At 38.5% G+C, this 131,879-nt stretch overlaps 2 protein-coding genes and 1 long non-coding RNA gene across 9 annotated transcripts in view; 2 read left to right on the forward strand and 1 right to left on the reverse strand.

The window, feature by feature from the left end:
* Nucleotides 1–20,350, forward strand: part of tmem260 (transmembrane protein 260) — a 39,149-nt gene extending 18,799 nt beyond the window's left edge. Inside the window, exons 4-16 of the mRNA XM_077238424.1 lie at nucleotides 4,746–4,923; nucleotides 6,104–6,217; nucleotides 6,746–6,925; nucleotides 7,058–7,098; nucleotides 8,901–8,987; nucleotides 10,825–10,933; nucleotides 11,018–11,190; nucleotides 13,993–14,164; nucleotides 14,266–14,405; nucleotides 15,609–15,785; nucleotides 18,396–18,449; nucleotides 18,559–18,643; nucleotides 19,626–20,350. Of these exons, the coding sequence (XP_077094539.1) occupies nucleotides 4,746–4,923; nucleotides 6,104–6,217; nucleotides 6,746–6,925; nucleotides 7,058–7,098; nucleotides 8,901–8,987; nucleotides 10,825–10,933; nucleotides 11,018–11,190; nucleotides 13,993–14,164; nucleotides 14,266–14,405; nucleotides 15,609–15,785; nucleotides 18,396–18,449; nucleotides 18,559–18,643; nucleotides 19,626–19,880 (1,765 nt within the window). The 3' untranslated portion in view covers nucleotides 19,881–20,350. The remainder of the gene's footprint in view (nucleotides 1–4,745; nucleotides 4,924–6,103; nucleotides 6,218–6,745; nucleotides 6,926–7,057; nucleotides 7,099–8,900; nucleotides 8,988–10,824; nucleotides 10,934–11,017; nucleotides 11,191–13,992; nucleotides 14,165–14,265; nucleotides 14,406–15,608; nucleotides 15,786–18,395; nucleotides 18,450–18,558; nucleotides 18,644–19,625) is intronic.
* A 28,114-nt stretch (nucleotides 20,351–48,464) lies between these two features.
* On the forward strand, nucleotides 48,465–65,163 carry LOC143746547 (uncharacterized). 2 transcript variants are annotated; one of them, XR_013206578.1, is made up of 3 exons: nucleotides 48,465–48,521; nucleotides 61,632–61,732; nucleotides 62,902–63,324. It is a non-coding gene; the product is annotated as an uncharacterized LOC143746547 (long non-coding RNA). The 2 variants fall into 2 exon arrangements; XR_013206577.1 differs by lacking the exon at nucleotides 48,465–48,521 and adding an exon at nucleotides 60,623–60,978 and having other exon boundaries at nucleotides 62,902–65,163.
* otx2b (orthodenticle homeobox 2b) lies at nucleotides 54,346–113,075 on the reverse strand. Of its 6 annotated transcripts, none has more exons than XM_077238428.1 (5): nucleotides 112,996–113,075; nucleotides 100,931–100,990; nucleotides 57,784–58,017; nucleotides 56,832–56,983; nucleotides 54,346–56,577 (listed from the first exon to the last, which is right to left on the reverse strand). In XM_077238428.1, the coding sequence occupies exons 3-5, from the start codon at nucleotides 57,878–57,880 to the stop codon at nucleotides 55,957–55,959; spliced, it is 870 nt and encodes a 289-aa protein (XP_077094543.1). In that variant the 5' UTR covers nucleotides 57,881–58,017; nucleotides 100,931–100,990; nucleotides 112,996–113,075; the 3' UTR covers nucleotides 54,346–55,956. The 6 variants fall into 6 exon arrangements, with proteins under 6 accessions (XP_077094543.1, XP_077094544.1, XP_077094548.1 ...); XM_077238429.1 differs by lacking the exon at nucleotides 112,996–113,075 and adding an exon at nucleotides 101,853–101,970; XM_077238433.1 differs by lacking the exons at nucleotides 100,931–100,990; nucleotides 112,996–113,075 and adding an exon at nucleotides 60,013–60,151 and having other exon boundaries at nucleotides 57,784–58,024.
* Nucleotides 113,076–131,879: the final 18,804 nt, after the last annotated feature.

Below are 131,879 nucleotides of genomic sequence, written 5' to 3' on the forward strand. Positions count from 1 at the left end.
CCCCACGGGGAAAATAAAATCTACTACTACTACGACTAGGTCCACTTTGTTCAGCCTTCCTAGGGACGAGGGAGTTAGGGATCAATGGTTAAGATTTATTTTTAACTCGGTCCCTCATAATTATGATCCAAATCTCGCTCTCTGTGCTGTACATGTTACGGAGGAAAGCTTCCACAATCTTCGCGAGCTCAATGCAGGATTCGCACATCGGCTTGTTCTGAAAGATGGAGCAGGTCCAACTTTAAAAACAGAAGCTTTTGTTTACGGGCCACAACCTGTAAGTATGATTTATTTTTCGTCGATGTGTTTTCCTGTAATAGTTCGTATTGTTAATTGTACGTTGTAGCAAGGAAGTAAAAAAATGACAATATTGTTTGGCTCTACTGGTTTGTTAAATGCTCATTCATACTTAACGTTATCCGACAAACACCTAATGTTACAAACTTTTTTTTAATCTCAACAGCGAACTTGGAATTAGAGTAAATTATTCTTTGATTAGAGCTTTTATGTTTATCTACAGGCATGCTAAACATGGTTCTGTGTTTGATTTGGCAGCTGATGTTTAGTGTTCGTTTTGGGTTAATAGTTCTGTCGACAGATATTTGTCTACAATCGTTCTAAAAATACAAAAGTTACGGTGGCATACAGTCAGAAACGATCATTATAGATCCGCAGTCTTTACTCAAAAAAATCCCTTTGAGGACTGTAGTATAATTTGTTAGAACGATTATACGAAATTCTTATTTATGAACCTTATTTTTTTGTAATTCTATAATAATTAGTACATTTAAATAACAGCGTATCTAAAAAGTAATGAGAGAACAACAAAAAACAAACCTTTCTGAAACGTCGTTTAACAGCCGTTCTTGAACAGGTTCTGCTCGATCATCTTCACTAACGTTTCCCCGGGTCCGATTGGTTTTATTGACGCCATCATTTATAATACACCAAAGCACAGAGTACCGGTAAAGGTACGGGGTGTGACGTTTCCGGAAAACGTGCATTAGACGCTTAGCGAATCACAACACACTGGGCCAGCAAACCAATCTGAGCCCATTGCGTAGTTTTGAGGGACTGGCTTCATAGAACGAGGAAACCATCAGACCGTTTTTACATGGAGGGGCAGAGCAGTGTAGAATAAAGGTAAAATATATGTAAAATAATGCAATTTTTAAAAAACAAACCATGAACACATGCTACAGTGCACCCCACAAACACAATCAAGCCTTCGAAAAAATTTGTTTTACCACCCCTTTAAAAATGGAAATTCTGTCATCATTTAATCTCCCTCAAGTTGTTTCAAACCTGTATGCATATCTTTCTTCTGCTGAACACAAAAGAAGATATTAAGAATGAGAATGTCAGTAATCGGTATTGATTATTTTTTTCTACTATGGAAGTCAATGGAGTCCATCAACTGTCTGGTTACCGACATTCTTCAAAATATCTTCTTTTGTGTTCAGAAGAAGAAAGAAATTCATGAAATCATTTGCATGATGTACTGATTAATTGATCACAGTTATTTGCATATATTAATATTTGCTAAATAGTAAGTAACATTAATTAACAGCATTTATTTGCTATAGGGTTAGGGTTATTTTTTTCAAATTAAAATTTCCATGCAATAATGCAGTCTAGCATGTTTGCATAGGCCCCGTTTACACCTATCAGGTGTTAAGATACATTTTGGTCGATCAGATCACAAGTAGATGAGGGAGACATACCTGTTTACACCTGGTGTTTTAATCCATTTCTTTTGTCCACTTTTAACCACTTCTGTCCTGATTTCTTCAAGGGGAGGGTCTATAGGCAGGTAAATGTGTGTGTTTTTTCAGATCTTTCGATCGAAGTGACAAAATAAGCTTGTGCAATTTACATATAAGCACAAAGGAGACGATGGAAAAACATACGGTGAGCAGCAGATTTCGTTTCTTGCGGCCTTTTGTGGACAAGCTTAAAACGTTTTAGACCCCGTTTACACCTGTATTTGGCGTATCCAATCGACCAAAACGCATCTTAGTACCAGGTGTAAACAGTAGGCTACTACAGGGACACTAACACAGCAGCATCCTACACAGCAGACATGATAGCAGCAAACAAGCCTGTGATGCTGCACGCAAGTGTCTCTCTCTCAACTCATCACTGACGAGAGAGAGAGGGAGACATGCTTTGGAATGAAGGACGTGTCACATGCCTTCGTTCAAACAGACAGACACTCCTAAAGAGGTCCGTGTCAAGCCCCTTCAGAGGAATAAAGACAGGAGTAGGAGGACATCAAGTGACTGTCAAAGACGAGAGGATGTGATATTTGGTACCGAGGACCCCTACCTCCAGATAGCACCCCTGCTATAACCCTTCCTCTGACGTGTGCTGAGGGTTAATTGTCTCTCAGCGGGAGCAGAATCAAGGGTGTGGGGGGTCCGCACCTACACTGAGCCCCGTCTTCCTCGCCCCCCTCCTTAGCGTGCGCGAGTAGTAAAGAGGGCTAGAGAGAAGCCGATATCACCAAGAATCCCCCCGCCTCCCTCTGACAAGCTATTAGTCCAACCGCGCACACACACGCACGGCCTCATCTCGTACGAGACGGGAAAAGAAAAGCGAGGAAAGGCAAGTAGTGTGTAATAAAGCGGGAGAAGAGAAAAGAGAAGTAGTCAGCAAGCGCGAGTTCCACACACACCATCCTTCCTGCTTTCTTCCACCCGTATCCTTCTCTCCGCTCCCCTTTTTCCTGACTTACTTTGCTTTCCCTGCGAAAGCTCCATTGTTCCCCTTCCCCTAAGTCTCATCAGCCTCTTTTGTGGCCGACTATCACAGCGGCAGGCAGAGGCGCGCTGGAAACGTCTAAATGGTATCATGGCTCGTGATTAAGCGCGCGAGCTTCGGCGGTGCCGGCGCTGCTTATGAGTCAGGTCTGATAAGGCGAGGGCCCTGCTCTCTACTCAATTTCAGATACCGTTAATGGAATCTGTCTTGTGCGATTGTAATGTGAGAGCGCCTAATTTGCCATGGAGCTTGAAGCTGTCAGCGGCGAGGGATTGCGGGGTCAGGAGGGAGCTGGCAGCCGCTTGGCCCGCGGCGTGTATCTGTGCCGCTGAATAGAGCAGCTCTCCGCCTGTCACTTAGCTGATAGGCTGATGAGGACTCTAAGCCACTCGGCACAATGAGGAGAGGGCCATACTGCCTCGCTCCCCCCCCCACCACCCCCCTTTAATTGTCAAGCCCGCTAAAATTTTTCCAAGCCAGTGTGTTTGAGACCGGGATGAGTTTTTTTCCCTCTGCCGCTCTCTCTCTCTTTTACGTCTTCCCAACTTTTTTTATTCTTTTCCTTCATTTCTGTGTTCTCTGGTCTCAAACAGACGAGGCTGACCCCACTCGCTCATCCTTTCATCCATCGTTTCTTTTTACCTCGCCTGGCCTTTTGTCCTATCTCATTCTTCTCAGCTGGAGTCCAAGTCTAAGTCAAGTCTCTAGGCTTTTTTCACAAGTTGAAGTCAAGTCCTAATTTTATATGCATTGCAGGTGATTCTGCAATTATATTATGGTAACCAGGAATTGTTTAACATCCAGCTAAACCACGCCACTGGTATACATCAGATTTCTGCGCCTATACAATTTGAAGCACACAGTCTAGCATGCTTTATGTGGTGAATTTCTACATAAAAGCAATTTTGTGATACTTTTTGTGGATTTTTTTTTGATAAACAATTACACGCAACATTTTATTTTAGTGTCATTGTTATACGTTATATGTGCATACTATAGTAATAACAGCAAATTATGCATACTTACAAGCAACTAACCCTAAACCTACAGTAAGTAGGCCTACATGCTTTTAATTAATATTACACAGTACTTATAAGTAAAGTCAAGCCAATTAAAATGTATGTGCTTTTCACAATACATATAATTTCAAAGCAGCTTTACGATAATGTTAATGTTTATAATATTTTAATAGCTTAGATTAGAGCTGGGCGATAGCATAGTCTAGTGTAGCTTTAAAGGTGCACTCAGTGTGTTTTTGTTTATGCTTAGCTGGTCCCTAATTGTCCCAGTAGTACCCAGTGGATTTGGACTCTGTACTGACACCTATTGGTCTGGATGTAATCATATTTTGCAGGTGATACAATTAAGCAGAAGAATAGAATACCGCAATGATTCTGCTGTACTTTCATTTGGACATTAGGTGTACTAAAGATCACTGACTAATTTTGCAAATCTTTCTTATCTTTCTGCTTATAATAGCCCATTGTTTTGATCTATTGTCAGCGCAGACTTATCTGACATAGTTCTTTGCTGTGGCTTGACTTTGATTAATCTTTAAAAATCTTGTAAGGGATACGTTACATCCATCCATTGATCTGCCATTTTTCTGGTGAAATTATTTGTGAAACATAAGTAACTGAACTCAATCGATGCAACATCCCACAGCATAAAACCATCACTATTAAATATGTTAATTTAATTTTTTTTTTTTTTTGGAATGGTTTCACAAAAAATGTCTTTAGCATTCTAATCAAATTGATTTTCATTAAAAGTAATTCAAATTAAAATAATACAGATGATTCAAATTGATTATAGATTTAAGAATTTCAAATCCGTTTCCTTTACTTACCAGTTTATTTTGCAGCATAAAAGTGTGTGCACATGCACTATGGTTTGTTATGTCAGAGAATATTGTAAAACTATTCCTGTTTTTAAACACCCTAACTCGGGTAAGAGTCCTTCACTGTTGTCTCTGTGCTCAGGGTGGCGGGACCTGGTCCAGGGGCTGTCCTGGCTGGTGGAGTGTTTGCAGTGTCCAGGCTCGTATGGCAGTGGTCGGTCATGGCTGAAGTCTTTTCTCTTAACAACTTGTTTGTGGGCGTCCTCTTCTCCCTATCAGCCTGTTTCCACTGTGCAAAGAGTGTTCAGCAGAAGAAGAAGGTACTACAGTCTAGGGATGCTCTGAAATTAAAATTCTGGGCCGAAACCGAAAATTCAGAATGCACTTGGGTGAAAAACCAAACCGGAAATAAATAATAAATGAATAATCATTGAATTAATCAAACTTATTTAATAACCAACACTCAAATAGCTAACGGAGTTGTACAAACATATAAATAGCTGTTTTTATATCAACTTTTTTACATAACAGAATAGTTTCTACTCCAGTTTGTTAACTGGAAATATAAACATTTAAAAGATCAATAAACTGTAATAACTTGTTTCCATGACAGCTTTATTCAAACATACATTAAATAATGAAGACATCACTAACAGGTTAAGTTAAAATACTGTATAATGAATATGTAATACAAAGCATATGTTTAGCAAAATGCTCTTCTATTGAGGCATTTTATCTAGCTAACTAATGAGTTTATGGACATTGAATAGCTTTAATGAGGTAAATATAACGTAAAGTGACATTGTAGAGCCTACAAGCCGTTTAGTTGACCTCTTTCCCCAGTTTAAATACTGAATGAGCGATTATGCGAGAGGGGATTAATTTAGGTAACATACCTTCTGGTGTTCACCCATGTTTATTTTGTGCTGTAACTAGTAGTAAAGAGGAGATGAGATAATCAGTTTATGTGCGCTTGATCCATGCTGCCGCTTGAACTGAGGCACTACAGCTGTATTAGAGAGCACCAAAACGACATTTACTGTTTGAATATTGTAATAAATTTGACAGGATTTTAAAGTTGAGGTTTTTATTGGATGGCAGGTGTGCTACAATTTTTTTTGAAGTTTTGTTCATGCATCATCAACAGAAAAACAGCACAAAATAAAGATTTTAGAAGAAACCATATCATTAAAATCAAGAAATGAATATTGTCGATCCACGGCTAGTGTATACACAGCTAACTGTTGTAGCTCATCCATGGTTTGTGCACGAAATAGATGCTAAACACAGTCAAAACGTGCCATTAGATTAAATGTCTGTTTCGGTCACTGATTTTAGCCCTCCAAAATCAAAATTTTGGCCGGGAATATACGTTAGCCGAAATTACGGTGAATTCCTACTACAGTCCAAACCATTTGATACTCAGTAATGCTGAGCCTGCTTGAGTAATGCTCAAGGTGTAAGTTGCATTCATGTATTTTTGTTTGTTGCTTTTCTCAGTTTGCTCAATGGGGGGCGCTGTTCTGTGGGTTGAGCCTGTGCAATCAGCACACACTGGTCTTGTATGTTGTCATCATAATTCCCTGGGCCCTCCTGCACCTCTACACTCATAATGTAAGTATTGATAATCACTCATCGGTACAGGGTTCAACGCCTAATTTGTCAGCTTTTCACAGTAAGGTAAATAAATGAATAGTGCAATTTAAAAAAACTTTTATATTTGGAGATATCATTCCCTCATGCCACGTCATGTAATAAATATAACAGGTCTAGAGAGATGTACATTAAGGTATGGTTTTATGCTAGAATTTTGAAGCCATAAAAAAGGGAACAAATACAGTATATATACAAATATACTGTGTATTTTAAATCAATTTATATAAAAAAAAAAAAAACGTTTTGGTGTTTAGTTTGGTATTAGTGTCTATTTGAATAGTTAAAAACTATGAGATTAGAATTCATAACTGAAGATCCTAAGGCACTGGTACTTACAGTTGAAAGCAGTGCAAAGCCATAGAGGAAACTGTTCCCAGATGAGGGTGGTATTGTCCAAGTGTTATGTCCATGCTGTTTTGTATGCAAATTGGAACATTTGGCATTTAAAAGAATATATCCATTACAAGTGACTTGTATTTCCCACAGGGTTTGTCCTTTATTGGTCTGGTGTCTTTGGGGATGTGTTTCCTGGCTGGCTTTGTGCCCTACATCTACCTGCCCATTTCCTCCTACCTCAACAGAGCTCGCTGGAGCTGGGGAGACCAGACGTCTCTCCACGGCCTCCTCACACACCTGCTCCGGGCTGAATATGGCACCTTCAGTCTGGTACACACAGATTCATTAGTCTTTTATCATTTAAAAAAGATTAAATACAGTATATGTACTTGGATATGAGGTTTTCATGCTGTGTTTATTTTCTGAATCTAATGCACCACATGTGGATTTCTTTGGCTTCAGGCAAAAACAGATGAAAATTTGAGCCTCCAAAATATGTTACGGTGAGTGTAACAAAATTGATTTGATGAATAATGAATGATTTTATTTTAATTTCCGGAAGGAAATATGAGTATGGGAATTATGTAGTGATCAAAAAACAAAACATATTTTAGTATAAAAATAAATGCAACAACAGCAACACAAAAGTTGTGATTCACTATGCAAATACTACAATGATACAGTTGTTACCATTTAGGAGCCATTTACACACCATTTTCAACCAAAAACGGTCAACTTTTTATGCATTTAGGCCGTTCATTTACATGACAACGGCGTTTTGAGGGCCTGAAAAGGTAACTTTTGAAAACGTGAATTTGTGCAAACGATGACGTCATGCGCATGCGTATTACATGTTCAGTCTATAGGCGCTTAGTGCTTCTTGCAACATAACATCGCTAACTACTGGCCTGGAATGAATAATACAGTGTTTTAATCGTTTTCGCAGATCCGTGTGAACGGGGATCATTTTGACAACGTTGCCATCTGTACGCGAAAAATGCAAAGGAAAAACGTTTTTAGTACATTGTTATCATGTAAATGTTGCAGGTTTGTGACAAAAATCATAACTGTTGATTATATCCCTTGATATTGTGACTGCAATTATTAATTGTAATTTAATACTAAAATATTATTATAATTTTATATTAAAATACTCATTTTGTGCAAGGCAACAGCTCACCATATTCTGTAGCACTTTATTTTACAGTCTTGTTCCCCAAGATTCTATGTATTTATTATAGTAATTACAATAACTGTGTATTAACTACCCCTAAGCCCCTAAGCCTAACTTCAACCCATGTGGTTACCATATTTAACTTTTTTTTTTGAGCAAGTACACAATAAAGTTAATTATGCGCATGTACTGTAAAATAAACTTCAACCCCCTATTCTTTATTTAACTACACAATTTATGGAACTAAACTATCTGTAATTATTTTATACATCAGTAATGTTGGAATGTAATGTTGGAATCAAATTAGTTCATCATGACTGTTGATTAATTGTGCATTTAAAATGAGTTTTTCAAATGTAATATCTTAAATCTTAATTTATACAATTTATAGATATATTTACCTCATCGTTTTTATGATCAACCAAGAAAAAATTTGTTCTGTGTTATATTAAGTGTTAGCTTTAATAAAAACTAATGACTTTGTTAATACCCCTTCCATAGTTAGTTCTTGTAGATCCGCCTTCCCTCTAAAACAGCAAAGCTGACCCTGCCAGGAATAACAAATCTGTTGTGTTGCACTGGCTTTGAAATGATCAGTGATGTTCACAGCGCTTCTGATGACGCTAGTGTAAGACATCATGCGAGGCTCGGGTCGTCTCCTCAGCCCACCCTCATCAAACGTTCGGGTGTCCCCAGAGAGACAGCTTAGCTTATGTCCCGCTAGTACCAATCAGCCGTTTCCCATCACCCCCCGCAGCTGCCACATAGCATGATGGACAGGTGAGAACGAGAGAGGGAAACACAACAAGCATGTCACAGCATAAACCTGCCATAAGGAGCTCAAACACTCTCTCTCCAACACACACACACACGCACGCTTTCACACGACACCTAAATAAGCTGTCAGAGAGAGATGGGTATTAAGGCACAGGCAGGGCACTATCTCTTTCAGCAGGGAAATTGGCCATTGACTGGGTTTGGGATACAGATAGAAGGGAAGGCTGTCACAAAACTGCACTTAATGTTGAAAAACACTTTCAGACACTCTCACTCACAGCACTATGAGTTTGAGTCTCTGTCCATCATAAAGACATAGTGGGTGTATTGATAAGTGTGTCTCTTGTGTCTCAGGGCTCAATGGAATCACTGTGTGAATGATCTGTCTTCCCCAGTACTAGCGCTGACAGTTCTAGGCATTTTGCTGTCTTCCCGAAGCAGGTAAGACATAACTGAATGAGATCTGACCATCAGTTTAATGCTTAATGCCATTGAAGTGAAGAAAAACCACACAATCTGTTTCTGAAGTTTAGTTCATGTGGAGAGACTGCTGTAAACACTATGGCAGTGCGCAGCTTTCAAAACGTCACTTTGGTTTTTTGAGTGGCCCAACATTTTCGCTTCTGGCTCAACCAATAGCAGAACTATAGTTTGAATTTGTCTTTTTTACAACTGCATGTGGTGCTGCTTGTGGCACAGATGTTTAACAAGAAGTTTGTGGTTGGTTAAATTTTTAAATGTTTTTGAAACAAATGTCTTATCCTCATGAAAGTTGCATTTATTTGACCAATAATACAGTACAAATAGTAATGTTGTGAAGTATTACTACAATTTAAAATAATTGTATTATATTTTAATAATTTTTTAAAAAATATTTATTTTTGCCTTTATTTAGATTATAGATAATAGCAGGAATAGAAAGTTCAAAAGAACCGTATTTTTTTGAAGTGCATACCATTATAAATGTCTTCACTGTTCTTTTTGATCAATGTAATGCATCCTTGCTGAATAAAAGTATTAATTCCTTAAAAAAAACAAAAACGTACTGACCCCACAATTTTGAAAGTACAATACTGTATATTGTACAATGGCTAATTCTGATCCAGTAATCGGATTGGAGAAGTGGTGTTGAAGGTTTTAGTGTTTGTAAAGGTAATTATGGCTGTAAAATACAATTATAATTTTGTACAATTATATTGTTACATACAAATAAATTATTATTCTGAAATTAATTTAGTTTGACTATTTTGACTACTTTCATTAAAGGGATAGTAATTTATTACTCACCTCATGTTGTTCCAAACCCTTACGACTTTCGTTCATCTGTCAGAACAGAAATGAAGATCTTTTTGAGGAAATCTGAGAAATTTCTATCCTTCCATTGGCAGCTACATAAAAAGATTGTAAAACTAATCCATATGTACTTAGCAGTTTAGTCCAAATTTTCTGAAGAGACTCGATAACTTTATATGATGAACAGATTGAATTTAGGCTTTTATTCACATATTATTCATCAACTCATACACCAGATATGGTAGTGACAAAGTGGTAGTATCGTAGCTGTCAATAGAGGGACAGAAATCTCTCAGATTTCATTTAAAACCTCTTCATTTATGTTTTGAAAATGAGCAAAAGTCTTGTGGTTTTGAAACGACATGCGGGTCAGTAATTAATGACAATTTTTTTTAATTTTTGGGTGAATTATCCCTTTAAAAATGTCGGCATGGCTAAAAGCAACAAATTAGCTAACCATAAATGTTCATTACTAGGTATTATCTTCTTCTTTATAGAACTGAATGAAAGCAATACCAATATCACATTCATTCTGATATTCAGGAAAAAAGCAATTATGTTCATCTGATATTACTTAAAGGGTAACTTAAAATCATCATTTACCCTCATATTGATCCAAACCGGTGTGAATTTATTTCTTCTGTTGAACACAAAAGCAGATATTTTGAAGAATGTCAGTAACCAAACATTTGATGGACCCCATTGACTTCCAATGTCATTTTTTTCCTACTATGGAAGTCAATGGGGTCCATCAACTGTTTGGTTACCCATATTCTTTAAAATATCTTCTTTTGTGTTCAGCAGAAGAAACAACTTCAGGACGAGTAAATAATGACATCATTTTTGGGTGAATTATACCTTTAAAACTCACAGGCAACTGACTAATATACATACCAATAGTTTTGCTGTCATATTGTATATCAAATGTAGTTTCATACAAGTCAATATCATCTTACATTTTTTTTTTTACTGTATGTGGCCCCAGACTGCGCTGTGTATTTGTCTGGTTGATTGTCATCATGGTGAGCATCTACTCTGTGTTCTTCGCCTGGAGAGCAAACCTGAACATTGAGAAGCCTCTTCTACTGGGAGTGGTGCGTTAAAGTTTAAGACACAATTATGTCTTCTATAATGTAAGATATTTCACTTTAATGTATATACTGCATGTGTATATGAAGGTGGAGCGCTTCTGGCTGCAGGCTGATGCTGGGGTGTGTGTTCTGGCTGGTCTGGGTCTGAGCTGGACTGTGTGTTGGCTGAACGGGCGTCTGAGTCGGGGGACGGTGTGGAACACAGGAGCCTGGATACTCACTGCAGGCCTCATCTCACACATGATCAGCTTAAACCACAGGTGAACCGTTCACACACAGTCTCTTACACCGGGTGCCAGTGCACGCTATAAATCTATTCAGAAGTCTTTTATTTACTTTTCAAAATTTAAGGCCGCAAATGTCTTCAAATACCTCAAATACTTTTGAAATGGAGATCTTTTTTATTTATTGGAAAGACAAGAGACATTTCTATTAAGGCAAATTCACACTTGCTGGCTAGAGAATATTGATTTGTTGAACAGCACAACAGTAAGAGATTTCATGTGTGAAATTGTTAAGACGAGATGGTTTCTGATAGTTCGCTTTTGTCCTCATTTAAATGTGTTATGAGAAAGTCCCCATGTGGCCTTTTACATGTTTTGTGTATGTCTAGGTAAATATGGCTAGGCATCTATAATCTTATGATAGATTTCTATTTGAAATAAAAACTGTTCTTTTGAACTTTCAATCCATCAACAAATCCCGAACAAAATGTATCAGGGTTTCCACAATAATATTAAGCAGCACAACTGTTTTGAACATTGATAATAATAATATATTTCTTGCGCATATTAGAATGAAATATGCGAATAAAAATCAGCATATTAGAATGATTTCTGAAGGATCATGTGACTGAAGACTGGAGTAATGATGCTGAACATTCTGCTTTGATCACAGAAATAAATTACATTTTAAAATATATTAAAATACAAAAGTTTTTTAAAATTGTGATAATATTTTAAAATATTACACTTTTTACTGTATTTATGGTCAAATAAATGCTGCCTTTGCGAGCTTGAGAGACAGTTATGATATTGAATATCATCAAAAGGCTAAAATATCAGGTCAAATATTTTGTATCATTTCTCATATTGTCTCTTTTTAAAAAGATTTTGTGATAATGACCACCTGCCATTAGCCTTTACTTATAATATTTACGTCCATTGAATTCAACCATGATTCTCCCCATAATCAGTGCAGAAAATAAAAAAAGCATAAATATCAATTTTTGTAATCGTAGATCTAGAAAATCCAAACAAATGTAGATATCATGTATAATTTGCTGTCTAAATACTATTTTGCAGTGGGCCTATCAATGTGCAGTACTGCATTATTTTGCAACATCACAGACTCATCGAACTTTTGAACGTTTGAGTTTTTTGTATATTTGTGGTCGATCATCCAGACCATGGCAATCACTCTCTGAATTCCTCATTTCCTCCATGCTTCAACACACATCAAAGCAAAAGCTCTCTTGCACTCTTCTGCAGCTTTGACTCTATGCTTGATTAGCCGTCCTGGCCACGCTAGTCATGCAGATTAAAGCAGCTGAGTTCTGTGCTTGATTAAACATCCTAGCCACGGCAGTCATGTAGATTAGAGCGGTGAGGTTTGGTACATCGCTGACACAAACTGGCGCTTTGATCAATGGTGAGACTGACGCTCTTGTCAGCGCTCATCACACCTGTCCAAGACTGATTACAGCCGAGAGATGTTCCACCTCATCACTGCTCACAGAGAAACACAGGAGCTGACTTCAGAACAGCTGGAAGAAAGAGAATGTCATGGATACTTACACTTTTGTGAAGTATTTGTGAAGTATTTGTGAATAAATGTTCATGTAAGCTCACAAACATTTGTATCACTTTCAGCCCGCAAATTTCCTAAAGGTTCTACTACAAACTTTTTTTTACTAAAGACTTTAACAAACAGGCATTATTAGCCAAAATTGTCTTTCGGAGGTTCAATAATTGCTAAAATCTGCTGGTGACTCTCGTGCACTTTGACACAACTCCACAATCACACATAAAAGAGCAACAATTACTTATGTGTAAACCTTTTTGTTTACCATATACAAACATTTTCTATGAAGAACAAACAAATACCATATACATACATTTTCTATGAAGAATAAACAAATAAGAAGTCCAGGTATGTTTTCCTCCTAAATTAGTTCTTAAAAGAACAGTATTTAATTATATTTATTCATATGCAACAATGTATAAATAAATAAATAAACAAAAGGGGGTTGCTAGATGGTATTTAAAGGTAAAAATGTTCACCTGAGATATTAATAAAATATATTTCATAAAAATATTTTTACAATTTTAACAAAAAGTCAATTGTTAAATTTATAAAGCAATATGTAATTTTGTTGTCTTTGCAATATTTCACTAAAATGTGTTATGTAAAGCAATTCATATTTATATAATATGAATACATATATTTTTTTCTCACACAGTATAAATATGTTTTTATACATGAAAATATTTAGCTTTATATTGTAGGAAGAGCCTCTCTTAAGAGGATCATATTTGGGGCAATATAATTTATATTCTAGTATAGTTTTTATTCATATTTGAATTTATAAAAATATTATTTTATATGTATATTCCTTTCTTTTCTTTTGTTTAATTTGTAGTAATTTGTAATTTTATTGTGTTTTTGTCATTTTTATTTTTAAAATATCACTACTTGTTTATAATAATTTATTTTAATTTATTTCCATTTATTTTAGTTTTACATTTTTGCAATGTTTTTCTTGCAAATATTTGTTTAATTAAATCTTTTCAAATAACAAAAATGTTTTTAATTATAATTTTACTTTTTAAAATTTTATTTGTTATTAATTTTATTTTTTAAATAATCATTTTATTTTTTAGGTAATGATAATTGATTCAGGGTCCTTGGCATCAAAGAGTTAAAAAAAACTCTGCTGTATATAGATAATTATACATTATACAAAATGCTGTTGTCACGCAATTGAACCCCTGACTGCCACTCAAGCAACATTTTATACTAGGTATTTTCAAAGTGTTTTTTTTCTGTCTGTGTGTGGACAGAGAGTGTGATCAGAGCGGTAATGACGTCGTGGACAGGTTTGCTCGTGAGGTTGTGATGTCATTTCCGGAGGGCTCGTTGGTTCTGACTCGTGGTGATCTCCCTGGAAACACGCTTCGCTACCTCCACTACTGCCAGGGTCTCCGGCCCGACCTCAGCCTTGTTGACCAGGAGGTCCATAATCCAGCATGTCTCATTTATTACAGCCATATATATACTGCTCGATCACTGTTTTTCAATTGTAATCTTGTAAAAACTGTCATTATATTATACAGATGATGACGTATAGCTGGTATGTGGCAAAACTCCAGAAGCACTTGCCTGGAGTCACGTTTCCTGGCCGATGGTGGGATCCGGTCAACACCACAGAAAAGAAAACTTTCAGCATTGAGCAGTTTCTCAAGCACAATATGCAGTAAGATTAACACACATTGGTCTATATTCACATTCAAAGGCCCTCAATGTATATCCTCTGTTTTTCTCATTTAAATTGTAATTTTTGTATATTTTTACTATTTGCTGAATGCACTAGAGCATTTTGGTTTAGCAAATCAATTACACATCTTCTATTAGCCCTTCTACAACACTGGAAGAGCAAAGCAAATGCACAATCTGTTCTGCCTCCCTCCACCAGACGGCAGTATTTCCTTGGTAAAGCTCCCGGCCTCTGAGAGGGGGGCAACAAACACTAACATCATTTCCCTGGGAAGCAAAACAGAGGATAAGGAATAAATACTCTTTGTTAAGAGAGACAGTTTTATGTTCCTGCCAGGTGTATCCCATGATTCAAGATCTGTAATGGCTCTAACAAAACAGACATGCTTAGAAGCTTTTACTCAGTTTCCCAGTCTACTTTCTAAATACTTCAGTTTGCATATGAAATAGTACCTGTTTCTATAGTATCTTTTTCATCTATTTTAATGTTGTTGTTTTTTTTCCACCTTGGCTGGATTATGCAGAGAATGAAAGTATAGATTTATACTTTTTATTTTACCAATTTATTTAAGTTTTCTTTGAGTGCAATTAAACATGTTGCTCAGTAACAAACAGCAGCCAAACACTCGGTTACACTTTATTTTACGGTGTCCGTGTTAAAGTGTAATTATACATTTAAGTACTGAGTAATATTAATTAACTATGTCTACTTACTATAGGGTTAGGATTAGGTTTTGCTTTAGGGTTAGTTGCATGTAATTATGCATAAATTATCGTTATTTCTATAATAACTACATATAATGTGTAACAAGGACACTATAAAATACAGTATTACCAAACACTCTATAGCAGCAATTTTTAATAATATGTTAAATGTTAACATTATAACAACAAGCAGCAATGTTACTGTTCATTATATACCACATAAAGAGATCTTTGGTTTATGTACCTTTAATAATGAATATATATCGCAACCTATTTTGCAATTTGAATGTACATTAACTGTAGATCAGAAGGTCATTATTTGAATGTACATAGATCAGTAAAGCATTATATAATGTAATAACATGTGTTGTTATAACCATTATTACGAAGTTTCACCCACTCATTAAAAACTCTACACTCAGAGCGATCCCATGTTGTTTTGACTGATGGTCAGTTTTTGCTCTGGTTTTGTCTACAGAAGGCCTGTGTTTGTATGTATCGGTCTAACTGAGGGTGACCCCAGCTGGGAGAGGAGTTTCTCTCGTTGGCCCTGGGGCGTCTGTGAGCAGTTGGTACCTGTCAAGACCCCTTTTGACCCTGAAAAATGGGCCCAAAAAACACTTGACCTTTACAACTGGAGCCAGCCACATGACAGGTAGCACGTCATTTTTGTTTGTGGTTAACTAGGGAATGACTTTATGACCTTGTAGGTCATAATAATATGTTCTGTTAATATGTAGATTGAAATGTTTCCAGCTGAAATGAACTCTAGATGCAGTAAAATGACAAGAAGTTTGATTCAGTTTCAAACTAATTATGATTAAAGGAGCAGAATATTGATAAATTAAGAGTTAAATTTGTACAGTTCCTTGCACAATACTATGTCATGACATCAAAACACTTTTACCGCATGATTTGTAAACTAATACATTTTGACATTTGCATCACATAACCAGCTCCATATGGCTTTTCTGATGAGTAAACTTGCTCAATAGCTCACATGATACAGCATTAACCGTTTAACACCACTCACCGGGCATTTCATTTCCGAACTGCCATGATACGTACTGTAAAACAAACAACGTAATATAACAGTCAGAGAAAATTGAACAAGCTGTTTAGTGCCAGTCACTGGACATTTCACATTGAAAGTGTCGTAAAACATGCTACAAGCGTCGCAATGTCATCTAGCCAAAATGTACCCACAGACATTTTTTTTCTCATAACACTAGGGTGTTTAAAAAAAACGTCATCTGCAACGGAGAAAAAAATGATATGGCTTATTGCACCTCTTGCGAACGAGTCACCGTAAAAGTGCAGCGAAATTTACTTTGAGCGTCTTATTCTAGGTTTAGCAGAAATGTAGGCAGTCACGTGTTTCCAGCCTGGCTTGATAATATATACCATGATACTAAATAATTACTTTTCTCACGTACCATAGAATTCACATGATACATAAGGTTGGTACTTCCATGGTGCATGTCCAAAAAACATGGCTATTAGTACTTTTTGATACTTATAAAGTCCATGTTCCAGTTGTTTTTACCCATATAATATGAGATAAAAACGTTGGAGAGAATAACTACTATGCAGGTTGATCAAAATTCAGCTCCAAAACTTTGAATCAATTTTTCTTAACTCCAATGTCAGCTCAGCTTGTTGCCTTTTTAGGGCAGTATACTGTAGAGAACTGGTATAGCCTGTGGCTAGAATTGCTTAGGTTATGGGTTCGATTCCAAGGGTACACACATGCCGATAAAATGAAGCATGTGCCCAATGATTAAATGCATATGTAAATAAATGTTTGAAATGATACTAGTCAATTTACCGTCAGATTCATCACTAGTCTGAGCATCAATACCAGGTGTGCCCCAGCATTATTCTTACCCCTCATGCATCTCCATTGAAGTATTTTCAGTCCTCACCAATATTAAAGTGTACTTAAACACTGCTCTGACTCCATGCTGTGCAGACAGCCTTCGTTTCCAGCTTCAAAGTCGTTATTAGTCCGCTGACCCCACCCTAATGACTTTCTAAACTGCGGCGTGTCAATATCTGTGTATAAAGTGAAATTAGTTCTAGTCTCCAGCACTGAGGCTCTCTGCAGCCGGCTGGTATTCAGCAAGTTAATCGGGGTTGAATGGTGTGACATTACTCTCCTCTCACCCACTACAAGCGTGTCCATCCCTGCCTGCCAGCCAAATATTAGCGGGGAAGTCACACGCTAAAATATTCCTTTGAAGGAGAGGCCGCACGTTTATGAGCGATGTAGTGGAAAGGAAGAAATGCAGAAATATATGGGTCGTTCGCCAGAGAGGCAGAGAGAGAGAGAGCTTCCAAAGACAGCCGAGGTTGAAGATCAGCTGTTGTATGGTTTGAAGATATGCAGAATATGATTCGCTGGATTATTGGCTGGTTTTAAACTTGTATTTCAAGTCTGTACTCGACAAGACTGCTTTGATGCCATCATAGAAAGTAATAATGCTTACAAAATTATTTCTTTCTTTACACTTCTTCAACTTGTTATTTTATGAAAGTATCACATAGAGGAAGCTTTGACTAATATCCAGAAGATTAACTAAGGGTGTGTTCACACTTGTAGTTCTGTTTGCTTGGTTCAGACCAAAAAAACAACAACAATATTTAGTTCTGGCCCGCTTAAAGGGATAGTTCACCCAAAAATGAAAATTCTGTCAGTATTTACTCACCCTCATGTTGTTCCAACCCCGTAAGACCTTCGTTCATCTTCGGAACACGAATTAAGATATTTTTGATGAAATCTGAGAGCTGGATCACTCCTCCATAGGCTTCTAAGGGATTGAAACTTGCCAGCCCCGAAAAGTTATTAAAGACATCGTTAAAATAGTCCAAGTGACTACAGTGGCTCAAACTTAAGTTTATCAAACGACGAGAATACTTTTTGTGTGCAAAAATAACGGCTTTATTTCAACTATTAATTTCCTTCTCTGTGGGCCTCGAGTCAGTTCACTAGTGTAATATCGCAGTGCTTCTGTGTTGCACGTCACAAGCATCAGAGTTGGTTTGGAAGCAGACCGAGTCCCATCTTTTCAGCGATCTCGACTCGGTCCTCTTGTTTGGTGCACCAGGGTTCGGATGGCAGCGTTCACACTTATTCAAATGAACCGCACTAACAGAGCAATCACACCAGAGTTAGTTTTAATCGAACCAAACATGCCAAGTGTGAACACCCTAAATAGCTAATTAAATGACAGAACATCGATTTTGTTTTATTCCCCCCTTTCAGCTTCCACCCTGGCTCCTGGGAGAGAGTTGCCAATGAGGAGATGTGGCAGGCCAGGTAATACTGCCCTCATCACTGTCAGCTTCATTGTTCGGTCTTGTGTTTTAGTGACACAAGACCTTCATATATAGCTACCTGTTTTTACTTGGGTGCTTTTACTTTTTAGGATGAAGACAGCCTTCTTCCTATTTGACCTGGCTGAGAACATGGAAAGAGAACAGCAGGCCCGTCTCTATGAGATATCTTACTATGTGAGTAGGAAATTACATACATTTTTGGAATTACAGTGCTCGCAAAACAGCACTATATTAATGTTTCAGTATATTCAACTTTTTCTTCTTAAAGTCGGCATGAAATGAAATCCTTATTACCCTTATCCTTTTCTAAATGCATGTTAAAGACGCGTTTCCATTACAGATTTGCGATTTTTTTTTTATAAATGTCGGAAAAAAAATTATTGCAAAATGACGGCGTTTCCATTAACCGATGTTATGCGACTAAACGTTGTTTTTTTCCTCTACGATCTAAGATTTTATTCCGATAAGTCATTCCAAAAATCACGCCGACGGGTGTTGGTAGGTTTACGTATATCCTAGTCACTGCACTGGCCATTATTATTAATCGAAGGAGACATATGTGTGTTATCCAAGCATTAATGGTAAGGAAAGACTCTTATACTTGGATTGGCTGGTGTTTCAGGCTGTTTCTCCCTCATATCTGCTTCGAGGTCTTGATTGTGGCATTTCTTTGAGGTTTAGAATTCTTTTGTCTTTTATGAATTTAATAAAGAACTCTGTCTCGTATTCTGTCCAAACATACCGCGTCATCTACGTCAGGTGACCTGTAAATGCGCAAAAACTGTTTCCATTGCAGTTTCTTGAAATTTTTCTTTTTCGAATTGCCTGAAAAACCACCTCATGCGAGCGTAAAAACTTTTTTGCGCAATTTGAAGGGTAATGGAAACGTTGCTATTGTGAACAATTTTTTTTCACCATGATGTGTCACGAGATTATTTGTAGACTAAATGCAGTTTTTTAAATCATGGCAGTTGGTGACTAAATGTTTTCTATAGTTAATGTTAACTGTTGACTCAATGTTGTGTTTTAAAAATATTTGAAGTCTTATGCAAATAACCTTTTAAATCTTATAAAAAGATATATTTGTATAAAAGATACTGTTGTCTATAATTTAAGTTAAATTAATTGCAATCTTTGTGGTATTTTTTATTAACAGCTGTATTGTCAAATAGTGGATGCCCAGGTAGACTACCCAGCGAATTGGGATAAGAACCTGGCTCTTGCCGCAGAACGTCTTCTCCAATCAGGGGGCAGAGGTTATGGTCTGGATTCCCTCCTAAGTCGCAGCATCCGCCACTTCAGCCGTTACCTTCAGAGAGAACCCACCGATCCCCAGAGCAAAGCCATCCGCTCCATCATCACACACCTCAGGAAAGAGCGGGACAAACTCAGAGACAGACGGAAGGGTTGACACAGGAAGGAACAGAAATTGTCTGAAACAACTTGAGAGTGTTTACAAACACTGAGATTCATCTCACAGTAAAATTTAGCAAATATGTCAGAATTTTATACTGAGAGCTTTTATATTGTAGGGTATGAGCTACTTATCCATAACCGCATCATTGTAACATTCATTTAGTTTAATTTCATTAACAATATGATTTATCGGTCAGTTTTACAAAAGTCAGGGATTAAAATCAGGGTTTCCTCAACATGCTAAAGTCAAACACCCAAGACCAATTGTTTTTCATAGAATATGGCTGCTGTTATTTCATTGTTATTGTTAACCTTAGCCAATTTCTGTCCTAGATGAGGAGAATTTCCACAGTGAATGTAAGGGACTCAAACGTCTGAACTGAATCTGAAGTGGAACTCTAATAGAATTTGCTAAATTTGTGTGTGTGTGTGTGTCTCTTTTGTAATAAAATTTCACACTTTCAATATGTTAATATCCATTGAGTTGATGATCAAAGGTGTGCTGAACCTATCATCCCACCTCTATCAATCTCTCCCTCTCTTCTCTTTTTGAATAATTATTTATTTGCCCCCTGCTGTCAGGCATGTCTCTCTCTCACTTTAGGATCACAAAGGTCTGAGATTGAGATTGAGGGGAGGGGAGGGGAGGGGGGGGGGGGGTAATTTTGGGCACAACCATAAGAGATTAAGAATGACCCATTAATCTGGGACAGATTTTAAAATGCAGCATCCTTTCCCCTGTCTCTTTTTTTCTGCTCTGTCTACCCCATCATTTTCCAAAACAGTTCTAATTCTCTTTAATGCAGAGGTCTTCAACAGTCCCCAAGGGAGTCCGCCAACTATTATCTGATTCTAAACGATTATTAAACTCTTCATTCTGAATGCGTTTTTGTTTACTTTGTAAGATAAACAAATTTGATTCTGTGTTGCACTTTATGACCAGTGTAAAAGACGAAACCCTTACAGAAACAATGATATACGTTATTAAGGGGAGGGCAGCGACAATCAGCTGGTTTTGTATTCTTGAAGAATGGTTTCATCCTGAGTTCAGGATGTCAGCTACACCTTATCACAATATATATATATCATGTACATTCATCTCTTCTTCCACTGAGCTGCTTTCTCTCAGTCCCTCCCCGTCCCTGTTTTTTTGCCTCTCTCTCATCTGAGGGATTGTGTGAACCCATGGAATCGCCGTGACCGTGGATGCAGGCAGGGAGCCACAGCAACACTGGAATGTGGGGTGCCTGAGCAGATAAGAGCTGAGAACCCAGCCAGGGAGAGGGAGCAAAGACAAGCAAGCGAGAAGTAATAAGTACATAGGATGGTGTATATGGCACGATAGGACAAAGTTAGAGAGGAAGAGCTAGAAAGAGGCGAATGGACACTGACAAGACAGAAATGAAATTGTAGCACAGGGACTTGGATACAAAAGAGGGAAGGTAAGAGAGGCCCACGAATGGTAAACTCTGAGAAGAAGCCAAAGAGAGCATTGCAGTTACACACACACACACACATAACATGGGAAGCCAGCCTTATTCCTCTTTGCATTTCATTTACATCCCTGGCTGTATCGACCAATCGGATTGGGAGCAAAGCCCGAGGCTTAGGAGGGGAATAAAAAGACAAAAATGCCTTCGCTGCTCTCATCCCTCTCTGATAATACCCCGTCTGTTTCTCCTTTCTCCTCCGCACCCAGAGAGAAGTAAACACTGTCCGAAATGCCATAGCAGAAGCGACACCTCCGCTCCCTGTGCTTTGCCGATAGACCTCGCCAGCAGCGGGCCTGAAAAGGGGGCTTTAGCTGCGGGGCCAATCTCCTCTACTTCCTCCTGCTGAGGGAGTGAAAGGAAGGGATGGAGAACAGTGGAGGAGGATAGAGACACAATATGTGGAATTGGCTATAATGCATGCGTCACATTTCAGACTGGAGGAAATGAAACTTGTCCAGTGTGGCAGACTGCTCTCTGTTTAAACATGCTTTTCTTGTGTCTGTAACCGAAGGCCACTGTCTTCCTGCCCAGTCAGTCAATGACTGTGTATGAATTTGTGTATGAAGGTACCTGGGGTAGCAGGATTGTCCAGTCCAGTCCTGCTCCAGTAGAGCCACCTTCCTACAGGGTTTAGCTCCAACCTGCTCTAAAACATCTGCCTGGGAGTTTATAAAAATCCTGAAGACATTGATTTGTCAGTTTAGATGTGGGGTTGGAGGAAGGTGGCCGTTTAGGTGCAGGACTGGACATCCTTCTCCTAAGGTAACTCAACCAAAGATCTCAGAAACTGTACTGAATCTCTTTCTGTCAGAAGAAAACCCACTGTTAGAGATGCTCCCTGGCCCTTATCTTCTCACTGCCCTCAAATATAACCCTTCTGTTTTTGATCCTACAAACAATCCCCAAAGACCTGTCATCTGCCTCAATATCATCCCTCTTCCTAAAGTCTGCCTTCTCCATATCCTCATATCTTTCTTCATTAAACCTCTGAACAATGGAACGAGATATGAGAGGGATTTGGCAGAGGCAGAGATTGTCTCCATTTCTCTGGATTGATTCTTGAACCTGTGTTTAATCCCTGGCCTTGGACCCACATTGCTGTGGTTGACTGTCTGGGTTGGGCTGTTGGAAGCTGGTTGAGGGGGAAGATATGAAAACTATGGGCTGCTGTACTGGGGGTGACACTGAGCAGCTCATGTCTGTGTTGTTCCCGGTGTCTTTGGAAAGCCCTGATAGAAATGAGGCCATGGAGGAGCCATTGAATGAATAGATGAATTGTATCGACCGGCTAGAGTGCTTCTAGACAGTAGGTTGGTCCGTTTGATGATTTCAGTGTAGGCAATGTGTGAGTGTGTTTGAAAGCCTGTGGATACCTGAACACTTTATCTTATTCTGAACATGTAGACTTAACTCATGTAGACTCATTTATCAATTCACTCTCCACCGTAAGTTGCTCCCACCAGCTGTGTAGTTTAGGAAAGGCCCATAACTTCGATTTTTAGGTTCCAGGACAGAAGTTGTTTAATGGTTCTATAGGTAGTTCTTTCTCCCTGGGAACAAATAATCGACCAGAGTTCTTCAACACCTGAAGGGCCATTGTTCAGCAGAGTTTACTTCCAACCCTGATCAATCTTACCTGCTTGTAATTTTCTAGTAATCCAAAAAGATTGATCAGGTGTGTTTGATTGGAGTATGAGCTAAAGTCTACAGGACAGTAGCCCTCAAGAAACACAGTCGAACAGCTCTGTATAAAATAATACAAAAGAAAACCTTATTTGAACATCTTAGTAACAGGACGAGCTGCAAAATGATTTCTTTCTTCTTCTTTTTTTTCCTGTACAGATTATTTTCTAAATGGGAAATATTAGATTCGAGTGTGAACAGGTCACGTTCCCAAACTGAAGGCACACGTGATGTGCTGAAAAGGTGATGTGCCGCTGAAGCCAGTGAATTTGTTGTGCAGGCAATAAGGAAGGAGGGAGGAAGCAGACAATTTTTTTCTTGTGCAGTTTTTCCAGGTTTTGCTTGTATAGAGAGCTGTGTAACTTATGAGTGATATATACTTATGAGTATAACAGCTCACCGTCCCTCCACTGACTAACTTCACTGCCGTCTTCCATATTCACTGAGTGACCGAACTACCAGTATGTAAAATCTTTGGAGTGACTCCCATCAGCGCAGACTTATGATGAATGATGAATTGTGATATGATAGTTCAGACTGAGGTCTCATTGCAAAACTTCAGACCTGTATCTGATATTGACACGTATGTAAGTGGCCCAAATCAGAATCGAAAAGATCAGATTCCATGTGGTTTGTGCTGTTCTCATTGTTATGTAAAAAACATAAAATTCGGATTTGGGTTACTTTAGCGGGCAGTCTGGACCGTAGCTGTAACTTATATCACTCATGCATACTATTTAAGACCAGCTTATATAATATCTGTCTGCATTCAATCATTTGTACAACTGAGCAACAGGCCACACTGTGATAAGACCACTGTGATCCTTTTGGAATATCAAAAGATACTAAAGATACTATGACCAACAGCCGTTTCATAAAAGATCCTTAGCTTTGCAGCTTAACATAGGAATAGCCTCATTTTCTGATACTTGTATAGATCTATTTAAATAATTGTGAGGTAAACTCACAAATTAAACACCTTTATGAATGCCTGCAGGCTCTGAAAAAAAGATGTCTCATTGTACAAAAAAACCCTCAGAAAGGGTAAGATGATATCTTACCTTTCATGTGATGAGTTGCTCTAAGTGAGTGGATGTGTGTTTGCGTGTGTGTGCCCAGAGCAGTGTTTCCAATTAAACGGACCTGTCTTCCTTCTCCCTCCGGTTCTAATTTTGTGCCACATTAAAGGAGTGCGACGCCATTGAGGACGCAGAGCCACATTTTCATAATTTGCTGCCTGAATGTGCTTGCATCTGTGGCTGTGAATGCATGCCTGAGGAAGAGGAACAGCCACCATCCACTGAGAAAGAGAAACAATATTCATAGCTGCAATATCAAGTATGTTTTCTCTAATTTACTGGTCGATGATGCGACGAGACTGAATGCCTCATTCTATTTCTGACATACTCCACATGCTTTCTCTACTTCCCAATAACCGCACAAATGGTTTTGGAACTTTCTCTTTAATGTATTCAGGGTAGATAATCTCAGGCTGTTGCAGTTCAATATGACAACGATCATGCCTGGTGGAGATATGCTGGTCTAAAGGTAGTACATACAACATGAAGGCTGTAAGTCTTAAGACATACAATAACTTTTTGTAATGGACGGACTGCAATTTCTCTGAATAACAAGTGGTAGTTTGAATATGAGATGTAAAATAACATTTAAAAATTGAGTGATTCGTTTCGGTAGAATTTTTATTTTTGGGTGAACTATTCTTTTAAATTATCCGAATATTAAATCGTGTTTGGATCCAAACAGCATGTTTTAATACAATACCAAGTCCAGCTTGTTCATTACAGTCATGTTGATGGTCAATCAATGGATTAACTTAGAAGGTTACTGCATACTGTAGTTTCATTGGTTTACAATTCATATTGCAAAAAACATTTAATCAGGGATTGCTTGGTTGACACTTTTTCATCATTTCTTGTGGAAAATATTTGTGAAGGGCTTAAACGGATGAATCACGTTCTGAAAAGTTTACATTTCCACCCTGACAGACAGGAGCTAATCGCAGCATTGGGGGAACATTGAGAAAATGTTTCATAATGGGCAGACACCGGCTAATCTAAAAAGCTCCCCATTTACAAATGGAAATCCCAGGATCCAATTGGGCTAATGAAGAGAGTTCAGCGGGATAATACGATGTGCTGTAATGCTGTGTAAGAGGCCTGTAATGTTGTGTTGGTGGTGAAGCCTCTGTGCAATGAGTTGTGTGACTGACTGGAGAGACTTCCAGAGCCCGAAGGCCTGGCTGCGACTCTCAGCGCCTGCCTCAAGAGACCTCTTCCTAGTAAGATCTGTCTTTCTCACCCTTTTGGAGGAGGAGAGAATTCGGCATGCTGAAGTGGTGCAGAATGGACTCTCCTCTGATCTCCTGCCCCATCCGTTCCTACTGTTCTCCATCTGTTTTTCAGTTTCAGACGTGGGTTCGAACAAATGCATCCCAACCCTATGAAACACACCTGAACCAGCTAATAAAGGTCTTCAGGATTACTAGAATGCTTACTAGGATTACTTTGGCATCCTGGCCAAATTTACCCCTTGGCCTCTGTCCATCATGGCCTCCTAATCATCCCCATATACTGATTGGCTTTATCACTGTCTCCTCTCCACCAGTAAGCTGGTGTGTGGTGGGCGTTCTGGCGCAATATGGCTGCTGTCGCATCATCCAGGTGGATGCTGCACATTGGTGGTGGTTGAGGAGATTCCCCCTTCCATGCAAAGCGCTTTGAGTACCCAAAAGCGCTATATAAATGTTCCAAATTATTATTATTATTATTATTAGAAACTTCCAGGCAGGTATTTTGGAACTGGTTGGACCACGGCCCTCCAGGAGTGGAGTTTGACTCGTGCATTGCATAGTAAAAGCATAGTACTTTTAATCTCTCTGAGTTTTTAATTACTGATCATACTGTAAACTTAAAAAAGTAAGTGTTCGTGCTGCCTTAAAATTTTAAGTTTAGTCAACTTGAAATGTGTTGTACCCCTGACAACTTGGATATTTGAGTTGACTAAACTTTAAATTTTAAGGCAGCACAAACACTTACGGTTTTAGGTTGAAACAACTTTTTTTTTTTACAGTGATTGTTTCTATATACTTAAAGGATACTTCAAATATTTAAAAAAGAAAATAGCAGTTTTAAAAGAGAGTTAAGGTGCAGTCACATTAGCGAAATTTTAACAAATTTTGCATGCAAAAACAGGTCCAGTGTCGATTGTATTAGAATAGTAGGGAATAGTAGAGAGGAATGAACACAGAAGTCACTTTCAAAACAAGCAGTTTTAACAGCAAATTCGCATGACCAACTTGAACATGAAGTGAAATCTGTGTGGGGAACTTTTTTGCCCTCACGCGAAACTCCCAATCGCACATATTCCTATTGGCATGACTGGAATTTGCCAGTATTTAGAGCAACAAAATTTAGAGCAACGGTAAATGTCTCTGCACCTTTACACATCTGTCTATCGCAAAACAAGATGGTTGTAAATATTAGTTACTTGGTTCATCACCAGTTTCATCAGCTGTTTTTAATTTATGCTGTCATTAGGTTAAAAAAAACTAAGAGCACTTTACACTTAGCATTCAGTATTATGGTACTGAATGATTATTATATCAAGTTATATTGGTACTTCAAAAAATGGTATTACCATTTTACACGTCCAAAATAAACAAGTCAAAACCATAGTATTATTACAATGGTACCTTGCACAAACAGTGCCCTCTCTTCTAATACCTGTTTCCTTTCTACCCCTTGTTGTCACTCGTTTTCACCAGCGACGGCCCCTCCCCCTCTCTCATGCAGTCGCTCTCGCAGATGTGCACAAACAAGAAGAGATTAAAGCAAAACGAATCTAAACAGACAAACGGAATTAGACTGACGGGTGTTGGTGGCCTGGGTTGGAGTGATAAACAGTGATGCTGAGTGTGTGTGTCTGTGTGCATGTGTGTTTGTGCATGTGTGTGCTTTCTAGTGTCTAGAGGATTAACAGTGGTTAGGTGTGTATGCTGGGTTGATTGCTTTTGGGTACTGCAAAGTGTTTGTATAATGCATTCTGTTTTTGTAATTGTTTCTTTTTAATTTCTATGTGACATCAGCCTGAACCCAGTGTTTTCACTGACACGTAAATATGTACAAATTAAAAACATATGCGCACATATGCTGTATACAAACTTAAATGCTAACATATACTTTGGTGGATGATACATAAGTCAATGGAATTTTTTTTGTTAACGTCAATATTTAGGTCCTGGTCACCATTTCTTAGTTTTTCATGATTTTTAATAAACTTCACTAATTCATTTTAAATGGTAATTTGGCTTGATTTTTAAAATTATATATATACACTCACCTAAAGGATTATTAGGAACACCATACTAATACTGTGTTTGACCCCCTTTCGCCTTCAGAACTGCCTTAATTCTGCGTGGCATTGATTCAACGAGGTGCTGAAAGCATTCTTTAGAAATGTTGGCCCATATTGATAGGATAGCATCTTGCAGTTGATGGAGATTTGTGGGATGCACATCCAAGGCATGAAGCTCCCGTTCCACCACATCCCAAAGATGCTCTATTGGGTTGAGATCTGGTGACTGTGTGGGCCATTTTAGTACAGTGAACTCATTGTCATGTTCAAGAAACCAATTTGAAATGATTCGAGCTTTGTGACATGGTGCATTATCTTGCTGGAAGTAGCCATCAGAGGATGGGTACATGGTGGCCATAAAGGGATGGACATGGTCAGAAACAATGCTCAGGTAGGCCGTGGCATTTAAACGATGCCCAATTGGCACTAAGGGGGCTAAAGTGTGCCAAGAAAACATCCCCCACACCATTACAGCACCACCACCAGCCTGCACAGTGGTAACAAGGCATGATGGATCCATGTTATCATTCTGTTTACGCCAAATTCTGGCTCTACCATCTGAATGTCTCAACAGAAATCGAGACTTATCAGACCAGGCAACATTTTTCCAGTCTTCAACTGTCCATTTTGGTGAGCTATTGCAAATTGTAGCCTCTTTTTCCTATTTGTAGTGGAGATGAGTGGTACCCGGTAGGGTCTTCTGCTGTTGTAGCCCATCCGCCTCAAGGTTGTGCGTGTTGTGGCTTCACAAATGCTTTGCTGCATACCTTGGTTGGAACAAGTGGTTATTTCAGTCAAAGTTGCTCTTCTGTCAGCTTGAATCAGTCGGCCCATTCTCCTCTGACATCTAGCATCAACAAGGCATTTTCGCCCACAGGACTGCCGCATACTGGATGTTTTTCCCTTTTCACACCATTCTTTGTAAACCCTAGAAATGGTTGTGCGTGAAAATCCCAGTAACTGAGCAGATTGTGAAATACTCAGACCGGCCCGTCTGGCCCCAACAACCATGCCAAGCTCAAAATTGCTTAAATCACCTTTCTTTCCCATTCTGACATTCAGTTTGGAGTTCAGGAGATCGTCTTGACCAGGACAACACCCCTAAATGCATTGAAGCAACTGCCATGTGATTGGTTGATTAGATAATTGCATTAATGAGAAATTAAACAGGTGTTCCTAATAATCCTTTGGGTGAGTGTATATGTATATATCATTAATAAGAGGTTAATCTGCATGCATAATGGTAATACAATAATATAAATAATAAAGTAGTTTATTATTATAGTTTTAGATTTTCACACCACAAAAATGTCTTCCTGTAGCTCAAACAGTAGTGCATTGGCGCTTGCAACACTAAGGTCATGTGTTCAATTCCCAGGGAAAGCAAGAACTGATAAGAATGTAAATGTGTACCTTGAAATGCAATGCAAGGTTTTTTTGGATAAAATTTTGCCAAATGCATAAATGTAAATGTAAAAACCATTCGTGTCATCAAAATATGAGAGATAATAAATAAGACACTACTACTACATTTTCACACATAAATCGACAGAAGTCATGCTTTCATGTAGAGTCACTGCAGTGCAAGTCTTCAAAGTGTCTCGTACTTGATGTGTGTGTGCCCAGTCAGCAGGCATAAGTGTGTCTGAAGGTGAGAGTGTGTCAATGGCCACTAATGGGTTGTTTTGATCACCTGTCTGTGTCTGATTTCAAAGCTGCAGGCTACAATTTCATAGGAGATGGAATGTGTGTGTATGTGTGTTAGAGAGTGTGTGGAACATTGGTCTGGCAGACTCATTTTAGATCAGATGTCTGGATGACCACCTACTTCCAACTTATCGTCTCTTACAGAACCGCCAATTACTTTAAAAGCTTGAACTATTTACAGTTGCAGTGTGTAATTTCAGCACCACTAATGGAATTAAAACCAATGACTGTTTCCAAAAAGGTTTCCCCATCTTCCAAATGCCATCCCAAACTCAATGCCATTGGTGTTGTTTTTGCATGTGTAGCCAGAATTGTGAAATATGCTATTTTTTGAACATTTACCCAATTTATCACAAGTTGCGATGTAACAGAAGTAGCGACCAATAATTTCTTGAGTATTGTGTACATTTGAGTGTAACGAATTATCGAAAAGAGAAAAAAAATGTAGGACGGGTTTTGGTAAAATGCACGAAACACACGATGCAAAAGTGGATGTCTCTTTATCATAGCAGAAGCGAAGCAAACCAAAGCTTCATGAAAAATAAAGTGAAGATGACAAATGAATGACAAGGAAGCACAAAATTGTTTTAACATACAGTACACAAGAATACATACAAGCAATAGTTCGTTGTTAGCCAGCAGCACACACTCCTAACCAGTGTTACTCAAGTATGAAGCAGAAACAACTTTGTTTTCAGGCCTTCCCGCTTAGTTTTCTCCAGTGCTGGACAGTGACGACTGGTGGGTTTTAAAATAGAGGAGGCACACAAAAATTTAGCTGTCGGATTTTTTAACTACTTTAAAATGGCTTTTTTGGTCACTTATATACCTGAATATTTTTGGAAAACGACACAGACATCAAGACAATATAAATATAAGTTCACTCACCTAGTCCTAGCCTATCACTTGAAGCAAAAAAAACAACATCCTTCTGTCCTTTTAAATGTCCGTGTTAAAAGAGAACATTCTGTCGTTTAGTGAAGCTGACTGCTGTAGCCTTAGGCCCCGTCCACACTACTGCGTTTTCGTTTAAAAACGGATAATTAAAACGAAAACGATCTCCGTCCACACCAGCGTTTTAGCTGCGTATTAGAATTGATCTCCGTCCACATTAAAACGACTGAAAACTCGGATCACGTGACCATTCTCCAACACTGTGCATGCGCGTGCCGGTGTAAACAGGAAACGGATGGACTATTCCTCAGATTTGATGAGGAAGCAAGTAACGTTAGCTACCTCTGCAAAGATTAGAAAATGTCGAAGACCAGAGATTTCTTTTCATGGACCGCCGCTGCACACGGGAATTGTCATAGATCGCTCGAATAATAGTTTGCCTCCGGCGCATGTAGGCAGTTATAGCATTGTAAAATGCAGAATTTGCTTGCACAACAGCTGCTAACAAAGACATCAAAGTCAGTAACGCTTGTAATTCGTTATCCATGTTGCACTCACTAACATCAGCTACGTAGTCCAGGATGTTTTTGTTTGTTTTCTTCCGGTGACGGGACATGTGATGGGTGGCTGACGAATCAGGGAAGGATACGTCATGGGTGATGACACCCAATCATAGAGCCGAGCGTGACCTTCTACCTCATCGTTTCTAAACTCCTCCGTTTTGTCCCGTCTACACTAAAACGCCCTCCGGAGATTCAAAACGAAAAACGGAGCTGCAGCGTTTCTAAACTTCTCCGTTTTGGGTCTTCGTTTTTCCCGTTTTAGTGTGGACGGGAGGTGCAAACGTAGCAAAAGGTCTCCGTTTTTAAACGAAAACGCAGTAGTGTGGACGGGGCCTTAGGCATGGGGTCTTCCTTTATTGTTAAATAAAAAAATTCAATATCTCTACTCTCCAAAGTTACATCAGCAGTAGCAGTTCAAACTAATATCATGTTATATACGTCTCTTCAATGATTGGTTGATATACCAAGGAAGGCTAGCCTCCTCTGCCATGTTACTTTTCTCAACACTCCTAATCGCTGAAATTGAATTACTCAATGGTGATTGGCTATTTTTTTTTTTTTTTACCAACGGAGGCACAAGTCTCCGGCTATGGTTTTGCCTCCCCCTCCACTTCTCTATCCCCTCAGACTCGCCTTGCGCAGATTTTGCATATTCTGGGAAGAAGCGTGCGGTAATTACACTTAAAGAGGTGAAATTACAAACAAGAAATACACATTCTGAGACGTATTCAATTTTGGGTTGGCTGTGCCTTCCTTGATGAGTCGCTACCGGCGCTGGAAATCTTTTCTAATATTAACGTGGGTCCTAAAGCTCTTGCCTTATCATAACCCTTCTTTTTCCAGTGATATTCCTCTGACCTTTTCTCTTTTGTAATGTCTCTCAGCCATCTCTCTTTCTACAGTCTTTCTTCAAATCTCCCTCAAATCTCTCTCCTCCCCCATCATGAGTGGACACGCCCCCTAATGCTGATTGGCTACAAGTTTTTTTGTGGTGCTTGGGCCATTTCAACAGCGTTTTTCAAAAATCCCTTACTGCACCTTTAAGGATCTTTTTATTGAACAGAATGTCTATTCTCTTCTATCATATATCCCTAAATGATGTATAAGTCGTTGTCAGTGTTTTGCTATGTGGTTGCTGAGGTGTTATAAGTGACCCTGGTACTATGTGGTTACTAGTGTGTTCTGGGTGGCCGTTAAGTGCAAGTTTTTATAATATTTTTGATTTCCATACATGGCAGTCCCTTCTTCAATATAAGTATATGGATTTGGTCTGTTTTAGCAACCATCTGGCAAAATGTACAAGTTTTATTGCATACAAAACAGTTCACCTCTCCTCGCTTGTTCATGTCTGTATCACAAATTTGAGGGAAAAGTTACAATAGGTAGCACTTGATTTTACAGTCCAACCTGCTATGTACTAATTATAATGATTACGGAAACACTTCATTTTACAGTACTTACAGTGTACTTACCTAGAAAGTACTGGGTAATATAAGGTAGGTACATGGGTTAAGGGTAGGTTTAGGGGTAGGTTCAGGGTTAGTACCTAGTTTTTACCCAGTTATTACCCAGTTATTGTAATTACTATAATAAGTACATAGTATGTACATGGGAAACAGGACTGTAAAATGAAGCGTTACCATGATAAGAATAACTGTGTAATAAAGGTACTAACCCTGAACCTACCCTTAACCCATGTACAGCCTTATATTACCTTATATTACCAGTACTTTCTTAGGTAAGAACGCTGTAAGTACACATAAGTGCACGTACTGTAAAATAAAGTGCAACAGTACAATTAGTACTATTACAATTAGTAATAGTGATGTTTGCCTTAAAGGAATAGTTCACTTCAAAATGAAAATTCTGTCATTATCTACTCCCCTTCAAGTTGTTTCAAACCTGTATGAATTTCTTTCTTCTGCTGAACACAAAGGAAGATATTCTGAAGAATGTCGGTAACCAGACAGTTGATGGACCCCATTGACTTACATAGTTGGAAAAAAATACTATGTAAGTCAATGGGGTCCATCAACGGATTGGATACCAACATTCTTCAGAACATCTTCCTTTGTGTTCAGCAGAAGACATAAATTCATACAGGTTTGAAACAACTTGATGGTGAGTATGATGACAGAATTTTCATTTTTAAGTTAACTATTCCTTTAACAAGCACTTTGTTTTGTAAAAATGATCTTTCTACAGTAACAGACTGCAACAGGCCTTTGTCCCACCTGGGACAGACATTCCCAACACTCCACAGAATCTCTTCTCAAATACCAGAAAGCAGATTACATGGAAGAAGTGTACAGACCAACAAAAGATTACAGACTGTAGACATCCTCAGCCCAATGCCCTTTAACCAGGCTGCCGAAGTACAATGCAGTCTTATTCCATCTCGTCCCCACAGCAAAGCTCTCTCCGCTACGCTGTCTGTTGGTCTGTTGTGGTGAAGGGATCGTTTCTGCTGGAAAAGGTATTCTCCTAATGACACTGTTTCACACCAATGCCCTATCTGCTCAACTGGTATTAGTTAGGCTTTGGGGTTCAAGTGACTAAGGGGGTTTAGAGATGGATTTAAAGGGAGAAGAGAAGAGAGTGAAGACAGAGAGAGAGACTCTCTGTTGTTCTTGAAAAGCTGTATTTATCCAGGATTAGAGACACCAACATGTTAATAATTGTTTCTCAGAGAACTGCGAAGAAGCACTTCCCCTGTAATCCCCTAATCAGACATTACACCTCTAAGCATGCCCGCGACAGAGGCACGCCAACTGCTCACGCTCACTCACTTTCCCAGCATCCCACCCGTCTGTGGTGTTAGTGACGCCCACCATACTGCGCAAACGCCAAGCAGTGATGCTGTCACAGGCCTCTCAGAATGAGCTCATGATGAAGGCAGCAACAGTCAACCCAAGGAAACAATTGGATCTTTACTGATTCTGGGGCATGTCATCATATTTCCTGAAGCAAGCCATTGGGGTTCTGTGGAGTCTAATGGGAAAAGAGTCCCCGAAGATTTGGATTTGAACAGTGGGTTCATTGTTGTAGTAGACTAACTTCAACAAAACTTAATTTTACTTAAGGTGGAACACGTTGTTCAACTAACGCTTTATATATTTTGTATATGTATTTAATCCTAAAAGACTCCAATAGCCTTAACATTTCAAGAAACATACTAAAAAGGTCTGTCCACCCAAAAGTAAACATTCGCTCATTTGCTTATATTGTTCTTTATGGAAGCTTGTTTCCATCACAGAATAAAACAATTTAAAAGGTAATACAACTTTTTATCTCACAATTCAGACTTTTTTTTCCCTCACAATTGCGAATTTAGATCTCGCAATTCTGACTTTTTCTCAGAATTGTGAGATAAAAAGAATTGTAAGTCTATAAAAAGTCGCAATTGCAAGTTATAAAGTCAGAATTCGATAGCGAGAAAATAGCGAGATATAAACTCACAATTCAGACTTTTTTTTCACCCAATTGCAAGTTTATATCTCGCAATTCTTTCTTTATACAGTGACAACTTACAAAAACAACTTTATAAATTAGTTATAAAGTCAGAATTGTGAGATATAAACTCGCAATTGTGAGTTATAAAGTCCAATTTGGAGGAAAAATGCTTTTTTTTTTTAAGCTGACAGAGTTTATATCTCACAATTCTGACTTAAAGGGGTGGTAAAACACGATTTCACTTTTCTAACTTTAGCTAGTGTGTAATGTTGCTGTTTGAGCATAAACAACATCTGCAAAGTTACAACGCTCAAAGTTCAAAGCAAAGGGAGATATTTGCTTTTAAAGAAATCAATTTCTAAGGACTACAGCAAACGGCCGGTAGGGACTACACGACATTCCTCCAGGGTTGCTGACATCACTAACCCCACTAAACCCCTCCAAGAATACTAAATAAGGTATTGCTTTTATTTTGCTTTGGAGAAGAGTTGTTGTGGTATAGTAGGCTGTTGTTGCCGCAATGCCGTCGAAACGCTGTTATTTTCATCCGGATTGCAGGTTCACTTTGTTCAGCCTTCCTAGGGTCGGGGGAGTTAGGGATCAGTGGTTAAACTTTATTTTTAACTCGGTCCCTCATAATTATTACCCAAATCTCGCTCTCTGTGCTGTACATGTTACGGAGGAAAGCTTCCACAATCTTCGCGAGCTCAACGCAGGATTCGCACATCGGCTTGTTCTGAAAGATGGAGCAGTTCCAACTTTAAAAACAGAACCTTTTTTTTAAGGCCACCTGTAAGTATGATTATTTTTCGTCCATGTGTTTTCCTGTAATAGTTCGTATTGTTAATTGTGTGTTGTAGCAAGGAAGTAAACAAATGAAAACGCTGTTTGGCTCTGCAAACCAGCTTGTTAAATGCTCATTCATACTTAACGTTATCCGACAAACACCTAATGTTACAAACTTTTTTTAAATCTCAACAGCGAACTTGGAATTAGTGTAAATTATTCTTTGATTAGAGCTTTTATGTATTGTTTATCTACAGGCATGCTAAACATGGTTCTGTGTTTGATTTGGCTACTGTAGCAAAGCCAATGTTTAGTGTTCGTTTTGGGTTAATAGTTCTGTCGACAGATATTTGGCTACAATCGTTCTAAAAATACAAAAGTAACGGTGACATACAGTCAGTAACGATCACTATAGATCCGCAGTCTTTACTCAAAAAAAATCCCTTTGAGGATTGTAGTATAATTTGTTAGAACGATTATATGAAATTCTTGTTAATGAAGCTTATTTTTTGTAATACTATAATAATTAGTACAATTAAATAACAGCATATCTAAAAAGTAATGAGAGAACAACAAAAAACAAACCTTTCTGAAACGTCGTTTAACAGGCGTTCTTAAACAGGTTCTGCTCGATCATCTTCACTAACATTCTCTGGGTCCGATTGGTTTTATTGACGCCATTGTTTATAATACACCGGCTTGACGTTTCCGAAAAACGTGCACAAGACGGTTATCAAATCACAACACACTGGGCCAGCAAACCAATCTGAGCCCATTGCTTATTTTTGAGGGACTGGCTTCATAGAATCCGGAAACCATCAGACCGTTTTTACAAGGAGGGGCAGAGCAGTGTAGAATAAAGGTAAAAAAAATGAAAAATAATGCAATTTTTTAAAAACTCATAAAGTTGTTATTGTAAGTTGTCATTGTATAAAGTCAGAATTGTGAGTTTATATCACGCAATTGCAAGTTTATATCTCGCAATCCTGAGAAAAAAAGTCCTTTAATTACCTGTTTTATTTTTTATTCTCTGCCGCAAACAAGCTTCCATAGTTCTTAACCTGTCTGGTTTATTTCTTTTGTGGAACAGAAAAGATGATATTTTGAAGAACTGTTTTGCCCATATAATAAAAGTCAATGGGTTCCAAAACTAAACAATATTGGACACCACTGACTTTTGTGTTCTGCAGAAGAAAGAAAATCATAGAGGTTTGGAACAACATGAGGGTGACTAAATGAAGACATAATTTTCATTTTTGGCTGAAATAACCCTTAAGCTTTTAACAACCTTTCCTAATTTTATGAAAGCTGAAACCCTTTCACTATATGATAACATGCTTTAAAGGTCCTCCATGAACAACATTACATCATTGTTGTTTGGGGTCTCAAGGACCCCACCAATGAGGGCTGTAATACCTGGAGAAATGTAAACATTATCATTCATCTCAATGGCAGTTGCTCTGCTGACACCTGAAGACCCAGAGGTGTGCAACCTGCATTCTGGTTTTGCTCTTGGGCAGTTCCAGAAACAGTTTTTAGAGCTAATCACCTGAGCCATAAGTGTCATGCAACTAATTACTCAAGAGCCATTGAAAGGGAAGCCGTGAAATAGCAGGAACCATGAGACACAGTGATGATTATAACAAATAAGCAGCGTTTGTTAATTAATCATAGTTACTTTCTTTGAACTTCATCCCTTCGTAATAAAAAATGAAACCCAAAGTAAATAAAGCACAACACAGATTTATATTCGCTCTATTGAAGCAACACACACACACAGGTTGCTGCTGAGAATCCTTAGATCCTTCGAAGCTATTCGTTTACTTTAAACGTTCCATCAAACCCTGAAGTTTAGTGTTGCTAGCGCCAGTTAAGCTACACAAACACTTCCATCATTTTACCCATTTTAGGCCCTGTTTACACCTGGTATTAAGATACGTTTTGGTCGATCGGATCACAAGTAGACAAGGGAGACTCATTCGCGTTTACACCTGGTGTTTTAGTCCATCTCTTTTGTCCACTTTCAACTATTTTTGTTCTGATTTCTTCGAGGAAAAGGTCTATTTATGTTTTTTTGTTTTTTTTAAATCTTTTGATCTAATGGATGAAATAAGCTCGCGCAATTAACACGACCAGAAACACAACAGATAGGATCACCTTTTGTTTCTGCTCTGACAGCCGCAAGACCCTACTGAGTTTGTGTTAGAAATCAGGAATGATGAGAGAACATTTTTCATCATCAAACCAACCTTGGGTCCGACAAAGTTTAAATCCTGTCTCACTTGCAACTTCACATAATGTTTATGCATTAGGTCAGTAGGCGGAGAGTAGACAGTCTTTTGTGGCTGTTCGAACGCATTCGACCACATGAGCGTTTACACCACGAAAGCAATCCAGGTCGAATCCGTTTTCAATTACCTCTGGAAGTGGTTGAATGTGGACAAAAACGTTTTAGATCCATTTACACCTGTATTTAGTGTCTTCCACTTGTGATCCGATCGACCAAAACGCATCTTAATACCAGGTGTAAACAGTGCTTTATAGCACAGTTAAAATATCCTACTCCAGTGGGCTGATACGTTTTGCTGTAGGACGTGTAATAAAGTGAGAGGGTCATGTAGATATTGTGTAAAAGGTCAAAGAGGTCATCGAAACACCATTCCTCACTGTCTAGGCGGCCTTGAGGGCACGGGGGGCAATGAACCTCTGTGAGTTCATTATTTGTGCACGCTGGGAGAATGACAGACTGACAGACTCGCTCTCTCTGGGCCGGGTGGAGGGTCTCAGACCACCGGCTGTGCTGGAGGTGAAATGTTTTTGATCTTTATAGTCTCTTTTGTGGTGTGTCAAGACTGTGATGTTCAAAATTGTCAATTTAATTATCAGCATTAATGGCCAGTAAAATAAAAATAAAAGTTTTAAACCTCAAAACTGAATTCAGGTTATTATATGAGGCGGCTGATAGTGTGTCTCAACTGTTAATGCTTAAAACAATAGTACACTTGTTTAGAGCAGCAGGTGTGTGCTATTGTTGTGTTTTTTTTATCATCTGCCTCGGGTTTGTTCCGTTTTCATAACAATGGCATCTCATTCCAATGGCCCATTGTTGACTTAATTTCACCCACTGTATTTCTCTTTGTTTTTCTCATGTTTTACTATTTTTTGTTGCCATTGTTAATGATGAATGTTGATTGTTTGTCATCCGTCTCTCTCCCCCCCACCCCGGTTTGGGATGGAGAGTGAGTAGCGGGGACACAGAGGGATTAACCTGGCAGAATTTAATTAGTGGGGCTGTTGTCTCTGCCTTTAACCATCCAATCTCCTCCAGCAACAGCTTGGCCTGTGACGGACAGGCCTCGTGTTTGGGGTGGGGGGGGGTGTGCGTGTGCGTGTGTGTAAATGTCCCTGTTCTTCAACTAAAAAAGACAGCAGATGAGTTTATAATATGTATGTATCATTTATTTAGCTGTCGGATGGTTTAACAACTAATTGAATGCAGAAAATGCCTGGGACATTTCGTGGCTGCTATTATTTGTAGCCCTTAATATGATGCTTTTTGGTCTTGTCCTCCGACCCCTCCCTCACCCCCCCACCAGCGGGTCGTATTGAACGTGTGGTCCAGCGCGTGGGCTTGGGGGCAATCATTGGCAGATCTGAAGCTGACACTGTTGCATTGTAATCTTGATGCTAAGCTTCCCATTAACCCATCTGGGGTCCAACGCCCCGCATAACTTCTCCAAACACACATGCACACACACTTTTGATGCTGGTCATGTGCAGGAAGTGTGCCTGTACACGTAAACACCTGCTGAGCATTACAGAACAATTAATACCCACATATTCCATAAAACAAGAGCAAAAGCCCTAAAACATAGCCTATACCTGGAGATCGTGAGGAACCCAATGACATTTTCGCAGGTGTAAAAAAACAATATTGTTTTTTTTCTTCTAGAAAGTCTGATATTATCAAAGAAATTAATACATTTATTCAGCAAGGATGCATTAAATTGATTAAAAACAGTAAAGAATACTGTTATTATATTATAAAAGATTTCTATTTCAAATAAATGCTGATCTTTTGAACTTTCTATTCATCAAAGAATGCTAATATATATATATATATATATATATATATATATATATATATATATATATATATATATATATATATATATATATATATATATATATATATATTACAGTTTCCACTATTTTTTTCTCCTGAGCAGCAAATAAGCATTAGAATGATTTCTGAAGGATCATGTGACACTGAAGAGTTATGATGCTGAAAATTCAGCTTTGCGTCACAGGAATAAATTGCATTATAAAATACATTAATTTAGAATTACTATTTTAAAAATGTAATAATTTTTTAAACAATATGTGTAAAATAATGGTTGTGTGTGTATAGAGTATAGACAGGTGTATATATATATATATATATATATATATATATATATATATATATATATATATATATATATATATATATATAATGTTGAGGTATATATACAGAGTGACTTGAGAATTAAAATGTATATTTTCAACATATAAAGAGGATTTTTAGAATTAGAATTATGGGTCATGTCATGGTGGTTAAAACATCAAACCCTAAATGCATTATAAAATGCTTTTTCAAGATCTGTCACTATAGTGGACACCATGCATCAGAAGATTATTATAAAAGTTGTTTTATACTTTCAGTATTTATGTTAGAAAGAAATGGACTAGAAACATGTAAAATTAAATAATTCTTTCACCATTTAAACATATGGATTCCAAATAAATTGCTTTTCTTTCCTTTTTCACTAAAGAGACACTCAGTAACTAAGCTTCTGTAAACCTCTATAACAGTCTCACAAACACCCCCCCCCCCCCTCTTTAAAATACTAATTAGAGGCTCATTAGAAAACTCTGGAGGTTTTATGTTTCACTGTCTAACGCAGGAGCTCAAATGTTCACTCAAGCTGACAGAAAGTTGGCTGTGATACATTGTCAAAAAACCGTTCAGTGTTCAACAAACTTAATTTTATGGCTGTTTTAATCAATATATTGCTTATTTAACCTGAATTTCTCTCTCTTTCAAGTGATTAAAGGGACGTTTCTCTTATTACTATGCGCTATTAAAACTTATATCACATATTATTTGGGGAATCGTAACCTTTGTGACTTTGTAATCTAAAGCTGGGAATTAGTATTTATTTTGCAATGAAATTTAAAGCCCTTGTTATTGAAAAGTGTTGTTTGTCTGTTTTCCACCAAAAGCCAAACTACAGTCCCAACAAAGCAACCTTATTTCCACTGTTCCATATATCCTTCTTTATTAACATAAAAATGACAGCTAGAAAAGCGAGTAAATAGATGCGTTGTTTGTTAGAAACTAGGCCAAACGACTGCTGGCAAACAGAAGGGCCGTCGTGGGTCACAGTCTCGACGCGGAAGCGCCAAAGCCTCCACAAAGGAAACAATCAACAAAAACAACTCTCACTAACGCGGAAAGTCGTGACGTAGTACAGTCTAGACAATGTGTCATAATGCCATCCTTTCTCGTCATTAAATTATACCATAGAATTTGGAGAAAAAGCAGACTTTGTATTTACTGAAGTACTGTATATAAATGTATTTTCAAGCAAATTAAATTTAAACATTCATTTCATCCAGCAACCATTTGTATTTTTAAAATAATTTTTCTTCTCAGGATGATGCAGTATCTTAAACACAGGTATAGAATTTGGTCCAGCTAGTTTGATATATAGTTTTCACCGTAACATAACTCTGGCCTACGACGTGTGGTGTCATGCGAGGTTAAAAGCACTGCCCTCCGTGGGGACTCCAGCGTGACCCCCATGATCCACGTCTGCTCGTCCCCGGGGACTCAGAAGTCAATAAAAATGCTATTGTGAGCCCAATAGTGTAGTCAAGTGGACAATCAATTCAATCCATGTACATTTACGCTGAACCATTGCTGTTTTCCCCCCCAAAATACATTTTCTAGGGTTAGAAAAGGTAAGAAAGAAATTCGAGCCTCTTTTTTTAACAGATTCTTATGCAATAATATCATAGAGGGCAGATGGGTTCAGATGATCTGAGCTTGATTCATTCCCAAAAAGAGTATTCACCCAAACAACTAATTTCCTAATCTGAATATGTATATGGTCAATGACCTCTTAAATAAAGGTTTAATTCCACCATTTGCACCATCGTCCCTTGTTTTGATGTACTATGAATTTACACAGAATCCTTCGCAAACATACGGACTTATAACCCACAAATAAACAAGTCCAAACAGCTGCCCCCGAAGCACACAGCTCACCAACTCATGCAGGGGCCAGGACAGGGAGTCTAAACCCCACCAGATTTGCTCCATAATGCCCTTACCCCCACCCTTCAAGTTCCACATTCTGCCCTTGGTTGTGTGACCTAGCCTAAATAGCCCTTTTGTCTGACTGGGACAAAAACCAGTGGCTGAGTGTCTGGTGTAGCACGTGCTTTGCTTTGTGTTTCTCTGCGCACTGAACAGGTGGACACAGACACTGCAAATTAGAGGAAAAATGGAAAACTGGACAAAAACAGGGAGAAGTTAAAGCTGTCAATCACCCTGGAAACTCTTAGATGTCATAATTCCAAAATCAGCCCAGGAGGGGAAATCTTGAGAACAGATGTACTGTATCTTTACTATGTTGTTTCCTTCAGATTAACCAAGAACCCATGGGTATCTTATTACTATGGGAACTGCGGAGGTGACCAAGAGCAGGTTAACCATGATTGGCTCATTTGAACTTTCAAACACCTGGTGGTCTCAATGGGATTTGTACCTACATCCCAACAAGTGCATTAATACATAACAATGGTATCACAATGAGAAATATATTAAGAAGAACTAAAGCCAGTTATTAGAAATGTTGATATTTGCATTCTTTTTCAAGTTTCAGCAATGTAATTATTAAAACAAATGTCATATACAAAGTCAAACTTGACTTTATTGTCATTTTTAGCACATTGCATGGCAATAGTAAAAAACAAAACAGTTTCTTCATGGAACTGTGAAGGAACAATGCATTTCTGATGAAAGCCATTAACTCTTACGAAAAAATCCAGATGTCTTTGTTTCTCTGTTTATGTTCTTCATTTATTTTTGGTTGTTTAAAACAAGATCTTTAACAAATTATTATTTGATTTTTCTAAATCCAGGATTTTAGAGTATCACTATTACTCATTAAATGTGACCTGTGTCACACTCCTGTATTTGGATGATTATGTTATACACATGCAGGTAGCAAAATCTTTTTTTGTTTCCCATTACATGAACTAATGATTCTGAATGACTGATTCATTAATGGAAACAATGGGCATTAGTACCTGAAGCAAAGTTGAGTGGCACTGGGGTCAATGGTGCAGCTGCTCACAGAGCAGTTTCTGAGAGCTCACAAGCACTATCAAGTGCTCCGATTTCTCTAGCCTTTGATTAGGATGATGAAGTATTCCCAAACCCAAATCACCTCTTTATCCTCAAACAATTAGGAGCCCTTGGAGGACTAATTATCCTGCTTTGGAAAGAGACCTGAAAGATGATGGAAAAAAAAGGAACTATAACAATAGTCAGTTTAGTTAAAGGTAGGGTAGGCAATTTCGGAGAGGCTAGCAATAGCAAGCTAGCTTTGAATGCATAAGATCCCACCCTTCAGAGCATCTCCAAAATCACGCCTCCTTCAAAATACATGAATGCACACAGCAAAGTAACGAAATTAGAGATAGCGTTAAATAACCTCATCTCATGTTTTTCAATTCTGAAAAAACAGATTCTAATTATTGGACAAAAAACTTCCTCACGTAATAACCTAAAATACTGTCTAACACTTGATGGCTGCTCTGTCAAGTCTTCGTCTTCGGTTAGGAACCTGGTTGTGCTCTTTGATACCAATCTTTCATTTGAAAGTCATCTGTCTAGTACCTGTAAAACCGCATTTTTCCATCTTAAAATATATCTAAATTACGTCATATGCTCTCAATGACAAATGCGGAACAATTAGTTTATGTGTTCATGACATCAAGGCTAGATTATTGTAATGCTATTATGGGTGGTTGCCCTGCACGCTTAATAAACAACTACAGCTGGTCCAAAACACAGCAGCTAGAGTTCTTACCAGAACCAGGAAGTATGACCATATTAACCCGGTTCTGTCAACACTGCTTTGGCTCCCTATTAAACATCGTATACATTTTAAAATATTGCTGATTACTTACAAAGCACTAAATGGTTTAGCTCCGCAGTACTTGAGCGGGCTCTTAACGCATTATAGTCCGTCACATCTATTGCGATCCCAAAATTCCGGCCAGTTGACAATACCTAGAATATCAAAATCGACTGCTGGCGAGATCCTTTTCCTATTTAGCACCAAAACTTTGGAACAATCTTCCTGACATTTTCTGGGAAGCAGACACAGTCTGTCAGTTCAAATCTAGACTAAAAACACATCTCTTTGACCTAGCATACAGATAACACATTATAGACTTCTATAATTCAATGGTAGGCTGCATAGATTAGGTCAGCCGGAACCGGGAACACTTTCCATAAATCCTGATGTACTTGTTACATCATAAGAAGGATGGCATCAACGCTAATATTAGTCTTTCTGTTTATCCAGAGGTTTATCGCAGTCCGCCGGATCCAGGCCGTATCTAGATCTGATGAAAGATCTGATGAAGGACCTGGACACGACGACAACGCAGTCCTGAAGTGTCTCTCCCCTGTGAAGGCCTCCTTCCCTTCCCTTTACCTCTTTACAGATAAAACGTTCTCGGGATAGTTCCGGTTCACGTGGTAACGTGGAAGCGATAAATAATTCTTGATTATACATTTTAAAGGCCAGACAAGTAGTTTGTTGAGGGTTGGTTTGTAAAGTCGGACTACACGCCTGCACACATATATTTTCAAACGCGCATACCTATAGACTAAACACGTAATGCGCATGTGCATGCCGTCTGTGTTTTCGCGGTTTTGAGGTTTGCGCAGAGATAAGAGGTGCAGAGGCTTGCACCTTGGAATCTATTTCAGGGTTTGCATTACTCGCAACTCATGTTACTCGCAACGAGGTTATTACTCACCCTAATGTTATTCCAACCCCGTAAGACTTTCGTTCGTCTTCGGAACAAAAAATTAAGATATTTTTGATGAAATCTGAGAGCTGGATCACTCCTTCACTGGCTGCTTGGTAATTGCATTTGCCGGCCCAGAAAGTTAGTAAAGACATCGTTAAAATAGTCCAAGTGACTAGGCTCAACCTTAAGTTTATCAAGCGACGAGAATACTTTTTGTGCGCAAAAACCCCCCAAAATAACGACTTTATTCAACTATTCATTTTCTTCGTGTGAACCTCTGGCGTGAGTTCACGAGAGTGCCATGACGCATGCGTGAGAACTGAGAAGGTTTTCCTGTACAAAATTTCCTGCACAAAATGTGATGGCATTGTAATATAACTATATAACAAACAATACAGTTTACAGTGGCTTCATAACTTAATTAAAAACAAAAAAGCAAAACACACCTGATGCACATTCTTTGTTCTTCATTTTCCAGAAGAATGGCTTTAACCCTTTGATGCACAACATGGGTCTAAATAGACCCGACTGAGTTTTAATTTTCTATATCTTTTCAAGAAATTAATTTCATCATTCAGTATTCAAGGTATTCCTCAATTAACTTGTTTTTGATCATCACAATTGCTTATTTTTATTTTTACTTTCTTACTTTTTGAATAAAAATAGTTTTTGTATCGCAAACCTTCTAATGCCTAACATGGGTCTAAAAATTCATTTCCTATGTTATTTCAGTGATGGCTGAGTGTTTTCTTTGCTGAATCTTTAAAATATATGTATTTTATCATTTGTTATTCCAGGTATTCATTAAATATCTTGTTTTTGATTTCCACAAATCATTATGTTTATGTTTCCTTTCTTACTTTATAAACAAACACAGTTTTTGTATTTCTACATCAATTTTACATACATTGGGTCTAAAATGACCCGTATTCATTTCCTATGTTATTTCAGTCATGGCTGAGTGTTTCTTTGCTGAATCTTTAAAATATATGTATTTTATCATTTGTTATTCCAGATATTCATTAAATATTTATATTTATGTTTCCTTTCTTACTTTATATACAAACACAGTTTTTGTATTTCTACATCAATTTTACATAAATGGGTCAAAAATTACCCATATAGAAACCTTTGATATTTGCACATATTTGCAAGTAGGAACATATTTACTGCATAAATACTATTACTATAGTATTAAGCGTAGTATGACCAATAAGTTACCGCCTGTTCTAGCAAAACATTAAACGCAGAAGACAATATTCCTCCGCCCAGGCGAGCAACCAGCAAGAAAAGGTGTTAACACCAATTCTCGCACAGGACAACTGGAAGCTGCTAGGGACTGGAAGATGCTGGCTGATCTTGATCAACGGCTTATTTTTCCAGCTGAGATTGCCACCACTAACCTACGACCAGATATTGTTTTGTGGTCTGGATCAGCACGCATTGTTCAACTGATAGAGTTAACAGTGCCATGGGAGGATGCGGTAGATGAGGCATATGAGAGGAAGAAACTGCGGTATGCTCATCTGGCCACTGAAGCAGAAAAGCGAAGATGGAGAGTCCAGGTTTATCCAGTGGAAGTGGGTTGTCGAGGTTTTGTGGCACACTCTACAACCCGGTTCCTCAGAGACTTCGGATTCAGTGGCCAAGAGTTGCGTCGCACAGTAAAGAACTTATCTGAAGCAGCAGAAAGGAGCAGCAACTGGCTGTGGTTGAGACGGAAAGATTTTAGCTGGCTGTGTACAGGCCGCCATGCTACGGTTTTGTAGAATTCTTGAGAAACCTGAAGAGTCTGTTGGTTTATTTGTATAGGTTGTATAGTATTTACAGTCATTACGTTCCTGTGTATATTGCGTGAATGAAGGGTGGTTGGGCAGATATTGTGTTTTGCGGTAGGTGGTATGCCATACGGATCCGTTGCCACTGAAACTGCATATTAACGCACCAGTGGGGCTCGACAGTCTTAGTCAAACGGGTTGGCGCGTATGGTTGGGTTGCGGAGAGATTGTGAGATTGTGGTTAGGTCTCAGCAGCAGGAGGGAAGTAGAGGTCAGTAAGCTGGGCTGAGTTGAGTGGGGGACGGAGGGGGGTGACTCTGGGACGCCAGAGTCACTGTCGAGCCCTCTTGAGGTGTCCTGGGCTAGTCGACGAAACACTGAGGACGGAAGGTGCCCACTTGAAGACCCTAGAGATGTCCCCTACTCGGCTCAATCCAGACGGTTGTCGTGCTGGTCCACTAGGGAGACCACACTGTAGTTGCAGCCGTCGTGTATGCTGACGCGCCAAGTACACTGCAGACGTTAACGCCTGACAGAAGGGGAGTCACACCACCATATGGAAAGAAATGTAAATGGATGGAGAAGAATAGTTCACTGTAAAGCTACGTCTTAGTCTTGCTTATCTTGGCGAAAGCCGAGTACAAATCAGCATGTTTTAAGTTTTAACATCTACTCTCGTGTAATGGAAATCTTTACATAATACTATTCACCTGCCACACATTTCACAACTCAACACAGCTGCTTTTGTATATTTGATGCAAGTCTTATTTTATTTTAACCACAGAAAATATTTGATATTTTGTAAAAGATAACTGGACATAATATTTGAATATTAGGCTATGGTTACCTTGACCATGAAATCCTAGTGAGAAATTACTTGTGAGAAAGAGAAACATATCCAATACTATTAGGTAGCTAGCTGTTGACATATTCTATTCTAGATAGCTAATGTTAGCTACACTAAAAAAAGATGGGGTTTTAAAGGGGAACTCAGCAACTCTATCTATTTCTTCGCTGATTTTCACTTTTGTTGTCGCATGTTTTCTCAACGAGATCCCCCTACAGCTGTGGGACGTATATTTCACAACAATGTTGTAAAAATACTCACTTGCGGCCCCTCCTCCCCCTTTCTACCGATGCTCATGTGCATTTGTTATTATCGGAGCCGGCCAACTTTATCGTGTGGAGCTATGTCTACCGAGGTGGGTAATACATCATACACATTGAGGGTGGCGTGTGTGTTTATGTCGAATTGCCATAAAGCAGTTTGTGTTTCTCGCTCGTTCTCGCTTCTCACAAGACTTCCTGTTTCCAACTTACTGGGCCGTTAATCCTCATGTTGCAAGGTTGGTTTTCCACCTAGGAACGTTGGGGGGGAGCAGGGAAAGTCTCCATTCTCACCAGAACAGGTTATTAAACCATCCAAATGATTTCTAAACGGTTTTATTAAGTTGAAATAGTTGCCGAATGCCCCTTACAGATAATAGATAAATAATGCTAGATAAATATTTATAAAGATAAATAATGCTAGCTTATTTACATGTAATAGGCCTAAAAGTTCTATTAAGAACCGTATAGTCTTGAATAAGCCATTATGCTGAAATGGTTCGATGTGTTAAGGGTCCTTTTTTCCCCGCCTTTTTGATTTTAAAATCTGTAACTGTCAAAGCCACCTGAAATAACAAAGGAAATGAATACGGTAATTTTAGACACGTGTATGTAAAATTTATGTAGAAATACAAAAACTGTGTTTGTTTATAAAGTAAGAAAGGAAACATAAACAATGATTTGTGGAAATCAAAAACAAAGATATTTAATGAATACCTGGAATAACAAATGATAAATACATATATTTTAAAGATTCAGCAAAGAAACACTCAGCCATGATTGAAATAACATAGGAAATGAATACGGGTAATTTTAGACCCGTGTATGTAAAATTGATGTAGAAATACAAAAACTGTGTTTGTTTATAAAGTAAGTAAGGAAACATAAACATTATGATTTGTGGAAATCAAAAACAAGATATATAATCAATACCTGGAATAACAAAGGATAAAATACATATATTTTAAAGATTCAGCAAAGAAACATTCAGCCTCGACTGAAATAATATAGGAAATGAATTCGGGTCTTTTTAGACCCATGTTGCGCATTAGAAGGGGTATCCATAGCTTGTGCATCAAAGGGTTAAAAACCTTGCTGTATTTTTGTGTATTTAATTAAAAGAAGGTACACCGCCATCTTTCTCCGACGAAAGTGACTTGAACGCACCACTAGATTTCCCAGAGCAATGGTAAATGTGGCTGAGTCTAAAGTACTCAAAAATTACGAACTGAGGTTATAGAAGTTCATTCACTTAAATAACCGAATTGGAAGTGAAAGTGACTGTATTCTACTGCTGTGTGAACGTGGTGTATTATTACCTAAGCATTATTAATAATAAGTATGCTTTGCTGAAATATAGTTCATTATTGCTAAAAAAGCTATGTCCTCTGAACTGACCTCCAGGGACTGACAGAATAACAAATCCTGACTCCTGTCTTTTTCCACTAATATTCAGGCTTAGCATCAAGTGCAGTCTATTCAGGAGAGTCTCAAAGCAATAATCTGGTTTTCATCTAATTAATTAGTGGTCTCCGTTACTCTTTCTAACAAGTGCACCTTATTTGTGAGAGATTAAGAGCATTGGAAAGGTGTAAATGATTGGAAAGGCCTCCTTTGTGCACCTGCTTAATTGAGCTAATGATGGACCCCAGAGAGTAGAGGAGCTACACGTGTCTCACCAGGATGAGTTCTGGCCAAGGTACAGCACAAAGACTAAAAATTAGGAAGAACAACTGCTCAACAGGCTAGCAGTGGTGGTAAACCACATGCACTAGATAAAATACACTAAATGGGCATTTATGAACATGTTACATGGGGCAGTTTAGATGAATTGTAGATTCCTGTTGACCGAGTTCTGGGAATGGCTGTTCGTGTTTGGGATTATCAGTTTGCTCTTACCCTGTCTGTTCATGTAGGACATTTAAAAACATTGCCATTAGAGTCTGAATAATCCGCTGTGAAAGTATTTCCATTTGTCCCTTTAAGGAGATTTTTCATTAATGGGCTACAGGCCTAGCAGAGGAAATAGGCTAGACATTGGATAGCTGTGGCATCCAACATAATCCACAACTTTAGTCTCATGGGGGACCTCAATGGACTCTGAATGCAGACCTTGGGTGTGCATTAGCTAAATAGGTATTAACTTGACCAGTAGACGCTGCTATGAAACAGTTTCACCACAGCATATGTTCATAATCAGCTTATACATTTTAGTTTTAGTTCTTTTCCTTCGCCATTTCAAATGACCAAATGATGCTCTGTTTAATCGTGCTTGTTCACTTGGACTTTGGTGGTAGTTAATACCAGGATCAAAGACCAAACAGGAGACCAAGGCTTGGAATGACAATGGCTGTAGTTCAGAGCGTAGTTTTAAACACTCTGTATGCTGTTTCCACCTTCTACAATTTCCTCCAAGGTGCAAAATTGTTATTTTGAATGATGATTTAATGATTAGGAATTTAAAGGAAAGAGGAAGGAATCCAGCGGAATGGTCTGTTCTCTGTGTGTGACCTGTATATTACCAGTTGTCAGGGTGTTAGTACTATTATCAGTTTCATATATCCACAAATCCACAGATTTATGTGAGCTGTCGGAGAAATTACAATCACATGCTTTTTGGTGCTCTTAACGCAATCCCTTTAGACTTCATTTTTAAAACATCTAAATCTGTTATTACTGGCACAAAACCCTTTTAATTTAATCTTTGACAAGATTATCAGATTCATTGATGATGTCACAAACTTAAATAAATAGTGCAAAAAGTGAGCTTAGACTGGATGAGCGGGACAAAATAGATACCCTGCTGCTCAATTGATTAGCTTTGATGGCCTGATTATTATAATCATAATTTATCAAAGTAGTAGATGCAGATCTTAATGATCTAAAATAGCCTTTAAATGAATGGCAGGGAAAAGCTTTATTATATGCTTGTTTATATAGTAAATCAAACACTTTATTGGCCAATTAACAAGCATGCAATACATAATGATAATAATAATACAATATGTGTCTACAGTTATTTTTTGTGCTGTTTGGTGTGGTAAAATTAAGCAATAAGATAGTAGGGGTAGTGCTATAAATATATAGCCTATATTCAAGCTGTTGAGCGCAGTCAGTTTCCTTCCAAACACGCACAGGTTGTCTGACAGACACGGAAGTGTGGAAGGGTCGAGTCGAGGGACCAGTAAACTTCCGAGACTGCCTCATGCTATCCCAAGCGCCAAGGCAACCTGTGCGCATAAGAAGCCTCTGGCTCGTGAATGGTTAAAGAGAGCCCATTGTTTAGCCTAACATCGACCAACGCGGGGTGCGGATTAAAACGGCGTCTGCCCGTCCCATATGTTACTTCAGGACTGCGTTGCCCGTAATTAAAAAAGAAAGATGCGCTCTGCAGGAATGGAGGCCCTTGGTACTGCTCATGAACGTCAAGGCGTCTGATCTTTAAGTGACTTGTGCACTATTAAAACAACACCCTATTCGAAGTTACAACCCCTGGGTGCATCCTACTGTGTGGCCGAGCATGCCTGTACTCATATGAAACAGACTGTAACAGCATTGTTAAAAGTCAGTACCATGTACGTAAGTGTTGTGGGCTTCCTTCACGCCCTGTTTATCGGTAAATAAACAGTGAGTCGTTCCAAACTTCACGGACGAAACTGGTTTATAACCACACTATGGCCAGGATGTAAACAACTTTGCCTCCTAATATTATTTTGGACTTCTTTTAGAGACGGAATAGGCTAAATATTTCAGGACAGAACTTTTAATTATAGGTAGAGTATTTATAGTGCATGTATTGTGTTTGTAATGTTTGAGAGTTTCTCAAAGATTGTCACGCGCATCTCTACTTTACAGTAGGCTACGTTTCCCAAGACAAGTAAATTGTTTATAAATTAACGAGAGCACAGAATACTTTAGCTACGTGTAAATTGACAATTGACACATGACATTTAATAAATAATAGACTATAGTTTTGATGGTTGCGAAGACATTGTACACTGTCGAAGAATAAAAATATATTGGTTAAAATCGCACTCTGCGCTTCACGTGATTTTACATAAGAGGTGACAATGATAACTTTATGTAGGCCTACTTTTATGTAGCCTAACTAATTGCAGTGGATATAGATATAGGCTATTCTCAAAAACGATTTCACAAGAAAATATTTTATTTATTACAAATAGGCAACAAATGAAATTAACAGTGGTATTCCTCCTTGTCATTGCTCTTTTCTTCCTCCACAGGCAAATTCAGATTATCTATGAAGGCACGAATGTCTGAATGTCAATATATATTCAACCCGTTGATGTCCGTAACCGTCATTTTTCTGTGGGCATCTGTTAAGTTTGAAAGGAGCAAAACTGTGCCAAATAATTGCCACAAAGCCCCTTAAATTGATCAGCATCAAGGGAAATCCCATTAGCCTAAATGTATTTATCTTTCATCACATTCATTAATCTCTATGAAGTTGAGCATCAATATTTCGGAAACCCATGGCTTACCAAAAGCCATAATAATGTCTAAATTAAATTCAGAAATGTTCAATAACTTCCAGCGCCCCGCTAACATGACGTACATTTCCATGTTTCTAGGCATTTTCACGCTATTTTCATGTTGGGAGACAAACTCTTGAACATATTAGTGAGAATCTCTGCTTTTTTTCATCACCTATGCAAAGCTATGAAAACCCAGAAACACAAAATGCCTAATTATAATGTTGATAATGAAAACTGTATTTTATGCACATGTAGGCTATATGCCTATTCATTATTTTACGCTATTAGGCTATCAAATATGTATATCAATATAATATTGTCCATGTTTTTCCCTCATGCATGCAATTTATGTACATCTATATATGGGCTAAAATTAATTTAATTAAAGGATATATATTGTGCAATTGAAAGCCGTGTGCTGCAATGAAATATGACAGCATGAAGTATTTATGAGCATTACTAAGATGGTGGGTTATTTACAGTGATCGGTCAATATCAGAAATCAAGAAAGAGCAATACATTATTTTTTATTATTATTTTTTTTAACCTGTTATAAGAAGTGTGTAGTGTCCCTGGGTGTTGGGGGTGGGTGGCAATGGATGGCATAAAGTTTCGCCTAACTGTAGCTAAAAATTCAATTAACTGTCGTTGCAACTGACACGTCTGTCCGACACAATGGCAGTAACTGTCGTAATTGACCTACTTAGCCCAAGTATTTTCTCAAAGACACACAGTATGACGGTTGGATGAAATGGCAATGAGAATTATGATGTGGGTTATTAAAACCAAGCCCATATTGTTGTATGAGAAAGTGTGCGGTTAAATTAGTGTGTGATGTGATATTTCTCTTTCACCTGAAATGGTGAGGTATTGATGGAAATACACAAACAATCGTATGATTTATGTAAATGTAAATAATTTAGGACAATTATATATCATTGTGAGGTGATGTGGTTGTAGCCTATTGGATTTCAGCTAAAAACTAAAATCAGCTAAAACTACGCCCATTTTTCTGTTAGCTGATTTTTTTTAATACAGTTAATAAATGTATTCAAAACAGTATTAGGAACTTGAATGGGCTTCTTAAATAAAGTGATTACTTTATCAGTAGGCCTATAAGCTGCAGCAACTCATTAAACATATTTACCGTGGTGCAAACGTATGTTGATTTTTTCATTGCACTCCATTTCCCCAGTTATTTGTGCATTAACATTTCGCATGTTATGTGATGGAAATTTTACTTTATTTTGATATTATTAAATATTCGTATACATTTTTATCTGTGCCGTGTGTGTCAGCTTACTTGACCAATAACCTCCTTAATCAACTTCATGGGTTGCATTTTAGGCAGTAGCTAAGACGATGCAGACAAGTTGTTTGTTAGTCACGAGGCAATCTTGTGCTCTTCGGCCGTCTTGACGACTTGCACTTGTTAGAAATATTTTGGATTCGTTGGAGTATTCTATTGTGGACTTTCGGTAAAGGTTAGTTTAGAACTCACAAATAATCAATTATTTATTATTTTATTTTGGGAAAAACCCCTGGACAACCTGGATAACACCAGTGCTTGTATTCCTTCGTGTTCCTGAAAGAGGGAACAAGAAAAGAAAAAAGATCCGCAATGGCCTCTAATCGTTAGAGGTTAAAACGAAGAAAATGAATGTGATCAGTTGTTCTAAGGTTTGTATGAAAATGAAGCTGCTTCAAATAATTTTTAAACAAAAATAGTTAAATATAATATGATATAGTATATTAAAAGATAATACTGATATATATATATATATATATATATATATATATATATAAAATAAATGAGTCTGTATAAATGTTTTATTAAAATCCTTTCAAAATGTGTTTGTAAAAAAAAATGTGTGAAAAAAAAAATTTCCTAAGTGTTTACAAGATCAGTCAGATAGTCAGCCATTCAGACTAATGTCAGGCGAAGTTATTTGTGACACTGTGATATTGAATTTGAGGTTATTCTTATTTTCTTCGTTTTATCGCTGTCATATTTATACAATATTGAATGTAACATTTTTTTCTTTTATTATTCGCGCTGTTTGAGACACGTGTATTTTTTTTTACTTTTTTTTTAAGAAATAAAGAAAATATATCTAAGAAAATATCACAGACTGAATTTTTAAGAACACTTCAAACATACAGCAATTATTTAGTAGGCTAAGCTTTATTTCGTGCCAATTTCATTTGGAAACGGACAAAGATTTCTAAAAATGTTTTGACCATTTCGCACCATTCATTAGATTGTCTTTAGAGAGTGAATAAAAAAGGAGACTATTTGTCAATGTCAAGGACGATAATTGAATGTTCCACTGCTCGCAATTATGATGGAAGAATTCAAAGATTCGATTCTGACTCCCCGGTTCCAAGTGAACTGGTGTAATTATGTGATGTCGCTCAAATCAGACCCTTACAATAGAATTATTCCAGGACCCGTCGGCAACCGTAAAGCCGGCAGTTTGCTCTCTACCCCTCCTTTCCTTTACCGAGGGCACTCTTTGTGAAAGTTTTCCATTCAGTCTCAGAGGACTCGGGGGTGTTAGCTCTGCCCTCACAGCTGTTTAAATCTTGGATTTGTAGTTTATTTAACTTTTTTTTTAATAAATAGATTGTTGTTTGAATTATTGTAGTACCATTGTTGATTTTTTTAAACTGGGTTTTGATGAATTCAACTCATGAGAATGAGAACAACAGTATTATTCAAAAGTTTGCAGAATTGTCACCTTCTATTGTGAAATACCATCCGTTGCTGCAATGCAGACCCACATGTTGCAGTGCTGCATTCAGAAAAGGCGGTCTTTAAAGTAGGCTTTGAGTTACGTTTGAATTGCCCTCTGCCCAAAAGAAACCCCGCCAGTGAAATATTGGGATTAACTGGTCTTTGAGGCGCGGATTAGCGCGACTTTCCCAAGCAGCGCATTCCTGGTGCCGTGTCCCTTAAAACGAAAGGGCCGGAAACCCGGCGGGGAAAATGAGAAATAATTAAAATTTGCCCAGGCCACAGCTACGTTTTCTTTATGTGTACTGATCTTTAATAGCCACATTACAAGACACATACAAGCCAGTGCTTTTCAAGTTTTACCTTTAATTTAAGTTTCTGAGGCCTAAACCTTATCAAAGGCAAATGAACCACTTGTTGATGCATTATTAAAATGGATTGGAATAGCCTACAGGGGGGAGTTGAGATGGACAACGTTTAAATGAATCAACCAGGAGATTGCCATTAAAAGCTATTTAATGTGGCTATGCACGGGGTTTGCTCTTTTCATTCCTTCAAAGGAAACTGACATAATTTCAGTTTGAAAGTTCGTTGTGAAATAATTAACATGTTAGAGCGCTTTTAAATGATTATTTTAAATAAGGTAATATTGTTTAATGCACACGCCATAGTTTGGCAGTTTCCCGATAGAGCATCATTGTCGCTCAAGAAATTTTGTCGGTTCAGTTCATTTGACTTTTAGTCATAAATCGGGCCTCTCCGTCCTAATCACCTTTAAAGCCAGTAATTTCCAACTATTGTAGCTAACCTACAAAACACAAACACACACATAGAATTCAGAATACATTTTAATAACTCGTCCAGACTTAATAACTTTAAATATTGTGTCAGATTTTAAATTGTTTATTCATATTTCTGTGGCGTGACCACATTTCCACTCCAGACAGGTTTAAGATCCACGTGTGTGCATCAGTTATGACCAATGGAGATCAATGAACGGGGACAGACAGTTCCTTTCTTACACATTCTCTTGAGTCCCTGTATTTTCGAGATTGTTTGTCTTAATCCAATAGTAATCATGTGACTAATCTTATTTACCGTCGTGTTTTCTTAAAGAAAAAAAGTTTAAAATCTATTAAAATCACAGCCGAGTCTTCGCATATGCGACGGAGCTCACAAATTGCATACAGTTACAACAGATCACAGTTTCGAAGGCTATCACAGATTAAAAAAAAACACAAATGTACCATTTATATAAGACACACATTGATTGTCTTTTAAAAACTACATATTGATTCCTTATAAACACCTTTTCTTAAATAAAGTAGTGCATCCAGGTCGCCACGGGGGCGTTCAGCACACACACACACACACACACACACACACACACACACTCGCACACATCCTCTCTATCATCCTCCTGATGGAAGTGTCTCTCGTCTTGCCAACATTGAAATAGGTCGGCGTGCTGTAAGAGGCTTAGAGAAAGCCTGCCCATTCCAAGCACTTAAGCAAAAGATTGGCTCCTTTTGCCATGTAGTTTTTTTCTCCTCTTTTCTTGTGTAAGGATTTGTTCCGTGGCTTTGACCTAACTTATTACAAATTCACTTTGATTCCCTGTATACCTTAAACAACAGGTTGTGGTCAGATGGCCTATGTTTATACGCACTCACCACCCTTCAAATACTTCGCACGCCACAAGGGGTGCATGTAGCTCAAATAGATATTTCATGTCAAAGACAAACTTCAACAGCGCTGTCGGGCTCAATGCAACCCATCCATCTCGCAGAGATCGCGCGCCACGGAACACTTCTGTTTTAGGAAAGATGGCAGGTCTACAACGTTTATTTTAAAGTATTTTTGTGTGTTGATTGGACAGATTGGCAGACGTTTTGTTAGTTTCACAACACCTGGAATTTCCAGGAGGTAGTCTGGTCTTTGTAATCCAAGCAATCAGCATTAAAGTTCAGTTTCCACGAGGCAGCTTGGTCCTTATAATCCAAGCAATCCGCGGTGGAGTTGAAGCCGAGCCCCGAGGCACCGTAACCTTGTGTGGGAAGGGACGCGGGAGACTGGTTTAGATGGCTGGTGACAGCGTTGCTGCTCATGGGGCTCAAAGTGGATCCTGGTCCGGTCAGCTGATGGTGCATGGGCGTCAAGTAAGAGCCGCAGTCCATGCCCCCAAAGTAGGACGTGGAACCAGCGTAGCCCTGGCTGTATCCAGACGCTTGAGTATAGGTCATGGGGTATGATCGCTGCATGCAGGAAGAGGAGGTAGAGAGTGGGTCTGACAGCGGCGAGATGGAGGCCGGGCTCCAAATGGACACCGGCGCGGTTGTGGTGGAGATGGCCGGTACTGAAGTGCTGGAGGGCGGGGTGAACTGGCCACTCGCCCCGCTCTCAGAACTGGCCTCCCGCGCTGGAGAGCTCTTCTTTTTGGCAGGTCGCACCTTGTTCTGGCCCCCGTTTTGTTGTTGTTGCTGCTGCTGGCGACACTTTGCCCTTCGGTTTTTAAACCAAACCTGACGTGGTAAAAACAGGATTTATTAACATTTACAATGTCACCTAACTTCCTTATTATGGGGAAGCACAACATCTATGCTTAATTATATATGTTCTAGTGTCTTAGCACAAAATAAGAAAACATAGCCTAATTATTATATTTACTTTTATTATTTTAGTGCGTCCCTCGGTTCATAAAGATGTCCATGTATATCACATGTTTGGATTTTTAAAAATAAGACACTCACTCAAGCATTTTTTTAATGATGTGTACCTGTACACGGGACTCCGGTAAGTTGATTTTCAAGGCCACCTCCTCGCGCATGAAAATATCCGGGTAGCGCGTTTTCGCGAATAAAGCCTCCAGCACATCTAGTTGCGCTCTAGTAAATGTTGTCCTTTCCCGCCTTTGCTTTCGAGGAGTCGCTGTTTAAAATAAAAAAATGCATCACACGGTTGTCCATCAGAAAATCTTTCATCCATAGATTTACTTTTTTGCAGTGTATGAATATAAATACATGACACCAAAATAGTACTATATCTGAAACGGTATCATAAATTGATTAATACAAATGTTTGACGTAAGTTATAATAAAAAAATTAAAATATATATATTTTAATGCTTCAAATGTTTTCCCCCAATCTGATATAGGCTGTTATTGTTGGTACAGTTTTAACAAAATCAAAATAGGCCTACTTTTGAGAATTAATAATCACTGTAAAAATATTGTTGGTTTAACTTTAAACTTTAAAAAGTAAGTTACCTGGTTGCCTTAAAATTTTGATTTCACTGAAATTAAAAATTTGAGGTAGGCTAATACAATGAAGGAGATTGGTTTAATAAACAGAAATTCAAAGTATTATGTTATCTGAACCACATTAATTTTCTAAGTCTTTTAATTCACCAATTCTTCAAGTTTTTAAATTGTTATAATTTGGCAAGTATATAAATTGTATGATTTGAAATTGGATTTCAAAAGGCTGTGAACTTCAAAATTGTAAAATCAGAACTGTACAATAAAACAAACCCGTTGAAAAGTGTAATTGTGAGACTATAACAATACAACCAGCCCAGCAAATCAAATAGCCAGGCCTACTATTTACATTTATGCACATAACGGGCAAAACATAACCCTGAATCAATAAAGAGCAACTCTATATTGTAGTGTGCTTAAGCCTTCCAATCGTCTTTTATATCAAATGGTTTATTCGGAAGTTGGTCTCACCTGGGTAACCAACGGAGGGGTGCAAAAGGTCCATTCCGGAGGCAGTTAAACTTAGCCCGTTGACTGTGTAAGGTGGTTGCTTGAGATACGACATCATGCTAAAGATGGTTGTAGTGGATAAAGTTGGAGAAAACGTGGAAAGCTGGACACCGGCTCCTTCAGTCTTTCTTCCTTAGCTTACTTCTGCTTCTAAGCTTGTTAACGTCTTCAGCAGTGGATGTGAAACCAAAACCCCTGTGTTCTAAAAACCACAAAGATAAAAAGAGATGTTCACGTAATTGCGACGACGCAGGTTGTCATATAGAAACGCGTGTTCCTGTAGCTGCGATGACTTCTGGGCGAATAAAGCACATCCACACCGCAACGTGCTCTTAAAGCCGCTCCAGACCTCCAGCTGTCCTCATGAGATGAACGAAGCTCATCTTGACAAACGTCCCTCCCCTTCCTCCCCTCTCCCCACCAACCCCAAAAAGTAACATCTATTAATTGCAACAAGTCTTCACAATGACAAAACTCAGTCGTTCAAATGTGCACACAAGCCAGAAACGCAATTTGCATAGGAACCGGCTAATTGTCTCAGGCATAAGAGCATTGATTGGGAGCTATTGGTGGAAACAAAGGCCACTGTTAGCCTGATAACTAATGCTGATAACAAAAAGCTCCAGTGGCGAGGGACAAAAGTAACAATGACAAAAGTAACCTACTCCTTCCCTTACTCATATCAGTGTTATAAAAGTACAATTATAATTATGTGTTTTAGTATTTTACAGAAATTACCTCTGACTATGTTGTAAGGAGTCTAACAAATAAGCTCAATTTTAATCTGTTTGATGTTCCATTAAATATTTGTCCCTCGATGGATTGTGTTTGTTTAGCTGATATAGTTTTATTAGTTTAAATAATAGTTTATAATAATAATAATTTTAAAAAATATGTCTGAAAAGAAAATATTATTAGTCAATTCAAGTTTTCAGGCCCAAATAAAAACGTAAAACATACGTTTCTTATAATAGTCTATTGGGTCAAGCAATCCTTCAAATGGTCTGAAGTTCATCATCATCCGAATCACAATCCTGTCTGAATAAATTATGATATTGTTAAACAAAAACTTAATATACAGAAAAGTTTTCTTTTTATCCAACGGTTTCGCCTCTCAATCTGTCACTTAAAACAGTCCTCGTCTACCAGTTGCACAGCCAGCCGCTCAATAGTAATTACCTCATCCAAGAATTAATTATGATAAATGTTGTTGTTGATAAATTAACGAGATAATCCGTGTGGCACGCGCTCCCCTAATTACTGGACGCTACCTTTTCAGATGAACGTTTGGCCTCATTGATTCTGTGCATGACTACAATAAAAATCACACGCGCGCGCGCTCTCGCACACACACACACACACACACACACACACACACACACACACACACTCAAACACTTCAATGAATCGTTGTCTCTGACACGATACTGAACAAACTACTGAAATAATAATACAAAAGTATTGAGACTATAAGCTTCAGATTTCCACTTGTGCAATAAAGATGCAAATAATTCACAAGCGAATCGACACAATATAAAAGGAGTGTTTGGATATCTGTATTAATCAGAAATAAGATCATTATTTCTGTCTTTGTTCGCTCATTATTTATCAATTTGCACTCGCACTGTTGAAATGGGCAAACAAAAGTTAGCTTACCTACAGTTGATTTAAATTCACTCTTGAAAATGATGAAACAGCGCACTACCACAAGTCAAAATGTGCATCAGTTACTATCGATTTTCTTTTTTCTTTAATTAAGGATCACGTTAAAAATAGCATATAGACTATTTATTTGGTGATATTAAAATACAAGCCTCAAAAGAAACGAACGTTTGAGCCATAAAAAGATGAATAGACTGCACAGAAAGATTAATTTGCGTAGGACAACAACGACGACAAAAATAATAATAATAATAATGGGGGCCTATCATAAATGATGCATAAATAATATTGCACATACACGACTGCATAAAGCGGGCTACTTACTGAATAACTGGATTCAAATCGAAGTCCGTTAAAGTTTTACGTCCGATAGCAAATATAGGCTACGTCTAAATCGTTACCAAAAAATATTCAAGGCATCAAGATAAAATCCTTTTCATCAAACCGTGAAGCAAACGAGTTATGATGAAGCCTCTACAGCTAAACACGAAGAATGGATAAAATGGTTTAGAGAGATTAAGCACATACGGTTATGATTCGCTGCTCTTCTGGGTTGAAGTTGCTGGAGTCTGATTTGTACAGCACGCTGGCCAATGAAGAGCTCAGGACTGGAGTCTGTTTCTCTCGCAGGGCCCTTTGCAGGGAAACAAATGTCGACAGCTACTTTTTGATGCAAACTCTCCAGCCAATGAGAGCGAGGCCCTAGCGGAGCACATTCACTTCTCTGAGAGTCATCGGAATGTCATTTTATGTTGTAACATTAACTCTTAGTGTTATGACTAGAGTGGAAAGAGAATCAATTTCTTAGTTGTTATACTCCAATCTCAAAAACACTGATCTTTGTTTTAAATCACCCTTTTATTTGGGCTTCGGATGCCCCGATCAATAGCCAATGCGCTATAGTTTGTATCCGTAGGCTATTGTAGCCTATGCATTCCAAAAAGTTGCAAAGGTAACAATAGTAGGCTTTATAATTTCAGACATGATTATAAATCATGAGAGAAAACAGCAGACTCAGTCTTTTATTATTCTTAACACCGAGGAGAAAACAAATGTTGAACACGGACGCTTCAGACCTCTTGCATTTGTGTTGCTAACTGGAGGGATTTGCGGGGACTTAATTCCTTAAAACTGTCCTCTCGTCCACATGACGCTCAAACTGCAAGTGCTCAAGCTGATATACCCAAAAGCATCAAGAGATGAGTGCATCGCATGGCCATGGGGCTAGATTAAGGCCTTTATAAGACATGTAGGATACACGTGAAACCAGTGGAGTGGCACAACGAGGAGGTGAGTTAGGTAGGCTACCTTTAAAAATGTTTAAAACGACACGTTGCCAATATCCACTTGGAGAAATGTCTATCGGGATTCTTCTGTGTGGGAGGACAGTATCATAACAGCTTTAGGTCTGTAGCCTACATTTTAAGACATCCTGAGAAGTAGAGAACCTGACAAGCACCCGATGACTCGAGACGCGCGGACAAATGAAAAACGGTGAGAAACATATTAACAGATCATTGTTATAACGCATGCTATTTTTTTAAATTTAATTTAATCCAGGACACTTATTTTTAAATTAAATTCGACTTTTTCTAAATGAAACAATTAATTGATATAAATAAACCAACATATTTATGATTATTATGATGATTTTATTGTTGTTGTTGTTATCGTTGTTGAATTTCCAATCAGTAAGTTCTAATGCTTTTTCAGTAAAGATAACCTTGTGACATTTTGTTTGATAATTATTAGAGTATAAACTACAGAAAATATTGGTGTATATATATATATATATATATATAAATAAAAGTTAAGATTAGCATTTTCCTGTTTAGTTCCCTAATAATAAATTATATTAACAACACTATCTAGAGAGTAATACTACTACTAGACTAGGCTGGCCTACTACTAATTATTATTATTATTAGAGATGTCACTTCCTTTTTTATTTCACTTACATTAAATGATGCCGTCATTGAGAACGTAAACGCAAAGAGAATTAAAAAAACAAAACAAATAAAATGTGTGTAATGTTTTATTCCAGTTAGAATCTATCATAATGTGTTTAATAAAAAACAGTTTATTTTATGTGTAGATCTAGGAATGTCATTCCATTAATCCAGTGTGATCTTTCATTTGGGTTACAGATGCAGAAATAAAAACTTTTACACTTCAAGACTTGAGATGGAAAGCTTCGGTTGTGCACCTGCTATTGTGGACTGAGATGATGACAACCACCATTCTCCTGGTGATTTACCTGTTCATATTTCCCCACATCCACCTGCCACGCGCTGTTTTGAAAATCTATAAACAATGGCTTTCACTGCAAGCGCTTTTGGAGTTCTTTGTGTTCGAAAGTTCGACAATGAAAAATGAAGCCAGATAGCCGTTTCTCCTCTAAACTCACTCGCTTGAGCTCAAGTACTATCAAAAACTGCCGCTCGCTACTTGTCGAGGATTAACCAGAATGATAATTGTAGGACCGTGAGAACATCTAACATACAAAAAACATGGACAAATGATTTTTTGTTGTTGTTGTTGTTGTTGTTGCGGTTTTTCATTTAAGATTTAAAAATGATCGGGCACTTGAAAAGTTCACATCAGCAGTTTTTTTATAAGCTACGTGTGTCACGTTAATATTAATGTGCACTGTGTAATTTATTTAGTAACACGCAATGATAAATAAACGATGTTTCATGATCCACCAGCATCCCGTGTGCCTTTATCGCTGGATCTCGCCAAGCGTTGCCTCTCGCTGTTTAAACTGCTAAATTATTTATCAAATTCTAAACGCCCCGCGTCCGGAGGGATCTCTCATCTTTAAAGGAATTGTGGTTCGTCAAAGTGAAAAAGAGCAATGCGTGTTCGCGCCTCTGGCCACAACAGCGCAATCCCAGTAAATGACACCCTTTCCCTTTAATCTCCACGTTGCTTGAGTGGCGAGCTCCAATCTTAAACGTTTATTTCAGTTATAATACTGAGGATGCATCAATATCTAGTAATTTGCTACGATGTGACTTTAAAATAAAATAAAAAAAGAATACATATAAGTACATTTACAATTACCCTACTAAAACATATATATGAAAAATACAATGTCTATAATAATATTAATAATGGTAGGCCTAGTACTTTATTTTACAGTTCTGTTACACTATGTACTTAGTAATTACTGTGTAATAACTACGAACCTCCTCTAAACCTTGTAGTTACCTTATATTACACTTTCTTAAGTACACTGTATGCACATGTAAGTGCACATTCTGTCAAATAAATAAATATTATTTTACTATTAACAATAACACAATCCATTATTATTATTATTATACAAATAAATATGTTAAAAGTATTGTGTAGCCAGAAGTAAATCAAATACTAGCACCTCCACCCTAATCTCTCTTTTTGTCTCCCCTGCAGGTCCGAATGTTTTGCAAGCTCTGGTAGGCAAAAGCAAAGTGGACATTATCTGATGTTATCTTACGTGAATATTTGGAGGAGCACAGTAGGAGTGGATCGGTTTCTTCACAGTTCTATTAAACAACTGAAGATTAGGACATCTTTAGTAGCTTTTCAATTATGACAGCATGTGTTGCACTTACTCTGAAATGGCTTGATTCAGTTCAATTAATGTTTGACTTGTCTATCTTCCGCTGTTGTGTTTTTCTCTTCATAAGGTTGAGTTTAGAGATCAGATTAAATCATATATATGGTTGAATGGACATAATTTAGCATGATTGAACCTGCTATAATATTCTCCCAAATGTTTCTCTGATTTGACATAATTGTGACAGTGTTTAAATGCGATAACAGAGTCGTTTTTTGATGAGAGGAACACTTGAATGTGAAGGTATATTTGCACAAAGTAATTACTCTGAATAAAAGAGCTTGTTTGATCTTTATTGACATTCATAATTTCCTGTGTGCCACATCTTCTCGTAAGGTACAGGAAACTTAAATAGGGTTAAATGTTACGCGTCACGGTCCGAGAAAATAAGGATGTCAGATTGGAAGGGTGGGGGAAACGGAGGATGATTGCACAGTACATTTCAAGAGATCACTAAGGTTACAGCAATCTACATAGAAACAGACTTGGGATAAAGAGAAAGAGAGAAAGCACATTAAAATTCCCTAGTACAGTTACTGCAACAATATTGTACAACACCATATTTTAAAATACGTTTACTCTTTTGAAAAAATAACTTTTTTTATGCCTTTTCCCCTGTAATATATGTAGTTTATTCTAAAGCAAGACGCATTTCCCCAATGCAAATTTTGGTAACACTTTATTTTATGTCCTTGTTACACATATATATTGTGTGCAGTTACTATAGTAATAACTATAAATTATGCATAATTAGATGCAACTAACCCTAAACCAAACCCTAACCCTATAGCAAGTGCACATAGTTACTTAATATATATATATATGTAAAAACATAATTACACTGTACCAAGACCACCTTAAAATAAGGTTACACTTGTGTAACCTTATTTTAATGTGTTTTTGTTAACCTTTAATTATTTATTATTATACACTTTAAGTAATATTAAGTAACTACATGTATACGGTTAGTGTTAGGATCAGGGTTTGGTTTAGTTGCATGTAATTATGCATAATTTATAGTTATTACTATAGTAACTACATGTAACATGTAACAATGACACTGTAAAATAGTGTTACCAAAAAAAAAGAGTAACCCAAGTTTTCAATTTTTGTTGCACATAAGCGAGCTCTAGAACTTCAGTAGAAAAAGGCACAAAGCCAGGACAGAATTTTATGTATGATGCATTTAGTATCTTCTAGAAATATTTAACGGTTATTAATCACTACTGTAATTGTTTGTCTGCTGTTTACACAGGGGCCAAGCGGTAAACAAATGGATTCAATTAAAACCAATTCTTCCCTTCAAGTCATCAATATGAGGCAAAGTAAGCCCTCCAACATACTGACAAGGACAAACAAGTACACACAAGGGGACACTAAACGTTCTTTCAGTCATGCATAAACATGCTTTTCTCTCTACACTCTTGCGCTCTCTCTCTCTCTCTCTCTCTCTCTCTCTCTCTCTCTCTCTCTCTCTCACACACACACACACACACTACAAAAACCCTCAAGGTGAACTTGGTGAAAGATCTACGAATACAGATCTTCAAAGAATTTGCAGTGCAATTGTTTCAAATGAACTTTTCCAAACGGATAATGATAACTCCATTCAGTGCATTATTGCTGGTATATTTTGTGAGTGGCGTGAGGTGTGTGTACGGTGGATCCTGCCCTGCGGTGTGAGCTTCACTTCTCTCGCCTCTCTCAGAGTTCAAAGGCGCAGGAACTGAGAGGGTCGGATTTATTCAGGCTTTATGTGGTAAATGCTTGGATGTCTTTCTTGTAGTCTGCAAGGCCCTAAGATCACATTTAGGAAATGTTCTATTGTGAGGTTGCCTGTGAAATCCCCATAATAAATTCACCAAACAGGCACAAGCAATGGCTATTTATGATCGTGGTCATATTCCTTTCTGTCTTGCCTTCCGGGTAAAGGTGTGTCTGTTTATGCATTACTTTTAGACTCACTGTGCAACAAACATGAGTAACATGGACATGAAATGATCAATGATCATAAGATATACATTAAAACAATCTCTCTTATTGAAACATTCAATAAAATTTTGCATTGAATTAAATAGTTCACCCTGAAAAATTTTAATTCTATCATCATTTACACATTCTCATGACTTTTTTTTTCTATGGAAGATGTTTTGGAAAATGTATGTGCAGAAACATTTTTCAAAATCAAAATCTGACATTTTTGGGGTAACTATCCCTTTAAGAAGTGACATAATAATTATTTTGTCCCCAAGCCAAATATTTGCACCTATCCTCAAATAAGCACGTTAACATTACTGAGTCTTTAATTATGTGATATAATTAACCCTGCACCCAGTTTGAAAGGCATGTGAGTCGAGGACGAGCCCCCATATGGGGTGAGCATTCCTTGCATGTGCCCCGTCCAAACCCCACTTTGTTTTGAGTGACATTCTGGCACTCTTGTTCATACACCAATACTCAGCCTCCAAATTGTACCGTCTTGCTGTCTTACACACTGCCAGTTCACATACATCTCTCTCCCTTACACTAAGTCATGTTTCATCAGGTTTTATGAAACATTTTTTTTAGTCTATTCTTTTTCTTTTTTTTTTAAGTGCCAGTCCCTCTCAACTGTTATATCTCTTTTGGGAAAGTGGAGGCTATCTGTTGGGACTCCTCTCATAATTCTGTCAGTTGGATGTTTCCATTACGTTCTCTTCACGTTCCTGCCATGTTCTTGTCCCGGCTCCAGCCTGTAGTCAGCTACCCTTCCAGCCACAGGCTGGCAGCTGTTTTTTTTGTGTGTGTGTGTGTGTGTGTGTGCAATTGTGTATCTCTAAGGGCTTGTCTGTCAACTGGAACCCTCCCCTCCAATTAGGAGAGTAAACACAAGACTCGTCTGTGTGTGTGTGTGTGCTTGTGTACATGCTTATAAGAAGTTCACAAACTGTCACCTAAAACTCCTCCAGTGATAAAACAATGCTTAGATTCTGATCGCCAAACTCTTACTCTTTTAATTAGATTGTGTCTTAACTCTAAATTGGATTATTGTGGAATAAATATATTAAAAATACTTCTAAAAAACAAATATGTAAATAAAGTAAAATAAATGTAAAATTAGACTAATTTTAAAAAAAGGTTAGTCTTTTCTCATGTAGATTTGAAAAGAAAGATATTTATATAAAATTTTATTTGACTACACTGATATATTGTAGAGTTTCTAGATATTTATATTGACTGTTTTTACTGAGGAAGCATTTGGCGCTTGAATTTATGTTACACTGAACTGGACATATTTTAGTAAAAAAGTGTTTCTTTTCGACATTAACATGACAGGTCACCATTCGCCACTCTCCTGGTTTCCATGGGGAAACAATACTGCTGAAAAGAATGTAGAGTCTGCCGGAGTTGCAGACTGGGACAGAACGGGATATGTGTGTGTGTGTGTGTGTGTGTGTGTGTGTGTGTGCGCGCTTGACTGTGTGTGTGTTGGGGGTGGGAACACTCTCAGAAACCCCAGTGGTTACCGCCTTGCGGCTGGCAATAGGGATGCAGGAATTTCACTAGACCTACTGCCCGGAAAATGCCAGGTGGGAGACGAGGAGCGGACAGAGGGTGTGGACGAGTCACATTAGTTGCTGGCAGGGGAGGTGGTGGATAGGTAGCTCAGGAACTGACAGAAGCGTAATAGAAAAATAGAGCAGTCAAATCAATTGCAGCTCGATGTATTTACTGTCGCATAATGCCATTTGCAGAATGAGCATTTGTCTTGAAAGCTAGACTGCAAACTAGTCATTTTTAGGTGCATAATTCTTTTGGAATATTTATATATATATATATATATATTGCTTTGAGCAATTGTTTTGGTAATGGTAAATGTTTTGGTAATTTAGTGGCATTAAATGGTAAATAAAATGCCACTAAAATCTATAAAGTGTCACCATTCTTTGTGGTATTGAAATAATAATAACATTGACATGCTGAACATATTTTTAATGAAACGATTTTCTAATGATGCTGATATGATTGCAACTGAGACTTGCATTTAAAAATCTTCAAAACCTTGTGTGGGTGTATTTTTATCTTTTATTCAGTACATGCCCTTATCCATGATCAAATGCATATTTTAAACTAGTTTAATATAATGCAATAAAATAATATATTTTTTTTTTACATAAGAGTGTTGTTTGATAAAATTGTCTCCAACTATATTGGATTTCGTAGAATAAAAGACCTTGTAGGTGTTTTTATTAATATTTCATTGCATAATTTTATCATCATTCACTAATGTGACTCATATGGAGTCATAAACATATAAAATGACATTACATCTACAAATGTGGTGAAGGGGAAGAGCAGCTCAGTTGCTCTGAAATCAATGTGGTCTCTGCTGTGGAGCTTCTGGGGCACAGTTCAATAAAGCAGCAGCATAATGGTCAGCACCATGGTGGAGCCATCGAGTCATGGAGCAACATCATGCTCCTCAGCAGGGGAAGACATCGGGCAGATGGGTCCAGTGTAGCGGGACAACTCCATCCCTCCTCCTCTCCATTCTACACTGCTCTCTTTCTAGCTTTCTGCCCCACAGTGAGAGTCTGATAAACCGGCCGAAATCAAACAGATCGAGAAGGTTATCGCACAGGAAAAGATCAACAAAGCACAGCAGGACGTATTAATGCGGTATGTTTCATTTGTGATTGGCGAATCAATTACCACGTGCTTAAAAATAAAGATTCCAAAAGGAGGCTTTCACAGCGATAACATAGAAGAAACATTCTGGGTTCCCCAATAAGAACCTTTCAGTCACCATGTTAACTTAAAAGAACCACGTTTTGTCTTAGTGTGAAGAACATTTTAATGATCTTAATCTGTTGTGTAATGGAAATGCTGTTAGAGGTTCTTCATGGAACCCTAAATGCCAATAAAGAACCTTTATTTTTAAGAGTGCAGCTACGCGGAAACAAATGAGAGACAGGGCAGATATGCAAGAGTGGTAAGAAGAGCATAAGCGAGGGAACAAGTCGGTGATAAAGACGGAGAAAGAGCAAGGGAAAGGAGGGAGAGAGAGCAAGGGCAAACGTGTGATTGAAAGAGAGAGGGCAGGCATATCCCTTTGAAATGCCCACTCAGGGGTAGGAGCCTGGGGAAGCAGGCTGGAGTGGCCCAGCGCCTGGACAGACAGGCAGTCACCACTCTGGGCCAGAGTCCAGCACCCCTCCGCCATTCCCACCAGCCTCTCCTCCTCGCCCAGGCCAGACTGGCTGTGTCCCCCCCTCTGCCCATCAGTCAGCCAGCCTCCAGTGGACCAACTGGAGCCTCCCAACCTCACCTTGCCAACAACCCCCCTACTTCCAACCCCCACCCAACTGTATGGCCCAGGCCCAAACTGATTCGCCCCATCAGAGCAACCTCTGTAGTGTGAGGGACTGACTGATCACTCCTTAAGCTCGGCACACTGTGCCTGCATGTCTGTGAAGTCAGAATACTACACCATTCAGTTATTCTTATTGGTAAAAAAAAGGGTACGTCAAAAAAACCTACTTTATCATATTTTATATGCAGATTTCTAAGGCCTCCAACTCTCAATCATCATTGTATTGCATTATATGTTTTGTCCCTACAATAAAAACTACATTTGCATTCAAATATCATCTTACTATAGATCTTATTCACAGCAGCGACATCTTTGATTTTCAACAGGAATGAAAGCAAGACTGATAGATAAACTATCTCTACAGTGGGTTGTACTGTTATTTAACCCTCCTGTTACCCTCAAATCTGATAACATCTTTTACCCACTGGGGTCGATTTGACCCCAGTAATTTAAACCTCCAGAATATGATTTCTTTTTTTTTTACAAAGGTTTGTGTCTCAGGTAATTTATGTCTTTGTTGACTACTTAAATAACCTTTTAAGTTGACATCCACCCACCACCCCCCTCCCCACCCCTTATACATCCAGAATACCCATTGCACGACTATGGACAAATTTACAAATCACCATAAAATCTTACTGATTGACCTAAAATTGGAAAAGTATATATATTGTTGGTGTTTTATTTGTTCTATAATATTTATAAGTATAGATTTTGGTAATCTATAACATTTGGGGTTACGTATGTAACCCTCGTTCCCTGAGTAGGGAACGGAGACGTTGCGTCGGATGACGACGAATGGGGTTTTGCTTAGAAAGCCTATCGACTTTGAGTATTACAAAATGCCAAAGAAATGCCATGGGTCTGCGGAATTTGCATTGCGTATCTCCGCCTTACCTCGTGGGTACAAAAGGAGGACGCCGGCAACATGCAGATATGTTTCTTCGCTGAGGAGCCGAGACTGAACTCAGGCGATCCCCGCGGTACAGCGGAAGTGTAAGGAAGACGTAACGTCTCTGTTCCCTACTCAGGGAACGAGGGTTACACACGTAACCGAGACGTGTTACGTTGTCACTCCGATTTATGCCGGATGACGACGACGAATGGGGTTACCAGTCTAATCACGCCACCCTCTCGGCTTTCTTCCAGTGCCCTGCGTAAATCTGAGATCCCTGTCGTGAGACTGGCACGGACGAAGGACTCTTATTTAGCACAGGAATACAAAGGTACACTGGGGAGCATATATCATAGCTTTATAGGAAGTATGCCATTATTGCCAATTATTTGGGGGGGGGGGGGGGGGGACTTAGAGAATACACATATGACCCGGAGGGATGCATATGGAGAACACTGGGGTGTCCAGCCACAGGTGAAATATTTCAACCCCAGGGGTGCCAAGGTGGCTTGCCAAGGGAAAAACACATGCTCAGAGAGGCTTACAGTGGAAATACACATTTGGGGGTCGCTCAGAGGAGGGACCATGCACACGGGAGGCACCTAGCCGACGCGCAGGCAATAGACACTGGCGCCGACGTACTGGAGGAACACAGGGCTTTCGAGGAAGCTCACCTGAGGACAATATTGCACGTTTCCAGTCCGTGGAGTGGAATGGCGAGCAAGCAAAGACACCTGAGCGGGTCCAGTACTAGCTGGTTGAAGCGAGTACACGAGAGGACACAGGCTCTACTCGGAGATAGTTGAATCTGGCGAATGTGTTCGGTGTCGCCCAGCCTGCAGCTCTGCAGATGTCTGTTAGCGAGGCGGCATGCGCTAGAGCCCAAGAGAACGCCACACTCTGGTGGAGTGGGCAGTCACACCAAGGGGGCACGTTCGACCTTGCTGCTGGTATGCCAAAGCAAAGGCGTCCACTATCTTTTCCAGTAAGACAACCTTTGCTTGGAGAGAGCCTTTCCCTTCAGATTTCCACCATAATAGACAAAGAGCTGGTCTGAGGTCCTGAAACACTGCGTTCTGTCTACATATGCGCAGAGAGCACGTACTGGGCAGAGCGGAGAACACGTACTGGACAGAGCAGTGCAAAGGCTGGGTCTGCCTCCTCCAGGGGCAGCGATTACAGGTTCACCACCTGGTCCCGGAAGGGAGTGGTAGGAACCTTGGGCACATATCCAGGCCGGGGTCTCAGGATCACGTGAGAGTAAGCCGGCCCAAATTCCAGGCACATTTCGTCAATGGAGAATGTGTGCAGTTCCCTTACCAGCTTGATGGAGGCCAATGCAACCAGGAGCACTGTCTTCATTGACAGGAACTTAAGCTCCACTTATTGCAAAGGCTCAAAGGGAGCACTCTGCAGGGCAGTTAGAACCACTGAGAGGTCCCAAGAGGGTACGAGAGGAGGGCGAGGAGGATTCAGTCTCCTCGCTCCCCTCAGGAACCTGACGATCAGGTTGTGCACGACACTGATCGAACATCTGCGGTGGTCTTCTTGGTGAGAAGAGCCCAGTTGATGAAGAGGTTCCACTTCAACACGTAGACATGTCTCGTGGACGATGCTAAGCGGAAGTGATAGTAACAAACACCGCTGGTATTAGGATACTCAACCTGCCTCATCCCGTCCAGGAGCCACACGTGGAGGTTCCAAAGATCAGGACGAGGGTGCCAAGGGTGTTTAGATGTCATTTTCAAATGAGAGAGATGGAGAACATAGAGAGCACACAGAGCACAAAGAGAAATGGTTTAGAAGGCTTCTGTTGATGCTTTTATAATGTTTGCTCCTCCCCTTTGTTTGGTAAACCGTGAGAATTATGTTCTCCCCTCCCCACGGCACGGGGGAATAAATTTATGTTAAATTATAATGAAAATTATACAATTATAACATGCTATAGTGACCTCAATAAAACAACCAAAACAAATGTGTGTGAAATTTTTATATTTCTTATGTTTTATACAGCTAAAAGAGCCTGGGGTCAAATTGACCCCAAGGAACACCGATGCTACAAAATGTGTACAGGACATTGAAAAAATATCAGCAGGTTAATTTTATGTTTACAGAGTTGTCCCCTTTAAATTAGGAAAAGTCATTAAATCTGAAGCAAAAAATAATTAAAAAGTAATAATATATATATTTACAGACGTTAAACATTGAATGGGATCAAATAGACCCCAAAGATAATAGGAGGGTTAATGTGGTTTTGGATTGTTCTGCTGACGATACACTGCAAAAATAGATTTCCAAGAAATTTTAGTAGTTTTTGCTCAGTTTGGGGCTCTGAATAAAACTGAGGTGTGGTTCCCTCAAATATGAACTCCATATTCTCATTATTTCATACTATATGAGCCATAAAAGCCTGAAGCATGTTGGGTTTTAAGTCTTCTGTCAAGAGTCCATGTCAAATGTCAAATCCCTATTGGATTTTATATATATTCCAGATTAGTTTTAAAAATCGGCAAATGTGCACTCAATGGTATTTCTGTCTTTGTTTTCCCCATAGTAAATGAGTGGATAACTGTGGTAACCAGGATTTGTTCACTCTCACTCAAAAACTGAATGTACTTTTAAAGGGAAAGTTCAACGCAAAATGAAAATTCTGTCATAATTCTATCTATAATAATAACTCACTATACTGTTGTTCAAAACCTGTAGGACTTTATTTTTGCTGCGGTTTAAAAGTTGATATTCGCCAACTGTATAATTCTCTGTTGTTTTTCAATTGGTAGCCCATGTTTTATTTATGTTCAATAAATGTTACAACATGTTTGTTTTTTAGAGTCATATTTTTCCTATTTTTTTTATTAAATCACTTCAAATAAAATGGTAAGTTGGTGAAGGGGTTATGGGGATTTATATAAAAAAATTTTTTTAAATAAATATATTCATGTACAAAATGTGAATAGTTTTACAATTCACAGGTTTTATTTAAAAGCACTCTTCGTACTTGACGCTAATTTAGTTTATGGATATGCTGTAGATTTTTCAACAAACTTAATTTGTAGCAGATATAAATAGGGACATAATTTCAGAGTTTGAGATGAATAGTGCAAAAAAAAAAAAAAAATCTGGTCATAGAGCAAAAAGTCTACCCTAATGTAACCCTTTCGAATTTAACTTTCAGAGTGAAAGTATATTTATTTGTAACTACGGTTGATTTATATACCATAAAAGGGAGTTTCTGTATTTTAGGTGCAGTACTATCATTAACCTCTAGAGGGTGGTTAACGCTGTGGTATGTTGAGAGTCAGTGTAAAATCAGATGAAGAAGCCTGCTGAATATGTACGCACGAGGTTAGCGTGTAGCTGCAAAAGACGATCTAATTTTCATTTGTTCTTCGGTTCAATGTGCATATTCTTTTATAAAGAGTAATATTAGTCATCGAGGTCGTTTATTTATCCAGTTGCTGAGGAAAACAACCGGTCAAAGCTTTTGGTTACTGGTTTTTCTTTTACACGAACTCTGATTGGTTTTTTTGAATGCTGATTCAATTTGAGTGATCTACCATTTGAACGGCGAGCCAGACCCTGATCTGCCACTCAGAATCGTCGTGGTCCATCACGGATGCACACAAGAGAGCTAAGCATATACATACTACCCGGGTAGCAACACAAAAGGCCTTTACACATAAATACATTGAAGCTCTTTACACACACACACACACATGACCATTGGAGCTTAACACATGGACATTTGAGTTTCTTCATATGGACATTTGAGCACTTTATATACTGCAAAGGATCCAGAACAAATTATTGAGACTGTGTTTTATTTTGTTTCATTTTATTTCATTTTTGGTATTTACATTCAATTTCTGGTTTGATATGAATCATTTTGTTGTTGGTTCATAGTGTTGAGTGGAAACCAGACAAAGAGTCAAACTGTGAGAATATTGTTTAGCCTAAGTATTGAATGTGAATTATTGCAAATAAAATTGTCGGCTGATAATTACTAAAAATTAATTTGGTCCACCCTTTTACTTTTAAATCCTCCCAGAGCCGAACCTAGGCTGAATTTAACCTCTGTAGAGTAACATACATAGAATATTACATTCGTTGTCCCCGTTACATCCCCTTTTTGTGGCGAGCCAGCCAGGAGGATTTTAAATATGTATACATATATAGCCGGTTACAAGTACATTGAGACAGTAGTGAAATTCTAAGTTTTATTCTCTAGAATATTATTTTTTTGTGATTGAGCACAATGAGTATGTCTGACATTGAAAAGTGTTACAATGTGAAAGCACGACATTCATTATGCGTGTTGGGCATTACTGATAATGACACAGATGATGACATTATTGCAACTTTTGAGAATTATGGGGTCATTGTGAAAGTAGTGAGAGTAGCCCCCTCTACTGAGCAAATAGGACAGCCCATCATTATAGTTGAGTTTGATGCACACACTCCTGTCACACTTCTTGAGCCTAAGTTTCCCCTAGAAATTAAGAGTGTGCGAAACCCAGCGGTTACATGGTATGCAGATAATGTCAAAGTGCTAGCACAGCCCTTAGAACAGCCCGATGCCCAAGCACATAGTTCATCCGTTGAGTCAAGTGATGACAGTGATAATGCTGTTCCCGAAGATGTCTCTTCTGATAACAGTGCCTTTATTCCAAAGAGGTATCTAAAAAGACAACCACTTAGGAAGCCAAAATCAAAGTCAAGTGGCCTCAGCTCAGACACCAAGCCTGATCCTGCTGTGAGGAAAAAAACACCAAAGCCTGCCTTTAACACACTTACCAATGATGACATAAACCCTCCTGAGATTCAGCGCATAGTAGTTGAGCATGTCATCAAAAATGATGCTTTTTCTGCACAGACACACTCCAAGTGGCTGCGTTCCTTCTCAGGAAAAGTGCCTAAACCCCCAGGTGAAGCTGACTTTGATACATGGTGTCTTCATGTTGACCTTCTGTTGCAGGATTCTCTTCCAATAGATATCCAGCGAAGTAAAATCTTAGAAAGCCTCTTGCCACCAGCTTCAGATGTGGTTAAGCAGCTTGGTTCTACAGCTCCTCCTAGAGACTATGTGAAGCTTCTAGACTCTGCATATGGCTTAGTTGAAGATGGTGATGAAATCTTCGCTCGTTTTCTGAACACCAACCAAGATCCCGGTGAGAAAGCATCTGATTACTTACAAAGATTACAAACACTGCTTAGTACTGCGGTTAGGAGAAATGGTGTGAAGCAGTCATCTGCAGATCGTCAGTTGCTGAGACAATTTCAGCGTGGCTGCTGGGATCACTTGTTAATACTTACCCTTCAGCTGGAAGCCAAAGCCAAGACACCACCTGACTTTGCAGAGCTTTTGTTGCTGCTCAGAACTGAGGAAGACAGACGTGCAGCAAAACTGGACAGAATGCAACGACACTTAGGCAGTTCAAAGCACAAAGCTGCCATTCACAAACAATCTGTTGTTGACATGTCTCCTTACAGTGATTCAAGTGTGTCGCAGACCTACATTTCAGAAATCGAGGCTCTGAGAAAACAGGTGGCTGATCTCCAAATGCAGCTTAGATCCTCCAAATCTGAGAAAAAGAAGAAAAATGAGTCCAAATTGACGGAATACCCAAACACGGTGACACCTAAAGTGGAGACGCAAGCTCAACAGGTAACAGCTAAAACACCAAAACCTTGGTTTTGTTTCAGATGTGGTGAAGATGGCCACATAGCTAGGACATGTGAAGGTTCCATCAACAAAGCACTTGTGGACCGAAAGTACAAGGAGCTCAAAGCGAAACAAGATGAATGGAAAGTGAAAAATGGAGTGCCGTTAAACTGGACGGGGTTTCAGTAACGGGACATACTGGGGCCCATTGCAGCAAAGAATGTCCCAATGAACTGAACGAAAAAGAAGCAAGGTGTCAAGCTCACTCAGGTCTTCCTTCTCATGAAAGTGAGTTGATCTCTAGCATAATTGGTCCTAAATGCACAGCTGAAATCATTATTGAGGGACAGGTTTGCAACTCTCTTCTTGATTCGGGGTCACAGGTGACCACTGTGTCCAAGTCCTTTTATGACACACATCTGTCATCCTCTCCAATCCTCTCTCTTGATGATCTTATTGAAGTTGAAGGAGCTGGAGGTCAGACTGTACCATACTTGGGCTATACTGAAATTAGCATCCATTTCCCAGAGAAAATAGCTGGAAAAGCTGAAACTGTTTCCACCCTTGCACTTGTTATACCTGACTATAAATTCAATGCTGAAGTCCCAGTACTGGTTGGCACCAACACTCTTGACATATTGTTTAAATCTTGTGTTGCAAACGACAGCAGTTATGCTGCTCCCAAGGACAAATTCCAACATGCACCTCTTTTGAAAACTCTGTTGCGCAGATACATCCTGGGACAAAGTAATGGTAAAGTGGGCCAAGTCAAACTACAGGGTCAGAAATGCGTCGCCATTCCAGCGGGTCAAAAGATTGCCCTGGATGGGTATGCTAGGAATGTGGCAACGGTTGCTGATGCTCCACTTATAGTAGAGCCATCCACTCACTCCAGCCTCCCTGGTGGTCTGCTTTTTTGCAGATACGTCCTGACCAGTCCCAGACGGACCTCATTTAAAGTCCCCATTATCCTCCAGAATGAAACGGCACATGAAATCACAATCCCAGCTAATTGTTCTTTAGCTGAGCTCTATGCTCCATCAGCTCTGTCCTCACTAAGGGATACCTCAGCTAAAGAGAAAAAGCCAAGTGTTGCGCCTTCCACTATAAAAGTCGGTTGCAATGCAGCATGTTCCACCAGTCCTGAAAATAAGATCCCATTCGACTTCACAGACTCATCTCTCTCAGAAGAGTGGAAAGATAGAATTACGACAAGGCTCAACTCCATTCCTGAAGTATTTGCAATGGGTGACCTGGACTATGGGCACACTTCAGCTGTCAAGCACAGAATTCGACTTTCAGATCCAACTCCTTTTAAACAGAGAGTGAGGCCTATCCATCCCTCAGATTATGAAGCTGTTAGGTTTCATCTCCAGGAGCTTAAAGATGCAAACATAATTCGTGAGTCGGAAAGTCCTTTCGCTTCGCCAATAGTCGTTGTAAAGAAGAAGAATGGTGCTATCCGCCTGTGCATAGACTACAGAAAACTAAATAATCAGACGATCAAAGATGCCTATGCACTGCCTAACATTGAGGAAACGTTTTCTGCATTGACAGGATCCAAATGGGTCTCTGTCATGGATCTTAAGTCGGGTTACTATCAGGTGGAGGTTGAAGAGGAGGATAAGTACAAGACGGCATTCGTAACACCTATGGGATTCTGGGAATTCAATAGGATGCCGCAGGGAGTGACTAATGCACCTAGTACATTTCAGCGTGTCATGGAAAAGTGTATGGGAACCTTGCATCTCAAAGAAGTCCTTGTCTTTCTCGACGATCTCATCGTTTTCTCTAAAAGCCTGGAGGAACAGGCGTAGAAACAGACCCTGAGAAAATCTCTGCACTCACCACCTGGCCAAAGCCGACAAATATCAGTGAGCTAAAGTCCTTTCTGGGTTTCACTGGGTACTATCGGAGGTTTGTCAGAGACTACTCCAAAATTGCCAAACCATTGAATGCACTAACAGTTGGCTATTGTCCATCTCGAAGGAATGCAAAGGGTTTTAAGCCTGTTTCCAATTCTGATTTCAAGAAACCTTTTGGTGGTAGATGGCCGCCTGAGTGTGACACCGCATTCCAGACACTAGTTCAGAAGCTGACCACAGCCCCAGTGATGGGATTTGCAAATCCACAACTGCCGTACATCTTACATACAGATGCTAGTCTCCATGGTCTTGGTGCTGCCTTGTACCAGGAACAAGATGGTCACATGAGGGTGATTTCATTTGCCAGCAGAGGGTTGTCCAACTGTGAAAAGCGTTATCCCACCCACAAGCTAGAATTTTTAGCCTTAAAGTGGGCAGTGACGGATAAATTTTACGACTACCTGTATGGGGTCGAGTTCACCATCATGACCGATAATAACCCCCTCACATATATATTAACATCTGCCAAGCTTGACGCTGCAGGACACCGGTGGCTTGCGGCCCTGTCTACGTTCAACTTCAGCATTCGATACAGAGCTGGAAAGAAAAATCAAGATGCTGACGGTCTCTCCAGGCGACCACATGATCAGGTAGACCCGATAACAGTTCCCAGGTTGAGGATGACCGCATTAGTCAGTTCATCTCCCGGTTTCTGAATGAAGAAAATAGGGTTGCCTTTCCTAAGGAAGCAGTGGGAGCCGTTTGTCAAAAGCATCAACTGTATGGACGCACTGCGGCAGACAAAGATGCCAATTTACCTGTTGCCCTGGAATGTCTTGCCATTGACGCTAATGCCATCCCAGTTGAATTCTCCCAAGCTGAATTTCTTCATGGTTCCAGTACTCTTCCCAGGATGTCGCAACAGGATTGGGCTGCAGAGCAAGCAAATGATCCTGTCATTAGTAGGGTAACTCACTTCTTGAACACTGGTAAACGTCTCTCTTACCGTGTCAGGCAGCAAGAAAACCGTGAAGTCCAACTTATGCTTCGACTGATTCACCAACTTGTAGTTCTCGATGGAGTCCTCTACAGGAAGCGTATGAATAGAGGAGAGCCCTTCTATCAGCTAGTTCTACCTCCGAAGTATAAGGAAGTTGTCTTAGAAGCTTTGCATGACTCAGTAGGACATATGGGAGTGGAGCGGACATTGGATTTAGTTCGTACACGTTTCTATTGGTCAAGGATGTCATTGGGTGTCGAAATCAAAGTCAGTACCTGTGAAAGGTGTGTCAGAAGAAAGGCAAAAGCGGAAAAAGCATTTCCTCTTGTTAACATCGAAACAAGCCGACCTTTAGAACTAGTCTGCATGGACTACCTTTCTCTGAGCCTGATGGTAAAGGTACGAAAAACATTCTAGTCATCACTGATCATTTCACCAAGTATGCTGTGGCAATTCCGACATCTGATCAGAAAGCAAAGACAGTTGCTAAAGCACTTTGGAGTAACTTTTTCATCCATTATGGAATACCAGAACGCCTGCACAGCGACCAAGGTCGAGATTTTGAATCTGCTGTGATCAAAGACCTTTGTCAACTACTGGGTATAAAGAAGACTAGGACTACTCCTTACCACCCACGTGGAAATCCCGTGGAGCGGTTTAACCGAACTCTTCTCCAGATGCTCGGAACTCTTCAAGAAGAAGACAAGACCAAATGGCGTGAGTTTGTACAGCCACTGATACATGCCTATAACTGTACGAAAAATGACTCTACCGGATTTTCTCCTTATCAGCTAATGTTCGGGAGACAGCCAAGCCTTCCCATAGATGTAGCCTTTGGTATCAAGCCTGAAGGAGAAAAGAGAATTAGTCATGTCGAGTATGTCAAAAAGCTTCAAGAGAGTCTGCAAGAAAGCTACAAGATTGCTGTTGAATACAGTAAGAAGACAGCTCTTCGGAACAAGCAACGATATGATCTGAAAGTGAGAGAATCCACTTTACAAGCTGGAGACCGTGTTCTTGTCAAGAATGTTGGCATAAGAGGCAAGCACAAGATCGCTGACCGATGGAGCAAAACCATCTACCAAGTAGTCAAGCAAATAACTGATTCTCCAGTTTATGTTGTAAAGCCTCTTATGACTGACGGACCTGAAAGAACCCTTCATCGAGATTTGCTCTTGCCTTGTGGTTTCTTAACCCCCACCAATTCAAGTGAAGAAGACAAAAGGGTGGAGGAAAAGGAAAAAACAACTTGTTCTAAGGAATCACTAACAGTTCCAGAGGATGACGGTGAACAAGCGTATGATAGTGATGAAGAACCAGATTTCTACTTTCCTCGTATAATGCAGGATAAGACATATCCTACCATAACAATTGTCAAGGACTTGCCCTACATAAAAGGGGTGGAAGGCAGTTCCTGTGAGGCAACATTAAATCCAAATGCACAACCCTTTGAACCTTCTGGATGTGTGGACAGTCATGATGTTGAATTAGAGCATGTGCGATTTGATGGGGGAGAAACCGCGGAAGAAGTAGCTTTATCTGAAAAGGGAGAAGCAGCGGAAGAAGTAGCTTTATCTGAAAAGAGAGAAACAAACTTACCTGTGGACACCCTGGAAGAGAATGTGGGAAACTCACCTGTTAAGGAGCTGGATTCTGAGACCGTTGATGTCAACAATGGTGAGTGTACTGAGGAGTTGATCAGGTATAGAACGGAACCTGTTGAGGAAAAAAGATATGGAATGAGGAAAGAGGACAAAGACAGTGAAATACTGATTGAGGAGAATGTTGAAAGAAATAGAAATACCCCTGTGCAGGAAATACCAGAGCCGGAGTCCAGACGTTCTACCAGAGTCAGGGAGCCACCTGATAGGCTAACTTACACTTCATTAGGTAATCCCTTAGTGTTAGTCATGCAATCCTTGTTGAGTGGTTTAAACAAAGCTTTTACACAAGCCCTCGAGTCAGATGATTTCCCTGAGGTTAGGATACTGACCCCTGACAAATCAATTATTTTATAGGTACACTACATGCAGAGACGCATGCAGGTTTAGGAGGGGAGGATGTAACCCTTTCGAATTTAACATTCAGAGTGAAAGTATATTTATTTGTAACTACGGTTGATTTATATACCATAAAAGGGAGTTTCTGTATTTTAGGTGCAGTACTATCATTAACCTCCAGAGGGTGGTTAACGCTGTGGTATGTTGAGAGTCAGTGTAAAATCAGATGAAGAAGCCTGCTGAATATGTACGCACGAGGTTAGCGTGTAGCTGCAAAAGACGATCTAATTTTCATTTGTTCTTCGGTTCAATGTGCATATTCTTTTATAAAGAGTAATATTAGTCATCGAGGTCGTTTATTTATCCAGTTGCTGAGGAAAACAACCGGTCAAAGCTTTTGGTTACTGGTTTTTCTTTTACACGAACTCTTATTGGTTTTTTTGAATGCTGATTCAATTTGAGTGATCTACCATTTGAACGGCGAGCCAGACCCTGATCTGCCACTCAGAATCGTTGTGGTCCATCACGGATGCACACAAGAGAGCTAAGCATATACATACTACCCGGGTAGCAACACAAAAGGCCTTTACACATAAATACATTGAAGCTCTTTACACACACACACACATGACCATTGGAGCTTAACACATGGACATTTGAGTTTCTTCATATGGACATTTGAGCACTTTATATACTACAAAGGATCCAGAACAAATTATTGAGACTGTGTTTTATTTTGTTTCATTTTATTTCATTTTTGGTATTTACATTCAATTTCTGGTTTGATATGAATCATTTTGTTGTTGGTTCATAGTGTTGAGTGGAAACCAGACAAAGAGTCAAACTGTGAGAATATTGTTTAGCCTAAGTATTGAATGTGAATTATTGCAAATAAAATTGTCGGCTGATAATTGCTAAAAATTAATTTGGTCCACCCTTTTACTTTTACATCCTCCCAGAGCCGAACCTAGGCTGAATTTAACCTCTGTAGAGTAACATACATAGAATATTACATTCGTTGTCCCCGTTACACTAACATACTTCTCCCTGTAGACCGACAGACTTCTGTTGATCACAGGGATCAATTTGGAGTCCAGATCAAGTGTCAAGTTTACAACATAAGTGCTACTCAAGTTTGACTCTCAATCTGAAGTTTCATATGTTTTTTGCATCTTCATTTTTTCTATTATTGCCTGCTTGTCAGTGCCATTGTCTGTTTGTCAGTTTGCAGTTTTGACTTGCCAAGTCCACGATGTCTTTCCCAAACTTGTCTGCCAGTAATTGTTCAGTGCATTTCTCTATTGTTTCGTTCCGAGATATCATCTGATGCGTCATCTGGCCATTATTGTTTGCTCTGCATACTGTCAGGGATGACAACCTCAATCTCTCCACCACCCCCAGGTCTGAGGCAAGGTTACCATGTCCCCATGGCAACAGCAGCAGGCCCACATGATTCGGCACAATGTGAGTGGGAATCTTGCCAAAGACTGGGAATTTGGGTGTGATGTAGACATTGTGGATAACAGGTTCAGCCCCGGTGGAAGCACACGGGTCACATGAGGACTGACTCTCAGAGTATTAGATCACAATGATACTTCAGTAGTTAAGAGCCGCTTTCAGTGTATTTAATGAAATACTGTGGTGCTATTAAGATCGGAAATTACTTAAAAACAAACAAAAAAAACCCATTAAAAACAAAGTTTGTAGGCAGTTGCTGTGAAATCTCTCTCTCTTTATCAGTCTCTCTCTCGCTCACTCAGCTTGGCTGTGTGTACTGGTGCAATCTATCAGTGTTTATTTTGTTGTTCTCGTTACAGACCATAAACACCACTTACGCTGTTGTTTGGGGTTGGAGATGAGTGTGTGTGAGCCATGTGCTATATTTGCTGATAACAGGATTTGCTTGTGTTACAAATCACCAAACGAGAAAGGTTAATTATCAACGCAAGCTTCAAAATGGATGCACACTTTAATCTTTAGTATGCGGATGCTTTATTATTTATCTCCAGTAATTAGATATACAGACTTTACTCCATTTTTATATCAGCACTTCTATGTTACGTCACATTGTATTTTTGTTTCTTGGGCATCCTTTACAAATAAAATAGGGTTGTTGTTTTTTGATTAATTACAAATGTAAATTGTAAAGTATTAAGTGAGTAATACAACTACTGAAGCTTTGAATTCACATTTTTAAGCTAATTAGGAAAGATTAAAAAAATTAGACTTTGTTCACACAGTAGCAGAAGACAGTTGTCAGTCCTGTATATTTGAGTCCATAATACAGCTACGTTCTCACACAAAATGGTTATTTATGGGAGTGACAACCGAATTCTAGAACCACACTCACACCTATAGATTTTTCGGTAACTTGCAGTGACAGAGATATGAGCTGTGTGTCATCTGAAGGTTTTAGATCCAGTCACTGTTCTCCACCGGAGTGGCTCCCATCAATTTTGTGTTCAAAACTTTGTTCACACAGATATAAAAGCTGCTGTAGGTTAATGAAGATTTAAAGGATGAACTCGTGGCTCGATTGGAAACCATCTTTGATATTACTTTGGTCACTCTCATGGTAACTGGTCAGAGAATACGGGCTTGAATCTCGTTGCACGTTCACACAGTATTCGAGACTCTACTGTAAGTTGCTGTGTAAACGGGACATTTCAAGACTCACACCCTTTAAGGAAAATGCAGTTGTCAATCCCATAAGACAAACAAACAAAAAACTTTGTCATAATTTATTCACCATCATGTATAAATGGATTCCATATTTTAAAAAAAGTTGTTTTGGACCCCATTGACATTCATTGCAGGACAAAAATAGCTTAAACTTGTGTTCTTTTGTGTTCTACAGAAGAGAGAAATTCATCCAGGGTCGGAACGACATCATGACTGAATGTTCATTTTTGGTCATCTCTTTAAGACTTCAAAATTAGTCAAAAGTTACACACTTTACTTCTGTGTGAGTGATCCGCTGGTTGCCAAGCACTAGGATTGACTGGGATAAATAAAGATTGAAAGGTAGGTTGAGAGAGAATAAGGGGGTGGGGAGGTGGTCATGTTTTCCACTGGCACGTCGTTAACCTCCCGGGTCTGTGGGGAGAATCGGAGCTGCTGTGGGAGCTTAGAGCATGGAGCATTTGTTTGTGGGACCCCCGGGGGGAGGCAGACCCCATGCCTGAAAATGGGCTTCCAAAACAGCAGTGGGTTGACGAGAGGGGAGGGACTGGATGAGAAGAGGGAGGAGGAGAGGGGGAGACTTAAACAAAAACACCCTGAGGGTCGGAGGTCCCCCTTGGGCAGAGGCCTACAACCATGTCCCCTAAAGAGTGATCCAGAGGCGCTGAAACAAGTGTTGTTTATTACTGGAACTTATTGTTCAGTGGTTGCATAAACACTATCATAGATGTATGTATTGACAAATCTCTGCACAAAGAGTTGGATTATACAGTAATCGTATACAAGTAATGTGACTTGTCCAAGAGTTGGACTAATCTGGTCATCTAAATTCAGATTTGGAGTTAAAGTCTGTACAACAGTAAATAACTTATATAACAACAACAACACAACATCTACATTATTAATTGGGCACTGTTGTTTTCCACTAAATTAAGTCCTTTTGGCCAGGGCCTTTAACATTGCACAACTCTTAACCAACTAAATACATCTTAAGGTGGACAAATATTCAAACACATTATAGTATATTATTTTATTCCAAAAAATAATATAATAATTACCATTTTTTTGTAACACATCAATATGTAATACAAAAGAAGGTATTCAGATTTATAGCTATAAGGGTCAAACGAACTCACCCATGGCGGTCTGGTCTGGTTAGACAAAAATGTATACTACCATTCAAATGTTTGGGTTAAGTACGATTTTTTAAAAATATTTTTGAAAGAAGACTCTTATGCTCACCAAGGCTGCAAATATTTGATTTAAAAAAATACAGTAAAACAGTGATATTGTGAAATTTTATAAGCATTTCATTTTTATTATTGTCATTTATTCCTTTGATGGCAAAGCTGAATTTTCAGCATCATTTCTCCAGTCTTCAGTCACATGATCCTTCAGAAATCATTCTTTTTCTGTTTAATATATTTTTTGTGAAAAACAAGATACTTTTCCCCCCAGGATTTTGTGATGAATAAAATATTTAAAAGAACATAATTTATTTGAAGAAGATTTTTTTGAAACAATATTGATGTTTTTACTGTTACTTTTTTTTCAATTTAATGCTTCCTTTCTGATTAAAAGTATTAATTTCTTTCAACAAAAATAAAAAAATCTTACTGACCCCAAACATTTAAACAGTAGTGTACTTTTATACATGCAATTATATAATTCATTGGATAACATTGCATTCATTTACATGACATACATCTCAACATCTGCTAAAACCAGAGAGAGTATACATTTTATGCAATAATTTATCAAAACAAGAATACAATCTTTCAAAGTCCCTTTTTTCTTGAAAAAGATATAGTGGACATCTGTCCACTGCATGAGAAGGTAGTGGTACATTTTTCAGAACTACTGGTTGTTTCACTACTTTCGTCTGTCATTTTGAAGATATGATATTACATTGAAATAATTTTTTATTTTGTATATGCAATGACAAAAACGAATAGCTACAAATGTCATAAGTTCTGTCCTGAAGTGTTGAGTTTAAAGTAAATTGGTACGCCGAGTGCCTCGGGTTGAAACTGTATTGACCCCCGCTGCTCTTTTTAGTGGAAGAGGGTGAGCTAGTACAATGATGATGGCCTAACACTGGCTACAAGACATTGAATCCGCCCTATACCATATACTGCTGAGCTGGTAAATACTCTTACAATCAGTGTATTTTGAACCAACCTTTCACCCCCTTCTTTCTCTTTTCCACCCAACAGTGCCCCTCTATTTTCCTACCTCTTTATCCCTTTTAATTAGAAGGCAAATTCTGCTGGGCTGGAGAGATCTAATCCTCCGCCACCCAACAATGCACAGAGTTTGCTTTGAACAACCGACCTGCGGCCCTTAAACACAAACCCCCGCCTCACAGCTAGCCCCCCCACCCCACCCACTCGCCTTCTCAACATCTGATCTGGGAACAGTGGCATTGGTGTCCTCAGAATGGTCACGTATGGTCAGAGATTAGAGAGATGTATTCTGAATCCTGGTCATCTTCTGAGGTCAGGTTTGGCATGTAAAATCATTGTATAGTTGTATTGAAAATGACTTTCTTTTATGGAGGGAAACATTCCACAATTCTTGGCTTGATTACCCACCTAAACGCACTTATTCTCTCAATAACCATGTCAAATGGTCAATGGTCGTTTTGCTTTCTTTGAGTCCTTATAATTTCATTTCTCCCAAAACATTGCAAGTGTTATAAACACACCAATGCAAACGGTGGAAGTACGAATGAGACTGAGTTAGATGGAGAAAGAGAGTGAGAGAAAGAGAAAGTGCTATAGAAATAACAGCCTGTTCCTCTGCTAATTTACATATATATTAATGTTCCTCATTGTACATAGAGGATCTCATTAGTCTGTGTGATTTTCAGTCAAGATGCAGTTGGTGGATATTCATAAAACTCATCATTACATATACATAGACACATACATATGTGTTTATGTGTGCAGATGCGCATTTGCATTTTGTTGTTTGTGAATGACATTAGTTGATATGAAAGTCTGTCAGTGCAGATAGTTTCGAAAAACAAAGATAAGGCTATGCAAAATTATACATTTACACATACAACTGTATAACAATACATAATTCCATGTATGTCATAACATTGCATTCTTTTACATGCCACACAGCTCAATATTTGCCGAAAACTCTTTCATGGTATTAACAAACAAACTTTAGAGAGTAAATATTTTAATATTCACATGCATTTACATCAAAATAATTTGCATATGCTGATGTTTAATCAGTATTCCCAGTTAAAGTTTCCCATCAGCTTGAGCTGAAGAAAATGTCCTGTATTTTTAAGTCAGTATAATTTGCCTTTAATTTCTACTTTTGGTCCATTAAATTAGCTGACCTTTCTCCATGCCTCTGTACTTTGGATTGGCCAATTACACTGGCTGAAGTGATCATTCTAAAGAGCATAACATGGAAATGATATTCACGCTGTTCTCAAAGCAGTCTGCCTCTCATATGTGCTCACACCAGGGCAGTGAGGTCATCAGATATAGCCATAATGTGCAAGAATGAAAAAGCATTTAAGAAGGATAATGACCCAGGGTTCTGCTATTATGTACTAGGAGATAAGCACATTTTATGTTTAATAATTCAGTTTATTATGTGCATAATTTTATGTTTAAATAGGCTTTTTCAACTGATTTATTTTTGAGTATGTCAATAAACATTTTAGTATTTGATGGTTTCAATTGGAAATTTAGTGGTTTGAGTCAAGATTTTTCTGAAATCCTTTCCCCTTTTTTCTAACTATTGTAAACTCTATCATTTTAAACTATCCATATTGATAAAATTATGTTTTATTGGCATATCATATATATCAATCCAGAATGATCGTACAAGTTTAACGTACATGAACATCACCACAAAGTCGTAATTATGAGTGGGAAACCTTGTTAATTTAAGTTTTGTACAAAATCCCATTATACAATTATGGGTAACGCTTCATTTTACAGTCCTGTTTCCCATGTACATACTATGCACTTATTATAGTAATTACAATAACTGGGTAATAACTGGATAATAACTAGGTACTAACCCTGAACCTACCCCTAAACCTACCCTTAACCCATGTACTTACATTATATTACCCAGTACCTTCTAGGTAAGTACACTGTAAGTACTGTACTGTAAAATGAAGCGTTTCCCAATTATGATAGAATATATAATGATTCAATTTACAGCACCTTCATAAATTGAATAAAACATAAAATATATAGCCGATGCACATTCTTTATTCATCATTCTATAGAAGTAGTAAAAATCTTGTTGAATTTTTATAAAAATAAAGGTACATCACCATCTTGCTCTGACCAAAGTTATTTGAATGTACTTGATGTTGTAATTACGATTTCCAACGTAAATACGAACTTTACAGGAGGACTTGAACGTACCAATATACACAATCCATTTTTGACATGGATTTTATACACGGTGTCATCTATTATCTTTGAATAAATATTGCTATTCAAAGTGCATGTTTCTAATTATCATCTATGAGTTGTTTACAACTGAAACAAATGAGACTAAATGCAACCCTGCTGCTATGTGTAATGTAGCACACGCTGACTGCTAATATTTGTGTATATTAAGCCTTGCCATTACATAATTATTACTTTGATCTAATGTTAATGTACTCTGATCGTAAGTCTCTGCCTCAGGGGAGTGTGCTGTGTGTATAGGTGATATTTCTCTATGTATCACACAGATGGGGGGGCCACAGGGGAAGTCAGTCCACGGGCCTCCACAGAGTTCTGTGAATGATTGCACACCACGATGGCTCCCCTTGTACAGTTTTGTATCCTAAATATTTTACAAACTTAATTGGCATTCTCAAGGGAGGGCTGCCAGCTGCCTGCCTGATGGCATGGATGTTTAATTACCAGGCAGGCATGAGCAGGCAGACGGGCAGACTGTCTGGAGAGACGGTGAGGTGCTAACAGAAAGACCATTTACAGTATAAAGAGCTTGAATTCTGCTCAAAGTTATTTGTTTTAAAGGTGCAGCAAGTGATGTCTGAGAAACGCTGTTGAAAGTGTATCGAACCGAGTTGCACAACGCTCTAATCAGCCAATCAGCAGTAGGGGGCGTGTCCACTCATGATTGTGGAGGAGAGAGAGTGAGATTTGAAGAAAGACTGTAGTAAGAGAGATGGCTGAGAGACATTATAAAAGAGAAAAGGTCAGAGGAATATCACTGGAAAAAGAAAGGTTATGATCAGGCAAGAGCTTTAGGTCCAGAGTTAATATTAGAAAAGCTTTCCAGCGCTGGAGAGACCAAAGCGGGAGGCCTGAAAACGGACACAGAGGTTGTGTTGTTTCTGCTTCATACGCGAGTAACATTGATTTTGCTGTGTTTCATAGAACCAAGATATACTGTTGTTGTAATTTTATCTATAGGACAGTCTTGAGTGTCATTTGTTAGTCTGGAGCTGCTGTGATTGCGATTAACAATTAACTCTTGCTTGTATGTACTCGTATGTTCATTTTTAGTTCTTCCTTGTAATTTCATCATCTTCGCTTTCATTTTTTGCAAAGCATTATTTTACTTCGGTTTAGCTATGATAAAGAAACATCCCCTCTTACATTGCGTGGTCGTGCATTTTGGAGGCGGAGCAATGAAGGGATGAATGAATGAATGAGGCATTTAGCACTTTCATACTTACTACTGTACACCCAAAGCGCTTTACAATTATGTCAGGAGATCTCTCCTCAACCACCACCAGTGTGAAGCATCCACTTGGATGATGCGATGGCAGCCACAGTACAACGGCACCAGTGCGCTCACAACACACCAGCTATAGGTGGAGAGGAGAGAGAGGGATAGGGCCAATTCAATGGAAGGGGATTATTAGGATGCCATGATTGGTAAGGGCCAGTGGAGGAAATGTGGCCAGGACACCCTACTCGTTACGAGAAGTGCCATGATAATTTTTTTTAATGACCAGAGAGTCAGGACCTCGATTTAACGTCTCATCCGAAGTACCGTAGGGAAGGGTGTGTTTGTTTGGGTTGATTTCAAATATCAACAGTGTTTCTCAGAAATTATTTACTGCATCTTTAAATAAATTCTAGAAAGGTGCACCAACATGCTAACAGCATGAGTGCAATAGTCGGTTCTGGAAGTAAAAACTCAGATAATTTTGTTCATAAGGAAATAGATTTTTAAAGATAACTTATAAATCTTTAAAAACAGACCTATTGTGAGCTCTGAGGTTGTTAATCAATTGTACATGCCTTTGCTTCAGCCATTACCCAGCATTATTTAACTTATTTTTTTATGTTTAACAGCTGAATGTGTTTTGAAAACCACATTACCCATGATGCTGTACAGAAAATCCCACTAATCAGCGAGTTGGAGTGAGCAAATAATCAAAAACCTTTTTCTTTTTGTCAGAATACTTTTTTGCTTTAAATAAAAGTTTGTAATGTTGTGATTCACCTCACAGCTGGTTGGCTTGCTTCATGGCTTATAGTGCTTTAATGAAGACTTGATAAAAATCCCTATTGAAAAATGAATGATAAAAACACCATTCAGAACAATGCCGCTGAAAAAGTGGATGGGCACTAATGCAATCTTTTGGAATCAACTGTGAGTAAAGTGTCCCGCGTGGAGCGCTACATAGAGTTGCTGCTTATGTAGAAAATTACAAATCAGTGCCTTAGAAGGCAGGAATCATGCATGAATTCCATTACATTATAATAAAATATCAAACCAAGTATCATCAACAAACAAACCTTTTCTCAGTGTTCTAACAAAGTAATCACATAAATTGTGAACATATTTCACTATTACTAGATAATCAGAAAGCGTCCAAATACTTAATTTCTTAGAATTTAAAACCCAAGAAAGGCAAGTCATTGTTCTACTTTAAAATACTCTGGCATTCGCCCTAATTCAAAAATAAATGGTCAAAGTAATAAAAAAGGCATTCTTTGAACTGCTGCAGGAAGTTTAGTAAGTCCTTTAATAAGGAGCTGGAGTATTTAGATAGAGTGCGCTTATCTCTGATAAATGGAAACTCGCAGAAAGGTTGCTCATTTATTGGTCTTTGACTTAGATAAAAGCACACATTAAATATCCCAGTGCTCATTAGAATCAAGGATCTGAGGATACATACAGCAAGTTCTTATGTCAAAGCACCAAATCTTTCTCTATTTTAATGACCTGTGGTAAGACTGTTAAAACTGTCGCCAGAGGCAGATCTTCATTGTAAAAGAGAAACAAAGGTATTAACAGTGTCCTGGCTATCTAATGTATATACACACTTAACAAAATTATAAATGCAACACTTTTGTTTTTGCCCTCATTTTTCATGAGCTGAACTCAAAGATCTAAGACTTTTTCTATGTACACAAAAGGCCTATTTCTCTCAAATATTGTTCACAAATCTGTCTAAATCTGTGTTAGTGAGCACTTCTCCTTTGCCGAGATAATCCATCCACCTCACAGGTGTGACATTTCAAGATGCTGATTAGACAGCATGATTATTGCACAGGTGTGCCTTAGGCTAACCACAATAAAAGGCCACTCTAAAAGGGGGTTTCGAAAACCAGTCACGCATCTCCTTCGCATTGAGTTGATCAGGTTGTTGATTGTTGACAGTGAAATGTTGGTCCACTCCTCTTCAATGGCTGTATGAAGTTGCTGGATATTGACAGGACCTGGAACGCGCTGTTGTATACGCCGATCCAGAGCATCCCAAACATGCTCAATGGGTGACATGTCCGGTGAGTATGCTGGCCATGCAAGAACTGGGATGTTTTCAGCTTCCAGGAATTGTGTACAGATCCTTGCAACATGGGGCCGTGCATTATCATTCTTCAACATGAGGTGATGGTTGGGGATGAATGGCACTGGGCCTCAGGATCTCGTCACGGTATCCATGTGCATTCGAAATGCCATCAATAAAATGCACCTGTATTCGTTGTCCATAACATACCCCTGCCCATACCATAACCCCACCGCCACCATGGGCCACTCGATCCACAACGTTGACATCAGCAAACCGCTCACCCACATGATGCCATCTGCCCTGTACAGTGAAAACCGGGATTCATCCGTGAAGAGAACACCTCTCCAAAGTACCAGATGCCATCAAATGTGAGCATTTGCCGACTCAAGTCGGTTACGATGACGAATGAGGACGACGATGAGGACGACGAGCATACAGATGAGCTTACCTGAGACAGTTTCTGACAGTTTGTGTAGAAATTTCCTTGGTTATGCAAACCGATTGTTGCAGCGGCTGTCCGGGTGGCTGGTCTCGGACGATCTTGGAGGTGAAGATGCTGGATGTGGAGGTGCTGGGCTGGTGTGGTTACACGTGGTCTGCGGTTGTGAGGCCGGTTGGATGTACTGCCAAATTCTCTGAAACGCCTTTGAAGACGGCTTATGGTAGAGAAATCAACATTCAATTCACGGGCAACAGCTCTGGTGGACATTCCTGCAGTCAGCATGTCAATTGCACACTCCCTCAAAACCTGCGACATCTGTGGCATTGTTCTTGTGTTTCTGCACATTTTAGAGTGGCATTTTATTGTGGCCAGCCTAAGGCACACCTGTGCAATAATCATGCTGTCTAATCAGCATCTTGATATGCCACACCTGTGAGGTGGATGGATTATCTCGGCAAAGGATAAGTGCTCACTAACACAGATTTAGACAGATTTGTGAACAATATTTGAGAGAAATAGGCCTTTTGTGTACACAGAAAAAGTCTTAGATCTTTGAGTTCAGCTCATGAAAAATGGGGGCAAAAAGTTTATAATTTTGTTCAGTGTATATATCATATCATTTTTTTTTACAGTAAAAAACTGCCAGTTACAATTTATTTCGATAGTCCACTTTAGACATTTTACTAACTAACTTTGCAACTAATTGTCAATCAAAATAAAGAGTTACCAAACTGGCAACTGTGTCAAACATAACTTCACTGTTAAAAAACAAATACAATATTGAAGTTACAAGCATTATGGGATGGTATTTGGTGGTACAATAGAGGGGTATGATGACTTAAAGTGCATCAGAACATCCATCTCGATCTACTGTGCCCAATAATGCTAAAGTCAATGGGCAGTGATACCCACACAAATACAAAACATAACAGACAACACTAAAATAATGTGAAACAATTTACAGTAAGGTTTCTATTTGTTAACATAGTTAACTACATTATTTAAAATGAACTAACAATGAAAAATACTTCTAAAGCATTCAGTAATCTTAGTTAATTGCATTACTAATACAATATTAATCATTTCCCCCCCATTGAGGACATTTTCTGGCAACTTTTTCAAAAACGCTGGTGGGGAAATGGTTAAATCTAAAGTTGTATTTTGTAATATTAATTAATGGACCTGAGCTAACTTGAACTAAGAATTAACCAACTTTAACAAAGATTAATAAATACTGAAACAAATGTATTGCTCATTGTTAGATAACGTGCTCATTGTTATATAATATATAAAAGTATATATATATACACTTTTTGTATACACAATTTATTTAAATAAGTTTTACAGTGGTGTCGTGTTATTTCAAAAAGTGAAATATATCGAAGCATGCCTCTGCAATTATTAAAGGTGGCTGTGAATCCAAGGCTGCCTCTAAGAATAACAGAGGGATATGTGTGGTATACAAAAATATACATGTTTTATAGATCTAGCACTATCTCTATTAAGGAGACAGAGGTATGCATATATGGGGTGTCCCTTCAGGAGACAGAAGAATTTGAGTGTTGGGTTGAACCAGCCAGCGGTGTTTGGACGGTAGGACATGTTGACTCAACGCATCTCATTACTGGTCCATGTGTCTGCATAGTCATGTTGGATAATGGACCCGCAGCAGCGGCACACCAACAGGAAATGTAAAAGTTACAGGCTTTCAAGGGTAAACAGGCTCTTTGCCTTTTGGTTAGGTAGAGACAGTTGAGCAATTCACAAACCTCAGTCAAAGAAAAAGTGGCCCATTTTAATGATGGATCTTGTTTTAGATATGAGAAGCTAGCAACCTTTGGCTAGATAGTACATATTTTGACTTTTCTTGATGTCGGTAACACTTTACAATAAGGTTCCATTAGATAACATTAGAAAATGCAACAATTAGCATTACATTTGTTTCACAATTTATTCATCTTTGTTAACATTAGTTAATAAAAATACAACTGTTCATTTTTAGTTCATTTTAGCTCAGGTCCATTGAATAACATTAAAAGATGCAACTTTTGATTTTAATGCTGTATTAAGAAATGTTGAAAAGTAACACGAATTAAGATTATTATTAAGATAATAATTAAGATTATTAAATGCTTTAGAAGTATTTTTCATTTTTAGTTAATGTTAACTAATATAATTAGCTAATGGAAACCATAAATGGAACCATATTGTATAGTTTGATCGACATATCTTATGATGTTGGGTTTATTCTTGAAGTGTCATCATCAATTTGGTAAACAGACAGATACTGATGTGGATAGAGTGGTGGGAATGAATGTCATTATTGATTTACTGGCTCAGTTAAGATGAAGGCAATGAATTAATTTTTTTATTTTAGAAGTAGTTTAGGGAGTTAAATTCCATGGGTAAAAATAAAATCAGCTATTCTCACAAAATGCTAATGAATTGGAGTATTTTATGATTACAGTATATGACATCCACCTTTATATTTTTTGGCCGATATTATGAAAACTGCTGACCAATCAGTAACAGTTCAGCATGAACATTCCCATGAAGGAATTTTTAAATTGTGAATTTGAAATTCACAACAATATACAGTAATAGCACTGTAATTACATACTAATACCATAGTTATTATTTAGTAATTGCACAGTAATAAATTGCAGGTCTTGAGCATGAATATCTCGAAAAGTTCTAATCCCTCTAGATTTGTTATAAAGAAGTGACACAGCTCTGATACCAAAAGTTGGGTATATGTGGGACTTCTTGCACCATCCAATGCTCAACTTTTGGTATCTGAACGCTGTCACTGATGATTAGTGCACGCACCCTGTTTTCTTAATCCGAGTGTCTTGCGTGCGGCAGGACTCTGTCAGGACCCTGTGAGGCAGGCAGACTTCTTTTCTGGAGGGTAATCATGTTTTGGTTACTGATGACTGAGGCTAATCTCTCCACCAGCCTGTAACATGGAGCCCGAGTGGCCACTGATATGTGCCACCACTCGTGAATTAAGCTACTTAATAATCTTATTAGCGTACAGTCATCCTTTACTGCACCTTTCATGTGACTTTAGAAGTCCAAACAACTAGCTCTTCCTCTGTCTTTCCCCAGACCAGAGGATCATTGCCAGTCTAATTAGAAAACTCCTTCATCCACTGCCCTTACCCATAGTCCTCTTCTTCAGCTGCCCTACTCCCACAAGTCTTTGGAACGAGAATCCTTCTCTAAGATGGCTTTGGTTTATCTTTACCTCTAGTTTTGACATTGCTATCTATCCCTTTTCTCACTGCCACCATCCTTCTCTCTAATGCTTGTTTCAGTATATGAACTCACATATCACATCACAAATTCAAGAGCAAACTGGTGTCCTCTAGTTGTTTATCCAAGTGTTGGGGGAGTAACTGACAAAAAGTAACGATGCTACTAACATTGCAGCTCAGCTGTTTTCAAAATAGAGTAGTTTTTCCAGTAAAGAGCTACTTTTTTCCAAAACATGGGGTGTAGCAGAATGATACAGCACTGTTTTAATGCCATGCTGCAATATTATAGCCAAGTATAAGGCAATAATCAAACAGCTCTCTTAGAATGTTTCTCTCTGATTTATATATACACTCCTGGGCAAAAAAATGGGACAAGCAATAGACTAAGCTTTTACGTTTTTTCACCACAAATTATTAGTCAGGAAATTAGATCGATTTAAGCAAATGCACTACTTAAAAAGAAATTGCTGTCTCAGAAAAACATCAAAGGCGTAATGAAGTTTTTGGCAGAATATGGGAAGTTGTGTGTGGAGTGATGAATCACAATGAAACATGAGTTGCATGGTGATGCTCCAGAGCGGTGTCTTCGTAAAGCTCCTGAGAAATATAATAATAAATGCATCAAGGAAGAGTTGTCTTTGTAGCTGCGAGTATTGTTGAGCTGCTTCACTGTGAAAAGTCAATGAATGCTTTGGAATTTAAAAGAATATTGTAAAATGGCTTTCTTCCAAAAGTTGAAAAGTTGTTATCTAAAGAGGAATGATCAGATGTTATTGAAGTGGCTTAAGAACGAGTCCATCAGGCTCATGTTTTGGCCGGGTCAGAGAAACCTTTAACAGAAAACAGTAACATAAACAACACACGCATTCTTTTTGCTACTGTAGAGAGACTGACAAACCCCCCAAGCCAGATTCCCAGTGAAATGCTCTCAGACAGCAAGTGCAGTGAGTTTGCTTCCTCCTTCTCTGAGAAAATCAATAATATCAGAAAGGCGATCAGCTCATCCTTGAGTTGCGCAGGGGTCAGAACAGATCAAACCACAACCTGAGAAAGTAGTTACTATGTCTAATTTCGAAGAAATTGATGGCAAAATTTTGGAAGACACTGTACAGCACCTTAAAACATCAACCTGCGCTCAACGCACTTCCCACATCTTTCTTCAAAAGTGTGTTTAACTGTTTAGAAGCAGATCTCCTAGAAGTGATAAATGCCTCACTTCTCTCTGGGAGTTTTCCAAACTCCCTGAAAACTGCAATTGTCAAGCCCCTCCTGAAAAAAGAGCAATCTGGATAAGACCATACTAAACAACTATAGACCAATCTCAAATCTTCCTTTCATAGGCAAGATCATTGAAAAAGTTGTTTTCAATCAGCTGATCAAATTCTTAAGCTTGAATGGATACTTTGACAATTTTCAATCTGGTTTCCGATCGCATCACAGCTCAGAGACAGCGCTCATAAAGATAATAAACGATATTCACTGATACAGGCAAATTATCAGTGCTGGTACTACTCGACCTCAGTGCTGCATTTGACACTGTCGATCACGACATTCTTCTTGACAGGCTGGAAAACTAGGCCGGGCTTTCCGGGATAGTCCTAAAATGGTTCAGGTCATACTTAGTAGGGAGAGGTTATTATGTGAGTATTGGAGATCACAAGTCTGAGTGGGCATCCATGACATGCGGAGTCCCTCAAGGCTCAATTGTGCCACTCCTATTCAACCTGTACATGCTCCCAATGAGCAAAACAATGAGAAAGAATCAAATTGCTTACTATGCAGACGACACACAGCTCTACTTATCACCTAATGATTACAGCGCAATTGACTCCCTGTGACAATGCATTGATGAAGTAAACAATTGGATGTGCCAAAGCTTTCTTCAGTTAAACAAAGACAAAACTGAAGTCATTGCGTTTGGAAACAAAGATGAAGTTCACAAGGTGAACATATACCTTCAGTCTAGGGGGCAAAAAACTAAAAATCAAGTCAGGAATCTTGGTGTGTCTCTAGAGTCAGACCTTAGTTTCAGTAGTCATGTCAAAGCAATAACTAAATCAGCATACTATCATCTCAAAAATATTGCAAGAATTAGACGCTTGTTTACAAACAATACTTAGTTCTTGCTTTCATCACCAGCAGGGTGGATTATTGTAATGGACTCCTCACTGGCCTTCCCAAAAAGACCATAAGACAGTTGCAGCTCATACAGAACGCTGCTGCCAGGATTCTGAGCAGAACTAGAAAATATGAACATATCACACCAGTTCTCAGGTCTTTACACTGGCTCCCAGTTACATTTAGGATTGATTTTAAAATATTATTACTGTTATATAAATCACTAAATGGCCTAGGACCTCAATACATTGCAGATATGCTCACTGAATATAAACCCAACAGATCACTCAGATCATTAGGATCACAATCGCTAGAAATACCAAGGGTACATACATATGAACAGATTAAAAAAATGAAATATCAGAGCCACTGATTTTTTATTATTATCATGAAATAAATGCTGATGGTTATTTTTACTCAAATATTAGTGAAAGTCCTTTGCACTTAAAAGAAAAAGTTATATGAACTCAATAACTGATCAAATTAAGCAGAACCGAATGAGTTGCAGCAGATTTCTTTTTTTCCAGCATACTCTGCTTCTGACTGTTTAAGGAGGGTAAATTCAGATTTCTTTTGTCTTTGGTAAAGATGGTCCAGACTTTCCCAGGCTGTGTGATTTCTTCACACTTCATTGCTCACAGAGTAGTGTGTAAAAGTTGAGAGTGCTTGCAAGTGTGTGTGTGCGTGGACAGGTTCATTTGCTCGGTGAAGAATCATGCTTAGGGTAGATGAAAGACTTCATGTCTTCACTTTAGCAGGTCAACTTCACTCATCCGTGAAGAGACCCCTTTTCTCTTGAACTAAATTGCCCTTTAAGTTACATTCTCACTTTCCCATCTCTTAGTGTTTTTCTCTCTGATGCTTCTTTCAGACAGTGAGCTTTAGATTTATAAAATGTCAAAAGTGCGACTCACCATATATATCAAAGTGAGTGGGGTTTATCAGTAATGCATAACTTAAATTCATTCATCTAGAAAATGACAACAATTTAGACAACTTTATAGCTCAAATAATAACGGATTACTGAATTTTACTATACTGAATAATAACAAAAATTTACGTTTAAACTGTCTGTTGGTTTACTTATATTATAACTGTTTTAGTATAGACACATTTATTATTTTCTTTGGTAAACAATGCCAAAACGCTGTTTATAGAACTTGCATTAAACTCAGAACATTCCATTTAGGTCACAGTGTCACATGTTCACCTTTCACAGAGTGTATGTTTGTTGGATTGTATGTTGTTGCACTATAGTACAACCACAATAGACACTTTTCCACCATCAGGTCGACTGGAAACCAGGCCGTTATCGTTCCAGGCCAGTTGGCACGATTGCAGTTTCTTTTTCCACTGTTATGCTACGAAATCAGGATTATAATACGTTAACCTCAGTGATGCAATAGTTGCCGATAGAGTGATATTGTAGGGTAAACACTAGAGTAAGCATGATATGGACGATGATGACATCATATAAATGGTAAAAGTTCAGACTAGCTACAAAGGACATTTATTGACATAATATTATCTAGTAGTATTGACATATACCATTCAGAAGTCAACTTGCATTCAATACTTTTATGCAAGCCCTAGTGAAAAAAACCTATACCAAAATTCATTTAAAATACATTTATTTCATACTAAGTATAGTACAATGCATTTAATGACATATCGCTTGGGACTTACTGATATAACTATTATAATTAAACTTTATTTAGAGTACTTCTTTATTACACAACGCACATTTCTTAATTTTAAGCCAAAAATGTGTTTAATATGCCTATTAGTAAGGATAGTATTATTTCTGTATAATATCAGTCTTTAAATGCAGGATATTTAAAGTGTACCTAAAGTAAACTTGCAATAAATGCATTATAGCAAAATCAAATATACTTAAATTTATCTTTAGTTGGACCTCAGGACTATTTGATTTCTGGATAAATACAAAAGTAGTTGTTCCAATTTAGCAGACCTTAAATATACCAATTTCGTGTACCAAAAATACAATGGCAAGGTATTTATATGTAGTACATAAATATGTAAATATATTTGTAGCATACTTGTGTTTCAAATACATTTAGTATATTTATTTTTCTCTAGGGAGGACACATTAAGCTAACACTTTTTCGATGTTCCACTTTAGATATTCTACTAACTATAACTCTGCAACTATAGTTATTAGAAGGATTTTTGAAGGATCATGTGACACTGAAGACTGGAGTAATGATGCTGAAAATTCAGATTTGCAATCACAAGAATAAATTACATTTGAAATTGTAATACTATTTCACAATCTTACAATTTTACTGTATTTTGACTTAACAAATGCAGTCTTGATGAGAATGAGACGTCTTTCACAAACTTTGCACCTCGCTGACAAAAAAAGAAGTGTAGAAAAATGCAAAGAAAACCAATAAAATATCACTAAAGGCAGTTAACCATGCTGAAAAATGCACAGTGGATACATTTTGTATAAACCATGCAGAACCATCCAAATTGAAACTGGAATCGCATTTATTTTTTAGACCGATGGTGGAAATGCGCTTTATGTCTCTACAGAATTTTGAAAAATAAAGCAAAATCAAATTACAAGAGTTATCAAAATGAAAAAATGAACACAAAACACAAACTATACCTTAGGAAGACTTCACTAATCACAGAACAAGCTTTGTGGACCTTTCACCTTGAAGCTCAGCAACTGTGTTGAACAAGCCCCTCTCAGTCAAACACAATTTCCCCCATGAAAATGTCTCTACATTCGTTTCGCAGAGTAAACAGCATGGAACCAGAAGACTTCAGAAAGGGCAACATCAGGCTCTTGTTTGTTCCGGAAAACAAAAGGGCCTTTTGCCGCTATCAAACTGCCATTAGATACGGGGAATTGAGCGTGTGGCTCTCTCAGTGCTCCAAACGCTGGGGTGATAACACTCAGCAAAGGCAGGCCAGTCTGCTAATTGCACACCGAATATTTATAGACCAGACAATTAGCTACTGCCTTTTATATGCAAACAAACAGCAGCGGCAAGGCAACAGAGCGAAGGAAGGATGGACGCGAGGAAGTAATTAAGATGCTGAAAACAGGACACGGACATGCTGTCTGTTGTACAGTGATTTGTGGCAAACAAACACAATAATTAGCCTGTCATTGTGGGATAATGAAATTGCTGGTGTCTTTCGCTCTCTGCCAAGTGCCATCCGGCACAAGGACGTTTTACTCAGAGTCCTCAGCCATATGGCGAGGAGAGGGAGTGTGTGGTTTTTGTCTCTGAGAGTTCAAAGGTGACAATGTGTGGCGTGGCTCTCAGGAGAGGTGAGAGCGACTGCTCGGATGAGGTGTTTTTCATGCCACCGCAGGAACGGAAATAGTTTTTGAGTGTCTGTGTGTTGGCGACGTGCATGTTGACTGAATTGTCCTCTGAAAAATACGGTCACACGCCTCCACTCCTACTTTGTTTAACCACACTAGGAACAAGCAGTTGGTATCAAATACTGTATGACACATGCACAGAATCATACTTTTTTTGCTTAAGGAAATTTATCAAGAATAATTATTTATAATTATATAAAAACAAACCAGTGGTCTAAAACAGACTCTAGATTAAGGCAATCTTTAAAAAAAAGTCATGAGCAATTTGTTTAAAGTTATGGTTAATTAATGTGTTAGTATTTGCTAAACATTATTTTGCATTAACTTGATAAAACATTAGTATAATTTAATATAACTGTTTTCTATTTTAATATATTTTAAAATGTAATTTATTCCTGTGATACCATCTGAATTTTCAGCATCATTCCTCCAGTCTTCAGTGTCACATGATCTTACAAAAATCATTATAATATGCTGATTTGGTGTTCAAGAAACATTTCTTATTATTATCAACGTTGACAACAGTTTAATATTTTTGTGGAAATCTCAGGAATAGAAAGTTCAAAAGAACAGCATTTATTTGAAATCTTTTTTTTTTTGTTAAAATGTAAAAGTCTATACTGTCAATGCATGCAAAAGAGTGTCAGTGAGTGTTTATAAGCATTTTTTAGGTATGATAACAGTAGATCATATTTAGACTTACCGATAATATAGCATTTAATTGATGTGCATCACAGGTACATGTACTGGCTATTTATTAAATTCTTCAAGTTTTACAACTTCAAATGTTGCTCATCCAATCAGCCTGATTTATTGGTTTTATAATGCTATTTGTTTGCATGATAACGCTGTGCCTCCATAACGGGCATATAGGGAAAATTTCTTCAGAAGTCTTCAGACCCTGTAACTGCTCATTCAGACAGGGGTGTTCAGTCTCATTGAGTTTTTCTGACATCTCATTTTCTAGCATTCCATATCAGCTTTGTAGAATTCCTTTCATATTCACTGCATTGTGCTAAAAGACAGAGGCTCACTGCATTGCAAGACGAAGAGGAATGAAAAGGGGGACGTGTCACTGTTTGGGGGAGAAAGAAACGTTCTCTTATCAGCATGTATTTGGGTGTGTGTAAGTGCTTCCTTATCAGCCAGTATGTACTGCATGAAGGTGTATGAGACTGGGGCCACAGGTTCAGCAAACCTCCGGTTCTACTGGGCAGGATCATTCTGAGAGAGCTGATTTGATATTTGGCTCTGATAGGGCCCATAAGAGTGCCTTTGTTCCGCACCATTGTTACAGGGCTTAAGCTCAAACCCTCTTCATCTTCCTGACTGGCTGGGTTAATAACACTGATAAAGCATCACTTTGATAGAATCATCTCTTTTTTCCTGCACATTCACTCGCCTGTCTGTCTCTCTGTGTGTCTGTCACGAATACTGTCATCTCTTACCTTATTCATCCTCTTGCCTCGTCCTCTGTTTTCCTCTCCTTCTTTCTCCACAGCTAATACCTGTCAGTCAAGAGAGAAGAACCTAATGAGGGTGTTTATGTGGTGGTTATTTAGAGGATGCTTTTTCCAACAACAGCTGCATCAAACCAGGTTTCATGTGTGATTGTACTTGTTTGTGAAACAGACTCTAGGCAAATAAGGGTTTATAATACTCTTGGGAGATGATAGTGACATTTGCAAAGGGGACAGCTGAGGGAGTATCATGGAAAATACTTAAAATTGGTTTTTAAATTCTAAAAAAAAACTATAAGTATCTTTGTAACTATATGTCAACTAACCCTCATTAGAGTATTAGTACTCTCATGGTTTGGTTTAGTAAATAAGTTGACATGTAGTTGCAAAGTTGCTTGTAGAATGTCTGTTGGGGAGCATCAAAATAAAGTGTAAGTGGATATAAAGCACAGAATCTACTAATACCCTAATGACTGGCAGTTGACATGTAGTGGCAAAGTTACTGATAGCCAGTAGCATGTCTAAATTGGACTATCGAAATAAAGTGTTACCAAAATGTGTACTTTTGTCAAACAAGTATAGATTTTAATACCTTTACATTTTAAAATCTATTTTGAAATAACATTTCACCAAAAAATCTATTTTCTAAATGCATGTTATAGATCTTATTATGAACGATTAATCTGTGCATATATGTCACCTTGTAATGCTTAATAAAAATTTAATATCTGCACCTTTCTGTGAAAACAACAGACTTCTCTGTGGTGACGTACACAGGACTTCCATTTTTTAGTCCACTAGGTAGGTGATTTGTTCCAGAAAAGTTTTTGTTATGCTGGTTGAAAGTCTCTTCACAGCCAAAGGCAATCATAAAGTTAAGTGGTCTGAACGCAACGATACGATGTCCTACCTGCCTATCAACGTATGCATTTCCATACTCACGCGCACAGACATCACACGTCATCAGCGCGTTTCATAATATGCCGAGTTAGACAGACGTCAGTCACCAAGCACCACAAACAGCCGCCACCTTTTAAAGTTCCTCCTGAACTAAAACAACAAGATTATACGGTGTTCACACCATAACTACTATGATCTAGAAGAGATGGAAACACGTTATGATATACTCTGAACAGTTCATGACTGGAATTTATGAGTTTCAATGTTAACACTATCAACGGCGAAATGAATCTTCAGCAGTCGGATGGTACAGGTCAGTGTTCTTTAAGTTGTTTTTGTTCATTATTATTGTAATGTAATATGCTTTGAGACATGAGGTAGTTTAACGCCGTCTCTCATGACGCTTGTTTGCTCCCAGCTTTACCGTTCATGTGTTTTGAAGGAGGCGTGGTTTTGGAGATGCTCTGAAGGGAGGGAGGGATCTTATGCTTTCAAAGCTAGTTCGCTATTGCTAGCCATTCCGGAAATTGCCTATCCTCCCTTTAAACTTGTGCTCATCTGCCTCCATTTTTGAGGGCAATGCCCACATTTCAAGATCCTATCAACAACCAATAAAGCCAAGCCCTAATTTTTTTCTTTTTCAACAAATTCTGTCAAACAAAAGATCTGTCACTACTTCCATTTCATTGTGACTTTAAAGTACACCTTTTACACCAAAATGATTGTTGTACCAGATCAGGTGCTCAACTGTGGCAATTGCCGAATCTCTTTCAGAACCAGCTGACAACAATGACACTATGAGAAATGCCTTCATGAGAAAAGAACAATATCCCATTCGCCATAACAGTACTGGTCAATCAGGATCAGATTTTTCCTCATCTTAGGTAGAGACATTGGGAACGGTTCCAGATTGGGCTCTGGCACTATCAGTTGCCACCTCTTAATGGAAAAGGGTGTGTGTGAGTTGGCTGTGGATTGGCTGTTGAGTAATGATGCATGACTAAAGTTCACTCAGTACTCAACATACAAACTCAGTATGTAACTCAGTACTCAAAGGGACATTAACGTACACACGTACACACGGTTAACCTCACGGTTATGGTTGCCCATTCATTTGATTTCATATCCTCTCTCTGTGTCGCTCTTTCTCTCACCCTCTCCCTTTCCCTCTTTTCTAATCTCTGCAGGTATTTCTCTCCTCTGCATTATTAGAATGCAGCCAATGCTCTCTATTGATGCATGTCAGAGCTCATTCTTTCATCTCCAACATTTAATTTACCATCCTGTTGTGTGGCTAATCCCGTGTCGTGCCATTTCCTCCACTCCTCAGATTGCTCTCTCAAAGCCCCTTCTTTTGGCCAGATAAAGGGGAAGGTAATCGCCATTGTCAGCCACAGATACACCACCGTGGCCCTCCCCTCGCTGGTCCCCCCCCACTCAGGCCCAAATGAAAGGGGCTGCGCTGGCCTTCCGCCTCACTAATCACCGGCCTGCCTCTCGGTAAGAGTGGAACCAGCGGCTGTGCACTTTCATCATGAGAGCAAGAGAGTTAGTAAGGAAGAAAGGGAAAATCGAAAGAGAAAAAGAGAGAGAGAGAGAGAGAGACAGAGAGAGAGAGAGAGAGAGAGAGAGCAGTCTTTACAAAAAAAATTAATGTGTACCAAGGTCTAATATTAACTTTTGGCCACACCTTCCAACATGAGGTGAATTTTTTTTATTTTTTTTTTTTTTACAGATGTTGACAGCAATATATATATCATGTGTCACTTTCAACTTCATATACGGTTGCTCCAAAATGTATTTGTCACAGTTAAAAATGCTTGACTTTACTATATAACTCGAAGAAAATTATATAAATATATATAGAGAAAATGCACCTATGCATAAAAGCAAAATATTTTTATATACTTTAGATACTTTAGATACAAATTGTTTTATAGGATAATGTTCAAAATTTGTATTTGAACAGTTAAAGGGATAGTTCACCCAAAAATAAAAATTCTGTCATTATTTACTCACCCTCATGTTGTTCCAAACCCGTAAGCCTTTCATTCATCTTCGGAACACAAATTAAGATCTTTTTGATTAAATCTGAGAGCTTTCTGTCCGTCCATTGACAGCTACGCAACTACCACTTTGGCGCTTCAAAAAGTTCATAAAGAGATCATAAAACTAATTCAAATGAATATAGCAGTTTAGTCCTTAATTTCTGAAGAGATTTGACCACTTTATATGATAAACCAATTTAATTTAGTCTTTTATTCACATGTAAACATTGATCAGCGGACATAAACAGAAGCTCAACCGAACGTGCCCAACATGAGAATGAACCTCATTGTTCTCGCACATCAAGCGAACATGCTTGAATTGATGTGTGAGTTGATGAATGTTTATATGTGAATAAAAGCCTAAATTCAATCTGTTCATCATATAAAGCGATCGTGTCTCTTCAGAAAACTTGGACTAAACCGCTCAATTCATTTGGATTAGTTTTACGATCTCTTTATAAACTTTTTGAAGCGTTAAAGTGGTAGCTGCGTAGACTGTCAATGGAGGGACAGAAATCTCTCAGATTTCATCAAAAAGATCTTAATTTGTGTTCCGAAGATGAATGAAAGTCTAACAGGTTTGGAACGACATGAGGTAATCGGGTGAACTATCCCTTTAAAAAAAGTATATAGATACCTTTAGTTTAAACTGTCAAATTTTAGTGAAACATGATTATAGTTAATGTGATGAATGTGATTCCTCTGCTAGGACACCTGTGTAAAATCATATATCTACTAAAAATCCCATTGATAATTGCTGGTGAACAGCATTTTATTGTATTTCACAATTGATTTTGGGACTCCACTTTATTTTACATTTATCGTAAGAGTCAAATTTTTTTGCGACGACGACTCGGCCCTCTAAAAATTCAATTGCCTCTTGAGTTGAAATGGATCTAAAAACATCTGTTAACCCGAGCACATGAGTGGAAGAGGAAGGGCGCGCTAAAGGCAGGGCTCTTCGCTTGTGTCGGACACTAAAACCAATCACCTCTTCCGACATGTCTCATTACAGTGTCTGCCTGAGAGTGGGAAATCCTCTTTGACTCAAGTTAAGGGGCTGCTTAATATACAAAGCAAATTAATGGACAACATAGGCTGATGCTGCACTGGTACTCAGGGATGTTGGAGGGGGGTGATGGTGGTGGGGGAGATGATTGCCTGTGATGTGGCCCTAGCTTAAGGTTGTAATCCCTGGCCAACAGATTCTCTCTGTCTCTCTTCACCCACACGGAGGCCCTCGGCCAAGGATCACTCCGAGCTTAATTAGAGAGAGAGAGAGGGAGCGAGAGACATTGAAAGGGAGGGAGGAAAGCAAGAGAGAAATCAAATGGAGGTGTAGCTAATTAAGATCATAGCTAGGGCTGAAATGCTCTAAATTGCAGCGCTGCAGGAGATGAGTCCCTTGGGAAAGGGATAGGATAGGAGGGAGGATCAAGCGAGACTGGGAATATTCTTTTCCCATATAGTCCGAGATATGGGCCTGGGTCAGGGATTAGGTTCTGACTGGGAGTCAGCGGGTCGAGAGGATGGCATTACTTGATCGTTTGGTTATCTTGCCGTAATAAAGAGCCGCTGGTTGGATTACGTCAGTTTTCTTCATGTGTTTTTCATTGATATAGTTATTACTTGATATCACAAAGATGAGAAATGGACAAGGTTAAAGCCTTGCAGGCGGCACGTGTAGATAGGAAAATCACAAAAACGACACCGAATCAGAGGGAAAGGTGAGAGTCAACATCTTTTGATGGACAGAAATGACTTATTATGAGATGCAAGTCCCATTTTTTTGGACCAATTATTATGTAAAAATTCCCTCTATGGTAATAATTGCAATAATAAATCTACTATTTAAAGCGAGTGAAGAGTATAAGTGGCGTGAAGGCCAAGTATGGTAACACAAATTTGGAATTTGTCCTCTGCATTTAGCCCATCCAAGTTAGTGAGAGCTCATTAGGAGTAGTGAGTAGTGAACACACACACCACACACACCACACACACACACACACACACACACACACACACACACACACACACACACACACACACACACACACACACACACACACACACACACACACACACACACACACACACACACACACAAACCATAGAGTGATTGTACCAGTGGGCAGCCATTCACTGCGGTGCTCGGGAACGATTGGTGGTTAGGTGCCTTGCTCAAGGACACTTCAATCATTTCTTGCCGGTATTGAGAATCGAACCTGCAACCTTCGGGTTACAAATCTGAATCTCTAAATATTAAGCCACGACTGAACTAAGAGGAGAACTTTCTCTTCATGTTGGTTTCTCCCAGGTTTATTTTTCTCCACTGTCACCTGAGTTTGGGTTTCTTTCCACTGTTGACTTTGGCTTGCTTAGATGGGTTTAAAAGACTCTTAATATTCAGTAATACTATCAGTTTTACAGCACTGACACTACCGCATGAGAACAAAATGTGAACTTGAGCTGAATAACGACACTGTTGCCTTCTGCAGAGTGACTTATGCTGAATTGAACTGGTTTCATAACTGATGAACTTTACACAGATATCAAACTGAACTGAATCAACACTGAATTGAGCTGAACAATCACACTATTGTCCTTTTTCGAGCTCATATTCGAATCTGTATCATTGCATCATTTTTATTTTCCTGTTTATTACTGCGAAGCTGCTTTGAAACAATCTGTATTGTATAGACATATATAAATGTAATATAAAGGTGACTTAACGACTGCCAAATTAGGATAATTAATCAGCTCCGACAACAGTTTTTGGGTAATCTTTAGTGGTTAGTACACAGAGATGGGCAACTTTGGTCCAGCAGAGTTTAACTCCAACAATAATAAAAACTCTCCAGTCTTAAGCTTTCTAATCTTGAAGACATTGATTAGCTTGTTCAGGTGTGATTGATTAGATTTAGAGGTAAACTCTATGACAGTGTTGACCAAAGCTGCCCATCCCTGATCTAAGCCTAATGTACTCAATACACCGACACAGACAGTAATGTTTGTACATACCTAACATGTTCTGGTGTTACTGTGACTGTAATGAACCTTAGTACTCAAAGGGGTTATGAAGTTACCTTCAAATGTACGTAAACATGTTGACAGTTTAACTAACTTTTACTTGCTCAGCAAGATTTTCTCCAAACTGTTTCTCTGCCATGACAATACTTGACAAAGAAAAAATGACCATTGAAGAGGACCGTTAACACTAATGCCTGCTATAGCGCCCCTTGTGGCAATTCTGAGAATGCAGCATATTGCCTTCTGGCTGTAATATTTAAGAATAAAGCAATGCATGGAATTAAATATCTAGAAAGAGCTACCTTGTGTAGCTAGAAGCACAGGCATTCATTAATTTGCGTAGAGTTTCAGGCCTAACAAATAGTGTTTATGAGGGTGATTTAATGCTGGCTTCATGCGATATCCGAAATTTCCACTTAAACAATTCCGTATTTACGATAATTCCGATAAGTTTAAGTTCAAGTTCAAATCCAGTCTACATCATGTCCTAATTATTCCACATTATTCTCTGTTGGGTCCTAAAAATCAGTCCATAATATAGTGCACAAATGTCCAACATATACAATTTGAAAGCTTGAACTTAGTTTTTAATATTTCTGAAAGAAGTGTCTTATACTCAACAAATCTACATTTATCAGTAATATTGTGAATTATTATTACAATTTTAAACAACTGTTTTTTTATCTTAGTATATAATTTATTCCTGTGATGGTAAAGCTGAATTTTCAGCAACATTACGCTGTGTCATATCCTTCATAAATCATTCTGATATGCTGATTTGCTGCTCAAGAAACATTTCTTATTATTATCAATGTAAGAAAAAGTTTTACTGCTTAATATCTTTTATTATTTGAATGATTATTAAAAACAACAGAATTTATTTGAAATATAAATCATTTGTAACATTATAAATGTCTTCACTGTCACATTTGATCAATTTAATGCGTCCTTGCTGAATAAAAGTATAAATTTCTTAAAAAATAAATCATATAAATGAACCCAAATATTAGTATACAAGATAAATTTCACAGATGGTACTCAGTGGTCCTGTGGTTCCATGCAAAAATATCAATTTTTGCCCATTACATTTACACATTATAACATTTTGTGGCCCATACACATTTTCAATGATACATTCACAGGTAAAAAGTGATAATGTTAATAATAATATTCCCTATAATGCCACACAGTATAAGGTTTATGCAACTAAGCTGCTGTTGACACACTGAGTGTGTGAGAGGTGAAAGAGCCCGGGGCTATGACAGCCATGTGTGTGTGAGTGTGTGTGTTTCTCTGATGGGTTTTCCTCAGGCAGTGTTGATCCTGACTCCCCCGCTATGTCATTACTTAATTGGCTCCTTTGACTAGACACATGTACAATTTTGATTGTTATATCCCCTCTGGAATTTCTAAACCCAGAATTTTAGGCCTTTTAGGATGTTACATTTAGATGCCATGTTTTAGGGATATCCTTTAACAGACGTCAGCATTTTTTGGGTTAAAAAGAAAAAAAGGGAAAGAAAAAAGGAGAAGTCAGAGATGTGGCCTTGAAAAAAGCATTCATGCTCTGAAACACTGAGTTGTGGTGCTCATTCTGGAGAAATGAGTTTGAATCGGAGTCATGTCAGTACTTGATCTTGTTCTCCATCCCACCATTTATGCAAACTCAATGCAAATAATAAACTATAAAAAATAAAAGCAAAATGTGAAAATGCAAAATCTAACATTTAAAATAATACAAAAGCAAATAAGGCCAAAAAATATCTGTAACACTTTACAATAAGGTTTCATTTCTTAACATTAGTTAATTTATTAACTAACATGAACAGTCAAAATCATGTTGGTTTAACTTAAAGTTACCAGGTCGCCTTAACATTTTTTTGTTTATACAATGAAGATGATTGGTTTAATATATAGACACTATAGTTCACATTAATAATCTAAGTTGATTGGACAAAAGATTAACAAAGAACAATTTTTTTTTTTACATATAGCAATACATTTGTTATCCTTTGTTAATAACAATACATCTGTTCATTGTTTGTTCATGCTACTTCACAGTGCATTAACTAATTAATTTTAATAATGTATTCGTAAATGTTGAAACTTTAACATAAAGATTAATAAATGCTGTAGAAGTGCAGTTTATCATGTGAACCAAATGAACCCTTATTGTAAAGTGCTTCCAAAATAACCACCTCCAAAAAAACTATTTAGTATTTTTATACATTATAATAACAAATTATAATTATAACATGAGTCTATAAAATAATACGACGTTCTCTTTATAAGAGGCAGAATATTAGATAACATGCTTGTATTTAAAGAAGAATGCATGCTGCACTCTTATATGCTAAACTACGTTCGCGTCGCATAGTGACTGGAATATTAAACACTCTCGCTTAATAAAGAAGATATCTGTTACTTCGAGGGTCAACGCCGTCTCATTTTTTGGGTAAAGATCATTTAGTCAGTTAAACATAGTCAGAAATTTTTCTTCCCTGCTCAATTTCTTTCTCTTCAGAAACTTGACATTTGCTTGTGAAGGATTTTTTATATTGGGGAACCCCTCCTCTGCCAGTTGATAAAAAGCGAAGTATCCGAATGTAGCAGGAGAGCTATTATAGTACAGCCCCCCCCCAAACCCCCCCCCCCCCCCGCTCCCTCCCCCCAGCACCTCTCACCTTTAAATCTGTCTTTTCATATTCCTCTCAAAGCCCCTTGTCTGGGAGAAAAAGACACACTAAACAGGATCTCTGGGCAAACAAGTGACGAGGTACAGAGAGGGCGAGAGTGGAGGGTGGGAGCTATAGCAGACATTGTTAAAGGATTCTTAGACCAAGAAGTAAAAAAGTGAAGTAATAACTGCTCTTTTTTGTGCCGTACATATATTTAGTGTTATTTTTTGGTGTTAGTGAAGAAAACAATCCGTCTGCACAATCAAGCAATGAAACTAGCGAAGACTCTTGTGAGCAATGACTTACAAGTGAAACAAAAGGCAATGTTTTTAATATAAAGTGGTCCCAAAAAAAGTCAAACTTTAAAACCAATGGATTTCATTGCATTAATAATATTTTTAAAAATGTGTCATTTGCAACCAAATGATGATAGATGATATTTTTACCTACTTGTGAGTACATGCTTTTTATCACATTAACTATGAACATGATCTACTAATGTTTGAGAACCAGGAAGTTTCCAACCAAACGCACAGTATACCACCTTATTTATTTCTCTTGACCATAGATGACACAAAATCTCATCTCAACACTTTTGTTGAATGGCTATGCTATTTTTTCTGAAAATCAACATTTGTGAGATTTAGTCAGCCGAAACAGTTAATTGATCTAATTTTGTGTCTCTGGAAAATAGTGATCTATGACAATGTATTATATATTAAGTTTTTGTGTCAGTTTGTTAATGAGGGATTTGTAAACACATTCATGTTTAAGTTATAGTTTTTATTTTGAAGTAAAAAGATAAAATTAGATCCTTGGGGTAAATGTATATTATTTGGGGAATGCTGTTACTAGTGTTTATTCATTTTAATAATTATAATTAATGGAGTCATTATTCAGTATTTCCATGAATTAGATGTACATTTCAGACATCTTCGCTTTCATTAAAGCCGGTTTAATTTGCATTCATAGTGTTGCTATTATGACATATCTTCAATTAAAATATGGGGTAATAATGTAAATATTCATATGCCTGTATATAAGCCATAGAATAATTTTACCTTTCAGTAAAGCCTCTTTTTATTCAGATTTTTCTGTCATTGGTTATACAATTAGTGAACTAAATTTAAAATTATCAATTTTCAATAGAATAGTTGATTTAGTGATTAATTTGCATTTACATTAATGATACTTTAAATGAATGATATAAAAAGTCATTTATACATTCTGTAAAAGTTGATCCAGGGGATTTATCCAAGTTTATCCAGGGGTTATCCCAGTAGTGGGGTAAGATGGCCTCTTTGCATAATTTCACATTTTGTGCTACAGCATCTAAATTAGCAAGTGTTTCTATTTATTTCCTATAATAACACATTGACTGATGCATCATAATACTGCACATTCTAAATGTATATATAAATATGTTACAATTTAAAAGTAAACGGACAATTTCCTTGGGGTGGGGGTGGTGGGACGGGGGGGGGGGGGGGGGGGGGGGGGGGTTGGCTAGGGGGTTGTTGGGGGGGCATCTTTCCCCATGATGACTATATATACAAAAAATTGGAAAAACTTCTATTTCTGAAATGTTTTGCTCGAAAAGTTTGTTTGTACTATTTGACACGTAACGCATAAAATCCCGAAAAAATTTCCTTGAGTAGATAATACATTTAAAATGAGTGCCAATTATAAACAAATGATAGAGAAGAATTTTTTTATTTGTCATTACTTTTATATTTCAAATGACATCAATGCATTTTTACGTTTGCCTGACAAATATTTGTTGGGGCCGCTGTATATTTAATTGAATTATAGTTATTTTCCCCTGTAAGTCGTCTTTTGGGTCTAGGGAAATCTAGATAATAAATAAGGTGGTGTACGCACATCCAAAAAAACTTTAAAACTAGGGTAATCTAAGGCAAAATATTTGCATTACCTCTAAGTGCTACAATTAATAATTTTGAAAAATGAAACCTGGAAAAGAGGGAAAAAAAACAGCAGTGTTACTAAATGTAAACGTTAAACAAGCATGCGGGTGAACAATGCAGTGTCACATAGGACTGCATTTGATGTATTTCAATTTGGAGATTAACAGCAACTTGCGACCAACAGGCAAAATGGCGAGACAAATGAAATGGGTAATGAGGCTACATGAGGCAATCCAGCAGACTGGCCCGGCAGCCATAGCTGTGACTATGCCGTTTAAAGAAACAGTCAAACGGTAATCACGCAGCCGTGAATCATAAGCCTTAGGTAAGCTATGTAATGCTGGTAAGACGGTGAGCTGTGTTTTATTGGTGCAGAAAGAAATCCCTCACACCATTCAGAGAAAGAATCACAACAGTAATACCATTAACTTGCACCAGGGATCTCCAAATGCCATTTAATTGCCAATAGCAGGCCTATTGTTTGGTGCGGGTAAACACAGACTTGGCAAGAGGGGGGTTCAAGTTGAAGGAGTGTCAGACTCTGGGCGTCTGGCGACCAGTGGCCCCTTCTCCCAGTCCCTGAACACACACACACACACACACACACACACACACACACACACACACACACACACACACACACACACACACACACACACACACACACACACACACACACACACACACACACACACACACACACACACACACACACACACACACTAGCATAGCCCCCTCATCTCCACCTAAGCTCCAGAGTAACTAGCTTAACTAAAGTCTTCAGAGACGGTAAATTGGGGCAAAGTCTTCTCTTCCTCTTCTTAATACCAGATTTGTTCGACAATGTGATTTGAGGCTTGTCTATTCAAGGCCTTTTTGGGTTCTGAGCAAAGGGCTTGAGGCTCAAGGCCATTTTACCCCACTCACATTATAGGCCCATTTTCATTCGTGTGTACATGTGGATTTGTGCGTCTGTGGGCTTGTTTTATGGAGGTGTTATGTTTATAATTCTGATTACGGTGGAGTTTTTATTTTGCTGTGCATTGCAAATGCGAAGCAGCACTGCAGCAGGTGGCCGTAATGTTGTTATTTAGCTAAGTTGTCTCAGTTTTTCTTTTATGAATTTCTCTTTTATGCCCAACAATGGTTTCAGCGAAAGTGGTGAATGTTTATGCCTTTCTGTTTATGCGGTAAATACGTGTCTTTAGGGTTTTGTTCACTGTTCTCTGACAGGCTTGTTCTAAGAGAGCCGTGATTGGCTGCGAGCGCCGTGCGGTATGTGTGTGTGCTGTGGCTCACAGGAAACTCTATTGTCCACAACTAGAGCCTGGCCAATGAACAGCCATCAGCAGTCCTCACCGCTGATTGAGTTTGACAGCGCTTCAGGAGGAGGCAAGCAAAACGTTTTTTGGCCTTTCATTTGAAAATAAAAAGATTTTTTTTTCTATTTTTTTAGAGGCCTCTTTTCTTACCTCACTCACCCCTCCTTTCCCAGCACCCTCTGTTCTTCTGTTGTGACCAGGAGGTTAAATGATGGAGAGTGGGACTTGGAGAAAGTGGAGAAAGGACACACCATCAACCCTATAAAGAAATTCAAAATAGTCCAAATCATTAACGGTCGTTGTAGTTCAAGCTCTATTCTTGTTTGCGTTGTTGTCATGTAATTTCCAGTCAGGTACAGCTGATTGTCGATTATTTATTATATGCTTTTTCTTAGAACTCAAACCCTGCTGAAAAGACCCGTAGAGCTGGTCACCAGCATGTGTTGTGTTTTGGATGCTGGTCCCTTAACATGCGATGCTGGTGTGATCACTGGGCTTCTTATCTAACTTAACCAGCAAGGCTACTTTGGACAGCCAGCATCACCAGTAAGTGTTGAAGTGTGAACAAGGAACATTCATTGCAATGCTGGTCCACCATTTAGACCAGCATCAAAACTAACAATTACAAATCAACCTCTATCAGCATAAACATGCATGCTGGTTAAATCTTTCAGTAGGGAACGTAGTCGAAGAAAGACTGAGCAGTTATAATTCATTCTTACTTTACTGTATATGCAAGATTCGCCATACTATCGTCATCAAAGACATGTGTTATGAAGGAAGAAAACCATTTCATTTATTTTACAATATCTTAATTTCCATCAATGTAGTAAACAAATTGTAAACAGAAAACATGCACTAAAATACAGGAAAAAAGACATTAAAAATGTAAATTGGAATCCAATTGAAAAAGCTACAGAAAATGAATTGTTAAAGAAGGGGGGGGGGGGGGGTCTTGCTTTAAAAAACATTTTCAATTTCAGTATACACAATAAAGAACAGTTGATGAGAACATGTCTGAATCACACTTGTGTTGACTATAACACACTGAGAATGAAACCCTCAGCGCTGTGTGATTTACTTCCAGTTCCAATATGATTCAGGCAGGCGAGGTCCCTAGTGCCCCACGCTCCTTATTTAATGCAAATGACTGTCATTTAGAATCCAGTGCATTTCTCGTGGCAACACATTGCCTAATCAATGTGAAGAGCCGTGTAAAAAAAAAACATTGGATCTTTGTAATAGTTGTTTTTGACCGAGTCAAGTGTGGCTGCTAGAAGTAATCTTAACCTGAGATTCAATTATGAGTGCCTGGCTAAGCAAAAGCAGAAGCAGAAGCAGAAGGAAGTCTTGATCGAAACGGAGGTCTGTGTGTGTCTGAGTGTGTGTGTGTGGATACTGAAATACAAAAGGCAACACTTTTGCAAGGCAAATACAAACTCACATCATCCATCTGGGCTCCACAGCTGAGTGTCAGAACATGTGCACTGAACACTAGGCCATGGCTCAGATGATAAAACAAAATGGTTAACCATGTTGAAGTGTAATTATACATTTAAGTATTAAGTAATAATACACTATATGTTCTCAGTATAGGGTTAGGATTAGGTTGTGGTTTAGTGTTAGTTGCATGTTATTATGTACAATTTATAGAAATTACTTAGTAACTACATGTAACGTGTTACAAGGACACTGTAAAATACAATGTTACCAAAAACATCTTTTAAAAAATATAAATGGACAATTTTTATGTAATATTACATTATTTATTATAAATGAATTATGAACATTGATAATTGTTAGATTATCCATGCATCATTTTCTTAATTCATGTGCCCTCGTAATGTTTCATCAAAATAACTTCCCTCCCTCTTGCAGCGACATCTCTTCTATTTTCTGATGATGCATTTATTGGCGTGAGGGCGGGACAGTATGTCCCTCACATGAGATCACATAATAGAAAACCACAACCATCCAATCGATTCTCAACGTACAAAATCTAATTTTGTTTTCCTGTTTGTGAAGCCGTTTCACTCGGATATGTTACAATAGAGAAGAAAAGATTATTGCAACTTCCGTGTCATGCCGACTTTAATAATGTTTCTAATGCTTGGGATTAAAAAAAACTGTTTTTAGGAACTGGTGTTACTGCCACTGAATTGCTGTATTTTTATTCTTATCAATAGTTAAATATTGATTTGCTATGTTTCCTTTTCTGCAGTGGCGACACAAAAAGAAGTCGCCTGCTGGCATCAGGACTCTGGTGACAATTCAGTCAGGTGGTGTCAGATGGCCTTGATCGTGCATGGGTTACGAAAGAGGCATGTGGCAAATTTTAGCTCAAAATCTCATTGTCACCTTTTTAATAACAAGCTCCCTGTCTGTTTTCCAAATGTAGTGTTTGGGGAAAACAAAATAGCCCGGAAAGGGAGGGTGATTGCGGAACATCCATGACACCATTCTAACACGCTCCGGAAATTCATATTTATTGTGTTAGCTAGCTGCTAGGCATGGTTAAGCATAGATCATTCAGACCCATTAGGGAATCATTACATCCATGGCCTTCGTTATATGCGCAGATTTGTCAATCTAAAAAATTCTGCATAATGCATAGTGTCAATTAGGATCATCAGCAATGCAACAAATGAGTACAGTTCTAATTTCAGCATATCAGAAGAGGTTCAAACCCTTGAGACAAAATGACTTTGAGCTGATCTTTTTTAAGAAGAGAGAGAGGAGAGGAGATGGGTTGCAATAGAGGAGAGATTGGTGAAAGGACAGCATGAACTGAATAAACATGCTATGAAGTGGATCTTCCTGTCTTTCCCAAGGACATTCAGAGTCTCTCTCACTATCTCTCTCCACTTCTTTCTCTTTTTCTCATTCTTCCTAAAATACGACAGTGAGCTAATGACAGCAACATAAATCCAAAAAAGGCAATTTAGCTTCTTCTTATAAAACTTCTTTGAAAATAAAGGAATTTTAATTATGGTCCACAATGGAAAAGAAGAAAAAAAAGAAGGGGGAGGAGAGAAGAGAGAGAGAAAACACTCACGCACAGTAAACAAAGCTGAAACAATTATCTTCTGGTGACCAGTGTGTGTTTTTAGAACACTCATTTAATCTTTTATTTACTGCGGAGAGAGGAAGAGTGAGTGAGGGAGGGAGAAAACATGCATGTTTGAGAGTGGGAGTGAGAGAGAGAGGAACTGAGAGATAGGAGGGGAGGGGTGAGAGAGAGGCTAGGGTGAAAAGAACAAGATAACGTGCAAACATTTTGCATATCCTCGCCCTAATAAGTAAAATATGCATTTTTATGAGGCAAATCATTCAGCTTTTATTGTGTGTGAAAGGTTGTCATCTGTTGTTGAAGGCCGACATTCACCACCCCCAGCAAAACAACTGTGGTAACCACTCATCAGTGCATGTTAATGGTTTGACATTGAATAACTGCAATGGCCTTGGAAATAACATGGTGCAAAGGGATCCCAAAGTCAATCAGTTTGGTGCCGCAATTGGACCGAATAGTTGAAATGGTCAAAAAATGGTAAAAAAAAATGTGACACATTAAGTGAACGCTGAAGTTGTTTTTAGGTGCTTTCACACTTGGTTGGATTGTTTGATCTGAACCAGAGTTCCCCCATTTCCTCTGCTGGATTCGGTTCATACCTGGATTTCTTGGGTCAACCCCATTGTATCTTGCGTCATAAAAGCCTCAGCTGTTTGTCCCTGTAGCTAGTTTATGCCGATGCTGGAAAAGCCAGAAAAAAATGGATAGTGTTTCTTGCCACACGTTTGTACTTTTTTAATATATTTTTTTTTTCAAAGTATCAACACAGAAAATCAATTGTGTCTGTTTGCCGGAAATACGCAACAAAGGTTCCAAACATAGCGGAGGCCAGGGTTCAAAGTGAACATTCTGGAAAGGTCCGGTTGGTAAATGCCTTCAATCTACCATTGGTCCGTGGTGATTACCTTCTTTGATGTGGAAATCCTCTCCGGTTAATTTCTTCTGTTAAGTCCATTGAGGTAAGATGTTTTTTTATTTTGTTATTGAGGGGAAAGCGCACATATTTACATATTTATCTAAACTCCACTCCCAGCAGTAGGGCTGGGTATCGAGTTCGTTACTTTTAGGCACCAACCGAATTGCCTCGATACCATCGGGTATCAAAAAATGTCTCGTCGTTCGGTACCAAATTTCGATACCTAAGGGGTTAATCTCGTCAATGTCAATGAGCCAATGAATGGTAAATGGACTGCATTTTATATAGGCTAGCGCTTTTAACAGACCCATGGCCACCAAAGCGCTTTACATATTGCCTCACATTCACCTTCCGGTTTGTAGACGACCTACATGAACCGCTGAGCCACTGCCGCCCCATGCTGCAATAAACATGCAGCATGATTGGCTGTAGCGAGGTATCAAGGAAAAACACTAGTTTACGCTGGAGTCATGGCTCACACGTGAAGCTGTAGTGTGTAACCCCGTCTGTGGCACATCCGACACGGTCACCAGGGCTGATCACGGCCACTCTAGTCAATGTTTGTGTTTACACCAGAAGTTTCATACATGTTTCAGAAGCATCCCACTGCGCTAAAGAATGGTGACTAGTCTATTTTTGACGGACGCCGCATCCAAGACGCACAGTTCAAATACAAATCTGGCAAATCTCGTGGTCTTCGCGAATTCAGTTGCATTGCTTCTGAAATGCTCCTGGTGTGAGTTGGCACTGCGTGGAAGACAGAACAAAACCCTGTCAGAGACGTGATGCGCCACAGATAATGTAAATGTGCAGTGTAAATATAGGGATAAGCGTCCCATAGATGTAAAAGATGTGGAAAAGATCATAAGTGTGGAGGACAGAACAAAAACCTGTCAGAGATGTGATGCACCACTGATGTGTGCTGTGTAAATATAGGGGTAAACGTCCCATAGATGTAAAAGATGTGGAAAAGATCAAAAGTGTCACCATTTCACCAGGCTCGATGCCAACACAGTGCGTGCAATATTTGCGACAAGATAATTGCTGCCAAGACTGGCAACGCCCCAAACCTGATGAAGCACTTGAAAGTGCACGGAATAACTTAAACTTAAGAGCAGAAAGTTGCGCCGTCTTTGACTGCAAGCACGTCACATAAATTAACCGAAACTCAGCTTATAGGATACTTGCCTCACAGACATGAGAAACAGGCCAATAGAAAGCTTGAAATTTCTACTTTTAAACAAATACTCTTTATGTAATACAAATGAAAGGTGCATTTCCCTCTATAGGCGCAAGCGCTCATTCACTATACTGCGGAGATGACGCAGTATATTGTATATCGATATCGAACTTTTTTAACGATAACAAACCTACCCAGCAGTGAGTTGGGATGTTTGCCAACAGTATACAGAAGCAAATTTCAAACTTCTTTTTACCCCTAAGTGAAGAATGAAAAATAACTTTGCCACGGGTATATCGGGGCCTTTAGTTTCCACAGGTCAAATTACCCAGCAAAAAATGTAGCATTGGTGGTCATCAGCATGGGATGATGGTATGCAGGTGCCCTCACAGGCATCAAAGATAACATTACTTTCTTTGTCAAACAAGAAAGACTATACTAGGCAACCACCTACACTGGATCAGTTTTGCTGGTGAGTAGCATGGCTATGCCTGTTCACCAGTCAGACCAGGGTTCTTATAGGGTTTCTGCAGGTATCTTCAAATTAAATTTAATGCTTTTTAATGCCCTTTTTTAATGCCATTTATATATATATATATATCTTTTTATGAATGAAGGCCAGTATCACTGATACTAATACAGCTTTGATATCTGGAAAAAATGATTTTTTCCCCCTAATTTCAAACATGAATTATAGTCATTCAACTTTACAGTATAATTGAAAGCTATCAATTTTTTTTTTTTTACATTTATTAGGCTTCAAAAAAATATAACAACTTTTAATTTAAGTGAACTTCAAACAATCCTCACATAAACCCATAATAAAGGTCAATTTAGCTTTGCCCTTCCTGTCTAACAGGTAGGACGTATACAGAAATTGAATAAAGTTATCAAACAGTCTGCACGGCATAAATTAAAATTAAATATAGACTAATCCTTATTAAAGCTACAAAAGTTCTTTAGTCAAGAGCAATGACTAATTTTTTCTGTTCCCTTTGTTCTTAGATCAACTTTATTGACAGAAAGCTTTATTGGCTGCTGTCCCTTTAAATCCAGCCGCTGCTGCTCACGGATCTGCATGACGCGGATCTCACACTATTCAACAAATTTAAGACTGCTCTTATGTTATGAGGATACTTGACAAAACAGACATTTTGGCATAATCGTGTGTATTATTGTTTGTTCAAGCGTGAAAGAAAAACTTTTTCTGGCACTGTCTGTGTGGGCGCACGTCTTTCTGTATGTGTGTTACATAGACAGGACATTCACAGACAGCGCAGTCTCTTTAGTCTTGTCGCTCTCGAATGGTTTACAAGCATTTGCATGAATAAGAGCGGAATCATATAATGTAACGCTACTTAAAGGATGACAAAAATTAATGGACGCTGCTTGCGTTTTGCGTTAAATATTTTAACGGATTAAAATGGAAAAAAATGTATCGCATGCGTTAACGTTGACAGCCCTAATGCACACACACACACACACATATATATATACAACAAATCATCTGCACAAAAACGCAAAGTGAGCTTTAACAGCGGATGTCAAGCTGATGAGGGAAAGTAACTACACATAGTTAATTGCTGTCTGCCTTTTACCGCCGATTTGTGGCTGTCAGACTGCATATGAAATTTGATTCCCATTGTAGCTTACGTTATCCAACTTAAATACCCTTTTGCAAACGATGCAAAATCCTTCTTCATTTTGACCACCAACAGACTGCAACCATGTCTTAAATTGTTCGTCTTCCAGCCACTTCTGCTGGAATTTGCACTTTCCCATTTGGTCTAGTTTTATTTCTGTTATTCCTGCTGTACAAAATGCCCGCTTCACCTCCGCATCACGGCAATTTTGCTCCGGCCGGAAGCAATTACCAAACCGGTTCCGTGTGTTTATCACACTAACGTACATAATTTGCGACAGCAATTAAAAATGATTAATTATGAAGGCTACATTTAAATAAATTGATAATATAAAATTCTCTTCAAAACTATCTAAATTTTTATGCCTGTAGGATTCAAATTTAATGCTTTTTAATGCCATTTAAGAGCTTAATTTTCACAAAATCCATTTAATGACTTTTAATGCCCCGCGGAAACCCTATCTTAACTTGCGAGACTCCTCTGTCAACAAGTTACACCAAAAAGAACATGCCGGTCAACAAGACTTTTGTGGTAAACAGTATAGTTGGTCCGTCATCTACAGTAGCAGCAGGTTCTAGTGAATTAAAATCTGATGCTCATATTAAATGAAGCTATTACACCAAACCATTGGAATCACCAAATCTGTCTTTTCTGGTCCTTTCTTTTGGATATTGGTTCAAATTCCCTTCATGGATAAGGAAAATATAATTGATGTAAGTCTCATTGTACCTGTAGAACACGCTGCACTTCCAGTCCAGCACAAATACAGTGCGAACAAGCTGCAATGGTGTGGAAGTGATGTGAGAGGCACTCAAAAGGCTATTACGCGTGTAGGCCGCCTCTGAATGACATATGGTGATTAAACTAAGTGGATGTCCAGCGGGACACCGGTGTATAAGAAACTTAATTAAAGCTATCACTGTCAACTGCCAAACGAGCTTATTGACACGTCGGCCTGTGCTGCCACACCAGTTCACGTAGATCTTTATCGGCCTTTGCTCAAAGCTTTCCTGGCTGGCGTCTGCTGGTTTCTCTTTTAGGGTGTTAAATACGGAGCAAGGTGTCAGTGTTATCCTTCTTGTGCCCCTTTCACCAACTTACGTGTGTGTTCGTTCATTGTGATTGGTGGGCCAAGATAGCAGAGAGGGGCCACAAAGCTCCATTTGCAAGGAGCAGGAGAAGGAGAGGTGAGGGAGAAAATTCCATAGGATTAATTTTCTTCAAGGCGCCCCCACACCCCCTCTTGCAGTCCCTAGCCACCCCCGACCGTAACTTCAGCTGTGCAGCCCGGTGTTAAAAGGCCCAGAGGAATACCGTCTTTGTCATCCTGTCGATTTGGGGGGAAGAATAAGAGAAGTTTAATCCCCATTGTCCGTGGGTCTGGTCGGGAGGGGGGTTGGCGGCTGTAAGATGATCCAACCAGCCTCGCTAATCCCCCCATACCCAATGGAACCCCCCACCCCCCCCCCCCCCACACACACACCTCAACAATGGCACAGTCCTAACTGGGAGTCAGACCCCAATGTGCACATTCTAAAGAGGAAAATGAAGTGAAGTAAAAAGTTGCCACAACAGAGTGAATGAAGTGCGGGATGGAAGGACAGAGGGCGGAGAAGGCTAAAGGAGGTGTGGGTGGCAGAATAACTTGTGTCCCTCGGAAAGCTGTTGTTGCTCTTTTGTGGGCTCCTTGGCAACAGGGTATGCCGTGAGACTCCCTCAAAACCTTAGTATTCATCTCTAAAACAAGACTCCAGAACAAGGGCAAAGAAGGGGCCTTCCTCAGGAAGTAAGAAACACCCCGAATTATGAAAAAGTAATCTTTAGAGATGTCTAGGTCTTTACCTCAATTACAATTAGAGAGGACATTACAACAGTTACTGTCATGATCACTAGTATTAGTATCTTTAGAGTTGGAAGATCTAGGAAACATTTTTGCTGAAGGTCAACATAGAGCGGGTTAATTCTATTACAACATAAATATCCAGGATTTGCGAAGACCAAATGTTATAGTTTTAGAATTTGTTATTGAACTTGTTTATTATTGTACTGGTCAACCACTATTCTGAGGGAGGGGGTGTTTCCTCCTAATGTCTATCAAATATATATGCAAAGTGCAAGCTTACATTTCTGTGGTTCTCTATGCAGTAATTGGAAAAGGTTGGAAGACGAGGGTAAGACAGAAAATACTTCTTTAACAGGCAAAGAAAAGAACATGGGAGATTTGAGACGAGGAGACAGACAAAGAGTCTGGGGGGAACTTGGATGACTCTGTGTAGACCTTCAGGGTAAATATGATGTTATTGCATAGTAGGGACTCCATCACTTTGAACATAGGGTATCCAAACTCTGATGAGGTACAGATTTGATGAGGTACAGTTGAGATTGACGAGGCACTGTGAGGGTAGGGTTAGCAAAAGAGAGAGTAAAAGAGACAGAGAAAGGGAAAGAGCCAGGAGACAGCCGTTTAAAATTCAGTTTCCTGGGAGTGAAGAGGCTAATCCTGCCTCCGTAATTCCCTGCAGCAGAAGCAAACCCCCATCCATCCCTCCCTCCCTCCCCATCATCATCACTTCTCTCCTCTCTCACTGACTCTACCCTATCTCTTTATTCCTCTGTCTCTAACATTCTCTCTCGCTGTCTTTCTCACTGTCTCACTATTTCTCCGCTTAATCTCTCGCCGTCTCTCTCCCTCTTTCCCCCATCTCTCACTTTCTCCCTCTCTCTTTCTCTCTCTGAGTGACAGTACAATGCCCAGACCCTCACATGCTTATCTAACTCTAGCAGATGGTCGACTTGGATCAATGCACACATGCCACGATCAATGGCTGCGATAAAAAGCGGCGGGGATGGTACTTGTTCCCCCTCTCTTCCCTTTCTCTCCCCATTTCCCTCCCTTCATGCCCATCGTGCTGCCCGGCCGATTGTCTCTCCCTTTTCCACATCTGCATCTGGACCAGCACCCAGTGAGGGGAGGCCTTGCAGAACAGGGTGCTTCCAGTCCTTAGGGGCTGCCTGCTGCTATTGCCTGCTGACTTTTGTCCTCTAGTATTTCTCTGCATCCATTTTCTCTCACCCCTTTCTTCGTCTTTCCAGCAGTCTTCTAGGTCCTGACTGAGCCCAATCCCCGATTCGCTATCAGAGTTGGACTCATCATGAGATTGCTGTTCTACATCTTCGCTCCCATCTCTTTCACACCTGCCCACCTGCCATTGCAGCTGTATTTGTTTATAACACAAGTTGCAGGCATCCATGACATGTTCTCAGAAATGTGTTGCACATTCTAGGTGATCGTCGAGCTCCCCTACAAAACCTATTAACCTAACTTTACATATACCCCACACTGCATGGCCCCACCTTCTCTATCTCGAAAATCTGACCTGCTTCTGTTATTCTCCACACATCCAGAACTTTACAATTTTAAATGTTGATTGTAACATCATTGGACCAGTAAACAATCTTAAGGCTTATATTTCAGTAGGTTTGTAAAACAAGCTATAAATCGTACTGTATATAAAAATGCATCAAGAATTCTTGACTTGCACAGACTTTTTCAAACTACCCATCAATCTCTGGCCACATACAACTTGTTCAGCACATTTGGATTACCTAAGAAACAAAACCAAACACCCATTTTTGAATGACACGCAAACGTTTGTATACCTACAATATACGAAGAGCATACTAATTCTTCTAGATTCAAAAAAGTGACCTTGGTTGCCGTTATTTATAGTCTCAAGGGCTTCTAATAACATCAATCCTTTGAGCACGCTTCCAAATTCAGAGTCACAAGTTGCCTTTACTTTCAACTTTTAAAGCACACTGTTCAAAGTTTACCAGCATAAGCTGCCTCCTCTCCTCTTATGGAGATTTTTAATTGGGCATTGGTGATGTAATGTGCTTCATAATAAGCCCATTAAGCTGTCTTTTTTTCTCTGCATAGATAGAGAGCGTTGTGGCAGTGTGGACACCTCTGCTATTTATACTGCTCAAATCCTCATGAATATTTACACCGAACAGCGATGGCAAAGAGAGTAGGCAGGCACCCTGACAAATAGCTCTCATGGGGAGGATTTCACTCTTCCAGGAGACACACTAGCTCTGGAACTTATATTTTCTATCCGGAATGCAACTCTCCACATGGTTTGGATACTTGCAGCAAAAGCAATTAATTCTTCCATTACACTCTACTAACTAGGACGCAAAACATAATGCATTAGTTTAACTAATTTTCCCCTTGAGGAAATCTATCTGTATATGCATCTATCTCATATGTGGGCCCGGGTGAGACTCAAATCACAATTTTGAAGTCTTGATGACTTGACTTTTTAAATATTAGAATACTTCAGACTTCACTTTGATTTTGCTGCAATTACTTATTACTTGGACTTGAGCTGATGACTCAAGACAAGTCATTTTTCACAGAAAACACAAATCTTCGACCTAGATGCTCTTTTGATGGGCACATGCTAATTTTTTTTCTTGGAAAAGCATCAAATGTGTGTGCAGAAAAAAAGCTTGGTCTGTGTCATTGAAAACAGTCTAGTGACAAAATCCAGACATTTCAATCTTCTATCAATAATTATTGATATCAAACCTTAAAACTATAGCTGTTGGCCATCCGTCCGTCTGTACAGCAAAACAGCTTGATGAGGTGTTGGCTATACACATTTACATTCTGATAAGGTTTTGTTAAGGGCTGTTTCCGTATACAAACTTATATATTACATTGAGTGAGTGAGTGATTGAGTGAATGAATGAACTTTCTAGACAACCAAATTATTTATGTGATTAGGAATTACTTCCGCATCATGTATACTGCCTACTTGGAGAAGTGAGGGCTGTCATGCCATTCAGTTGGCCAGAAGCCTTGTTAAGGCTGTGTAAACTTATTTAATATGGATTAGAAGTTGACGCAAACACAAATGCGGTCTGTGTGTGTGCTACGGCAGCAGGGCAGTCATGAGGCCTGGCCATGGTGTTTAATCCTTGTTTAGGGTGTAGTGAGGCACAGCAGATTAGGTAGCCTGCTCCTCATGCCACCCACAGTTACAGACATCACATTCTCTGAGTTTGTGTATCTCTTGCCCTCTATCTCCCTCTTTTTGTCTCTTTAACACACACCAGAAAATGTTCAATTTCTTAACAGGGCTTATAGATCATAGAAAAACACTGAAACAGAAAACATTTTACAAAAGAACACAAATCAACAGAAACTGAATTGATTTCTAGTGTTCCGGAACTAGACTTAATTAAAGTGGGAATAATTGAGCACACTTCAGTTGAAACAAGGGATTTCAGTGGTGTGTTATCTAATTTTGGTTGGAAAAAAAGCATTCTTGCGATGTTAAAGACTAACAACTAAACTAAACAGTAATACACGTTAAGTAGGGGGTTAGAGAGAATATAAAGTACTGAACGTATACTTTGATTAGAAATGTAACAGCCAACAAATTTTTCTTCTCTTAAATATACATATTGCATAGGGGTATAAAAATAGATTCTTATAAAGAAAAAATCTTGTCAAGATATTTTTCACTGCTGATATAACAGCATACTACAATAAATATGAATAGTACTGTATGTTATTGTAATAAGTAAAAAAACAAAGAAATAATAAATGATAATGCTTTAATTTAAGGCATCATTAATGTTACATATTTGTCATTTAAAATAAGTAAATGCATATATGTGTGTGTGGTATTAAATTGCCTGCAGCTGGTCACAGGGCCCATTTAGTAATCATCCCATGACCTAAAGCCTGAGGGATCCATGCTGAACTTAATTACCGTAACTATTCTGATTTGTAAAAACCATTCACGTGATCCTAGAACTCGTAATTACAACTTTAGAATTTTCTGAGAGCTACGACTTGTACCACTCGACCACTGCAGATTTATTTTGGAGTTAATAGTGCAAGAGAAACGTATTAGTCTGAATCCGAGGACGTGAACAGCTCCAAGTACAGCATCACGTATTGTCATCTCTCATTTACGGTAATTGTCACGGCGTGAACACAGCATTCCATAAAGCAACTCACACAACTCCTAACTCACTTAATCCTACTTAATTTTAGTACAAAAAGTGCACAAGTGCTAGTAAGAATGTTTTCCGAGTACACTGCCTCAGTGTTGCCCATCTATAATAAAACAGCCTAGACACTGAGCTTTATTGATCTTACAACTTGATAAAGTGATTAAGAGAGCTCACAGGGTCCTTTTAAACACATCCCACTTATAGATTACAGGCTATGCTTCGCTACCCCTGACTGATAGTCAGTTTAAGAGATAGAAAAAAGTATGTATGTTAGTGACTTTGCTGTACTGGCCCAGATACCTGTTGGCTAGGTCTGGAGATGTTTGGTATGTGTATGCACACGAGTAGATGTGTGCAATCTTGTGTGCTTGTGCCTCAGTACACGTGACTGTTTACATTGGATGGAGTTGGAATTCTCAAACCAACAAGATGCATGTGAAAAGGATAATTTGTTGGCAAACCACCTCCACTACATCGACATCACACAGATCTTATGGAGGTAGCATAATGGGTTTAGTCTGCTGAGGGCTACAGAGAATCACACACACTCTTTCCCCCCCATCCAAATTTTACACTCATTTACCAACACCTACGTTCTGTGGGTGGGCAGACATAGCTGACAGACACAACTGTGACCACCCGGAAGCTGTTCGAGTCATGTGACAGTTAAACACTTTTTAAAGATGTTTATTTCATTTGCAGTAAAAAAATTAAATAAAATAAAAAACCTCTGGAAAAATGTGCGGATATATTTTTGTAAGATTTCTGAAAATATAACAGAATGACAAACATTTCTATTTGTATCCGTTTCAGATATACAAATTAATTTAATGTAAATATTAAGTATTAGAATATTGATCAATTTGAAACCAACCTGAATGGTCTTTATTATCACGTTGGAAAATGTTTCAATGGAGAATATATATATATATACACACATGCACGCATGTGTGTGTGTGTATGACTATAGTCTTATTAAAAGCTGCAAGAGAGGAATAAAACACATTTTCTTTTTTTGTATAGTATGTAAGGCGGCAGCAAAGTAACTGGAAAATAATCAAGTTGACATAGGCCATCACTCTCCAACAGTTCTGAAAATGCTCTAAATATGAAGTACGACACACGTGTGTGGCCACAGCAGTGATGTGAGATGTGGAGGGAAGTGGTATTCTTAAAAGCCCTGGATTGAGTCCAAAATTAAGCATTAAAAACAGGCCCTGTACATAGTGCTGACTCACCTCACTAACCTCACATCCTTACTGATGCCAAATACAAATTAGGAAACACCTGATGGAAAACTTTGTGAAAAGAGTTCGCAAAGACTGTCGATTCACTGTGAGGGACAAGTGTATCTATGTATTCCAAAATGTGCAATGCAAGATCAAAAGAGGAGTTCACAACTAAAACGTCGAGAAAATGCACTATGTACAGTACTCATACATTACACAATATATATACACGGTAAGAAATTTAGAGCATCTTAGTCAGTTAATGTAGTGTGATTGCGTAGAGCTACGTCACACGTAGGCTCACTATTGGCCGACGCTGGTCATGTGGGTGATGCGTGTGACGTACAACACAGAAGCTTACGCTATTATACTACATGAACTGATTCGAGGCCCACAGAGAAGGAAATTAATAGTTGAAATAAAGTCGTTATTTTTGTTTGTTTTTGCGCACAAAAAGTATTCTCGTCACTTGATAAACTTAAGATTGAGTCACTGTAGTCACTTGGACTATTTTAACGATATCTTTAATAACTTTTCGGGGCTGGCAAGTTTCAATCCCTTAGAAGCCTATGGAGGAGTGATCCAGCTCTCAGATTTCATCAAAAATATCTTAATTCGTGTTCCAAAGATGAACGAAGGTCTTACAGGGTTGGAACAACATGAGGGTGAGTAAATACTGACAGAATTTTCATTTTTGGGTGAACTATCCCTTTAATTTAACCAAGGGTTGTAACAAGTTCCTCTAACATCTACAGGAAGAATCTCCTTGCAAAAGCAACTTCTATGTTTATTGTGACTCAATAACACTATTTTGTCATCAAAAATCTAATCTAACGAAATCTAAAATTGTTGTACATTATATCAACACTAAAATAAGTTGTGTTGTGTCACTATGGAAAAAATATTAAATAGAATTACAAACAATAATACTATTCATATTCTAGAAGGAGCAAAAAAAATCCTAATATAAAAAAGATGACCCCCAAATAAAAACCTGGAAAGGAAAAGACAGTTCATTCGTTGTTGTTTTGTTTAACAAAATCGGTCCGTGGCTTCAATATTTCATTTGCACATCTGTGTGGCATTGAAACGGCCCTCGTCCCAGTCCCATCTTCTGTACAGCATACATTTCAGACAATGTGTTTACAATTTGATCAAATCTGTCCCTGAAATAATCATTAAAACCAGTCTTAGGAATCAAATGAACAGATTCATTGAAAAAAAACCTGAAGAGGTTGGAGAGTGATGTCAAGATTTTTTAGTCAATAAGGGCCTATTTATCACACAAAGCTATTGTTGGCTTCAAAAGACGTGGAATATAGTGCATGAGTTGTATTACTCCTAATATGTATAAGGTGCTTATTTGCTTTTTGAAAGCTGCAGCCCCTATTAATTATATTTTCATGGAAAAGAGTGACCAGTGTAGTGTAAAAACAATCTTATTTTGTGTTTCACGAAAGAATGAAAGTCATACGGGTTTAGAAAGACATGAGGGTGAGTAAATAATGACAGATTTAAAAAAAAAAAATTAGGTGAATTATCCCTTTAAGTCACTGTAGACTGAAAGATTAAAAAGTGGACTTTACATCTTAATAAATGCACTACAGTCCCAGTGGTGTGGGTGACGGCCCTCATGCCTGACAGTGATGGATGTTTATATATGGACTGCATCAATACGTTTCTGGAGGGCTGCAGGTAGCATTGGTCTGAGCTGCTAGGGGTCTGTTTAATTGAAACCTGTCGGAGCCCAGCTTTTTTTCCCTTTCCCCCGCGTGCCTCACTTCATTCAGCTACGCTCACTCTCCGCTCTCGCTCCCAGCATCTCCCTGCCTTTTGTTCCTCAGACCTACCACCAGCCTGTTTATTTTCCTTCTCAAATTAATTTAACAGAAAGTAATTAAATCTTTGCTTCAACAACCAGCCGCACACAAGTAAATGCAGCGTGATGAAAAGGTTTGTGGAGGGAGGCAGCCGATAATCAAGAGAAACTGGTGCCAAATGACTGCTGGAGGCTAAATATAATACTGAAGGCTGGAGTCGTAGGGGTTAGGGCTCCTTAATAAAGGAACTGCACAAGGTGGCAAAAAAACAAGTACAGGTCACATTGTTGTAGGCACAGGTTGTGGTCGGACTGATGGTTTGGGGTTTGTGTATGTATACAGTCAGCATTGTTTCAATCCGTGGAGTCATAATGCATTTGGCAGCTAGTGTGCGCAAGAAATTAGTTTTTATGAAAGATCTTTGTTAAATAACAGCTGGTCATAATAACAAACAAAAGAAGAAATGAGACATGTTGATTACAATATTGTTTAAACAAAAGATTTTGCTATTAATGTATCCTATGTATATTGAGTTTCTTTTTACTGACACTATAATTGCATTATGAACTTTAGAAGTTTGATTCATTCACAATAAAGCCATACAAACTTTTACATGCACTTAAAAAAGTCTATTAAAAGGACTAATCTTTGACTGAAGTCCATTTTTTTGTGAAGTCAGACTGAAAGTAGGGTTTAATTTTTAAAGCTAATCCATCTTATTTTTAACATGTTGTTTGTGCACTCTGTGTGTCCCCTCTTGCCTTTATCGCTTTGTTGTTTCCTAACATTAATTTTTCTTCGCCAAGCTGAAAAGCCAATCAGAGTGATCTCTCTCAATGTGATCTACTCAATCGGCCGAAATGCGACCAATGGTTGTCTGACTAGTGCCAACAGTGTGGAACAGACTGCAAAAACTGGGCTGACGGACACTCAACGACGACCATTGGCTGACACCGGACGGTTGGCTTGGTGTGTCATGCCCTTAATGATTCAGAAGTCTTGCACATTTACAGAAAATAGCTTCCTTACAAATGCTAAAATAAGGTGGATAGGAATCTCTACGATTACGAACTCCGTGCGAGGGTGGAAAAATTCCCAAAGATGGTCACGTGCATTTGACGTGCTGACCGACAGAAATCTGCTTGATTTGAAAGAGATTTTAAAGCAGTGTTGCTTGCTTCGGTATACTGACAATTGACAGTGGACTATGGACATTTTTTGACTATGAAATTTGCATCTTCATACAGCATGCATACAATTTACAATTAGCATACAAGCCTGCACATGCTTCGAAAGACTGTGTTTTGTATTTCAATTAATTTTTGTACAGTACACTTTGACCGAGAGATTGGGACTGAAAGTCATCTACACCTCTAAACCTGCTGTAGCTCAAATGCATGTAAGGAAACAGTGTTGGCTGCATGACTTTCTTCTAACATAACAGAAGATATTCTAAAAAATGTCTCAGTGATTTTTGTTCATACATTAGAATGGTCACCAAAACAGCCTTGCAAAGGTGACTAGGGTCCAGTCATTAGTAGACGTCTAGAGGTTCGTTGAGAAGCTGTCTTGGTGGGTCTGAGGCATGAGTTTAGAGGTCTTGCTTGAGTTCAACAAGTGTCTTTGAACTACACTGTGGCGTTGATTCGGACAGCCACGGCAGGTATTTGCACAGCAAATATTTTAATCCCCAACTAATCACTTGGATAGACCCCACGTGTTAAGGGGGAGGGAGCTCGAGGAGGGTGTTAGCATGTTAGCTGGTGGCCTGGCACATTCCTCCTGTCAATGACGCCTTTGTTCTAAGGGGATTGTGGGAAGAGTCAAACATGGTGACCCCCGGAGAGGCACCCTGCAAACGCACCACCCTTCCCTCCTCCCACAGCCCACCCCTAAACGCATGTCAGCAGCCTGACGGACCTGTGTGTGCTTCTGCATCACGGCGCCATTGGTCAGGTGATATATTGGTGAAAAAATTATCTTACAATACACAGCCTGTCAATAGAATCATTTATGAGCACTTGGTTCTTAGTGCTAGATTGGATGCAACAAAACATTGCAACCTGCCAAACTTCTTTGGGACACCAGGCAACTTATTCAGCTCTTTTAAAAGCTGAAGTGTGATTGTCTACACAGTGCATCTGGACATATAGCCAGATATAATGTTTTTATCCTCATTTGATTAAGTATTCTTGTAATAATCAATAGAAAATGTACACAAACATATCTATATTTTGTAAAAAGATAATTTTTTGTCACTCAAGAAAAGTCATTCTATCAAAATAAGATGTAAAAAGTGGATTTCAAAGTGGAAATGTTTTTTTTTCTTCATTTATTAGTTCTGTACTGGGAGTGTTTAATCAGAAGATTTATTTTTCCTGTGTTTTACAGACCAGCACATGTACGCTAAAATGTAATGTAGAAACTCAAGTGGCTATTGCACTTTTTCAAGTAAATTCAGACTTTCTAAGTTGGATGGAATGCAGAAACTGGAGATAGAAAGGAGAAAGAGAACCGGAATCAGATGGAGTGACCAATCCCCAAGATTGAGAGATGAAAATCAAAGATATTTCCTACAAAACGAAATAATTTGTCAGTAGAAATTAAGATAGAATAGCGTGAATTGAGTAATGATACCATTAAATATAACAAGAAGAGATATTAAGGCAATAGAGTCTCCATCTGCACCTCATTGAGACCAGGAAGAATATGCCAGAGCATTGTGCCAGATCACAGCCCACTAACTGATGGAGTGGCCCATGAAGACAGCACTGTGGCAGTAGATATGCTTCTGAGAGAGGTTTAAAGAGTGGAACTGATTGTGCATGTCTCATTCGAGCTCTTCACAGCCCTTGCCCAGGGGGCTTGGCTTTCAAAGCTGGGTGACGTGAGTGCGAGAGAGAGAGAGAGAGAGAGAGAGAGAGAGAGAGAGAGAGAGAGAGAGAGAGAGAGAGAGAGAAGCACACTCCATTGACAAAGCTCCTTGCTTTCCTTCTCTCAATATGAGCTCACAATTCATTTCAAAGAGGTAGTCCAAAAATGTGCTAATGATCCCTATTTCCTCGACTGGTGCTTCCTGTTTCCTGTTCTATGTAAATGCTTTAGTATGCTTTGTATCAGTGGTTCTCGTTAGTTTTGCATCA

This window comes from Siphateles boraxobius, unplaced genomic scaffold, assembly GCF_051911475.1.
Source record: "Siphateles boraxobius isolate OS27281-9 unplaced genomic scaffold, OSU_SipBor_1 22, whole genome shotgun sequence".
Taxonomy (NCBI): Eukaryota; Metazoa; Chordata; class Actinopteri; order Cypriniformes; family Leuciscidae; genus Siphateles; species Siphateles boraxobius.

Bases quoted from the DNA above. Each gene is read 5' to 3' on its own strand.
- otx2b (XM_077238428.1), bottom strand. From the start codon at position 57,880: ATGATGTCGTATCTCAAGCAACCACCTTACACAGTCAACGGGCTAAGT. The intron at 56,984-57,783 runs GTGAGACCAACT...TATTTTAAACAG, and splicing joins CCCCTCCGTTGGTTACCCAG to CGACTCCTCGAAAGCAAAGG. The intron at 56,578-56,831 runs GTACACATCATT...TTACCACGTCAG, and splicing joins TACCGGAGTCCCGTGTACAG to GTTTGGTTTAAAAACCGAAG.